General features: G+C 41.7%; 2 protein-coding genes across 5 annotated transcripts in view; both read right to left on the bottom strand.

Annotated features, from left to right (window-relative positions):
* Positions 1-22983: 22983 nt before the first annotated feature.
* On the bottom strand, positions 22984-76813 carry LOC307269816 (E3 ubiquitin-protein ligase Midline-1-like). Of its 2 annotated transcripts, none has more exons than XM_080052880.1 (10): positions 76643-76813; positions 44746-45533; positions 35912-36007; positions 32091-32198; positions 30357-30505; positions 30026-30153; positions 28530-28673; positions 26155-26316; positions 25406-25613; positions 22984-24911 (listed from the first exon to the last, which is right to left on the bottom strand). In XM_080052880.1, exons 2-10 carry the CDS (start codon positions 45463-45465, stop codon positions 24563-24565), a joined length of 2064 nt encoding a protein of 687 aa, XP_079909006.1. In that variant the 5' UTR covers positions 45466-45533; positions 76643-76813; the 3' UTR covers positions 22984-24562. The 2 variants fall into 2 exon arrangements, with proteins under 2 accessions (XP_079909006.1, XP_079909005.1); XM_080052879.1 differs by lacking the exon at positions 76643-76813 and adding an exon at positions 56250-56482.
* Positions 76814-101197: 24384 nt separating this feature from the next.
* Positions 101198-144179, bottom strand: part of LOC307269755 (rho GTPase-activating protein 6-like) — a gene marked incomplete at its 5' end in the record, with an annotated part of 69052 nt that continues 26070 nt past the window's right edge. Inside the window, 14 exons of one of the 3 annotated variants that reach the window (XM_080052785.1) lie at positions 101198-103725; positions 104028-104111; positions 104218-104468; positions 104705-104796; positions 105751-105930; positions 108204-108352; positions 108438-108588; positions 111581-111636; positions 111765-111960; positions 112075-112203; positions 112596-112744; positions 115163-115234; positions 118822-118981; positions 141509-141811. In XM_080052785.1, the coding sequence (XP_079908911.1) occupies positions 103130-103725; positions 104028-104111; positions 104218-104468; positions 104705-104796; positions 105751-105930; positions 108204-108352; positions 108438-108588; positions 111581-111636; positions 111765-111960; positions 112075-112203; positions 112596-112744; positions 115163-115234; positions 118822-118981; positions 141509-141550 (2307 nt within the window). In that variant the 3' untranslated portion in view covers positions 101198-103129. Of the gene's footprint in view, positions 103726-104027; positions 104112-104217; positions 104469-104704; positions 104797-105750; positions 105931-108203; positions 108353-108437; positions 108589-111580; positions 111637-111764; positions 111961-112074; positions 112204-112595; positions 112745-115162; positions 115235-118821; positions 118982-141508; positions 141812-144179 lie in introns of those variants that run through there. The other 2 variants (XM_080052783.1, XM_080052784.1) reach the window with 2 other exon arrangements.

A 144179-nucleotide genomic window follows, 5' to 3' on the forward strand; every position in this document is an offset into this window, starting at 1 on the left:
GTACTGATAACAAATTCCACCAGCCTGGCTGTGTGGTCATTAAAAAGAATCAATCAATCAATCAATCAATCTCACCATTTTTTGACATGAATGTCTTGCTTGGAGGAATAGGAATAGCAATTCCCTCATCTGGTTCAAATTCAGAATCATTAGAATCAGAATTTAGACACATCCTCCTCTATTTCACTGTCATGATCAACTGTCATCAAGGACTGTCATCCTTTTGTTTCTGCTATTCATTGTGTAAAGGTCTGCCTGACAGTTTAATGTAGGACTCCCATGCAAAGAATATTTTATATGTTTTGCCCCTCCCCTTTTGAGTGTCCACTGAATGTGGGTGGAGTTTTCCCAAGGGAACATAAATGGTTCCCGTCAAAAGTCATAACACTTGCAACTGTGTGTGTGTGTGTGTGTGTGTGTGTGTGTGTGTGTGTGTGTGTGTGTGTGCGTGCGTGGGCGTGTGTATGTGTGTGTGTGTGTGAGATTTGGGTGAAATATGTCTCACAGTTGTAAAGAAAGAAATAGTCTTACATTTCTGACACCCTTTTACCTCCAGTTTTCCTGCCGGGTCAAATTGACCCGAACAGTATCTATGTGATATAAACATGCAGGGGGTGGTTGCAAATGTGTGAGATGAAATATTTTCATAGTATATGTGGATTACCCTAATTAAGGCAAGCAGAAGGAGTTTCATACTGAAAAAATACTTTTAACAATTTTTCCTAGATCTTCAAACTTTGAAACAGGTCAATTTGACCCGGAACATAACAGGAGAGAGAGAGAGAGAGAGAGAGAGAGAGAGAGAGAGAGAGAGAGAGAGAGAGAGAGAGAGAGAGAGAGAGAGAGATGTTCAGCTTCTCAAAAAAGCAGAGGCTTTTGACAGCTAAAGATGGAACTGGCCCTTCTCTTTTTTTTCTCACCTTTCGTATTCATTCCCCTTATTGGGCTTTTCTTTTCTGATCTGTCACTCTTTTTTTGCTCCACCATATCTATTCTCCTTTCCGCTGCGCAAATGGCCCTGGAGGGTTGGCAGGCCCTGAGCACGAGCTAGTCAATCAAGATTTGAGAAGAGAGGGGGGAGAAGATCCAAGACATCATGCTGGATTTCAGACTGCATGTGGATACAGTGTGTGTGTGTGTGTGTGTGTGTGTGTGTGTGTGTGTGTGTGTGTGTGTGTGTGTGTGTGTGTGTGTGTGTGTGTGTGTGTGTGTGTGTGTGTGTGTGTGTGTGTGTGGGCTCAAGCAGCATGGGGTTGTCAGCACAGGTTGGCCTGGCACAGGAGTCGGTTTCAGAGGTTGCCTGGGAAATGAGGCGGAAACGATTGCGCTAACTCCGTTCTTAAGACAGACAGGGAAAGTGACTTTGAGAGAGAGTTAACAACCACTCTCAAACAAAGGACGTGCTGAGCCCTAACAAAAAAAATTAAAAAAAAAAGTTCAAAAAACATGTTTTATTTATGTTTTTTATTTAGTTTTTTTCCCTCTCCTCCCATGAGAGGAGTGGGAGTGGTGGAATGACCTACGCCTCGGAGACAGCATTTTTGTAATTACCTCTGGAGCATGACTTTTATCTCATTTCGACACCTTGCGGGCATTAAAAACTTCCCGGAGACAAAAGCAAATTAAAAATGCATGGTGGTCTGGGCACCTACCAAGAGTTCACGAAAGGTGTTCTTGCACAGTGCACCAGGTTGGCAGTAAATTACAGATGGCATAGGCTGGGTTTATACACTGTCGTTTTTTTTTCCCAAGCATTTTTTCAGCCAGATGACTTGATTTCTTACCTGATGCATGTGCTCCACGATCCGGTTTGTCAGTTGTTTTTCGGGAATGTGTCGCATTATTCACACGGAGTGATCCAAATGAAAGGATATATTTACCTGAGGACCGGAGACTGTCATTGGATACGATGGGTGCATTCGTCTTTAGGTTAATGCACTCGGGGGAGAAATCCCGGTTTATTCCACAGAAGTGAAGGGGGCTGAATCAAAATATGATTAAAAAGCGAATTAAACACGCCATTAAATCGACAATGAATGTGGCTGCCCGGAGTGTACAATAAGGTTCATGTATCAAGCCCAGCTGTCCAGGCTAGAAGCTTGGCCATGCTTCATTTGTCACTGATGTGTGGCCTCAGCATTCACAGAAATAGTTGTATTTATGCACACAAACAGATCTCTGGTTTCAACCTACAAATCACGTTTAAACAATTCTGTTACATCTCTGCAAGTATTTCCATAGTCAATTTATTTTGAACCGTTGCTCCATACAACTATAACTCCATCCCTACTGGAAAGATTCAATTGACAGCTATGGGTTTTATCATTCGGCATGCATAATATACAACATTACTAAACCTTTGTAATGATTTTGTATAGCCCCTATATGTTCAGAGACATGCCAGAGTGTATAATCGCCCTGCTTTTGTCCATATCCTGTGTAGATCTACGCAGGGTGTTTTGGGAGCTATCTGTATAATTTAGAGTTAACAGCATGCTGTCCTTTTAAAAAATGAATGAGAGAGAGAGAGAGCGCTTAAGTTTATGTACAAGTCTTTTGTGACTTCTTTACGACTTCTTTATTCTACAAAAAGGCGGTTCCTTCTTGATGATTTGAATTCAAGTCTTTGCTTTGATCTTGCCACATTTCTAAGTATGATGTAATACATGTGTGACCAAACTAAAGCAAGTCTTAAATGGGTGATTCATAAACCACTCGTCTTAAACTCTTTTCTGTACCTTTTAGAATACTTAGTTGTGTTTTATTTTGACCGTTAATGACTCACTATATTATTTAGACTCATCGTATATGTTAAGCTTAAAGGCAATATGAGTGAGGAGTAGAGTCATACATCATTTTTGAATTGTTTGGGTTAGGTGACCTTTTTGAACTACACCCTCAAATTGTGCTAGAATCCACTCTGTATTTCTAACAGACAGGACATAGGAGCCAGGCGATTTGACAGTCACTAGAAGCACATGTTTGGCCATTTGAAAGAGTAACTGTGTGGGTACCTTTTTGTCTCAGCTGGGCTATCTCTACACTGTGTTTTTGTGGAGGAGTGTCGAATATACATAGCCGAAGTCATGCTATTTGTTCTGGCTAACGTTGCTGTTTGTAGGCCATCAATATCTTTATCCAATGAATACAGCACAGTTATTTATGGGACTATCTGTTGCGGTGGCACTTATTGGTCTTGCTAATGCTAGCGCCAGCAGCAACCCTGGGTGAGAGAGGGACACACTTGGACTACAGTTATTTTATTTTACTACAATTTATGTTTTACCCTTATTTATACAGGTAAATCCCATTGAGAACGGAAACTCTTTTTCAAGGGTTCCCATTCCCACGTTACCATTCACACACAGATAGCAGGCTAGCTATCGGGAGAAATTTAAGGTTGAGTGTCCTGCTCAGGGACACTTCGAAATGTGGCGGGGGGACAGGGGATCGAACACTGTAGTTGCGTTCTGAATTTAGACCCTTCCTGAATTGCCGAAACATCTTTAATTACTGCAATATGTCAAAATATAATACAATGAATAATATTAATGATATAACTGTATATGTTATTGAACTAGGTGTCACTCAAACCTGTGTGGGTGGTTGGCTTCAACAGTTTGAGATGACCATATTTTAATCTTCACATCACCACGGAGTTTCCATCCATACACAGAAGGCAGCATCTGTCACAATACGATACTGTTGCAAGGCTAGACTTGTCTTTTATGCCACTAGACAGTTCAGTGAAGTGAAGCAGATAAGCACAGCAGCTGAAGGTATAGACAGAGAATAGTTGCTGAGTTTACTTCAAAAATCCCTCACACACACCTGGAGGGATGGACACCTTTTTATTTCTCTACAATTGCAAATTTGTGCAATACATTACTTATTTATGTGCTGAATATTTACATTGTGACCCTTCATTATGTTTAGTGCAATGTAGATGTGAGTTCATTATATGCAATTATGTTTTTTTAAATCCTAAAAACGCAGCTGCAGGTTTCTGCATTTGACAGGGTGAAGTGAAGAGAAAATGTATTTTGTGGAAGGAAAAAGGGAGGGAATAAATAAGGAGTAGTTGAAGAAATATGGATCTAAACTCAGATGTGAATAAACTTAACAGAAGTGTGCTCAATATCTCCATAATCGTGACGTATATTGATCCCACAATGTCATCTTCTGGCTTCAAACTGTTCTGACTGGCAGCCCAAACTCGAATATACCAAAAATCTATATTGCGGTCACATTGAATTTATCAAGAAATGAAGTCGAAATGAGACTATGAATAAATATCAGCGTTGAAACATGCACACAATTACAATGTATTAACATGCAGAAGTGCAGGTACAATGTTTGCCAGAGTCTAAAATTGGTTTTCCACACATTACTTGCGATGATATGATATTTACATTAAATTCAAGGTTGGCCATCCATGACCGCAAACACATTTCCACATGTCAGTCACCACTGATCTTGTCTGTTGTGATTGAGTAACCCTGTATCATAGCCTACATGGCAGGAAGACAGATGAGATACAACTCTTTTCATCTGCTGCTTTGGTATCATATCAAATGTAATAAGATATAAGATACAAAAAAGCCCACTGCATAATAACTAGATGCAATTAGAACAATCTTCAAGAGTCGTGCATTTGATCTATGGACTCATTCCTTTGTGTGAAAGAGTTACAGCGATCGGGCTACTCATTAGCAGTGTGGGAACATCCTTTGGTATACATGAGGTGCTCCGTCCAGCTACTGTGCCCAGCCATTTTCAAAGTCCCTCGGGGGGGAAAGAGAGTTCACACAAATCATAATTTCAAAAGAAAAGAGTACACACACACACACACACTTGTGTATAATTAGCCTTCACACCACTAATGTTAAGCATTTCCATGCATATTTTTGAAATACTATTTATTCTTTTGTTCTGTATTGAAACAATATACATAATGTATAAAGCCTACTAAAACTAATTAACTGTTATGATGGCCTTTTACAAAATCTATGAATAAAATCAATAACAATGCTTCATATTTGCCTATATTCTAGTCCTACGAATTAGCTCGCTAGGATCTTTGAAATTCATAGCCGTAAATAGCAAGTAGCATGGCCTTCTCTGATTGCGTTGTAGGGCATTTTCCCTCCACTTTTATCCTAAAAAGATTGTGAAAGGAGAATGAGGAAGAAGTGAAGAAAGGGAGGAAATATTCCAAATTTAAAAAGAGCTATTTAGTGCTTTAAACAAATCATGTTGGTGTCAGCGTACTGTTCCAAACCCTTCCCCCAAGAGATAATGACCCGTACACGCCTCTCTGTCAAGTAAAATAAAGGTACTGCTTCATCAGCCTGTTCTTTTTATTATCTCCCTTTGGCATCCAGGCTTGTTTACACGACAGCTCCTTATTGTATTTCCTGATCTTATCCTTTCCCCCCTTTCATTTCCGCCTGGCGCCTTTCATTTAGACGCCCAAACGACGCAGCACCTCTCTTTGCCAAGCCTCGTCAAAAGCCCCCTTTTGCTAAATATGCAGTGGCCTCAAAGGTGCTCTTCTACCGTACCTATCTCCATCTCTTTATCAATGTCCTCTTGTTCTCACTCACTTGTTTCCCCACAATCCTTCCCTTCTCTGTCACCTTTTCACTCAAAAGCTCAAGAGCAACCGGTGCTCTCAGAGGAAATGCAGACCCTGGCAACGAAATTCATTGAATTTGTTGTACAATTGATCCCGTGGAGGCAGACTGGGGGTTGAGAGTGGGATGAGATAGTTGAAGGTATGGAAGGGTCAGGAGAAGAGGGAGGGAAGGTTAATGTGATGGGGCTGGCAACTGCCTCGGGGGAGTCTGATTGAAAATCAGACCGGCAAAGTCTCAATTGGAACGGATCCGGTTCAACCCCACCCCCCCACCCCGCTTACCTTACCTTTCTCCCAATGCTGTGCAGCGGGGCTAACAATAGAGACAGCTCGTTTTCTTTTCCTACGTGTTCTTTATTGATTACAATCGCAGACCCACAAATGAAATCCCTCACAATGATCAAACGCACAATCCAGAAAGGTATGTGCCCTAATCAGCCAACCCCCTCCTGTAACGTTGACGTGCTCTCAGAATAACTCAAATGAGCGAAATAAATGTATAGTTTGTGAACATGAGATAGTTGTTCATCACTCAAGGGTTGCCCTTTACTCTGGTTCATGAGCTGAAATTGTATTTGGTTGGTGATCAGTCCTGACCATCCTTAGACCAGCATTAGGTTCAAAGCTCCAGAAACAGGTAATAGCACAAGTAGTACAGACACATGCTAAATCTTTCATGTGTTGTTTCCATGTGCAGTCATATAGAATAACCTGCTGGGTCCTGTACAGAGTTTCTATCAAACTCACTGTACCTTAATTACTGTGACGGATGTGCTCCATGGACCCCCCTTTGACACATAACCACAGGCTTGTCAAGACTCTCAGCAAATACAGTGAGCAATCCTTACTTGAGAGGTTTTAGTATTGTAGCAGCTGAAATCCCTTTGTTGGGTTATTCAAAGATTGAGACATTGATTTGGAAGATTATCCAACATGGTTCTACAGTCATCTGAACATCTGCTGAGGTTATAGCTGGTTCCTCTTCTATATGAACCTCAACAGGTCCAGGACCCACGATAAATAAAATGTAAGGCAGCCTACAAAGCAATGACAATATCAGCATTTTCTTGCCAGGTACTTTTAGCTACAGTAGCATCGTGGATATAGGGTAGACCTGTCCGTTGGTCGATCAATTTTCTGTCGGTCCACCGCTCATATACAGTAAATATCTGTGACTGAAATGTCTCATACATTGGGTAGCCATGGTATCTTCCATAGACATTCTTGGCCAAAGATGATAAAGCCTACTGACTTGCCGATCTCTCGAGCTTCCATCCCCTTCCACCATGAGGTTGACATTTGGTACAGCCATGCATGGTCCCCAGAGTGGTTGAATCATATTAATCCCGTGACTTCTTGACTTTTCAGCTTGTATCACCAGTCTTTTTTCAATTTCATCCAGGTAAACAATGCATGGTATGGTCTCAGTGTGTCCATCGGTTTAATCCTATACATTTGTGTGGTAGTAAGACATCCCATCTGTCATACGTATACCCACCTAGCTACACAGATCCAGGGTTATTGCAGTTTTTAACACATCCAACCAGAGTTATTTAAATCCTGATATGCGGGTGCCTCTGACAGGATTTTTGATAGAGTTTCACCAGAGTAGCTCACATAAATTTGATCATTAGAGGGAATGAAAGGCTAGCTTTTGTAAGGCGCGGGTGATTATCCACCTGCTCTCCATTTTGAGTGAAAGAAAAAATGTACCTCCAATTTGAATGTGCATGGCCTGGATTCATTTAAAAGTCCACGGTGTCATCAGAGGGTGAGGAGTGTTGCTTGCTCTCTTGTTATGAGGACACAAGCAAGCCAATCACATTACTAGACAAAGTATAATGAATGCAGTTGATGAGGATCAAGTTAATTGCTTGTATGTGTTACCTGCTTATGTATTGTTGCTACTAGTTTTTGGGATGTGTTGAAAAAAGCTTTGCAATTATGCTCCATCATCTCTTTCAAAGCCTGTATTTATTTTACCCATTTGCTCCAACCCTGTTCAATTATGCTTTTGGGGAAATAAATCTTGTGTTTTTTTTTTTGATTTTGTTTCCACACTTTAGGGGGCAAACACACCTGGGGAGATACCAAGAGCAGGATAGATGATCTAACCCAACATGGAGTAGATTCCAAAACGTATAGTTCTAAAACTTCCAAACTCACAGCGGTCTGTGTTTGGAGAATACCCTAGACCAGCGGCTAGCTGCTTCTCTTCAAAGGCAGCGAAACAGGAGGGGATATGGTGAAAAAACTCAACGTTAGGCCATGTTTTTGCCACATAACGTTTTTTTGTTCTGTCTTTTATTTCCCTAAATGATCTGCTTATCTTGCTTCATGGGATTCGTAAAATAAGTTAACTCAGGTTTTTACAAGCTGCAAGGTAGCCGTGAGGGGCCATGATATCCCTCTATGATATTTTGGCTCTGTCAAGTGGAATATAGCAGGCCTCGCGAGCTGTTCCTTCCCCATCCACCAGGTTGATTGGAGTAAAGGAGCTGATCCCCCCCCCCCCCCTGTTTCAGTCTCAGGCTGACTAGTTCTCATAGCGCTTTGAAGTGCCTCACCCAGGGCTCCGGCAATCTGCAGAAGATAGTTCTCCAGAACATCTGAAAGAGGAGGTGCTGGAGAACACGCAACTGGCACATAAAGGGCTGGGGGTGCATGTACACACATACCTCACTATGCATTTCTAACATAATCACATGTGATTTTCTTTGTTTGTTTATACACAACTCATTTCATGCACCTGAATCTTAAATAAGGCAGCACAACCCGCGCAAACTTTTCCCTCCTAATTCATTAGAAATCTAGGTGGAACTTACTGTCCATCATGATAATACTCACTGTAATCATGCACTGTTATGTATTTCATATCAACTCATTTAGAATCTGAAAAGTTCCTGAATCGCCTGAAATGACTTTTAATTGACTCCGATAGGTTGCCTTGCTTCAAAATCTGCCCTGGTTTTCTGGCTTGAGTTTCACTTTGATACGGCCCCCTTTCCCCCCCCCCCCCCCCCCCGGTAATAATATTACCATCATTACACAGATGACTATTCCCTCCACTTCTCGGCTTCAAATGCTCCCTAAAATCCCCAAATCTCTACCTTGAAATGCACTTCCACGGCACTGCAAGTTATTATGCCGTGAGCTCTACAATTCATCTGGGCAATAATTCCATTACTATACAGAGCATATAAGGCCATTGCCTCTGCCTCAAAAAACACACCGCCTCACCGGATTGAAATGGGCCTCAAGTCTGCATTTTCTTCCACAGGATTCATCCCCATAGTAAGATCTCCAAGGATGTGCAAGCAGACAAGTAGACAGATAAACCTAGGAGAAACCTGCTGCTACCCGAGTTTAGCATTCCAGTCTTTCAGGGCAAAAATAATACATTAAAAAGTGTAATTTATAAGGGGCGCCCTTAGCTCAGTTGGTAGGGCGTCCCCCCCATGGGCCTCGGCCAGCAGCGGACCCGGATTCGATTACAGCCCGCGTTCGTTCTCTGCATGTCACTCCCCTCTCTGCCCCGTTTCAACTCTGTCTCTACACTATCAATAAAAAGCATAAAAATACCAAAAAGAAATACCTTATTATTATTACCTAATTCAAGAGATGATCAGTATACGTCAGCGTGGGACTTTTTAAGAAAATTCATGTCGGATTGGTTTGTGAATGTACATTGTGGTTGGGAATATACAGCCCCGGAAAAAAAATTAAGAGACCAGTCCGGATTTTTCCTAAATTGTTATCTTGGTCCGTATTGTTTGCAATGGCATGCTACACCTTGATTACCACGTACTGTTTGTACTAGAAATATGATTCATAACACACAGCAAAAACGGATTACCACCAGCAGATTAAAAAGCCATGCACAATGACCTCAGACTGGTAATTACAAGGCACTGCACTGTTGGTGGGATTTCTTCTAAATACTCCCATATATACATGCATTTCCGCCCTTGCAGAAACAGAATAGTAGACAAAGTGTAGCAGAAAATCCTGATTGTGACAGTTTAAAGCGTTGAAATGTATAAGTATTAGTTCCATTAAAACGATCAACCAAAGGGTTATGGAGGGCGTAAAGGTTGCTGTAGAAAGTGTTTCAAAGAGGGGAGGGGGAATCACTTTGGAGTTGAAAGGGTCGAACAGGTTGAAAAGAAGAAGAATGCATCAAATTATGATTGTATAGCATTCACAATCTAATCATTGCAGTGTAAGGGCAGTGACTGTGGTAGCCGAATTGTTCCCCACGGCTGACATCAGTGTTTTGGGTTTATTGAAGGGATTCCAGAGGACATACAGAGGATTTCGTGGAGCGTTGAAGCAGCAGGCTGAGATGCCGCATAAGGTTACAGGACTGCGTTTATATCTCATGTGTGGGGTGCATCACGTGTTATTAATATCCCAAGATAGACAACTTATTTCATCACAACAATTCGAACACAAATCCTATAGATGTTTTTGTCTCTCACCAGTGACCCCTAACCTTTAAGACTATCTGCTCAGCAAACTCTGGTGAATAGAGCTATTCAAATCCACCACATGACCATTACTGTATATTGACTAGTATAGCATAAATGCCGTTATAACTGTTAGCTATTTACAGAACTGTGTAGGTGCTATTTTGTTGAAAGAACATTGTTTACATTCACTCACTGTGGGTGTATTGAGCAGCAGCAGTGTCTTTGAAGCCACTTGGTTTATGAACATCATCAGTTGTCATATTGGTTAAAAAAAAAAAAAAAAAAAAGGCCCTGGTTGAAAACTACCTGAATTCTGCTTTGTCATGCTCAGTGACACGGCAAATGTAGTTATGGTCGGAAGCCGTTATTGAAAGTCACCAGTCAACAGTTGTGTACTGTCGGCACAGACAGTACACAACAGAATTTCCTCGCAGCTTTGTGGATAATGAACTGGAAGACTTCTAACCTTGAGCATACGACTGGCCATCTCGTATTTGGTCGATATTTGGAAAGTTCATTGGACAGATTGATAGAAAAAAAACATACAAAACTTACAAAAAAAATCGCAAAAACATATTTACATGAAGACAAACCGTCAGAAGATGCCCAGGGAGCATGACTATCCAAGGTGTTGCCAGAGTATTTTACACCCTCCCTCCGGTGTGCAGTTGACACATAACATTACTAAGCCAAATGGATGTTTGACTCACACAACACCCTTAGGATGTTTATATGCTGCACTGCGAAAAGCAGGTGCCTTTCAAACCGCCCTGGAGTAATCATGGGGCCTTCCGGAAAACCCGGAAAAAACTCTATCTTACAAGCTCCAGCATTAACATGTCTGATTTTGAGCTGAGATATAAATGGTATCTTTGAATGTGGGATGACATGGTGAAAATGATTGGTTAGAAAAGGTATCTGCGTGGTTATATAAATCCACACCTTGGGCCATGTCTTATGTTGGAGCAAGGAAAAGGGGGGTGGGTGGATAGCAGAAAAGCTTTGCAAGCTGTTGCACATGGGGACAGGGAACTGATCCCAGGCATCTTGTTTGCATTGTCTTGCGTGGCCATTGTTTGTGAATGTCAGGCTGCAGCTTCCAGCTTCTCAGTGTGCTGCTGCTGGAGAGGGTTGAAGCTTAGTACTATGACAGATCCACACATGTACGGGTGCACTCACACACACAACACACACACACACACACACACACACACACACACACACACAGGCAACACACACACACACACACACACACACACACACACACACACACACACACACACACACACACACACACACACACACACAGGCAAACACACACACACAGTTTCAACTCCTCTCTGTTGCAGATGGTTGGAGTGCAGTTAACAGCTTTCCCCCAAAGCCGCAGTCTGGTGCGGCTCCATTATAGCGTGAGCATCGCCCTCTGCTGGTCGACTGTATGAACTGCTTGCACACAGCTTCACTAAATGACCCATATTTGGTCTGCCTGAATCCTTGTATTGCTCATTTCTGACCTTTTTCTCACTCAGGGTTGCCAGTTTTGATTCATCAACAGCTCTGGCTGGAGTTGCGGAGACCACAGGCCCTTTAGCGCAAAAAAACAAAGCATACTTAACAGTGTTGTATTAACATCTCCTTCATAGCCTACTTGACTTTTGCTAAATTGTACAATATGAATCATGGTAATACACAGCCTTCTAAACTGATGACATAGCATAGCAACTGAAGCATTATTTCTGTTTGACCCATGCCATCAAATGTGCTCAGCTTGTGGCATAGGAAAGGATTGGGTTACTATTTGAAATGTACATGTCAAATTCTCTAGTGGTTGAATCTGTTAGATTTTAAAATAAAATATATATTCGAACAAATAAGCTGAGCAATTAGTGTTAGTATTGTATTAGTACATACAGCGGAGGGCTCTATGTGATGCTTAAACAAAAAAATGCAAGCCAATGCTTAAAAAAAAACGTTAAGAAAATAGTTAATTGAAACGTGTCAATGCTAATAAGAATAGCTGTGATATTAACCCTGGACTTGAGAAATCAGTGATTATCTTTGTATCAAGCACAGACACTATGTTAAGGTTAAGGCATCATTCATATGACTAAGGTTTTACCAAATCTCATACTATTGGCTTGGTTGAGTGCATCAACCACAAAACCACACTGTGAATCTGTGCTGGTAAAAAATATATATATATAAGAAAAAAAATACAAGCACCACTGAGTCGTGGGCTTATCCGCCGCCCGTCACCCCTCATCTACTTCATGGTCAACATGGTTCACTGCATACTGTGTGTAGAGAGCTATGTAATTGAATGTTACCAATACCTTTCACTGCTCCCAAGATCCCCGGAGAGACTGAAACTCTATCAAACACCTCACTCACAAACGGTCTCCTTGGGTCAATAAAGGCATCTGTCAGCATACACATTGGGTACTTCATTCAAAATCTATAATTCCCTGGTATTAGCTTTAAAAAAACAGGTGGCGTAAAAATGAGAAGATACTAGAAAAGGATAGGTGTTTAGTTAATTCCTCTTCTGCTAGATTTTAGGATATTCAATGGTCACATATTGTAGGTAAAGAAAACTACTGTACATTTTATACAAATCATTAACAGGTCTGAAATAAGTTTTATAGAGATGTGTCATTGTAGGAAAGTTGTTGTAGAATTATTTTCTGTCCCTTCATCGGAGAAGCTTGACAAACTATCTTGGCTTGTATATGACAATAAAAAAAAACATTCCTCACAGTACATTCATCACCCTCCGTTTGGTTGCCGAAAATTCCTCCCCTCATTTTTAAATGCTTACAATACGTGTACGAAATGTCCAGAATTCCTCTACAAAGTCTATTCAAGCAAGTGAATTGTGTTTTAATACAGTATGTGAATTCAGGGACAACCTCGCCAAGAATTACACATTGTCATTCACGTCCATATTTCACCTTCAGCAGTTGAGGGGCGTGTGTTTAAGCGCTGTCAATTATAAGGGAAGGTACTAACACAAGGACACATTTTATTATCAAATCAATACATGTTCCAGCAAAAAAAAAATACCTCCATTCTCCCATTTTTATACAGGGCTGGATTATATTATTCTTCTTTGTCCCAACCTCTACAGTCTGTACTCTTGATTTGGAAATGCTTATAGTCTTATATACTTTTACAGATTTCTCCTATCTCAATAGGATTGCAATTTTAAATTAATTTCATATCCAAATACAACTTGTTTAGAGGTATCATTGTGTCTTGTAAATAATACATGTTCACACGCAGTGTTGTTCTTGTTGTGACAACAGGAGGCTTGAAACTTTCTTTAAGGATACACTGATAGATATGTTGCGCGCTAAATCCCATCTTTGGTGTTCATGATTCCTAGCATGGGTAAGTTAAATGTGGGGCTATTCAGTATGTCACCAATTTTACAACAGTAACGATGGCCATTGTTGTGTTTTTTTTTGTGAATTTCAATGGGACATGTTTGTGTGTCTTTGTCAGAAGAGCAGAACAGCTTACTTTCAGTGGGCTATGTTTACTCTAACTGCTAGGTAAACACTCAACCTAAAGCTTGTTGAGCAGGCATTGTTGAGAAATGCCAAGCCCCTTGACAACAACACAAAAGCTAAAAAAAACAGCAGGTTGACAAGCAGCTGTACAATACATACTTTTACTTGAATTTGAAAGGCATCGGTGAGCAGGGACACGTCTCCGTCAGTGTGTAGTGGCACTAGAGTCATTCAAGTTTTTAATGGAGTACACAAATCACCTGGATATGTGTATGTCAACATAATTAGCACCAAAATGTTCCCCGTAATGAGTCTTTCAACTGGTACCACACGACACTGAGCTGTGTCAAAGATGATGGATCTGGGGGGAAGTACGTGTTTGGTGTGTGTCTGTGTCTGTGTATACAATGTGTGTGTGTTTGTGTGTGTCTGTGTCTGTGTATACACCGTCTGTGTGTGTGTGTGTGTGTGTGTGTGTGTGTGTGTGTGTGTGTGTGTGTGTGTGTGTGTGTGCGCGATCGGAAGCTGTGACGTCTTTGGATTTGCTTTTTTGTGTGTGTGTGTGTGTGTGTGTGTCTGGTGTGAGTGAGTCAGGATGATGAAGGTTCTGCAAATACTCACACATTAGCACAGACACACACACACACACACACACACACACACACACACACACAATGCACACACAAGGATACGCACACTTTAGGGCAAAGCCAAAACAAACTCGCTCTCTCGCTCGGACCGGATATGAACATGATTCAAGGAGTCACCTGGGAGTGTCATTTCTAAGTATCCCCAGTGGGACTTTGCCTCAGGTAATCCATAAGCAATTATTCTGGGGAGACAACAGACAGGGCCTGTCATATCCGCTCTCCCCTCTGTGCAAAGGCACTCAGGCAAGAACAAACGCTGCCACCAAGCCTGCACACACACACACACACACACACACACACACACACACACACACACACACACACACACACACACACACACACACCGGCAAACATTTGCACATCCATATACAAATGTGCATTCCTTTCACCTTTTCCCCTCCTTTCTCCTTCACACATAAATACACCTAATCGCACACACATACTCTCTCCCTTTCATCCCCACCATTTCTCCTTCGAACACACACACACTCACACTCACACTCACACACACACGCACACACACACACACACACACACACACACACACACACACACACACACACACCCCTAGATAAACCTAGATTTGAGGACGACCACTTAACCTGTGGAAACCGCCGAATGATGCCTTCAGTGGCTCCAAAGTGACGCGGAATTTTAGCTCTGAGTCTGTTGTGTGTCTTTGCTTAGTGTATTGCACTAGTGGGACAGTGTGTGGTGTTGCTTCTCACATAATATTCTGATTGCAATGCAGGTTTTAACTACCCGTTTTAACTCTATGTGTACTTGTTTAAACTGTAAGGTGTCATTGGGTGTTCTGGAAGGCACCCTTTATTATGATATTCCCAAACTTATTTTCTAAGTAGGGACTTGCACTAACCTCGGATGATTAACAATGAAATACCGTGGAGTTGTAATCTTGTATTTTGAATTTAAATCAGGTAGTCCAAAGCTGTTTTCTAATGCTTGTTAATTGGACATATTAATCCTACAGTATAAGACAAGAAAACTAAATCCTCTCACGTCTCAAGAAATGCTGTCACTCCCAAAAACTCAATTTGTCATTCACAAGCGCACACATACACCTATGCATAAAAAAGAAGTACACTCTTGTTTGTTCTTGCACATTGGCAGGTCAGAGAACCCCTCTAGTACTTTTCTTTATGGAAATGAAAGGCAATGTGTTGCTGACACAAGCGATGCTGCCATGAATTTGAAAAACCCATATGAAAGGCAGCCGAGTCCCTACATAACCCGTCATACTCGCACTCCTTAAGAACAATGTCCTACTCTTAGTTTAGAGTTAGTCAAGGGAGGAAACTATAGCAGGAATTGCTCAAACACTCTAGCTAACATACTGCTACCTTTTAAATTCATGCCTTTATCGTTTCTCGTCGCGTGGTTGCTTTTCCTCTCCTGTCTCCCTTATATATAGTTTTTCCCTCAATTACTTGAGTGCACAAAAGCCCTCGCCCATTTGGAATGCAATAAATTATCGTCTCTTAATTAGGCAGCCGGGCGGTATAAAAGCAAAGTCTGTCCAAGTTTGTTTCAACCTGACTGAAGATTTTTATGATTGAGAGAGGTGCAAACTAATTGGATTCTTCACTGGCTGTCTTGGATGAAATTGCTACACACTATCAAAGAGGGGACTGAGTAAAGTGATTTGAGGAATGGATGGGAAAATGCAGTGTGTGTCTGTAAGTAAGTTTGAAGAAAAAGTAAAGGTGCAATGATAACTAGTGTCCTGAAAGAAAGCAAAGATTAAAGGGAAATATGAAGGTGAGAAATATACAGTATGTACACATAGATATGAATTATTATTGGAAGACACCAAGATCAGTCAGAAAATGAAGTCAACAGATGGCAATTAGTTTCTGTGCTCAAAATCATGGTGGTACAAATTAAGTATACTTAATTATATATTTTTTTTATTATATATTTTGTAGCTTGTGAACATAAACTCCAACTTTCTCCTTCCCTTCTCTTTGTGCTTACAAGCTGAACTTTCCAAAAAAAAACTTTCATTAGTAAAGTGATCATTCTTTCTTGTGGCGTTAATTGCACCCCGGGCTCCGTCCGATCAATAGACCTAATTGTTCATTTCAAAAGCCTCTGGTGAAGCAGATTAGAATGCAGGGCTTACAGCATACATAGCAAAACATATCTGATTAAGATATCTAATTACAAAAAAGTTGAAATCTGGGGTCTCATACTGACAAAACACATTTTTTTTGGCAAGAAGGGCTAAAGGTTGAGCGTTAGTCGGGTTGGTCGAGTGGTAAAGGGGAGTCCTAATAAGAAGCTGTGCCAGACCTGATTTCTAATGAATGACCTTGTATCTGTCCGCTCTCCTTTTTAGAGGATGGTGAGCTTGGGAATTGTGCCAAAGCTACTGTGTAGGAGTACGCAGTAAGCCACAGTTGTTTCTCATGAAGCTAATGTTGCTATTAAGTCCTGCATGGACCTCATATCTGATAGAGAAAGATGCATTTTTGTTTCAAAGAATTGCATTGATCAGGAACGTGGCTTAGTGATACATAAAGCCCGGATGAACAGGAAAACAAACCTGCTATCTCTAGTCTAGTCTCTTTGTCCACCTCTGCCAATGATTTAACTGAAACCTGTTAGCCACGATAGGCTAATAATGGTCATTTTCCCATTCACGCTAGCAGTTATTTTGCCAGACTGGGTGTGAGATTGCCCAAAAAGGACGGTATTCAGTAAGTTATGTTTAATAGTACTATGCTTGTGAATTTTTCCCCTTAGGATACAAGGCACAAACCAAAACCCAGCATATCCTGAGGTTAGTATGAATACATACATGTTCTAAATAAGGCTAATGCCGACATGTTTTTATTATACATGCAGTACGACAAAGCCACATTTCTCCAAACCACACCAAGTTTGAGTTCAAATTATTCCCCTCTCACTTAGACTTACGGATTGCATATGGCGATTTAAATTGGGTGGGAATGATGAAGTCTCTCCTTGCTAGACCTTAGTTTAAAGGAGTTCGGTTAGAAAATGTAGATATATGTTTTTCACTTGTTTTCCCCTTTGTGAAGCATTCCCCTTTATTATGAGTGCTAGGGCTCCACCACATGCTTGCAGTGTGTACCAACTATGGAAGTGGATACAGGTTGAGATCTATAAAAGTACACACAAACCCAGTCTACCAACTGAATCCCAACACGTTGCTGATTGCATATTGGTCTTTGCAAAACACTCAAGGAACATTATGACTGCAGTCAAGGGCTTATGACTTATTCCAGCACATCTTCTCTCCCCATGTGCTGAGATAGACACAACTATATGGGCTCTATTAGTGCAATGACTTGTGGGTAACGGCCACCCAGAGAGCCTACTAAATTGGGGATTTAATAGATAGTGACTGCCTGCATTTCAAACATGGATTTTCTCATGTAAAAGTTGAAATCAGTACATCAAAGTTGTATGGACATGGTCATTTTATTTTTATTTTTCTACAGCTATACAGGACCCTGCTACATCAAAATCCATGAATGTATTACGCATTGACTGCTTATAGATTAGCGTGGATAACATTCAATTGATTTGTCCCTCTGGAAATACATCTTTCCTTGACACTCATCAGGAATGTGTAGCGAGAAGTTCAATAGTCGATCTGTTGCAAATGACTGTTCATAATGTAATGACATTTCTGTATGTTGCCTTTGTGCTTGGTATTTTCCTGAATCCTAACAGTGACATCTGCTGGACCTTTTTAGGGTTGATTTTCATATGCTACAAGACAGTATGGGGATAAAGCCTTTGCATTGACTGTCACAAATATACATAAACACCTAGTAAGATCATCCCTCGTGCCTAGAATAAGTTCTGTTATTATGAAAAATATTGACTTACCACCATGTGATTGAATGCTCCATGTTGTTTAGCGTATGGATGGCTTTGATGAAGTGTGTAATGGTGGCTGATGAGAATTTAACAGGAGAATTTCCATATGAAAACAGACAAGTTTGACCTGGTAACATACTAGCCTTGGTTGTAAACAGTCTAATGTTCAAGATCTTGTCTTGAGTTGTCTCAAAATGCTGCCTTTGCCCATTCGTTTGAAATGCTCAAATTGTCAGCAAGTACACACACACACACACACACACACACACACACACACACACACACACACACACACACACAGCCCCCCCAAGAGTGCAGAGGCTGTGTCTTTTTGAGTCTCGTCTCCATCTCTTAGCTATGTCTGGTTTGTAGAAATCCTCTGGGAGGGAGAGACTGGATACTGCTTGTACGAGTGCAGTTGCAGTGGTGTAGCAGCACTAAACCGAAAGACAGTGCATCAACTCTGGCCTGATGTTATGTACAACAAAAGTAGGACAGTGTTTGCCTAAAGCGCAGTGAAGTGGTCTTGTGAAGGAAGGTCAGTGGTTTAGATGCAATGTCCCAATGGGGAAAAAATGGATGAGTAATACATCCAAGGTGCCTTTTGAGGCAAAGACAAGAAAAAAAGACCCAAGCTTTTGAAGCTATTGGACCTTCACACCAGCCCTCAAGTGTGAATATAGTTCTACGTATACATATGCCAAGGTAACGCAGGTAAAAACTACAACACCCAAGCTCAGCATATCCTTCCCTTTTTATATAGGTCAATAAAAATAGTTGGTCCTCCGACCTTTTGGGCCATATTTCAGTCGCAAGACACCTTAAAGTTACAGTATCAATTGTTTGAAATGTCACACAGAGTTTTGGAATGAGCACACACAAATGGGGGGAAGTGAGCAGATGTAACTGCAAAACGTGGCTAAAGTTGTATGAGAGTGGCGACAAAAGGTCAGAATTTAGCGGCGGAGGGAATTGTATTTTACAAGTAGAATGCAATTGTCTCAGGGTATACTGTACCTCCATTGCAGTCAGTCAAACATTAGTGTATTCATGTCATTTAATAGACATATCACTTATGAACACAGCTATATATAAAACGATGTATTTGGAAAGTAGTCTCTGAGGCATGCCTTGGGGGGCTAATTGCTCTCTATGGACATCTTCATATCAAGGAATGGCAATATGTTTTGCTTGGCTTACCCCCTTTTGGAGGAGAGCAGATGGCCTCTCAAATGAACGCTCATGGTTTTTATACATTTAATATGCATTACATTTAATATATGGGTATAGTTGTGTCATGGTTGTGATGACACACTCTACCAATATTTATTAGCTGTCCTCCCACCATGCTGGGTTTAATGTTTCTCAGTGTGGATTCCTCTGCACAATTTAGCACTATTGAAGCAGAAATTAGGTGAGTGAAAGTCATTTATAAGCGTGTCTGTGCCAATATTAAATGAATTAAAGTAGCACTAAAGACTGGTATCAATGCGCTGAATGGCAGAGCACACCTCCAATATTTGCACATGGCGACTTGTTTGTTGTCTGTGTGTCCTTTAATTGTTTGCTTTGTTGAGCGCTGGGTAAACTCATTTTGCCCACGACTCACAACACTGAACCATTTGAACAACACACACACACACACACACACACACACACACACACACACACACACACACACACACACACACACACACACACACACACACACAGTGCTGAAGTCATGGCGTCGCTAAGAACAATTGCTCCTGGAAAGTCAGGAAGAGCCCCTGATGTCCGCGGGAAGTTCACATGATAAACTCAACAACTTCCTCTTCCCACAGGAAATTCAAAAAGTCAACAAGTTGAGGTCTGAAGGTCTTTCCAGTTTGACATGAGCTTCTGCCTGGATTTAGGATTCTATGATGTAGGAAAAAGTACAGATATTGGAAGGTTTTTATTTGACCTTGTGCAACATCTCTTCCCATGGTAGTTCCTGATAATGGTGTTATACAAAGGATGATGTCCCTTATTGTGTAGTCAAGATAAGGCCCTATACTTTGCCATATTCACAATACATCTAGCCTCTGAAGACTCTATGTTAAACACCTACAGTATGTAGAGTGTTTCTTCGACCAAGCTAACAGGATAGCAGTGAAACACAGCTTCTACAAAACAATATTACTTTTTTTTTTTTTTTTATTACTGGGTCATTTTACCTTGTTGATCCTTCAGGAGGCCATCCATCCATATACAGAGGTGTATGGCTAGGGAATGATACATACAATTGATGGATTGTGGGTAAAATTTGGATGGGGAAAAAAAGTGTAATGAATGGAAAGGAAAGCCTCTTGCTATACTTTTGCTTTTGACGTTGGTAGTGTTAAGCCAATTGAGTGGGCAACCAGTTTCTTATTTACACGGTGGCATTCATTTGGAGTCGTTTTTATGATTACCAGGCGTATATAAGTTCAATGTTCGCTCTTTTTGCACCCCGTTTTGGTCCATATGCTGAAGGGAATTAGCTGGCTGTTTCCTCTATACAGTATCTCACAAAAGTGAGTACACCCCTAACATTTCTTCAAATATTTCATTATATCTTTCCATGCGACAACACTGAATAAATGACACTTTGATACAATGTCAAGTAGTCAGTGTACAGCTTGTATAACAGTGTAAATTTACTGTCCCCTCAAAATAACTCGACACACAGCCATTAATGTCTAAACTGCTGGCAACAAAAGTGAGTACACACCTAAGAAAAAATGTCCAAATTGGGCCCAAAGTGTCAATATTTTGTTTTGCCATCATTATTTTCTAGCACTGCCTTAACCCTCTTGGGCATGTAGTTCACTAGAGCTTCACAGGTTGCAACTGGAACCCTCTTCTACCCATTCATGACGACATCAAGGAGCTGGTGGATATTAGAGTCCTTGCGCTCCTCCATCTCCCGTTTTAGGATGCCCCAAAGATGCTCAATAGGGTTTAAGACTGGAGACATGCTTGGCCAGTCCATAACCTTTACCCTCAGCTTCTTTAGCAAGCCAGTGGTCGTTCGGAGGGGTGTTTGGGGTCGTTATCATGTTGCAGTACTGCCCTGCAGCCCAGTTTATGAAGGGAGGGGATCATGCTCTGCTTCAGTATGTCACAGTACATGTTAGAATTCAATGAACTGTAGATCCCCAGTGCTGGCAGCACTCATGCAGCCCCAGACCATGACACTCCAACCACCATGCTTGACTCTAGGCAAGACACACTTGTCTTTGTACTCCTCACCTGGTTGCCGCTCCACACTCTTAACACCATCTGAACCAAATAAATGTATTTTGGTCTCATCAGACCACAGGACATGGTTGCAGTAATCCATGTCCGTAGTCTGTTTGTCTTCAGCAAACTTTTTGTGGGGTTTCTTGTGCATCATCTTTAGAATAGGCTTCCTTCTGGGATGACAGCCATGCAGACCAGTATGATGCAGAGTGCGGCGTATGGTCTGAGCACTGACAGGTTGACCCCCCACCCCTTCAAGCCCTTCAGCAATGCTGGCAGCACTCATACGTCTATTTTCCAAAGCCAACCTCTGTGTACGACGCTGACCATGTGCACTCAACCTTCGTAAACTGGGCCGCAGGGTGGTATTGCAACATGATAACGACCCCAAACACACCTCCAAGACGACCAGTGGCTTGCTAAAAAAGCTGAGGGTAAAGGTTATGGCCTGGCCAAGCATGTCTCCAGACCTAAACCCTATTGAGCATCTTTGGGGCATCCTCAAACGGAAGGTGGAGGAGCGCAAGGTCTTTAATATCCACCAGCTCTGTGATGCTGTCATAAATGGGTGGAAGAGGGTTCCAGTTGCAACCTGTGAAGCTCTAGTGAACTACATGCCCAAGAGGGTTAAGGCAGTGTTGGAAAATAATGGTGGCCACACAAAATATTTACACTTTGGGCCCAATTTGTAAACATTTTCTAAGGGGTGTACTCACTTTTGTTGCCAGCAGTTTAGACATTAATGGCTGTGTGTCGAGTTATTTTGAGGGGACAGTAAATTTACACTGTTATACAAGCTGTGCACTGACTACTTTACATTGTATTAAAGTGTCATTTATTCAGTGTTGTCCCATGGAAAGATATAAAGAAAAATGTGAAGAAATGTGAGGGGTGTACTCACTTTTGTGAGATACTGTATGTTCACCAGCCATTGGCTAACATGAGCGTCCTTGATTCGTAGCCAAATGTTATACACTGAAAAACACTATAAAGCTCCATAAAGCTTTCACTGGACTGATTATACCGATTAGATTAACAGGGATTATAGCAGCTTTAAATGACGGGTGACCCACATAGTCACTGGTTTGAATTTTTCTCATTTCTTTAACAAAATAATGTTGTGTTTACATACCGATTTATGAGATAGTTTGACATTCTCACACTTCTGCACACTGGACAGACGAATAAAGCAGACTTTAATGTGAAAAGGAACGTTTATTTTCGACCTTCTCATAGACATATCTCAGAAGACAGTGACGCAAGCACTCCTATCCTCCCTTTTTGTTCCGTAAAAATGTCCACAGAGACGGGAACATATAACAACATGGTCATAAAGTTCAAATGGAAACATTAAATTAAGCACTACATATTATTCGCATCGGATACAATGAAAACATACAGTTCAATTGATTGCCAAGGAAACAGAGAATTGAAAGAATAGACTGTTAGTTGTCATACTCTGAAGTGTACCGGCTAATTAAAACAAAGCAACATTGAGAAACACGACCAAATCTTATTTACACTGAGAAGCGCCATATATGTCACCGCTAGACATTATGATATACAAATCAAAACACGAGCAAGGTATATGGAATTAAAATATAGGAATTTATTTTTAGTTTTTGTCAGTTTCTTTTAATGGAGGATGTGGTGAATGTAAGATTTAAAATGCAAATGAGTCAAGAGTGATGCGCCCCATACTGACGTCATGTGTGTTCAACAAGCCCGAGGACAGTCCCCTGTGCATGGCTTTTTCAATAAAGTGAAAATGAGTTTTTCCCTTTTTAAAAAGACTATGTATATGTAATTAAATCAGACCTCAGTATGAGAAAACATGTCAAATGTAATATTTGGGGAGAATAATATGGGAATACACTCTTTGTAAAAAGCTAATTAATGGGTTAGGGAGAATTGGCAAACAAGCATAAATAAGCCATATGCTTGTTTTTATATAAAAGTAGGAGAAAGACAACTCAACCCAAATGTGCACTTAACCCCATTTGCTCCAATAATAACCCGGGGCTAGAAATGTAACACAACCCACAAATTATGTATCACATAAAATTATGATGGCAGGACTTGTCTGGCAGCCAAAATAAAAATAAGAAATTAACACAATGAGTCAAACAGAACACAACACTTCCCCAATATGAATGCACGTCAATTGCACACAAATGAATTTGATTTTTAGGCTATAGAATCATGAATAAAGTATGAACAATGTGCAAAAACAAGGTCTACCTTTGAAGGAATCCTGCATTTTAATATAAGCATTACGCTATTTTCTCTTTTAAAAATAATTCAGCATTTTTATTAACTTATGTAAAATGTATGTAAAGACATCTGAACAAACAGCAATGGCTACTTTGGTTCCTTTTTAAGTAGAGGGAAATAAAGGGGGAGGAGGGGGGGGGGGTGTGGATTTACAAAATATACATCTGCCCTTCCTAGCAACTGTGATTGATTAAGGTTGTGGTTGGTAGAGGTGCAGTTGCACTTGAATTGTATGTGTGTATGCAGCGTATGTGTATGTGTGCTTTCAGGGATTTTCAAAGTGCTTCATCTGATAAGGTGAAAATTAGAAATTGATTTGTGGCTTGTTTTCCTACTTGTACCCATCGATGGCCCCATAGAGTTAGGACTATCTGTCTCAACTCCCTCATTCTGCTCTGGCTTCTCTTTGCATTGACCGCAGCTTACTGTCATCCATCAAAATAAGGGTTTTCACTAAGTCAAAAGACCACATGAATCAGCGTCATCATTATATCAGCAAATTCACTTTAGAGAAGCTGCATTTATTCGTTCACCTTTTTGCATATTGAAGCTGCACTAGGTCATTTTTGCACAAATGGTAGCAAGCGTACCAGTTACTTAGATGGTGAAAGTGATGTAAGGGGACATTTGCAAAATTTTACCAAAAAACGCGGTTAAAGAAGAAAAATATCAGACACTGATGAGTACATGTTGCTGGCTTGGGAAAAAATTGCAAACAAAAGTGCACATATACCAGAATTTAATTGCGGTCAACATAGAGCAGATAAAAAAAACACACCATTAGTATGTCCTTTATCCAATGACGATCATTTTAACAAATCTTGCCCCAGTGCAGCTTTTAAAGATAATTTAACACCAGGTTTACGCTGATTTAATTCTTGACTTGTCTTTTTTTTAGTCTTGGGGTTCCAGTCCTTCTAGGTGGTCTGGTATGGGGAGACCAGTGAGTATGGTCAGACACTTGTTCCACACGTTGAAGACAGGGGTAACCGGCTGGGCGAATGAGACATTGAAGGTGTGGAGATGCTGGGAGCCCACCGCGTCGTAGAAGGTCAGGTAGCCCGCGTCGTAGTCCAAGAGGACCCCCACGCGCCTGAGGTGTGGCGAGGGCTCGATGGCCAGCTCCTTACTGTTGTGGCGCACCACCCAGGAGTTGTTGCAGCGACACAGCACCCAGGACGCAGAGTTCTTGCCGATCCACTCGTGCTTGGGCGCCGATTTGTAGGCGATGCCCACAGCGTACCTAGAAAGGAAGAAGGAATGGAAGATTGTCCGTTATCCCATGTGAAAAAAAAAGACAAAAGATTCCCTGAGTTCCAATACCCCTATGCTTCCATAGTAGGGTAGAAAAAGATTTAGGATGTCACAATACAGTACATGTGGTCAGATGAAACATGCTGAATTACACCCGGTTGCCATACTACATCCGGTCGTGCTTTTTTGGGTGATTCATCTGACCCACGATCCACTGCGCATTGTAAGTGACGTCACATCAACAGAGCCTCAGTTGATGTAAGACGCAAGATCAAGGGGCAATGTTACGATGAAATAAACAAAGTAAAAGTATGTCCCAATTGTATGCCTTCTGCATGCTAGCTAGATTATTCTCATGGTCAGTTGTAGTATGTAGAAAAGAAAACAATTTACAATTTGGAACACTCCAGAAACGCCATAAAAGTCTTCTGAAAAGTCTTCTGAAATAATGACAACGGATTCGGGTTGGTGGATAAAACTCACCATGTGCTACCTCCGATCAAGGCCTCCCAGTAGTGGCGGCCGCTGTCGATGTAGACATTGCTCACCACGCCGTAGCTGTTCTGGCTGGTGAAACGCTCCTGGCTGTGGCCTTTCTTGGAGGTGGTTTCGTCCCGCTCCACTGTCAGGTTGTCGTGGGACACCTTCAGCTTCTTGTGGGCCGTTTTGGCGTCCAGCTTGAACGGCTGGCCTGGTAGAGGAAAATGAGGGAATTAAAAAAAAACAATGATTTTGAAGTGTAAAACACTCATAACGGGGAAACATTATTTAAAGGAGAAGTAAGTGATATTTTTGTGTTAATATACGTGTTAAATCTCTATATATTCATACAGCAATCACTTAAACAGTATGCGCAGTTCACAACACAGGTCTCCCAGTCATTCAGTTTTGCAGTAATTGCCAGTGAAGATTGTGGATATCTTAACACCACAGCAAACAATTATATACACACAACACACAATTTGAATTGACTTAATTGAATTCTACATTTGCCGATGGGAAAAGAAAAAAATTGGCAAGCGTGAAAATAATAAGGCCATTAATCTCCGCCTCTGTGTGTGTGTGTGTGTGTGTGTGTGTGTGTGTGTGTGTGTGTGTGTGTGTGTGTGTGTGTGTGTGTGTGTGTGTGTGTGTGTGTGTGTGTGCGTGCGTGTGTTGGACGTGAGCTTTCAGTAAAGTTTGATCCTATGAGAGGCATTGATTTTCAGCAGTCGAGAGTACTGTATGCTTACTGTTGGTCTTTAGAGTCCCCGGTTCGCTGCTCCGGCTCCCTGCTTGGTTGATGGCCTTGACAACAAAGATATACTTGGTGCCACTCTGCAGACCGTGTACCGTATAGTGGTTCTGTTTGATGTTGGGAACAATCATCCAGCTCTCCAATGAGTTACACAGACCTGGGAACAGAGAGGGCAAAGGAGGGGTGAGATGAGAGCAGCGGGTGATGTAGTGTACAGCCAGTCCATTCAATGGTAAATGACGGTCAAATTTTCACTTGTTTAAAGCTAAAGTGCGTAACTTTTTCATATATAAATGAATGCCGGCTACATTCAAGCCATTGCCAAACTAGTTGACACAAAGAAGATTCAAGCCTATTAGCTCCACACAAAACTTTCTCTGGACTTCTATGGCAGCGTCTACAAACTGGTCTTGTGGGTGAAAGAATAGTGTACAGAATGATAGTGTGTGGAAGTGGGATCAGGTGAGAGGCTGTGAACAGGTGCAATAGGAAAACCCCATTCACACCTCATTGGCTTCATAGCTGCACTATATGCTATTCTGTGCTTGGTGTGTGCGTGTGTCCTTTGCTGTGTGTTTTATTCAGTGGCACTTCAGTTACTGCTTCCCTCCCTACGGTATGTGTTTGTGTGCGAGTATGTTTTCCTTCCATGGCACGGCTCTAGTCGCTGAGTTTACACAGGAAGTTACCGCTAAACTGCTTGCTGGGTTGGCCCCCCAAGGAGTGAAAAAGCAATCTTTCTATAATGGGCTGCACTCCACGTCCCTGTTAATGTTTCAATGGCACGTTAGGATGTGTTTGCGTCAACATCTCTAGACCTAGCTCCTTCACCAAAATGCAAATAAATGAATGGATAGAGTTGCCTTGAATTAAAGTTCTGGTGATAACAAGAAGTGTGCATTGGCCACTCACGCTGTCAGAAATTTGTTTTTCATTCAAACTAACTATGGATTTAAAATTATAATATCTTTCAACATGCTAATTCTGAACTCATAACATACAGTCTTCTGCATTATGTGGAGTACTTGCATGAGACATCTTGTGACAGCTAAAATAATGTTCAACAAGTGAAAGCGAGCTGACAGTTAGCCTTTTCTAAGACTAAACCTATTGCTTTTTCTCAATCTACATCTACTATAAATACCGACATATCCACTGATGAACTAACATCTTTGTAAGTCAGTACATTTCATTGGAGTTTATCATTTCCAACCTAACACGAGTGCATTAATTAAAATCAAGCACATGGCACATTCGATACAGGCAACAAAAGAGAGTTCCACCACGGGAGATCCAATTCAGAACTTCTGTGCTGCTGAACAATTATGCATCGGAGTTAAGGATGTTGTTTTTGTGTGTTTTTTTTATCCCATTAACAGGAGAAGACGTGCTCTGCCTGCATAGTCATTCATCTGAAGTGCCCTAGAGGGGCGAGGGGGGCGCGTGGGGGGGGTTTACTGGTGCGTGTATTAGATGCCAACAGCAACACCTCGCTGACATTATTGGATGTGAAAACAGGAGGCGAGAAAAATCACAGCGTTTTTTAGTCAACAGAAGGAGCGGAGGCAAGAAAAGAGGGAAATAAATGCCATGTTAGATTAGCGGCTTTTGGTTCCGAATGTGCATTAAACTGTAAAGTAATGAGAAGGGCATTGATGGAAGGCTATAACCTCGGGAATAGGGAAAGAAAGAAAGACAAGAAAAGGTTGTATTATAGGAGGGAGAGAGAGAGAGAGAGAGAGAGAGAGAGAGAGAGAGAGAGAGAGAGGAATTCAGGGGATTTTTTTCATGTGAGAAATCTTTTTGAATGTGGAAGGAAAAAAAGAGACCAGAATGAAAGGCAGAGAAGAGAGGCAGTTTGATTGAGCGAGAGCAGGAGAGCTCGTCTTCCGATGCCCTGACCTCCATTAACTTTCTTTTAGTTGTTGCTCACTGGAGTGTGCTTGGGATTCTATGGGTCGGAGTGGGAATGTGTGCGTGTGTGTGTGTGTGTGTGAGCATAGGCCTATACTGTTTGGCTGTTAGTTCTACAAGACATGGTGTCACTAAGTGTACGCCAAGGATGCTGAATTACTTTACAGCTGTCACCTCTACTATTAATACGTTTGCAAACAAAAATCCATTGCCAATGTTTACATGCACAATATGGGACAATATGGTCAAGTTATCTAGTGAAGTACAGTAGTCATGAGGGCAAAGACCTTTTTTGATCCGATTTAATATCCATTAATAGAATGACCAGTGATGCTGATTTAAGAGAAATGATTTTCTAAAGACTTACAATAAATGTTGTGTCAATCTCATCCACGCTAGAGGCCAAACAACATTTAGATTGTGTTTCAAGTTGCATACTTGTGTTAGCATACTTACTGGCAATGTTAGACTGCCCTGTGAAGATGGCGTACTGGAGCTCATAGGACACCACTGTGAACTCATCATCAGACGTCCAGTGGACAGCAATGGTGTCGTACGAGGCCGTGCACAACTCTTCCCTAATGCACGGAGCACTCGGAGCTGCAGAGGATAAAAAAAATGAATTATTATTATTATTATTAAAACAAAATTAAAACAAAATGACTGCCGATTTAAGGATCAGTTGATAGAAGAAACAGCAGCCACAAATAACCTCGTATGTGTTCATTTTGTTTAAAGGTGCTTCGAGGAACTTTCAGTTTGTGTTCATTCTTGCACCCCCTTTGGACAAAAGCGGTAGTGTTTTTACTACGCCAGCTGTTGTTCATGGGTGAGCGTTCCCATGTCAAAGGCATTAAGAAAAACGATATAAAGATAGCGTTCTTTTCACTGATGGTCTCGTTTGCTGTTACATATGATGTATGATCATCAGAGGAACAATTAGACTTTTTCAGAAATATTTAAAAGTTCTTCGTAGCACAATTCATTTAGGAGTGCAAAGCCGTTCGTTACACATGGCATTGAAGATGTTCTCTCCTATAAGGTGGTAGGGGGAGCATTTAAGGCAACACAGAAGAGCCATAATAAAACATTCAGCTAAAATGCAGCCCACATTAACACATGAGTAAATATCCCAATCCTTTTAGCAGTAACAAATGGGACGTGTTACATAACCAGAGAAACTATATTGGCTTTCTTACAAATCATTTACTGATTTATGTGCACTTTATTCTGTTGAAGATGTTCTTCCATTTGTCATTCAAACCACAATGCTTTTAGTACAAGGAGAAGGACTTGAAGTTAAGAAACAAAGATACAAATGCACGGTTTTAAATTGATTTCTAAAGCCACTTGCTATCTCTTTCTGTGTCTGTCACTCTGCCCCACTCTTCTCCCAGGCGCTTTGCCATGAGTGGCTGCACATAGTGGAGTGATTCACACTGATTCACTTAGTGCAAAGGGCCCTCTAGCGAAAGCCCTTCATGCATCGCGGAAGAGTAAATATGAGCCAGCCATTTTCTTTTACAGACCTTCAGATCATTTACATATGATGCCTTGTTTTTCGTCCCCATGCGTGCTCATAATTCACGCGGTGAGCTTTTTGTTGGTTCCATTGGAAATTAATTTTCCTTTCAAACGCAGTGCTGCTCCGGACAGCGGAAAAATGTATCTCAATCTTACCCTGAAACAGAATTATATAACTGGAGGCAATGTTTGGTTTCATGCTCAGTAGAGGGACTGCATTAAAAGGGCTTGATGGTAGATCTAACCAAAAAGAGGAAGATTCGATTTTTGGAATTGAAACCCAGATGAAAGTCACGCAATTATAAGTGCACACAAATTGAAATGCTACACTCGTTTCTGACTACAAATGAGTCCTCTCAATTTGAAACAGATACATAAATAGAATGGTTTTGAGTTTAGTGTATAAATATCAAAACATATAGGTTTACCAGTAAGGTAGTCCAGATTTTCCAGCAACTTCTTCTCTCTGGCGAAATCCAAGGCGACAGTGTCAAAGGTGTCCGTTAGGTGTATCTCAGGGATCAGCACTTGGGTCGATGCAGTTGCCATGGACACCCTAGACCAATAGCATTCGATGTTGAACAGGGTTTATTTCCTTATATTCTCCAAGTGTTTAAACTTTATTCATATATTTGACGACCAGGGGTGCGTGCGACGGATATAAAAGCAAGAGACAAGATCGGATGTAGTACAGATGTAGAATAGAAAAAAGGAAGGGAATGCGATTTGGAACGCAGGGTGTGTGTGGGCTTGTCTGACCTCTCGTTGATGCACTTGGCGGTCTGCAGAAAGCGAGCGTGATCGGTTTCTTTCAGTGTCTGGTCAGCCTGTGTGATGAGGGCAGAGGACCTCTCGATGCACTGCTGGCAGTTTGAGATCTGTTGGGCCAGCTTCCTCAGCCTTTGTGCCTTGGAGAGAATATGGCAAAAACAGATCTGAGAACAGTGTACTTTTTTTTTAAAGGCTGGATTAAATGATCATAACAAAAAGATGCATGGACACGTCCTAGCAGGTTAAGATGTTGTGTAGCTCGTTAAGGATAAGACTATTATAAGAGCTGGCAGCCCAAAACATTGGGTTCTTATTACCACAAGGAGATGGGTGTCAACATTTCAAAATCCCTCTTTCACGAATAGGTCAAAGCCAGGGTTGACACGATGCAAACAGTCATCTATTCCTTCACCTTTTCTGCTTTGGTTTTTTCCTAATTGGTATGAACGTCAGAGAAGGTATATTATGGAAAAGGGCATGGGGTGTTCCTGTCATGCTTAGCTTAAGTTACAGGGACATGAGGCTGATTAGTTAAGATGCCGCTGCATGTTTCATGTTCTGGGAGTTTGTTTTGGAAGCCTTGGTTGTTACGTAACTGTATATACAAATCCTAAAAATGGACACTTCAATGTTAACATATTCTCTATGTAGAGTAACCAACATCAAACACCATAAACCATGTGTGATCGCTCCTCTAAGCTTTATATGAACGTTGATTTCTATCGGGAAAGAAAAGGCAACAAATGGCTTGACAAAAAAAATGTCAAACTACATGAGTCAATGTTGTCCAATGCAAACATGTTTGAGCATGTATATTAATATCAATTATTCTATGCAAGCAAGTCAGGGATTTCATTTCCCCTCATTTAGCCCCCATTGGTAACGTTCCCTCTCCCTATGTACACACAGAGATTTAAAGAGACAGATTGAGGTCAGTGGCTACATTATTGAGGTCAAAGGACATTTCATCAGCAGTTTGGCTTGGTAAAGAACCTTAAAAAACCCTGTAATCTCCATTCCAAATCCAATTTCAATTTGCAACGTTATTGTTGTGGAAAATCGAAAATGAAACTTAATCTGTTTTCAAATGTTCATCGTCCAACACTCCATAAAAAAATCATTTTGTAGGAATCTAAATGTTGGTCGAAAAATGAATACATCTCATCTCACAAAGCCTTAGACATATATTACAGGCTGGAGTGGAAAAAAAAAATCTGTGTGTGTTCCACGTCTCATTAGATACAGCTTTGAAAAAAAAAAAAAATCTGGGTTGAGAGAGAACAAGTAAGCGCGCCCTCCCATATGCTCTGGGATCTACTTTTGGCCAGTTGGATTGTTTCCCCGTCTGTTCAGAATGTGTCCGAGGGTTTTTTTGCATTGCAAGCAGCTAAACAGTTTATCTGTCTATTCACAGGTTAGGTCAAGTGGCTGTAATAAAGCTGTAATAACCAGCTAGAATAGTACACTGATTAACACAATATCCAATATCTATTGATTAGGGAATGATTAGTAGCTACACAAACATGGCTAAACTGGCATTAAGCATAGAGAAAGTACATTATGCGTTTTGTCGGACGAGGAATCGGATAACTTGTGGGTGTATTTTTAGATGAAGAATTCCACAAATTTCAGATTATTCACTTAGTGCCAGGCTAACAAAACATCTTTTGGGAGTTCTCTTTCAGGGTAAGAAATAAAGGCCCACTCGAGTGTTCTCCTCACCTTTCCCTCCTTGATCTTGCTGCCAATGATCTGCCTCCTCTGCTGAATAATGTCAATCAGGACATCGCACTCTTCCAGGAGTTTGCCCTCCTGACGTGACGCGTTCACCTGAAGAAAAAGCAAATTGCAAATGGAGTTTCAGATAAAAGATGAGCCCTATAAAGCCATGTTACCTCCCGCTGGCAGTGACAAGTCAAAATACCCAGGGAGCCCTGTGTCCAAAAACGACCCCCTAGTTACCCTATACTTGGCCTCCAAGAGTTTTTTCAAAACATGTTTTTTCTGTATCGGAAATTTTTTTCACTATGTAGTTCCATCAACAATTTCCATGATTGCACAAAGCAAAAGCTGCCATTTTGAGACTTTTCAGCTGTCAAGTGTTGATGCAAAATGTCAAAATATATGTAGAGTAAACTGTTTAGAGTCATGTAGGGAATAGTGAATGCACAATAGTAGCACTCGTTTCCATGGCTGTCATTTTGAATTGTTTACTGTTTTGACGAAATGGGAATGAGATATCTGCTGGCATTTGACATAGTCCCCGATGAAAACCATATTGCATTTGAACTATTGGAGCAAGGTAGTTGCCATGTGTTATGTGTGCTATGACCATAGTTGTTTCCCTTAGAGTGAGCTAATCGTAAGAAAGACTGAGGCCAATGCTGCCCTAACTTAATCAAAATGATTCTTAGTTGTTGTTGCTGTGGGTTGAAACATACTGTATACTTGGCTGAAAAACCCAATGATGGCAATTAAACTAAACTAGAAAAAATATTTGATTTAGTTTGACAGTGTTTGGGAAAGTGCACTTGATCCCGTTGATTACATACAGGCTTGTTCTGCCATGAAGCAAAATGGATTCCAGGTCCCTTCTCTGAGGAATTTGACTGTCTTTTTTTTTACAGCTGGAATGCTTATGGTCTGAGCAGGCCATAAAAGTTGTACCAAGTCCAATTATAATAGTGCACGTCATTACATAATATGTCCTTTCAGCACCTTGTAAAGTGTTTTCTTGCGACAGCACAGGGAGCAATGAAAGGGAAGTCTGTGCATATCTCTTGTTGGCTTGGCAACACTCACAGCCGTTATTCACACACACACACACACACACACACACACACACACACACACACACACACACACACACACACACACACACACACGTTGACAGGTGCTTTAATAATGACATCTCGGGGACTCATTAGCCTGTTCTCCACAGAGCCAAATAAGGCTGGTGAGGACTTTTTCAATATCCTCAATGTTCTCCTAAACAGCATTCATTGGGTCGTGTTGCCAACAGTTACACTTTGCCACCTGGATTACATCGTGGCGCTAATATGATGCTAATCCGAACGCTTTAGCTCTGATGTTCAGGAGTAGCTGCAGCTATGACCGGTGCAAGTCTTTTTTTAACACTGCTCGTTAGTTTCTTTCGACATCACTGTAACAGGCTATATGTTTTCTCTTTGAGGCAGTGTGTGCACCAAATAGCGTAGAACAATGGCAGTTCGGGGTAGAAGCTTCTGCTTCTCTAAATTAGTACCAAGAAGACATCGGTTGAAGTCAGCTCATTTGGTTACCAGTATAGCTGTTTTTAATGACTTCAATCAAGAACAGTTTGCAAAATTGAGATACCGTAGTCAAACTTCACACACACACACACACACACACACAAACACACACACACACACACACACACACACACACACACACACACACACACACACAGTTGATTATTTTTAGCATGAAAATATACTTTTAAATTCATTTTCACGCCTCAAACATGATGATGGTTATGTGAGCGATTAGAGCGAAGGACGTATTTCAATGTGTCACTTCACAGCCAGACAGTGTGTGACCAGAGTAAATCATGTGCCATGCAACGACGTGGAGCGTCTAATGAGTGTGGGCAGAGACCTCTGGAGCATATGATCAGTATGACAGATTGCACCCTGGCAGGCTCCATAACGGGATTCATTTAACCATGGAAACGCACACACACCACGCATGACTCAATCCCCGAGGTTATGCAAACTTTTCAGAGAAGCACACGGATCAAACTTTCTTCAATTTGCCTTGTTTGTGTAACATTATACCAAAAGACATTAAAGATGTTTCTTCTTCTGTGGTGTTCTGCTATAGTGCAACATGTAGTTTCAACGCGAAAGCACAAGGCATAGTATAATTTTTTTGGGTGCATTTTATAAACTAACCTACAATCAAATTATACTTGGATACAAATACGAAAACTCGGCCCCCAATTTCTAAACAAAGGCAGGAGAGAATAGTGCAAAGCTTTTTTTTTTTTGCGTTGGCGACTAAAGATGAATGCATCTTGATTTTATTAATCAAGATGCCGCCAGCGGAAGAAAAAAATAATAATGCTGGGATTTGACATGATGTGGGGCAGGAGCGTAAAATCGTAGGCACGGGGTAAAACCACACATCTGGTGACTCAGAAGACCTGGATTTGACCTTCTGTGACAACTCGCAATATTGAGTACGGAGCTCTCTGGTCTCCTTCTGCACCATTAATGTTCACATGGCTTATGGTTTTCATAAGCCATGCATGAACACTTTTTTTTTTCTTTTCTTTTTTTTTTTCAACATCTGGGCCCTCAAACATGCTCTATTCTGAGGAGCTTTGGTACAGATTACATTAATCTGATCTGTTCAATATTCAGAAAGCTGACTGTACATTGCACTCCCTGAGTAACCCACTTTCTTTGCTGGTCACATTCACCCCTCCTTACATCTACTGAGATCATATGAGATCATATTTTTTTTTGGAGGGGGAGTTCCATCTTGTGCAACATGACTTTTCTCACCTATAGGCAATGTGCTATCACTGTACTAACCACAAGCTATTTTAGGGATTTAGAGTGTGCTGTCGAATCTTACGGTTTGTGCAGTTGTCACCATGATGTGGTGTGTGTAGGGGGGAAGGAGGGGGGAAGCATTTTTGCCCCTTCGTATGTGCATCATTTATTAATTTCTGATACATAAAGTGGAGTGTTTCCTTTTTTTGGGGTCTATTTGTGAAGATGTTTTTCCTTCATATTTGAAATTCCAGCATCCTTCCAAAATGCATGATGGTGACACGAAAACATACTCACAAAATGTGCACGTCACTTTTGCAAATATATAAATAAATCTCCTTTAATAAATCACGCTCCTCTTTCATGGCAGTCTGTGAAGCTCTTTGCCGTGCTACGAGGCTCTTCTCCTCCTTGTTTCCAAACTGAGACTGTCACTCTGCCTTCTAGCCCTGTGGCATTGCTTTAGTCAAAGCCTCTTAGTGGGCCGGAATAACATGAACAGACAGGCTTAGTTCACAATTGCCTTCACTAGGGATGAATACACAGCGAAACTCACACACAGTTATTATCCTGACAATAAACCTATCAGACAAAAACCAGAAGTTGAATTCATCCAGTTTGAAAATAAAATGTCTGTATTTGCAGATTGTCTTTTCAATATATTAAACCACATGCATTACTCAGACTACCGCAGATTAGTTCAAGTTATTTGTGTCCGACAACACTCGGACAAGATTCTAATATGTAAATATGTCATACAGCATCAATACATCATATGTCTATAGTTTAAGTTAAATTGCTAAATGTCGCTAAATGCTAAGCTAAAGGATATTGGTCATGTTGTCACAAAATTATGTTTCTATATGCATCATTTTATTCAACAATAAAACATAAGGAAACTTCATATATAAGTACAGTGCCATTATACAATTTCCAAAGCAATTCAACCGTATTATTTCTAAACAAATATGGACTAACATATAGGTTAGATGTGGGGCTCACCTCTACATGTTGACAAGTCTGGATCAGCTTCCCCATAAGTGACTCCAGCTCGTTGTTCCTCTTGATCAAATTGGTCAAGTTGGAGTCCAGGGCTTGCTGCAGCAAAGACAGATAAAAGACAACAGAGACGAGTGAGAAATTATAAAACAATAAATAATAATGATTGCGACATAAATGCAAAACATAAACAGACACCAAGGGCAGAGGCGTCAATCAAAGTAGAATGCATTTGCAGCAGCTGTTCTCCCTTAGGTGTCCCTGCTGACATCGTGCTAAAGAAGTCCACCGACAACCTCAAGTGATTCATCACAATACCAACAAATTATTAAGCAATGGATGAAAAAAAATGAAAAGAAAAGACTAAATTAGCAAAGACAATGGTTGCAGCCTATGTGCAGCCTCCGATAACATCAGGGAGAAGCAACATACCCCCTTGCCCTCTCTCCCTCCCCCCAAAACAATCTCAAGCATCCCCCCAGAAGTCACAGTTTTCCCTCTCCTATTTAAAATAAGGTTCGTTCAGGGTTCCACGTACCTCACAGCGTGGGTTATACCCCTCGTCCCTGTATTGCCTCCTCATCTTTGCCCCGACAGAGCCAGCAGAGCTCTTACCCGACAGAGGGATTCCTTTAGTCTAGCAGAGGAGGATGTGACTGGATGGGACTGCCACTCCACTGAGCAACCAAGCCATGCGCAAAGCCGGCCAAGCGGCAAATTAGGCATCAAAAGCCTTCTCTGCCCTGTGTGAGAGCAGAGAGCACGCAGCAGCAGCGCCCTCGACTAACCAACCGGCAAACAGGTGAAAGTGCAGTCAGATATGTCCCTTTTAAAGGCTCCACCCTACTTTTTCTTTCTTTTTTTAAAGTTCCCTCCCCCTTTTATTCCCCATTTTTTTTTCATCCATCCATCCCGGCAAAAGCTGTCTCCTTAACTTACAAGAACGTCGTAATTATTTCCAAACCGAGCGTGCTTATGCCGCTCCGATTCCACGTCTCGACATGTCAAACTGTATTTCCAGACAAATTTGGACTCAGTTTCTGTAAATGGAGTAATGCAGAGAGTCCACGCATGTGTCTGAAAGGGGCTGTGAGGGTGCAATAGAGCAGCAAAGGCCAGAAACAACAGACTTCAATGGTTTTCCTTATAGGATTCCAAAAAACACCCTGTATTTTTTGTAAATCCTTTGCTTCAGTTCAAACTGCCCATTGCATGACTTTAAATGAAGAAAGTCAACCACAGCTAGATATGCATACATTATAATTCCCTGCATACTTAAACCCGCATCAGTGTAAACAACGCCAGATTCTATTGAAATGTTGAGGATTAAAAAAAGGAATTAACCCCAGAGGGAATATATAGATATAGGGATGGTGGAGTTTTGGTGTGTTTTTTTTTCTGTTGTGTGTGTGTGTGCGCTCTGGCGGCACTAGTGGCTTAATGGCATGGCCTTAATACGCCAATGACACACAAAAGGCAAAGCAGCACAAAGGTCTGCTCTGAAAAGGGATATGACGCTGCCCTCACTTAATCATACACAGAGATAGAAATAGATCTCTATAATGATAATGAGGAAGTCAGCTGCTGGGACACGTGCAGGTCTGAGTATGCGTGCGTATATTACATCTCTCACATGGAATACACTGCAACATGTGCACATCGAAACAACATACAGCATATCAGTGGGTTTTGAAATAATGGAACCTGCTGTCAGTTTTCTTGCCTGTGTGTGTGTGTGTGTGTGTGTGTGTGTGTGTGTGTGTGTGTGTGTGTGTGTGTGTGTGTGTGTGTATGTGTGTGTGTGTGTGTCCATGTTGCCCACTAGTATTAATCTCTAGCCACTGCCAGCCTGCCCGTCAGTTTGATCACTTGTCAATCATCCTTCTTGTTTATCCACAGTATCTCTCTCTCTCGCTCTCTCTCTCTCTCTCTCTCTGTCTGCCTATCCTCCCTTGACCCCCCCCCCCAAAAGAAAAATCTGTGCTACGTTAATCTCTGTGCTCTGAGCCAGCTATATTAAATTGATGCGTTTTCCGATATAAAGGCAGAAAGTTGATGTACTCGAGAACAGAACTTGTACACTTAAATGCTTCCATTTGAACCTACTTCCTATTATCATATTCTAAATATTTTACTACTATACAGGACTTTCTACTCTCTCTACTGCATTAATTAAGTTGTTATCTTGAAGATTAAGAATTTACGTTCAAAGTTTGTTGACAAATGAGTTCATAACAGGACATGAGAAGCCGGTAAAATGCATTATTCAAGTCAAAACAAACTTAGTATAAACAAAGTATCGAAAGTAAAATGTACTTTATTAATTATTACTATGACTTTATTTATACCTAGTTTCTGAAGCTAGTTTTAACTGCCTTATACAATGAAGTGTGGTAGGTTTGGCCTAATGTTTCTGTTAACGTTTTGTGACTTTTTCTAATCTTTGCCTGCTGGTGAAATATTTGGAGATCTGTTTGATTTGTGTTTCAGATATTTAAACGGAAACCATCTTGAAAGGGTCAAATGACTCTCAACAACGTATCAATGTCAAATGCATTACAAAAGGACCAAACTACAACCACTAATTTAACGTTATTTGAAAAGTAAGTTGAGAAAAAACTGTAGTGTAGCAAAAAGTACAATGTTTCCCTCCAGAACGTAGTCTACAAAAACATTTTTTCATATGTTAGCTCACCTCTAAGTAATTAACCCTAATAATGACTAGGTTGTCTGGTATCCACAGTGACATTCTCCCCTGACTAAACAGTGGCAGAAGAGACACATGTTTAAACTGCTTGAAATGTAAACACAACTCTAAAGTGTGGTCAACTAACATTGTTTTATTTTCAAAAAGGGAAGGAATGGAAGTTCTATAGCATCTGATTTTAATCAGTGGGTAGCTGTCTCAGATCCTCTCACAGTGTCTTCCCATATCAACCAACAAGATTCCATAGATAGTCATTGTCATAGAGGCACACTCTGAATATGTTTAATCTCCCAACAACGCCTCCCAGTCTGCTTGAAAATCGAAATAGTTTTGGCTCTGCTGTACTGCTGTCGTGTTTTGTTTTTCTTGGTGTCTTCCACCATTTTTTTTTCCTCAATGTGTATGTTCTGTAAATGTGTAGATGAGCGCCTGAGGGCATAGGCTATGAGTGAGCTGAGGCACCACAAACAATGATTTTGCATCACTCTTTTGTCTTTACACACTGTTGGCGCTCATAGAGAACAATTTAAATGACAGCTGAAATGCATAGCGTGAGTGAGACACTTCAGAAAATACACAATGGAGGAGATGCATGTAAACTGGTTGTGAATGAATGAATGAATGAATGACAGAATGAATTAATTTGTATTATTGTGTCATGTCCAAACAAGGACCCATCCCCTTTGGGATTATAAAACACCAACAACTGTATCAAATTCAAATGATAACATTCACTTCCTGTAAATGGTGATCACATTTCACAGTAGGACAACAAGGAAACAGACGCAAAGAAAAGAAAAGAAAAGAAAAGCAAACATAAAGATCTCATTTATAAGTGTTTTTTGTGTGTTCATTCACACAATTCAGGCAGTATAAGGCTGTATTGTGCAGGTTGCATTTGCAAACGCCTTTTGAAATTAGACATGCCTTCTCAACCTTAACTGGTCTAGAAATGCTCACTTTGTAGGATCAAGCCCCTAAATTAGCATCCTTGAAGCACCTGTAATCACATTTTCTATATCAACAATCGCTCTGTGCACTTCACACACATGCTCAGCCCTAGCTGCACACAGACAAAGTTAGTTACTAGGTGGCGAACACTCTCAGTACATAGCAATTACCTCAGAATGGTTGCCTCATTAAACCAGAGCTAATAAGGAGTAAATGTTTGGCTAAGAGCTACATTTGCATCCATTTAGAGTCATTAATCTGGCCAACCGCTCAATATCCACTGTGTCTGCTGGATGACTAAGTATGTATGTGATAATGTGTCAATGTCACACACACCCTCTGAAGTCCACTTTAGCTGCAGCAATGTTGGGAAGTTAAGAGGTCACCTTTTTTTTTTTTGCTGACATTGCTCTATAATGATTCACCTTCCGGAAAAGTTTTTTAAAAGTTGAATTCCATGCTACAAAAATGCCAACACAAAAGTAAGTGCATTCAGGATATAAAATATGAATAGAGACAGCTGGGGGGCATAGGAAAGTAAATACTGTGCTTATCAGCAAAGACTTGAGTCAAATGTGATGCTCTGCGCCTGTTTATGTTTTACAGTGTATGTTGGCCCTCGACAACCCAAAGTGTCTTCTGTCTCATTAGGGTGCAGCTGATTCGACCAAATGGATCACTACATCAACACAAACAAACCTATGATTTGAAACTTAAGCTATACAAACACACACACACACACACACACACACACACACACACACACACACACACACAGCCACATATTTTATCCTCAAGGTGCTTTCTCTACTGACCCAGAGCCAAGGACTTCCACACGCCTTTTTTCCTGTGACGGGGGGGAGGGGGGGGGGTCATTTTATCTCTGTAAAAAGGATGGGTGTTTCCACAATAACCTCCACGGCTCTTTATCAGACACACAACCGCTGCCAGAAAAAAAAAAAAAAACTATTCCAATCATCTGATATTCTTCTCTCTCTCTCTCTCTCTCTCTCTCTCTCTCTCTCTCTCTCTCTCTCTCTCTCTCACTTGTGTCGAGTGGGGGATATCTCAAATTTGGGCAGATCAGGGCAAGAAGTGATATGAAGGAAATGGTCCGGAAAATACGGACGACCAAAATAGTTTAAACTTGTCCATCTCCAAAATGAAAGAAAACATTATATCTGAGCGAGTGGGGGGGGGGGGTGGGGGGGGGGGGGGTAAAGAGGACTGTCTGGAACATCTAAAGTATGTCAATGTTTAAGCATTTGAGGCTTTCGTGCCTGTGCTGCTTGCCCTCATTCAAGAACTTTTACCCCCCCCCAAGTTTTCTGGCTTTATGAATAAAAAATCAGGCCTCTTGTTCAGCATAAATATTGCACGGCAGCACTTGGGTTGTTCTAATTCACTTGGATCCACACCTCAATTTAATGTTCTTAATTTGACGGAAGTTTAAAAATACCCATTAGCCTCAAAAAATAAAAGTTTCAACTTGATTTAGTGTAACGTTTGAAAAAACACGTACTACAATTATTCAAGTTGAGGGATTATTTCAATGAAAACTGACATATTTTTTTTTGTCTAAAGAGTTAAGAGGATTGCATTAGCTTTTAACATGTGCATGTTACATAATCATAATAATTAAAGATGGGGTGGCTGTCAAGATATGTTTGCTTCGGTACTGTGTGGGTTGACTGCATGCTTTTACTGTGTGTGTGTGTGTGTGCGTGTGCGTGTGCGTCTGTGTGCGTCTGTGTATGTGTGTGCCAGCCTATGCTGCCACGCACAGATATTTTTTTTTATATTACTGAAATGAATTAAGCTCAAGTGAACCGACATGCACAGAACTCTGCTTTCTACTCGGAACTCCATTTCGCCGGAGGATTGAGATATATTTAAAAGCCTTGTTGTTATTGAGGAAGCAGCAAAACAAGTCAGTCAGTAATGAAACTAAAAAAAACAAGCGGATATGTTTGTCTTGTTAAGTCAATTTTGCCTATATCTTCACTGATGTTGTATATTGTATGCTGTCACATAGCCACTGCACTTAAATAGACCTTAGTGATGATAACACCCATCTGCCAACACAAGACAAAAATAAGATAAAGATTAAAAAAAAGCCTTTTTAAAAAAGTGATCAATGGTGATTGAATCCCCAAAAGGGATAAAAGCAAATAGATAAATTAGACAATAATAAATGTTGATGTGGTATATTATCCTTAAGCTGTAGCCAGATTTTGTTAGGGGGTATCCCCAGGGTTAATGGGGTCTTAGCCCGGGGTTTGCCCTAAACTCACGCCATGTGCCAGCTGTCTGGCGCTAGGGCTTAACAGGTTTTTCCAAATCCCCCTCTAACTTTTGTCACACCAGAGGCCTATTTTGTGTGTCAGCGCGTGAGAGGGACAGAGAGAGAAGGGAGCGTGTTCGAAATGAGGCAATGAAGCAGTCATACGTGCTTTGTTTTCCCCATCTGCTGTCACTGTCTTTACAAGGTACAGTGGCAGACGGCAGCACGCAAATGGTTTATTTAATTATTGTTTTATATAAAGCAAAGTATTGCAGCCAGAATTTCACTTAAAGAGGACCTATGATGCTTTTTGACTTTTATGACCTATAAACGTTGTTATGATGATTCATAGTCATGCTTAACCATACTAAATTATCAAATAATGACTTACATGCATTTCGACGTATTCCCTGCTGACCGTCTGGGGTGTCTGTGCCGAGCACTAAACACTATTCTAGCCAGTCGAGAAGTCACGTGTTCAAAGCGGTCTACCCTTTGTAACTTTGTGACGTCGCATGTAACTTTGTGAAGTCACCACGCGGATGTTTCCATGTATGGTAATGCTGTCACTTCCCTGTTCGCGTCTGCCTCGCGTCTGCCTCGCGCCCTTATAGGTCCATGCTCGCGCTTCCCGCCACTGAAAGTGTTCCGGAAGGAAGGTAACCAATCACAACGGAGTGGGGTTTGCAGGAGGGGGGGAGGGTAGCGGAGATGGCCGATGCACAGGCGGAGGGAGCGGAGATTGCCAAAGCACACACACTCAAGTGTTGACAGGACGTGCTGGATCGCCAAAATAAGAGAAAGAGCTTCCCGAAAATCTACATAGTTTTTTGTGATGTGATTCGTGTCAGGTTGCTCTATAGCAGTGTAAAACAAGAAATTAAGACCAGAAAAGTAGTATAATAGGTCCTCTTTAACCAAGTCCTACAGAACAAATGTTGAAACTACCTATGTTTGTGTTCAGCAGCTCATGTTGTAAAGAAGCCACCGAGGAACAAGTGTGCACACGGAAAACCTCCGGCAATTCATTTCAATTCAAACTTACAGCGCTTAACGAAGGGTGAACCACATGCAACTTGCATTCACACATTTAACCCTCTCATGCAACCTTTACACAACAGAGATGCCCAGTATCTCACGTATTGCTTGTTACGATCCATGCAAGAGGCATTATGGTTGTCGGTTGCAGCGATGTCCATTGCTTTGTTTTCTTGCTCTCTAACAGATAATTGGTCTGTATGATAGCCGGTATGTGTGCACTGACCCTGGGTGTGCTATGTTCTCTCTCTGAGTGAATGGAGGGCAAGAGAGTGAAAGAGTAGCATTACACTGGCAGTACAGAGAGCTTTCCTGCTCATTAAGGGTACATTCATTGGTAGGTTAAATGGTTTGAAAGAATAAGGGCTCTTGATAATAGAGGGGTAATTTGGGGCTTCATTCAAAATTATAGAGAAGCTATGTTTTTCTCAACCCTTTCTAGGAAATATGGTTTATGGTGTTTTTCTACTGTACTCCATCATGGAGCGGTAATATTTGAAGTGTCATATTTCTTCAGTGGACAAAAACTTGGAAGCAGTTATCTCCAGAAGCTTGCCATCTCTCTGAGGACCTAGCACTGACTACTTCACACTTGATAATGTGTTTCAGACCTCTGGTAAAAGGAAAAACCTGTTTCTCACACCAGAGAATTCTATGTAAAGATGCGTATCAAAGTGTATGAAGACTTTCTGAGTACGCTGAGTGCTACATTTTTCCTTGGTAAGCAGCACTTTGTAGAAGATTTGATGAATTGTCTGCGCTATAATGAGCATTTTGTTTTATATATATATATATATATTTTCGGATGAGTTGAAAAAACCTTAGGCATTTGTTGAAACCCAGTTGATGACAATAGAGCCACATCTGCTGCATGTCAGGGCTTACATAACACGGCATCAAGAGATACGATTGTTCGTATTGCTGTGTGCCAGCCAGCTTACACTGGCACCTAGGGAGAGTTGAGTGTTGTGGTGATTTTAAAATGCTTCACATTAAAATAACAATATATCACTGCTAGTTGACCCCATGTCAAGTAGCATGTGGAATTTTTGGAGCTTGACAAAACTATGGACCTAAATTCAATATATTCCAGCTCTTTGTTCTTATAAGTTCACCTTTTTTCCTTACTTTTCCCTGCTTTTCCCCCCAAACTGTTCTTAGAATGTGCAATCCAAAATCAAAAGAGTCACTCTTTAAGAAAAGTGCAATATCATCCAAGGTAAAATCTGTTGTATGATAAGGAGAGCAGCATCCTGTGGACACACAGAGTAACATTTCCTTCTGAATGAGCTCTTATGTAACAAACATCCAAGCACCTTCCATTACCAGCACACTCTTAATAGCCATGCTTCATTGAGGACACCTACGCCCAGCAGGCAATTGGCGCTTGTTAACCTGCAACCTCATAGCAGACACCATGCCTCGTCACTAATGACACTCCCCATATTCACTCTGTGTGCCTGCCCCTGAACACCCTCCTGGCACACTGGCATGCTGCACTGATTATACTAATTGCTTAATTATTCCGTAGAGATAATAAGCCAGCTTGTGCTGATAAAATCTCACTTGATAATTGAGTTAGATACCTGGGTAAGGATAATGGGGAATCTCATACTGCAGAGCAGCGTAAAATGAATGTTTAAAATCCATTATATGTGTTGGATAAATAATGGCGGGCGTGCAGCTATGACCTTGATATATCAGTAGTTAGAGGCTGCAGGCTAATAAGAGCTCAGGTTTGTTTTTTCTACATTTTCACAAGCAAAAGCACTCCACAAAAGCCTTACTGTTCACATTAAGCAAATGTGAAAAGAAACCAACAAAACAAAATTCCCAAAACATGATCCACTTGCTTACCTTGAGTTTTTCATAGCGGTCGCTCAGTGCTGCCACCTGGTGGTCCCTGTGGCGTCCCACCAGTTTGCACAGGGAGCAGATGAGCTGCTCGTCAGTCACACAGTACATGTTGACCTTCTCCTCGTCGTGCTCCAGACACTGGAGGCCTCTGAGGTGGGAGTCGGGCATGGGCTCTATCAGCCGGTGCCCGGTGAAGGGCTTCTTGTTAGGGTGCGTGGCCCGGAGGCACTCCTCGCAGTACGACACCTCACAGGTCACGCATGTTTTAACGGCGTCCTGCGGCGGGTCCTGCTCACAGAACTGGCACTGGATGGGCTCGGGGGGCGTGCCCGGGCTGGACATGGCGGCGCTGACGGGGACCAGAGCCAATCGGTTAGTCCCTTCCTCGCTGGGGGAGTTGGGCCCGCTGTGGGGCGCGGGCAGCGGTAGTGGTTGACCTGCAGAAGACGAGGCCCTCTGGACTCTATCGATAATGTTCTGTAAGGTTACGTTTCTCTTCAGTCCCTCTAGTCCACGCTCGGGGCTCAGGGAGATGACATAGCGACAGGTGGGGCACTGGAAGGCGCCGATGCTGTGAACAGACTCGTTGGTGGCGCAGTGGGAGATGAGGATGCGGTGGGCGCAGCCGAAGCACAGGCTGTGGGCGCAGGGCAGCAGCAGCGGGTCTTCAAAGAGCTCCAGGCAGATTGGGCACGTCAGCTCTGACTCCAGACTGTCCATCCTGCTCACTGGAGGCCAGGAGACACCGGGCGCAGCGTCAACGAAATCCAGAAGAGCCGCTCAGCTGTCTGTAAAGGCCGGTGGACAGAGAGAGAGAAAGGGGGGAAATAGATGGAGGAAGAGTGGAAAGAGAGAGAGAGGGGAAATTGGAAAGGAAAGCACAGGGATTTGTGATTAAATGGTGTGAAACGGCTTACTTCTCACTGCTTTCTTTGGGAGAGGGCTTATATCTCAATGGAGCAGACCCTGACTGGACTCAAATAATGGCAGAGTGTTAAGTGCGAGATTTTTCTAAGTCTCTGTGACAACCGAAAGTGAGGGAATTTCTCTCTCTCAAAGACGAAACAGAATACTTTTGACGGATCCATTTAAGAAGAAGCGAGACTCAAGGTCTTCCAAAGCCGTGGAATGTATGGCGGCCTAAAAAATACAAACCCCAGGGCTGTTGCCTCTGTCTATTGGTTCTGCAATAAGAACATCCTCAGAGGATAAGAAGAAGTGCCCAGAGAAAAAAGATTGGTTCTCAAACAAAATACTACGAAGGGACACAATATTGACAACCCAGAGAAATTGAAATATGAGCTATGACTTTGTTTGTTGACACACACTCAGAGCTACGTTTGTGTGTGTGTGCAAGGTTTGGATCTTGATATCTTGATTTCCAATCAGCCAGTCCAAAAGTTTACTTTGAGCCTCTGACTGAGTTAAAAATGCAGTGCTGCATGCAAGTTGTTTTTCTTTTTTATTCCCCTCCTTTGTTAATGAATTTAGCCAGAGGGCTGTTCATAAAACAAGTCATTTATTTTGTTGGCACCTGCTGCAAATAGCATTAAAACTTGTATAAATCCCTGGAGGGGAAATGGGATCAGTGTGATGTTGAGAAAATTGATCACTGCGGGAGCAAAGCAAACAATATAGATAAGACCGGCACAAATGGAGAGTATCAAAGATTAAAGAGGACAATTAGAATGGATCAATGTATTGAAACTGCCTTTCTCTGTGTGTGTGAAGGTATTGAAGTGAAAGCAACAGACATAGGCAGAATGTGTTTTTCTCAAATAATACAAAATATGGGAATCAATAATGCAGAACGATTTATATTAATTTGAGTCGTAACATATCATAATGAGAATAAAACAAGTTTTCTTTCTAAAGAAGGAAAGGCATTTAGTCCAAAGCCCTTCTACAGTGTTCTACTTTCAGCAGATGTCACTGTTTACTGAGCTTGGGCCTGTGTGCATCTGAGTGGACTACTACTCTCACTATCCCTCCCACTTCATCTCTAGCCATCGTTATACGTTGCTTCCTCTCATCGTCTGAAAAAAAACAAAACAAAACAAAAACAGCGATGCAGATAAACTAAGTCGCCTGTGATATTTGAGGCCATATTTCATCCATTTGCTGCAGAGATGTATCACAAGGATAGATGATAAGGAAAAGCACGGTCCAAAAAAAAATAGTCAAGCAGTTTTGTTATCTTGTTCCGGAATAAGAAAGAAAAAGATGCATTTAGAAAAATTAAGCATAAATGGAGGGACTGTAAATACAGCAAATTATCACACACACACACACACACACACACACACATACACACACACACAAACACACTCAAACAGACACACAGCCGTTCAAAAGAAACCAAGAGACTCCCACGGGTGTTAATATATCCAGGGATGCTTTTTTCAGTGCAGTAAAAGTTGAGTTCTCAAAAGAAATGAGGTATATCCTGATGTTCTCCAACCTTTTGGTCAAAAGACAACACTACCTATGGGAACAGGTGTTATAGACAGATAAACAGTTGGCTGTATTACCGCCCCCAAGTGGCAAGAAAAACAATTGATGCAGGTTTAAGTGATTCAGCATGATGCCAAGACAATACTAAATGTACGGCAAAACTAGAGGTGACCAGCAGTTAAATCAAACATGACGTTAATATCGACATCTGTAAAGAGTCTGCGCCTAACCCACTGCTTTCAGTTCAAATATATTTTTTCAGGTTTTTGACATGGGAAGTGAAATACAATGGCCTGTGTTTTTAAATTGCACTCTTTACTTAAGGCAGATAAATCTTGTGCAGTAATGTATGTGGGTTTGAGTGGGGGTGTGGTGTGGTGTGCTGTACACTGTGCTTTGCAGAGAGTGAAGGGTGGCATATTGACCAACCAGATTTGAGTCCGAAAGATGAAACAGAGTATGGAAATTGGGAAGAAACTAAAGTCAAGTGTGTGTGTGTGTGTGTGTGTGTGTGTGTGTGTGTGTGTGTGTGTGTGTGTGTGTGTGTGTGTCTGTGTCTGTGTCTGTGATTGAAAGGCCAGTCCTCTGTGCTGGCACTACAGACAAAACGTCAGTACCAATTCTCTTCAGTGGGGGGCAATGCTAAGCTGAAGGAATAGTGAAATTATCCTGCACTCCACTCTCCTCTCCTCTCCTCTTCCTCCTCCCTTTCCCTGCAGCAGCTTCTGCATCATAAGCAATAAGGGTTAGTGACGGAACACTAGAATAGATTGCATATACTCGCCATACATACAAACACATGTATTTTCTTGCCTTTTTTTAAAAATCCTTCCTTATACAGGTTGACACTATATTGTTTAGAATGGAAGTGGTTTACATTTCAGGGTACATCTGTGTAGCATTTACCCCACTGTGTGAAAGCCAGTTCTGGATACAGAGACTTGCAATGATCCCGAGAAGGTTTACACTTTGGCAGAGCGAGCCAATGTTACCCGACGTAGTGTTAAAGTTGCCTGAGTTCATCCTAGAAGTATGTTGTATTTAGTCCGCCAAACACGGTCATGTTCAAATGAAATAACAGCCTGATCTCACATGCTCTGTTATTATATATTCCCTGAACTGCATCCTCAGCTGGTCATCTGTTTGCCGTGTGCATAGCATTTTAGCATTATAGAACATATGGCGCCATCAAGTATGTATTTATAAACACCTTTTAAAGGGGTCTGGCTGTAATCCAAAAAGGCACTACCATAAACTGACCCCAATTGCTGCAAAAAGGTAATCTAAGGAGTAGAGTTTACAATAAAGCGTACCAGTGTGTGTAGTCACGTGGGCGATTATAGCAATACAATGCCACAGGAAGAAATGACATCTCTTTAAGCACGTAATCCAATTTTTTTTAAATTCCAAATGACATGTGTGATGTGGTCAGTTGAGTGTTGGACAATTCGATTGACATTCCTGCATCATCTGTTTTCTGTCATTCTAAAATGCTCCAGTGCTATTTCGAGAGGTTAAAATGTCATTGCCCTGATGCCATACTCTCCAAAGTACGGTGGGTTATATATATATATATATTTGTAATAATCCGAAACAATATTGTCTGTGATCCATAAATGCCATCGGGGTAACCTTTAGCGCTAAGTCGCTAGAAAATGAAAAACGTCACTTTTAATAATAAAACCACTGCTCATGGTGAACACACTTAATGAAGCACTTCAGGAATTAAACTTCCTTACTCCTGTTTATATTAGGTTCAGCCCCCCCCCACCCTCCCCCACTAGTCTGTGCTAGTCTGCTTCTGAATCTTGCATAAACTTTTGGTCCCGAGGAGGCTGAGGCATTCCCCATCACTTACAGTTTAAGCTGTCATGGGAGCTCTTTCGGCCCATTTTCTGAAAAAGAAATGACTGATTCGACAAGAGCTACGATGTTGTTTGGAATGGGAAAAGAATAGGAGAGGTACACATACTTAGTTATTGTTGATAACTGCGGATCTACCCACAGTTTAGCTTTTTCCAACGTTTCAACTCCAAGTCCTGTCCTCCTCTTTGAACTCTGCTTCAAGCGGTGGATTTTCATTTCACTACTGTTTTTAGCTTTCCAGCAAAAAATTCAAATCTCAGCTGTGCCATTGTTTGATCAATTAAGCTTAAAAGGTTACACTCCTCCACACAAGGAGCGATCCCACTGCCAGATTACTCATGGAAAATGACGTGAATTAAAATCACAAAAAAAAAATATGATTATAGTAAGCGGCCAAAAGCTATCTAACCCCGTGGGCGGAGGGGTTCATTGTTAGCTGACGTTGAGCATCCGTGGCAGTCGACGGAGCGCGACCAAGAAGTAGGTCATCACTGTTGACCTGACTCATATAATCAGCATATACACTGTGAGTGTGTTTGCAAGCGTATGACCGTGCTGCCCCAATCCTCTCTCCACTATGAGGCAGAAAACAGCAAACACACTGCGAAATGCCGTATCCAAGCGAAAGAGGGCAAACCAATCCGGTGCTGAGCATATATGACTATCTGCCTGCAACATCCATTAAGCCTTGTTTTCAGACCAATAATTTCCCTTGACTGGTCAGAATTTGGCAATTGGTCTGGAATATGTGCACAGTGCACCTAGAAGGGAAGGTTATACCACGACTTTGAAAATGGAATTTGGTCATTTTTTACCACTAAAATGAAACTGTTCCCTGCTAATTGCAGATGTGTCTTGCCCACACAAGCATCACATCATTTCAAAGCAGGGACATGCAGAAAAAGGGACCAAGCACTCAATTATTCACATTTTTGTGGGGAAAAAACACAATTAATTATTGAGGCTTTTTGTGAATTCTAAAAGACAAACCTTCTACCTTTTTCTATTTATTTTTTTAAGAAATTCTCAACCTCTTCATATTTTAACATAAACCTTTTGAGACCTTGTTCACCGTCCAATCTGTCGAATCATTTTAAAAGATCCCTCCACCCCTTATAGGATTTGTGTTTCTGAATAAGCATAATCTGCTTTCATAGAAGCAAGGGATAGGGCGCGATGAGAGATTAACCCTCGGCCTCGCCAGGACAGCGAGAACAATTGTAATTCCCCCTGCCAATTGATTTTTTTTTTTTTTTGCACAAAAAGAAAATTGTATCCTCATCCATTTGCTGTACATGCAGCCATGGGGGAAAGAGTGCTGACATGCTTCCCCCGCCATGTAGAGCAAAGGCATAATATTTTTCTGCAGCTTTTCCTTCTTAAATATTAGTCTTGGCCGCTGCCTTGTAGGAAGTACGTGATAAATCTTGCCGTGCAAGTGCTGGAAGAAATTCAGTTTCTGTAATCCACAGTACACTGGCTCGCAGGTGTTTGTGCTGAGAGTCCAATTAAGAGAGAGGGAGAGGGAGAGAAAAAGCATACTTGACAAACAGGCCCTGGAGCTAAAGCTACAAAAAGTCCATACTTTACTATGCGATTAAAAAAGGGCTTTAGATGCCAATTTCAATAAAGACATTTGATTTCAAAATCTCTCTCATCCCTCCATATCCCTCGTTCAGATCTCCTCTCAACTCCACCTCCTTCCCAAATTCCCTTCTTTCTCCGCTGTACGGCACAAGTCTGCGTTCTCAAGATTCTTAACAAATTAACAAGACTAACTGTTGCCCCACACACACACCCACACCCACACACACACACACACACACACACACACACACACACACACACATGCACACACAACGTCTTTTGTCTGATTCCAGACTCCCTGCCACAATCATCCCTAATCCGCTTCCTACCACCCTGGCTGTGACCAACCACGGGCTTTCATGTTCAGTGGCGGCCAGTCACACCTAACAGGATTGGCTACTCGTAGTACGCGGATGCCGAGGCTATTAGTGATAATGATAAAGGGTGACGTTTGTGATCGTGGTGTGTGTGTGTGTGTGTGTGTGTGTGTGTGTGTGTGTGTGTGTGTGTGTGTGTGTGTGTGTGTGTGTGTGTGTGTGTGTGTGTGTGTGTGTGTGTGTGTGTGTGTGTGTGTGCGTGCGTGCGAGTGAATGACCCAGATTGGACACAGCGCCGCATGTGATATTAGATTAGATTTTTGAGAGCCAGAGATTATGCGGACAAAAACAGGTCTGGTGTTGTCGAGGACATATTTCATAAGGGTGAATTATCTTTGCACCCATGACACACACACACACACACAATACTTGGTATAACAATGTGTTAATGCTAATTGTAGCTTGAATAAAGCTCCACGGTTCTGGAATACACTGCTGTGCAACTGTTCAAAGTGCCTGTTACTGACAGCTGAACACGCTCTACTTCAAGGTTACTTCTGTGTTACTTTTATTCCTTATCTTTAAAGCAAAAATCACACTCAAACATTGAGAATCACTTCCTTCCATGTCTCGATGTAATCTTGCATCGGCTGTGAAATAGATAGTATTACCATGGGAGGGCCAACTCGAGTACTAACTGATGAGTGAATGTGCTACATTTCCTTTTAAGACCCAACACATTTAGTTAATGCCTCCAAACCATGATCACAGTTGTTTTATAAATCACTAAAGTTGCCTCAAAATATGTGCTTAGGATTCCCAAGCGGAGATGAAAGTGATTAAATACAAGTTATTCCCCACAGAACTAGATTATTATTGCTCCGAATGGATAATGAAATGATTTCAACATGAAAGCGGGCCCCAGGGAGCCGGCTAAGAGGAGGTAAGCTACTCTATGCATGTATGAACAAAGCACCAGTGGGTGAAATCCAAAAGCGTAACGGCTCCTACTGTGAAACTGCATTAGAGTAGGGTGGGCTCACTGCAAAAACCTGCTTCTTATCGAGATGTGTGTGTGGTATAGAGCAGCAAATATTTTTTTCTGTTTCAAGATACTTGACAATTAAAGGTGCATTAAGTAACTTTGTAGGGAACAGGGAAGTGAACAATGTCTGAGGCAAATTCTCATACCTGAATAAAAAAACCTTCCTCACAGGAACATTTGATCCCTGGACCACCCTGCACTTGAATTTAAAGAGCTACCTTGAAAGTTACATGTTCACTGTCGTTGTTTACGGCAGCAGGGCCCACATGTTCTAGTCATACGTTTGGTGCCAGGTGATTTATGATGATAGAAATATTCAATACTAAGAAAATATGTTCCGTAAACTAACTGCAGGTTCTGCAAATGTAAAAACAACACCTTTCCATGAAGCATCTTAGTGCACATGACTTGTTTACGATAGAAATCCCTGTGTCTTTGCATACGTGACCCCAGTTTTACCCCGAGCGTGTCTCGAATGACCTTTGGTACTGGATGCCATAACACCAAGCACATGGGGCCTCTCACAATCACACATGTGCTTTTGAACTGTTGCATTTTTGGAGAGTGAGCGACGACATTGCTGAGCTAAGTGAGACCTGACATGATGCGAAGGGAAGGACTGTCAAAAAAAAAACATGACGGCCTATGGGGGAGAGAGAGACACAGAGAGAGAGAGAGAGAGAGAGAGAGAGAGAGAGAGGGAGAGGCCTCTTGAATGGGCAAGATTCCTAAAAATTATGTGATCTCAACAAAAAAAATGTATGCCGGCCTGCAGCAAATTAAACCAAACCCCTCGATGCATATCAAATGGCGAATCGCGAGTCATTATCTGAAGAGAATGACAACTTAATAGCAACAACCTGGCCATTTCACACACACCTGTGGAAAGCTGTGAACCAGGCAGTGCTGACAAAGACTCTGAAAGTGTGATTCATTATTGTCACTGGACAGTTTTAGTCGCGGCGCCTTGCCTTAGAACAAGTGAGCCCTGCAATCAAGTTCTGAAATGACATGTTTGCTGTGGTGTAGTTTGAAATACAATGCAATTTGTTCAGCACTCTGAACTCAAAGAAAACAACATTGTAAGGGGCCTCCGAGTATGCGTTTAGTGACACAAAATTGGCTGTTGTACTGCCCTTCAAGTCTAAAATAACTGAGTAAGAAAGGTGGAAAAGGCATGTGGAGCCAAATTGACTAGCCTGGTCCAACGAGACCATCGTACTTCATTTCATTTGTACAGAAGGTCTGGAAGTGCTGTAATTGGCAAACGTTCACTCACTTGGAGGCGGGTGTCCGTCGAAGTTTAAAGCTATTGGATCTGCCCAGTGCCACTCTGGATTAGCCAACCAATCGCATCACGTTTGGTCGTCACGTGTGTCATGAGCCGGCTTCTGACGGTGCGTTCCAGTTGCACGGGGAACTCGGAAATTTCCGACTTCACTACATATTGTAGTCTATGAATCTACCGGTACCTTTCAACAGTAACTTGTTAGAGCCTAACGTTTAGTTATTTGGACGAGAAAGGTTTTAGGCGTCCATACTTTCGCGAGCAGATGCACTGGAACACAGACAGGTCGGAACTCGGAACTACCAAGTCGGAAATCTCCTTCTTCCGAGTATAAAGGAACGCAGCATTCAACTGAAACTGTAGCGCGACTTCGACGTCATCGTTCTCAGCCACTCGCTCTGTTCGCTGATTGGACGATTGTAGATTCTCCGGAGAATCTGGGAAATGCGCTGTACACCCAGACTGACTACTGAAGGGAAAATGAAATTTGGCCGGAAGTAGTCGGGCGGGCGGAGCCAGGCTACAAATTGACAACTATATAGTTCAAATCTGAAGTTTTGGTAGAGTAAGAGGAACTATTTATCTTCTCCACAGCATTTCCACAGGCTGCTAAATCTCCCTCCACAGCTTGTGTTCATTGTCACGAGTTCCCATGGCAACCTTGCACTCTCATCTTGTACGTTTTGGCCATTAAAGAACGCACTGGGGTGGATGGGATGCACTACTGAAGTCGGGCGGAAATAGGAAGGGTGGGAGGTGGTGAGGTCGGTAATGAGTGAAGGAAAAGTCTTCTAGTCTGTCTTTGTCCTTTCTGAAGGATGTTTAGATAGCAATTAGCAGTTAGCCCCTCCAGCGACTGAATAGGGGAGACTGCTGAGGCTTTGAAGATTGAATTACCCAATTAGGAAGAGAGATAAGAGTCTCATGAATTATCCCTCCCCATATTAAGCTATGCGCTGGTTGACATGAACAGGATATTTTTGGTGGGCGACGTGCTATCAACAACTAGTGACTAACTTCTCCTGAACACATTTTCTTTGTTTCCAAAGACATAAAGCGACTTCTTTGTTGTTTTCTCTCGCGCTAAGTTGAAACAAACTGACAGGTGTTCTACCCCACACAACCGGGGAAGAAAAAAAAGAAACGACAATACTGCCTGCCTGCGCTTTATTTATGTCTCCAAGGTTTCCCACAGTCAATCTTATTCAGGTTTTTTTTTGAGAGAGACAAGATGCTTTTCTGCTTGAACCCCGCCAAGGCTGACAATGCCACTACAAGGGGAAACAGGAAAAGAAACAATACATAGCATTGTTGCTATATCGGGACGACTACAAAACACTGTTCAGACAGTCCTTAGTCAGACACTATTTGTCAAATATGGCAGACAGACAACTTATCCACAAGAGAAGTAAATGTAACTTTTGTTTAGTTTTTTTTAAGCACAACCAACTTGATATCCACTGTAGTTCACATCTGATCATTTCCTAGCAAAATGTTGAAGAAAAATGTAGGGTTTTTTAGGACTAAAATGTGAGGAAGCTGGCAGTGGCACACAACTGCATTTCCAGTACAGTCCACTTCCTTCCTCACCAGTCCCATTGTGTGGCAGATCAAACACGGACCCTGGATTTCCTTGATCTGTGTGACAGGGAGCAGGTGAGAAGGATCAGGGGTAGTGGCACTGAGCCTGTTGCAAGCCAGCTGTCACACACACACACACACACACACACAAACACTGATACACATGCTTTTGGCACGCACAGGACACATGCCCAACTCACAAACACACATGCCCAGACACTGTACGTACTAAGCACGCTTGGGCGCACAGGAGATGCTGTGAAATCCAATAACACGACCTCTGGGAGGGTCATAAAACACACACACACACACACACACACACACACACACTGAATGACCTGAGTTTAGATGTACAACCATAGCGATGTGTTGCATTCAAATACGCTCACCAAAAAGGGAAAAAATTTAAAAAAGGGCCATCCAGCCAAATGTCTCCACTCCCCTACAGCTGTTAAATTATACTGTCAAACTGCCTCGCTCTTAAGTGCATGAAACCCCAAACATTTGGGACCTTTTAAAGCACACTCGTACTGCACACAAGCACGCACACAGAAACACACACACATACACACTTTTAAGCATCGCTCCAAGCGCTGTCTCCTGTCTTTATGCATAAGCGACCACCAAAAATTGGGTCAAACAAAACAGACTCTCACATGCTACGTATAAGCCCCCCCCCCCCCCACACACGCACACACACACACACACACACACACACACACACACACACACACACGCGCACACACACACACACACACACACACAATGTGCTTTGTTGGTCAATATTCAGTTGTCACACAGTATTCAAAAGAGGTCTTAAATGTCAGATTTGAATCATCACATTTTCAAATTAACTATTTACACCTGTCTGCATTTCTCAAGGTTTTTGGCACATTTTAGAATCTGAACATGACAAAATAAAAACTCTACATGAAAGTTCCAGAAATCAAAGAATGGCATATTTAAAGCAATTATGAATGAACAACTCATTAATAATCATAGAGATGCCATAGTAAAAACAGAATCCTTGGTAAATCCAGCAACTGTTTTGGGCTAAAGTTTTCTCCCAGACGATACAGACGGCTCCACACAGCACTCATTGGCTCAATACCCAAAGCCACCGCTCTATCATTATCATTCCAGTAATGCTGACGCTCTCTGTATAATAAAATACAGTATGCAAGCGGGCCTGAGATGTAAGGGTGAGGAGAGAGAGCATGCAGGGGAAAGCCCCAGGGGACTCAAATACTTAAGTAAACTAAAGACTAACAGCAACTCCCCTTTGAGACAAGCCCTCCTTTATACAATATGCATCAGGGAAAGAAAAACATTCACTCCTTTCTTCCTTCTCTTCATCCCCTCTTACCTTCCACATGATTAAAATCCCATCATCCACCAACAAAGTGAAAAAAGAAGAGTGAGAGAGAGAGAGGTAGGGAGATAATGGATCTTTGGCTCTCTCTCTCTCTCTTTCTTCTGTTGGATGCAGTTAACAGCAGCAGCAGCAGTGTTGGCGGAGGTATAGCGGCAGAAGTGGCACACAGTCTTGCGAGTCAAGCGAGGATGTGAGTACGTCTCCGTGGCTGTGTCATCACCTCTCTTGACATGTTTCCTCCCCTGCCTGCCTGTGGGTAAGCCTTTCCATCCTGACCCGGAACAGAGAGAGAGAGAGAGAGAGAGAGAGAGAGAGAGAGAGAGAGAGGGAGAGAGAGAGAGAGAGCAGGGACAAACTAGTGCACCGCCCCCCTCTCTCTATCCCCTCCTCCTCCTCTCTGTCCATCCCTCCCTCTCTCTCCCTCTGTTTTCCTGTATTCAAAATCTGCCAGTGGGCTGCCCCTGCCTCTAAGTAGGCCAATCACTAAAAACCAACCAGGGGTGGGCTTCTGGGGCCAGCCTGCGTGCTGCTAGTATGAATTTGCAGTCCGATGTGTCATACAGACATTCTGTGAGTGAGTAAGTGCGGGTGCATGTCTGCTTGCCTTTGCTTATGTGCTCTGCTTGAATGCAAACACATATGTGGACTTGTGCAAACCACACAGGCAAGGCAATCCAAAGCCAAGTTATGCTTTGCTTTGAGTAGGCTGTCCCATTACACCTACGACCTGATCCCATTCACTTCAATGAAAGCTGATATGACTGATAAAATGAATATCCTGTATTGTTGCAATCTCTATTTGTTGAACCTTTTTCCTGCAAAGTTGCAACTCTTGTACACTCTTTACATAGTTCATAATTACTTTGCTCATTATTTATTATACATACAGTGGTAAAGTGACATCCGTTTTCAGTGTGGGACAATTTCATTGAACGGACGGCTTATGAACAGAAGGCTTACGTAATCACATCTGCACTAACATCAATGCAAACAGATGGGAGTGCCTGCTTGGTTTGTCTGTTTTATTTTATCATTCTAATAATTTCTACTTTGTTGCTGTTTTGGTCCCTTCTGAAAATGTTTTTAGCCGAACAATAAAGTACGGGACTCTGCCCTTGACATATTCATTGACAGAAGCATAGTTGCATTCATGTCATATCAGAGTTATCAAATTATAAAATGTTATCCAGCAACATCCTAGTCGTATTTACAGCTGGGGCACTAATATCCGACTTGGCACTTGCTATGGAAGTGCTTTGAAAACCAAACAAAGATGGATGCCTCACATTAGCCAAAGGCCATCTTTCAAAGTAATTAAACTGAAACCTAATGGATAGAGTGTTATATATTGCCTGTACTTTAAGCCTGACATGAATGCCCAGGTCGTAAACGTGTGGAATCTCTCCAATCCATCTCATTTTAACACTATCAACTTAAAGCAGCAATATAACATGGAAACAAATCAGGAAATATATAATTGAATGTCTTGTTACAGCCTTTTTTTAAGTTAAGAACTCTGTGCGGTTGAGGTAAATAGAGGCCAGTATTTGTGAATTGGTGTGAACCAACTTTTAGCACATTTCAGACTCATCGACTTTTGCATCCATAACATGTCCTCATCTGCAATTCACCCTCTGCAATATTTATTCAAACGTCTCCCTGTTGTCTCTCTCTCTCTCTCTCTCTCTCTCTCTCTCTCTCTCTCTCTCTCTCTCTACCTTGAAACTTCAGTGGTTTTGGCTGCTATACCCATAAAAACAACCCCCGTTTTTTTTTAAGCAGCCCACGAGCAAAGCAGCTTAAATTAATCTCCAAGATGCAAGTCAGTGATGTAGCCTCCCACACAAAGAGGCACACTGCACTGCCATAACTGTGCACATATTTGATCAAGCTTCAGCATTCTTCAGCTGTCTCATTGTAAAACCATACCTGCTGGCCATCATGTCTCAGACACTTTTAAATGGTGTGCTCTTTAGTCCAGGCTATTCTGCATAATGGAAAACAGCATGAAGCCAAAAAAAATAAAAAAATCATCAGCCCAAACCATTAGGCTTTTACAGTCCATGTGATGTGCAGGCTTTCAAAGCTGGCATCTCATTGGTAGCTAGATCCCCAATAATCCCTAACGTTTTGCCAGTGAGGGGAGTTGGTCCTGTAGAGTCTAGAACATGGCTCTTATTTTAACAAATGTAATGGCTTTAATTCCATCCTGTGCATCAATTGAAAAACTGTTTGTTTGGGTCTGATAAGCGCCAGAAAAGCATGTCCAAAACTGCACGCACCACTGAAATGCCAAGCGCTGACTGAAAATATAAATTGGATAAGGTGTTTTGGAATTCCCGAAAGGTCAATTAAAAAGTGCTTTTGGGGTGAATTCGGTGAAGAGTTTCGACATTGAGACAAATTTGCAAAGCCCAATGGTTAATGGGGATGAGTTACGTTAAAACCTAACACAAAAAAATGTGTGTTATGATGCAATAGAAGATTCATTTTGATTGTTTATATTAACTGCGCTGTGTGTGTGTGTGTGTGTGTGTGTGTGTGTGTGTGTGTGTGTGTGTGTGTGTGTGTGCGTGCGTGCGTGCGTGCGTGCGTGCGTGCGTGCGTGCGTGCGTGCGTGCGTGTGTGTGTGTGTGTGTGTGTGTGTGTGTGCGTGTGCGTGTGCATGTGCGTGTGTGTGTGTGGTATACTGGCGGTTGGAAGGGGACCAGTCGAGGTGAGGCTTTCTGCTGAAGAATGTTCTTCTGGAATGAGGACAAAAAAAGATTGTTTCCATCTCCGATCAGTTCCCGGCAAGAGCAGAGACCATTAACTATTCAAGTGCTCTACCAGTCCACCAAGACATGAACATTTTCCCCCACCACAGCAAAAAGGGAAACCAAGGCACAAACAATTCTACAGTTCTACCACTCTCTACACTAAGTAAAATGGAGTTAAGTTGTGAAATCAGTATATAGGCTATGTCTCAGGTCAAAAGACATACATAATTGGCCATGTCAAGGCTTCTAGATTAGCTCCCCTTTCAAAGCGATCTCTTAAATCATCTCTTTTAAATCCAGCAGAACTTAGGAGTCCTCTAACAGGATCAATTGATAGATAGCTAAATGGCAGAATTCATGGACACATTTGCTTTAGTTTTAGCTTGCATTTTGAACAATCGATTAAATATGTGGATAATGGCACACACTTTCAGACAGTGTTTCCTGTAAGGCAGTATTAGTTTGGGGATCGCTTGCGATTTGGTCCACACAACTGGCCAAATGCTACATAAGGTTGGCGTGAATGTTGGATTGTAGAAGCGCTTTTTCCCTCCATTTTTGATGTGGGAAAGATGTGGAGAGAGAGAGGGGGGGAGGGGATGGGGTATCAGTCAATGTTTGACCATTCACCAAGCCCTGCTCTTAGTCAGCGTTTTAATGCAGACTATATGGTGACTTTGAGAGCGGTTCAGATGCAAATAGACAAGAAAATAATTCATGTAACGAATTAATTAAATTGACAGACAGACAGCACTGCAAATACAAACGACAAAATCCACACAAAGGAATAAGTATTGTAGGCTACTTGTCATCATGTTTTTTCAACTACATAGAGACACGTATGGAGAATACAGATGTACTGCATATCTGTGTGTCAGTTACTGTAGTTACTTTTGCCCTTGGAAGCTATCCAACAGCACTCTTTAGAATTAAAAGCACATAGACAAACGGACGCTCCAGTCATTCTGTCTGTTTCTCAGCAGAAAATGTCGATGCCTGCAGCTTCGCCGAGCGACCTCTACCCCAATACTGCAGAGTCTGGGTGGCTGTTTTCACCTTGAACTATACAGTATGTTCCCATCATGCCCCTGGGGATATTTCAATTGTGCTTCAAATGTCATTGAGATGGAGGGCATTGAGTTTAGAATCGAAATGACTCATTTTGTCTCAGGCACAATGGACACGTGTACGATATGTTTATGCACACGACTCTTAAACGATATAACTAGAATACACAAAGACACGCTCAAGGTCGCACACTGGGTGAAAGAAAAAAATCAATACAAGGGCTTGTGTCAATTGTAGGTCTGCTATAAGGCCGTTGTTTTGTGCTCTTGAGTGACTATCACATGAGGTTTTCATAATATACGATGCAGTTATTTGGCAGACCTTGACAACATTTTACTGAGGTTCATTCTGCAACTTATCCTGGCACAAAAGACTGCATGCAGAGAGAAGAGACACCGACATAAAGGGCTCAGCTATGAGATGTAAAATCAACATCTTTAAATAAGTTTTTATGATTACTGCTGTTTACTTTTTTTAAAACACATCACATGGACAACGTTTGACTCGACCGCTTGCCTTTGATTTCGGACCTTCCCATGGCCACTCTCTGAATTTAAAGTGGTCCTGGGTTTTTTTACGACCAAGGAATGAGTGGAATGCGGCGCAGTCTGTCTCCCCTCTTGAGGGTGAGACCCATTACGGGGGATGAAGCGCGACAGGGTTATGACCAAGACCTTTCAGAGGGCATATGCGCGGTGGGGAGTCTGGGATTTGTAGGATTTGTAGCACACATATGTGCAGACACGTGACAACAACACTGTTTAATAGGTCTTATAGTCAACATCCCAGATTAAATAAATGCTAGGCAAAGATACATCATGTTATATTTGTTATTCAAAATTACTTGCCAAGCATAGTCAAATCTGAACATACACACACACACACACACACACACACACACACACACACAAGTACCATTAGCATATTATCCTCCAGAGGCCTCTTTATGACTCCGATAGACAGAGTCTTAAAACCTCCCCAGTCACTGATCACTACCTTGGACAGTACATTAGATATGCACTCATATTGCATGACTCAAGGGAAGCTGGGAGATATATATTCTGTAGAGCTGCTCTTACATAACTTTGCTTCTGAGGGCCCCAAAACATTGTGTTTGTGTGATCTTTTTTATGAAACAACTAGGTCTAGGGTATAGTAGTCACAGCTAAGGAACCTCTTTGGGGAAAATGCCAAACACATTTCCCCTCAAAGCGACCTATGGCCTTTCTAAGCTACTCCTCAGGCGGGCGGTGAGGCGCTGGTTTCAATCAGTGATGGGGGTTACAGCTGGTACCAGCCTAGCAGAGATACACAACAGCTGCTTTAAAGCACAGTTTGGGATTAGAAGGTATAAGGGAGGTAGGGAAGCCATTGCTGTGTTCTGTGTTTTCAGAATAGTGAGCTATCCGTCTCTGTCAAGTGACCTCATTGAATGAAGCGATCGTATCAGAGAAAGTAATATATAGCCAAAGCCCTGGAAACAGATTTTAAAACAGGAGGGACTGGGAGTAGGAGCAAGAAAGATAGACAGATTAAGAGAGATGTGCAGGGAGGAGGGGTGGAGAATTCAGGAGATAATGAAGTCTAAGTGATAAATGTGAACGCTATATAGTGCGTTATTTATGTTGCCCCCATGAGGAATTATGGGGAATCTACATGAGGTAAGCCTTCCGGTGGTCGCACATGGATTTTAGACATTCTGCTGTAAATCCAGGTGTTTTTCAAGCAGCAGAATCAATAACTGAAACATTTCTTGGGCGCTTCATGGGTTTTTTCTGAGCCAGTGTCAGGGGCGACACCAGTTTGTAAACACTGCCATACTGAAATACAGAATTTGTTTTGTGGAGCTGATAGGCTTAATCAACTTTGTGTCGAGTCATTTGGCGATGGCTTGAATGTAACAAACGTTCATTCACAAGGAAAAGTTACACACTAAATCTTTAAATGTAGCTGCACAGCTTCCTCTGAAATGGATATTTTTGGCATGAATAGTGGGCAGAGAATCAAGTTGAAGGAACGTTTGGGTGGAATTGCCCTTTAAAAATGCCCGCTATGAAATAAGGGTATTCATTTGCACAGGTAATCACACATTTACTATGTGGCAGACTCCAGGGGGAAAAGAAGGAATCCTGAGGTGACTGTGTGTGCAATCGTGTCTATGTGAACTGAAAGTAAAACCTGACTCACACTCACTCAGGCAGTTGGAGAGTGGGGCCGTTCTCTATAAAAAGGTTACGAGACAGTGCGCACATTACTCTCAACGTCACCGTGAGTCATATAGTCCAAGAGAGGTCGGCTGACCCTCGGAAATATTTTGATTCATCACCGCATGCGAGTCTCACAACAAGGAACACAAAACAGGCAGCTGAGGTCAGAGTGAGCCATAATCAACTCTGTATCAACAGCCATTGTGAACAGATTTACCCTGCTAGCATCTTTCAACTATGACATCAAAACGCATGCGATAAAAACAAAATCATGCAAGACAATGCATAGTTCCTTGACAGATTTTGGATAAAGCTGGACACATCCAGTCACGCTTTCATACATTATGCATGGAGAAAACACCACACATTTCTAGATCCATTGCCTGATTCTGACACATTCACCCAGCAGCTCTCTACAACTGCTCAAGGTCATTCTTTGTCACAACAAAGAAATTCTATGCAGCATCATCCAGGGCTAATGGAAATATGCCCATACACAGTCCAACACATAAATGCCCAAAAGCAAACCCACAGATCCGTGCATGCGAAGGGCATAGTATAGATTAGCATCAACGCATACACACAAATGGACTAAGGCAAGCGCGCACACAAGCGCACCCTCACACACACATACACACACACACACACACTAGTACGGGTGTCAGGCAGCATCATCATTAGCTGTCAGTGGGCACCAATGTGTCCTCAAACTGTCATCGAAGGAGTCACGTCCTCTCGTCCTCGCCCTCAACCCAAAGCAACAAGCCAGCTGGCACACGCTGACAAACCACCAAAGATAACTGACTCTAAATCATTTAAAATGTATCAGGAGAAATACATTGCCGCATTAGCATAAATGTCATCTGAAAAACAAGCACACGCTTCCAGAGAGAGCTAGTGATGAATTCTTGAACCTTCAAAAAAAGAAGATGGTAGGATCGTTTAATTTGAGTTCAATTAACTTATTCTCAGATAAATAGTATTTTCAAAGTAAACAAAAGCTCATTTATCAATTTAAATGTTTTTCTAGTATAATACTACAGACAACACTGTAACACTATTGTCGCTGACTGAATCAGAAGCTTTTCTGACGTCTGATAGCGCTGTTGTCAGTTTAGCCATGATGCATAAGTACATTAATTCTTTGTGTAAAGCTTTGTAAAAGACCAGATGTAATCCCAATTTGACAATTTAGTCACAGATAATAGCCTGCTAAGCTTTTAACCTTATTTGAAGTGTTTACATGGGCTAGTTTTGTACTGAACAGAAACTGAGAATTTGGACAACCGATAGCTTGAAATACTACTGGTCTGAAGTCAGCATCGGCGCAGAATGTTCAAGCCATGTGAACAGATGTGCATTCACTTGCTGTTGTAGTTAATGAAGTGCATTTTGAACAGTGATGTGGCCGCTTGAAAAGTGAACAAAGGCCTGCCAACCATTGCTAAACAATGCTGGAACATTGTGAGCAGATTGCATCGAAGCATCAACATGGAACCATCTTAAGGAATCATTCAGCATGCTACTCGCTCGGAAAAATACATTTTCTAATCAGGGTGGATTTCAAAACAGTGAAAAAGGGGATGAGATTATTAAACCTAACCTGTAGAACCATTCAACAATCCCAATCAATTGCTATAAAGACTTTAGGTGGACCTTTTAACAACAGTCAAATGCACATCGTCTGCATATAATAATTACCCGGATATCATGCACCAATTCCTACGAGCATCAAGCGGCTCTCGGGCGGTCGCTGTCACACACAGCTGAGTTTGTCTTTGAGCTAATGTGCTATTTCAGGCGTCTCTGCCTAGGCCTACATTATCTTTTAAAATTCTCACTCAGAGTGCAGTAAAGCTGTCATCTTGTATCGGGTGAAATGAGAGTGTCATGAGGCAGAGGAAATGCTCTTCACTCGTCTTCCTTTTGAGCCCAGGGTAAAAGGAAAATCTCAATGTGTTTTGGCAGTAAGGGATATCATAATGCGTGTCCCCCCATTCCCCTCTGAGGTACGGTGGGACATATAACAGACAGTTTGTCAAACTGAAATCCAAGTTATGTCCGTGGTGTGTGACCCACCAATTAGTAGCAATGACGTACAGTACCTCCATGCTCTGATGGTATTTTGCACCCAATCACCTCCCTAATTTGTCCCTGAACATTGTACAATAACTCTTCTTTCTACAGTTCATGAAGGACAGCAAACATCGTTGGCATGTGAACAAACAGCTTGGTCACATTCCCAATTTGTCAAATATGTCCCCAGTTGGGATAAAACGCAGCTCAAGTAGAAAGAATGTCATTATTTGTTTTGCGCATGAAATAACATGAAGGGGCAGACTGGCAGTTACATCACATATTTTGCCTTTTTAGGTTGAATCTCTCCAATACAGTGCCAATGATTCAATCAACAGAGCCTTACGCGCCCCACACACATCCTACCTCTACTGCGCGTCTACCTCGCGTCTGCGTCTGACTTTTGGTCACAGACTGTGAAATCAACGTAGAGCGAGCACACATCCAACCTCAGACGCACTGCTGAGGCGCGTCGGAGGCACGTCTGCAGCGCCGCTCCCCTTCACCTCAGGAGGCTCGCCTATTTTTTTCTGAGAGCAGCGCGTCTCTCTCGCGTCTCTGTGCTTTAACTGATAGAGAAATACTCTGCTGACAGTCATACCAGCAGTATTCACTCTAGTTACACGTTTACCCGGTGTGTTTATTTCAAAATAAAACATCCCTCAGTCGTATACGCAAATAATCCCTTTATTTCACGATGTAATTGTGCAATCAAAATCCGAGGGATTCAAAACCTAATTTTCAATTAGTTCTGGCATTTCATTTTTGGATAAATGACACATATAGAGATCCAATATAGTGAAGAAATAAAAAAGATCATGATGAGCGCAACAGTTTTCCGTTGCTCTATCTGTGTCTACGGCCTTCTTCTTCCCCGACCACACCCCCCTCTCTCTCTCCCGTATAAATCAGTAAAGTGATTTTTGAAATACTCTGCTGAGAGTCATATTGACTTCATACTGGCAGCTTTCGCTGTAGTTTCACCATTTCCTGGTGTGTCCCCTTCAAAATAAAACTTCCAACAAGCAGCAGCAGCTGCTGAGACGTTGCATGTGTGTCCGAGAAAAGTCCGAGAGAGGCAGCAGTAAGGTAAGGCGACGCGCTCCAGAGGTAGACGCAGGATGTGTGTGGGGCGCGTTAAACTGCTCTGGCCGGGACCCATATTTATACAGTGGGCACATGGATGTCTTGATAAATACTGTACCGTAGATTGGTTACAAAATAAAGTGCAACTCAGTCAATGTGGAGCCCTGATGGAGGTAATTGGAAACGCTATGTGAAGGTGTTAAAGGAGTGAGCTGTTATTTTAAAGTAGTGTACTGCTGCTTAAGATGAGTCTCCCCACGGTGAAAATGTTCTACTCTTTACCCAGGTGTGCCGAATGACAGCGTGAAACATGAATAAGTTATAAGCGAAAGTCAGGCTCTCCGACTTCCCTGCTGTGTATGTCATACATATATACATATATATATATACACACAGTATATGTGTGTGGGTGTGGAAGTGCGTGTGTGTGAGATGTAATGCAATTGTTAATGAACTATTCTCCACATGGCAGTGAGAAAAAAAATCTGATATATGGTCCTGCCATCACCTTTGACTGGGTGAGTCCACACACATAAAAAAGTGGGGAGCTGAGAACACATCACTAGTGAATAAAAAGGCTGTCTATGTCTTTTCTATGGCCATACAATGAACCACATATCCTAGCCAGGGATGTAGATGACTATATGAAATGGAGCACAAAGTCAGTCAGAGGAATCAAAAGTGGAAGCTAGCGCTAATAAAAGTCCATGCATTTTGTATGAAGGTGGGGAGGAGGCTTTGCATGGTGTGACGGCATGGTGACTAAGCAATGAATTATGAATGGAATAAGTGATGGTCTCGGTTGGATCATTAATGGTTTGAATTATTAATTAAGCATTTTGAGCTCCTAGGTGTTAATAGCTCTTAATCATCCATCTAAGTTTGATAACGCCTTTTTTAGAAATCTGTGGATTCCAACACTGGAACCTGCAACCACTTTATTGAAAAAAAAACTAAACAAATGAATGACTGTTTTACTTGTATGACTTAAACTCTTCAATAATGTATGTTACATTGGTTCAAACCCTTTGAAGATGAGCTTAATGATATTTTTGTATGACGTCCCCTTTTTGTCTGAACTTTTGAATGACAGAAGTAGAACATACAGTATAGTAATCAATGCTCCTTCTGATGAATGATGCCTGATGCAATAGCAAAGCAACAGATATGCAGCCCTGTCGCGTAGACATCACTGTTACCAATTGCTAATTTGTTTTGCCACTTGTTAAATGCTTATGCAGTACAGCGCATAGGGTGGTAAGACCAGAGACAAAAGCACTAATAGATAGAGAGAAAACCATTCACACTCACATCCTATGAGAGGTGACATTAGCTCATCAAAAGTCATTTGAATGTGTTAAAATATCTGATTCATCTGAATAAAAGTACTTGAGAAAAATGATTTGCTCTGATGAAGGGGGTTCAAGGGGTCAGACAGATAACTAAAGTCACTTGTAATACAGCATTTAGACAGACAGTCAGAAAGACAGGTAGTGTTGCTAGCCCACAGACAGGCCCGGCCCTGGGCCTAGGCAGTATAGGCAAATGCTACGGGCGCATCCATCCACAGGGGGCGCCGCTACAAAAAAAACTTTTAAAAAAAAAACTTTTTACTAATGCTGTTAATCCTGTAATTTCAAAATATGAGTTAAGCTTAAAATATGACAACTACTGAGGATAGACAAACTATAAACTCCGATAGACTCTTCCAGATTTCTGGCGATCAGCCAGGTATCTGAACGGTAACTTCACCGGTTGGAACCGGAAGAAAAGAGCTCACACCATGTCCAAAAGACAAAAGCTCTCTCGTGCCAAGGGAAGACTGAAAAGGAAAAGAAGAGGAGGAAAAATGTGACAAAGACAGAGGTAGGCCTACAGTGACGTTAATGTGATGAATGAATAGTATGCTGCATTGTTTTAGCCGTTGTAGGAGCAGTGTGTTAACTTGCTAGCTTACTTTTGGAAGATGGGTAACGTTACTCCCAGCTTAAATTCATCAGAGACATTTAGAAAGATTTTTCAGGTAGCCTACATCCCCTGTCATAACTTGCCAAAGTTTGCACTGCTTGTAATGGTTATTAGAAAGATATTCCTTTTCCACTATAATTAATGGTTGTCAACCTTGGGTTTATTGTGTTAGTTTACATCAGTGTTAAAAGTGCACAGTATAATAACTGTTAATATTGCACAGCCTACCTGAGGCAAGTCAAGTTTATTTGTGAGGCACTTTTCAACACAAGTTAAATCAAAGTGCTATACATAAAGCCATGAGATATCATCAGAAGGCTTGATTCTGATTTAATAAAAAGCAGGGGCAAACTTTTCCGTTTGATTGTACCTTATAGTTTTCCATTAGTTACTGCTTCTCTTCACTCCGGTTGGACGCTAAACTGCATTTCATTTTAATGACAAGAGTTTAATCTTATCTAATTTCCATTTTAAAGCTGTTCACCATATATTAATATAAATAATGTAACAACATGTGTACTTCTCTTTTCTCTTCAGGTTTTCATTTGAAATACTTTGGGCCACCTGTCCTGTAGACATCTTCTCCACCTGAGCACAGCCCAGTGATGCAGCAAGAGGAATAAAGGCTTCACCAATAGACCCAAAGGCAAGAGTAGTCAGGCTGTAGCAAGGTGAGGTGAGCTTGTTGAGATATGAAGATGAGGTCTTAACATCTAAATGTAGACAGCTCTCTGTTGGAATCAAGTTAAATAGCAGTACAAAGCAGAGGTCTCTGTCATTTAATTTTGTAATATAGCTTTTGTGTGGAATGCAAAGTTATGATTTATTTAAACTATACTTGTAATAGATTATCACTTTAAATTTTAACGTCTGCATTTTTCTGTGCGAATCGTAATATTGTATTCATTTTTTAATGTTATGTCACTTGTTTTGTAATATGTTTTTTATTTTGTGGGTTATTTTCTATCTACAATAAAATGAAATGTCAAAGACAAAGCTATCCAGTTATGTGTGAGTGTATAATCAGTGGTGGACCTGACTGCAATGCAATGGGGGGCGCCAGCTAAAATCTTGCCTAGGGCGCCAAATTGGTAAGGGCGGGCCCTGCCCACAGAGCTGTGTTCCAGGGGACAGCTTCTTAAAGCGAATTACATTTTCTTCCAACATAGTTGCTTGCCCTCACTACATGTGCTGTTTCTCCTTCGAGCGCGAGCTGTCCCCTAAGGCAGGGCCAACACCTCTCCTCGATTCTTCTTACCACCAGCATAGATAAATACTGCCAGCATAAGACACACAGGTCCTTATGTGTCTCTCTCTCACACACACACACACACACACACACACACACACACACACACACACACACACACACACACACACACACACACACACACACACACACACACACACACACACACACACACACATATGTTGACCTCAGAGGTTCAATCAATAAACAACCCACGGCACTTTTCCGAAGCTTAGAGTGAGACATTGCTCGGACCGTCCCCGCCCTTGTTTGTGTGCTCTCCAAAACAAACAAGGCAATCTATCAGAGCGTTTGTGACACTGCATTGCACTCCCTTAGAATGCACAACTTTGTACATCTCAGCACAAATTCTGTCTAACAAAACAAATCTGTTACTAACACTGTGGCTAAAAAAGAGAGAATCCCAGTATTTTGTTTAAGCGTCATACAGGCACTACTAGATCAAATATGACAATAAGAACTCTGATAAACTAAATGCTTCCAATTAAAGCAATGAATGGTTTAATTATTTTGAAACGGATGCATATGTGTGTGTGCATACTGTATGGGTTCATCTAATTGTGCAATTAAATTGTTGGATTGTTGAGCTAAAGTCCCCTTAAGCACTGTATTGGAAGCAATTTTCCAAGACAGTGCGGTTTCCAAGTGACTGTTATCCTCTTGGCTAGGCCCATTCTTCCTGTGGTTTTCCCCTTAAGACTTGGACCAATAGCAATCAGATCTCCGGTAAACATCTATCAGGCCTCTTAGTTTTGTTCAGACATTACACACACACATCCACTAGTTTTTTTTATAGCTGGTCATAAAAGCTGACTTGTCCGCTTTGCTCTTTACAAGCCTCCATATTGGATTTCTGTTTGGACAATATAATCTATTTTTTGTCTTTACTGAATTGGTTTTCTTGCTAACAATACATTCGTACGTGTCGGCTTTGATCGTGTTTTCGTTTGTGGCCCCAAAATGTATGAATCTTGGGATTTATTTGGGTGGTAGCGCCTTGAGACGTGGCATGACACATCTGAACTTTATCAGCCTTCCTTGTCTTGGCTAGTCTTCCTTTGTGTGGGTGTGTTGTTGTTTAAGTCGGATCTGCTCTTTATTTCTTTCAGTTCAGTGAAAAAAGTTGAAGCATCGCTTGAATTTTTGTTTTTCACCCCAAAGTAAAGAAAGCTGTAGAGAATGAGAACAGGCCGATATGCTTGAAATGTTGGGTAGAAAGCACAACGCAGCACCTGGAAAACCTGCTCCCTATAATTAGGCCAAATCTTTTCCTGGAGTCACTTTCAGGAGGGGGAGGGGGGGGGGGGGGGAGCATGATGTAATACCATGATACAGTGGTAAAAGAGCCCATTTGTAGCTGCATTTGTAATGTTGAACTAGACATTTCCAGCTCTGGCAAAACAGATGTCCTAACACTTCTCTGCTGATTTATCAATTCTCCACGAGGACACATCAACCCACTTCTGCTTATAGGTCAGCAAATTGACATTGGGCGTCAGCTAATCAAAGGGACAATTAATGCAAGCAGCAGTATGCACCCAGAGTTACAGTGGTAATCAATGGCGTACAAAGCTGCACAGGCACAGAGACTTTGTGAACATTCTATTCTGTCGACAATAACAGATACATTTCTGTTGGCTCCGATGTCAAATCGAGGTCTTTTCTCGAGGCAATACAGACCTTCTTTTATTTTTAATGGAGACACATCTAACGTTTGCTATTGAAACAGATATCACATTTTTACAGGGCTTTACAAATGCATTCATTCGTAGAAGTACAACTTTGTATGGCATCAGATGTTCTACAAATTGTCAACATGTCCCTTCAGACAGGTGTATTCCCACAGGCCCTGAAAACAGCAGTCATCAAGCCACTCCTAAAAAAGAACAATCTAGATACATCACTCATGAAAAATTATAGGCCCATATCTAACCTACCATTTTTAAGTAAAATCATTGAAAAAGCTGTTTATCAACAGCTAAATAACTACTTAGCAAAGAACAACTGCTTTGATGTTTTCTAGTCATGATTTCGACAACACCACAGCACTGAGACTGCTCTGGTTAAGGTCCTCAATGATATCCATTTAAACACAGACAGTGGCAAAAGTTCTGTCTTAGTTTTACTGGATCTCAGTGCCGCTTTTGACACAGTTGACCACAGCATATTACTAGATCGACTAGCAAACTGGGTTTGACTTTCTGGAACTGTACTAAGCTGGTTTGAATCCTACTTAAAGGATAGAGACTACTATGTGTCAATAGGCAATTTCACATCGAGCGGACAAATATTGAATGCGGAGTCCCGCAAGGTTCCATTCTTGGGCCTCTTCTGTTTAACATCTACATGCTCCCACTAGCTCAGATTATGAATAAGAACAAATTATGCTACCATAATTATGCAGACGACACACAAATTTACATAACCATATCACCAGGAGACTACAGTCCGATACAGGCACTGAGTAAGTGCATTGAACAAATCAATGATTGGATGAATTTCCTTCAATTAAACAACGACAAAACTGAAGTAATTGTCTTTGGTGCCAAGGATGAACAATTAAAAGTCAGCGCACAGCTTACATCCGTTATGTTAGAAACCACACCCCAATCCAGAAATCTTGGTGTTGTCGTAGACTCCGACTTGAATTTCAAGAAACACATTAAATCAATTAATAAATCAGCCTACTACCACCTTAAAAACATATAAAAAATTAAAGGGCTTATGTCTTAGCAAGATTCAGAAAAACTTATCCATGCATTTATCTTTAGTAGACTTGACTACTGTAACAGTGTCCTTGCTGGCCTTCCAAAAAAATCTATCGGACAGCTTCAGCTAATTCACAACGCTGCTGCTCGAGTCCTCACTAGGACCAAAAAAGTGGATCACATTACCCCAGTTCTGAGGTCTTTACACTGGCTTCCTGTCACTCAAATAATTGATTTCAAAATACTGATGTTGGTTTATAAAGCACTAAAAGGTTTAGGGCCAAAATACATTACTGATATGCTGATACGTTATGAACCGTCCAGTGCCCTTAGGTCGTCTGGGACAGGTCTACTTACAGTCCCTAGAGTTAGGACTAAACAAGGAGAAGCAGCTTTTAGTTATTATGCACCAAAAATCTGGAACAAACTCCCAGAAAACTTGAGGTCTGCTGCAACTCTCAGTTCTTTTAAATCGAGTCTGAAGACTTTTTTGTTTCCATTTTAACCTGCCATTTTTATTTTATTTGCTTCTTTTATTCGCTTTTAAATGTTTTATAATGTGTTTTGTGTATTCTAATCTTGCCCCTGTAAAGCACTTTGAGTGGCCTTGTGTCTGAATTGTGCTATATAAATAAACTTGCCTTGCCTTTGGCAATGACTAAAGATTTCCATTTTATCAAATGTAGCAATCCACCTAATGCCAAGAGAAGTGCGTCAGAAGTGACCCACTGTTTTCACACCCTATTCTCTGATGCACTTAGTGAACCATGGTCACCACAGGCAACCCCATAAATCTGTGGCTGTCTATATGCTGTGTACTTTTTGACAATATCTATAATGATTGATCAAGCCCCCAGTTCCCTTACAAGCTTTCCGGTTTCAGTATAGGAATTTGATGCTAGGGGGTAAATTAAATAAGTAAATCAATATATGTAGTTTTCTTCATCTACAGCCCCCATGTTACCTAATTGAGAAGTACTTTTGTCCAGTAAATTTAAGTAATCATTTATTGGCAAGTTTATACTGTTTGTCTTGGCCTTTTCAGCTACTCTGGAGTAATGAGGAGGAGTAGTGTCCAAACAAATGTACTCTCAACTTGCCCTACAAGCTACTATTTAAGGTTTACACAGCTTTTTTAGCAATCAGGTACTTTTGCCATCACGTAAGTTATGATAGCAAAAGCGCTAAATGAACTTAAGGCTTGATAATACAAATGAATTATGATTTATTTGGAATATGTTTTGCTGGCCTTTGGAATAGGCTCTTGGTAATATGCTCATGAAAGTTATGTTCTTCATAATTGTTAGTTTTAGTTTCAAAAAGAAGCTTCATCTAAGTGCAACTATAGGCTGCAGGTAACTTTTCAGGGCAGAATAACAGAGCAATACTTGAAATGATGCATCAAAAAGTGAAGGCATACGACTAGGCAGATAACACTGATACGATTGTGATTAGAGTAATTTGAGGCAGAATTTCAACGATGCTGCTGACCGCTTTTGCTCACTCACAGCTAGGTCTGTAATAATATTATGTCCTGTGTGTATATATGCACACCAGTATTAGTCAGTGTGAGTGTCTGAGTGTGTGTCCAAGGTTCCCAACACAGTCAAAAATGGTATGGTTCCACTATTGTTTTTGCAGTGGCTGGCACAGGCACACAATGTATTGAGAGAGGAGTTGGAACGCCAACATAGCCCAATGCTGCAGTGGAGCCAAAGCCCTGTGTCTAGAGAGGGAACAGGGCACTTGACTAGTTCACGGTCCATCTCATCACCAAGTGTCTCTGGCTCTCTCAAGCTTTGTTATTGTGCAGACAAAACATTCGAGTGCCATGTTTGGTCATCCGGAGAACAAACCAGTCCATTCATACAGTCCAACAGCCCCAGGGTGGATGAAAGGGGGTCATTGCAAATAAACAACTGACTCTACTTGCATTTAAAACGCCCCCCAAAATTCTCTAAAAACTCTCTCCCTGGGCCTTCCTCTCTATTCAAACTCATCTTCTTGAGCTTTGGTATAAGACAAGAGATGGCTACGAGCCAGAGTACGACTGTTGGGAATCGGAAACCTGAATGCCAAGCCCTGGAGTCCTCAGCGGAGAGATGGGATTTTATATCTGGAATGTGGGGGGTTTGGCCGGGCATGAAAAAGATTGGAAGCATTGGCAGTCACTGATGCCAGGGCCTGCTGGCATGAAATCCTGCCGGGCTCCAATTATGGCAAAGAGGGTGTTGAAACTGAAGGTAATTTGAGCCTATACGCCAAAATCAGTTCAGACTTCAACTGGAAGAATTTGAATTGTGATATTTTTGGGAATTTTGATATTCAAATGGGCAAAGATCTCTTTTCATAAACAACAAGCAATAATGTGAGGAATAAAGAGGTTAAGAACTGGGTAGCAATCAGTTGGGACAACGTTTCATTGCATAGTGCTCAATTGAAACCGGACCACATAGGACCCTAAAAGAACTACCTGTGCTTTTAATTTACTATCAAGCCATAGGCTTTCTCCAACACCTCCACTCCTCACTCTAAATAGCCTGGAAACTCTCTTCCATGTCAGTTGCCAGTTTTTCCAAATCTTTCTCCACACATCTCACTTCATTTTAGCTCAGACTCAGTAGCAACTGTCACATGCTGATGCATTGACTGTCACATGCTGATGCATTGACAAACACCTCCATCTCCACATGTCAGCACTGATAAAGGGAACCTAGTGGGTGCAATGGGGCCTGGCATGCTATAAACTGCACATATCTCCATGATCATAGCGGTAATGGCAACGTCAAATGGTTTCTGTTGGCTCTGCTAGAAGTGAATAATTAACTAAGCATTCCATCCATTATGAAGCAAAAGGTCAAACTCAGTACCAGGACTTCTGAAAACCTATTCTATAAAAGATAAGAATCAGTTAAAGCTTATCAGGCCTTATGAATTAAGTAAAACAATTCCTCCAAAGACTCAATACTTCTTCTGTTGTGTCCTTAATGAGTGAAATTTAGGGGATTCTCTCTAGACTTTCTTCAGTTCTCTTTAGCTTTCTGGCTCCCAAAACCATTTAAAAGTTGTGGAGCATATATGAATTGTCATCAATCTAAAAGACATGCTTGTTTTTTGGGAAATTTACGTATGTAATGATTTTTAGAATAAGAAGAGTACATTTATCACTAACGTTGTATTCAAGGTGCTCAATCATCCATAAAGAAATCCCACTGACGTAATGCATGTTATATCATAATTCAATATATAGAGCTGTGTGTGTTTGTGCACTGCCCTTTAATATATAACCTAAGGGCATATATATTGTATATAAAATAATATATAATGATATAACCTCCTTAAAGAGCACCTATTATGTTTTTTCAACTTTTATGACCTATAAACGTTGTTATAATGATTTATAGTCATGTTTAACCATACTAAAGTGTCAAATAATGACTTACATGAATTAAGACGTATTCCCTGCTGACCGTCTGGGGTGGCTGTGCAGAGCTCTAAAGACCAGGGCAGTCGGTCGAGATTCACAAATTTCCAGGGTTTATTTACGTAGATCAATCCGGATTTTCCATGTATGGTATTGCTGCAACGTGCTCAGGCACACTCTGGCCATGCCCCCACCTGCCTGCTCAAATCTGCCCACGCGCTGCTGAAAGTCTTCCGGAAAGTAACCAATCACAACGGAGTGGGGTTGGCAGGAGGGGGGCGAGGGGGCGGAGAAGGACGAAGCCAAGTGTGGACAGAGAATGCTGAAATCGCCCAAATAAGAGGAAGAGCTTCCCAAAAATCGACATAGTTTTTTGTGCTGTGATTCGTGTCAGGTTGCTCTATAGGAGTCATTAATGAGAAATTAAGACCAGAAAAGTAGTATAATAGGAGATCTTTAATGAGTAATGCAGGTAAACACATGTTTACCATAGACCTCTATGCAGCTGTCAGCTCAGCAAAATTGTCCATAATTGATAACAGCATGTACACACTGTTCGTATTATTCATTGGCTGTCTGTTGCAATTCATCTCAGACACGTTGCATTTCAGTGAAGCATGGTAAGGTGAAACCTCACAAGAAGTCATACAATCTTGAAGGAGTTTGGAGAAATTATCCATAATAAAGTTTAACTGGGTAATTCCTCAATAATTATCATTATGGTACAATATAATAAGACACAGAGCATTTTTTCAATAAAAGTTGTTGCTTCTATAGAATATGTATTAGGATTGTGCTTGAGCGTTATAAACATGTATTGCATTATTTAGCATAAGCAACTTTCGACAGCTCATGGAACAAGCTAGTAGACGCCCTTGGCTTTGTATTTCAACATTTTGTTTGACTAAAACGTAAGATGCATCATCATAATTCAAATCCAATGAGGTCACCACACAGACTGACAAAGTCAACAAACAAGGCCTGTTATACGGACAAGCGGAAGATTTAGCTGTATGGAGCATTGCCCTCCATAATGTGGAAATGAGTCCAGACAAGCAATTTGTCCTCTGGCTCATGCACATGGAGAACAAAGAATAAATTGGATAATATGTTGGTATAAATAAACAAAGGCATTCTGGGAACAGCTAACAAGCTAGTGGTAGAACCTAACCATAGCAATCTGTAAATTTGACATGCAACAGTGAATTGTATTGTATTGTATCGATGTTTCTCAAGCAGATTGTTTAGTGAGCTATACAAGGACAAAGAGCATTCATGAATAATGAAATTATAAAATAAATTGTGTATGAACTTTGGCATGTGTAACTATTAGTAACTATCATAAATTAATAGAAAACTATTGATGAAAAATGTAGTGTGCTTGTGCTTCTAGTGTTCATTTCAGAAAGTCAGCCTCTTCAGTGATCTAGTTACAGTTAAATGTAAGTTCTTGTAAACCAATGATTAAGCATTGTGAGCTTATGTTTACCAAATGCAGACAAAGCAAACCAGAAGCCAATAAACAACACATGCAACAAATCGGGTTTAAAACTTAAGACAAAGCTGCGCTTAGGCTCCACTGAGGAGAATGACAGCAGCAAACACGTGCATTCAACTCCCACGCTTGGACCACATGGAGCAATCAAGCCCCCTAAACACCCCCACCCCTTCCGTCCCGACCCAACTCCAACCCCTCCGACGTATGCCATCCCATTGTTTGTGTGCTGCGAGAAAAAACAGAAAAGAAAACTTAACCTACTGCCTTTTTAAAGGAGTGTTCCCAATGACAGTGAATTAAGCAACAAAGGAGGCACTTACATTATACTGCCTCACATGGTCCTCCGACAGAAAAGAAGAGAAGCGTGCAGTGATTCCAGTCTGACAAAACAATAGTGAGCAACCTTGCAGAGAGAGAGAGAGAGAGAGGCAGAGAGGGAGGGAGAGAGAGAGAAAGTGAGGGAAAATGAGTCAATTAGAGAGATGGCAAGAAAAAAAAGGTGAGAAAGAGAGAGAGGACGCAGATTCATGCATCCACACACACTCCGCGTACACGCAAATCAAAACACTATTTTTCTTGCATCTCCCCTCCTCCTCTTGTTCAGCAACCCCCCACCCCAACCCCCAGCCCGTGCCTTCGGGTCCTCCTTGTCATGTGTTCAGGCTCAGGCAAGCGTGAAGCAGGGCTGAGGAAAAGCAACGCTGCAAGTGCTTTGTCCAGCTATTGGGAAAACTCTTGCTTCCATTATGTGAAGTGGAACATTGAGCTTCTTGGCCCTGCCTGGGGGATTGATCCACTTCAGATCAAATCAAATCAAATCAAACTTTTTTATATAGCACTTTACATACACAGTTAAGGTAACACAAAGTGCTTTACAGTTGGCCTATATAAAAATAAAATAAGAAAACTGAAGAATGTGTTCAGTTTCCAAGAGCAGTTGGCTACACAAACTCAGCTAATACAGTACCAACGAGGATAATGGAAGTCCCACAATGTATTGTGAGCGCAGACACACAATTGCATAAGTCAGTTCAATTAAGTGAAGAGATCGTGCTGTGCATAATCTCTGATTATACAAGATAACACAATCCATACATGTTTGTCTTTCTCTCTAAGAGAGATGAGGCAATCCCCCGACATTTTTATTCATGTTTTCCAGTTTTTTCCCAGCATTGACTTGCTTTGAACTTTTAGTGTTGGTCTCCCTAGGGAATAGAAGCACAGAGCTGCAGGAAAAGCAGATGGGTTCATATTCAAACTCAAACTCCACCGTTAAAAACACAACACAGTTTTACCCCAAAGCGCCAAGACTTAGAAGACTAATATGAAGTATTTGATTATCCAAATGCTGCTATTTCTGTCCATTATGATGCAAATTTTTTTTTTTATATATATACATATCACTTTGGTCTTGGCTAAAAGGAAAAGTCATTGAATCAGGATTATAATTACATTTCCAGGCAGAACAATTCAGAAACTTCTGGCAGATTGTGTCCACAATGTCTTCATTCATTAGAAGGCTTTTAATGAGATGTCATTGCTTATGCTTTTTATCTTTCTGCACGTGAATGGACAAGAGACTCTTGCTCTGACTTGATAATGCCGTTTGTGGGACCTTTTAACCTTTCCACATTTAAATGGTATGCTACAGTAACCATTTAGGACTAAGCCATTGTTTCTGTTTGCTGATGATATCATAGTGTGCACATTATCAAGACATGTGTATAATTGTAATGAAAAAACAACAAATGAGCTGGAATGTATGAGAGATTTGGTAACCGAAAGCAGTGTATACTGTATTTGAATGTGTAAAGGCATGCATTGCAATCAACATCACATATATAGAGAAAGTCATTTAGGGCCACCAAACATATTAAAAGGTCAACTAATGGTCATGCTAGCTCACATTGCTATTGCTTAAATTGCATTTGCTTGGCAATTTTACCATGATACATTGAATGGGAGCACTTGAAAATATGATATTTTAAATATATATGTTTGTGAGTTGGTGGTAACTTAAACTGATATGTTTTTGTTGATAGAATAGTAAGAGTTTAAAAAATGTTGTGTGTGTGGTCATGTGTTCTTGATTGACAGGTGAGACACAGTGCAGTGTTTACCCCAACTTACCTTCAACCAGTATTTCTTTTGATAGCCTGAGCATAGATGGAGAGAACAGATGCATCCATAAGCTTCAAAACATTCAGACCTCAAGTATGTGTGGAAACTCTTTTCTTTTTGGCACACTCTGGCCATCCTGTGATGTCCCCGCAGGTCCATACACAGATGTATCCATACAAACCAGGCCAATGGCATGGAGTTAAAGCCGATGAGGATCCTTTCCTTATGTTTGGCTTACATTTACTGTCAGTACAGCCAGCGCAAATGTGCCTGATAAGATTAACCCATTTGCCCATACTCTGCTTGAGGAAAGCAATTTGGACCCCCCCTCAAGACAGCATGACCTATGTTCCTCTTACAGTATTGTCACTTAAAACATGATCAATTTCCAAGTCAAACTCCACAAGGGAAGAAATCATATGCTTCGGTGCAAGTGAAATATAGCATGAGCCATGCTTTGGAGTGACAACTATTTCATACTTTTGTGTATTAGCACTAGATTATGCATCCATTTTTGAATTCTTGCTGAAAGCGTAACTTGGCGAAATGGCCCTCCTGTTGCACATTGGTTCTGATAGGGTCTGTGGGGTGTGCTATACACAATGCAACAACAGCGTGAGTGATCATTGAGGGAGGAATAGACATTGTACAGTGTGGCTCCCATGAGGCGTTCAAAGACATTTCAAAGCTTTATTGCTTTTGTGCTGGTTGCAACAATATCTCCCCAGCACTCAAAGATCGGCCTATGTGTGTTCCATGCCAACCTCTGGCACTTTTCACTGCTTTCATCCTTTCTTCGGCTGAAGCGGAACTTATTATGAAAGGCCTGTCGTGTCTTACATTACGCCAACCAAGAAGTGAGTGGGCCATTTGCTTTCATTGTATTAGCAGCGTTCCAGCTGTGTACGGCTTGTGTATTTTTTTTTTTGTCACATGTCCTGTACTGCGTTAAGATGGTAAGAAGAATGGTTAACTCCAAAATAACCCAGGCATGACATGGTATATGTGTGGAGGTTGAGAAGTATGTGGCTTGTTCAAATTTGACTAAATGTAGTAAGTTAGATGCAGTATTGGGCTTTATCTACTTTTGGAGTGTCTTTGAAATACTCCATGGGTGCATTGAAAAAAGACATATCACTGTGTAAGTGAATGAAAAAATGTGTTTGATTTTGATTGATTTTGCCTTTGAGAGCTAAATCACAAATTTTTCAAATAACAAAGGTTGGAAAGGAAGACCTGTCACATAGGCTGCCACCAGCCACTAAAGAGGAACTTAAAAGGGAATCTGCAGTGTAATTACATCGTGTAAGTGACGTCTGGGTACTCCAGTGTCACAGTCCATTAACTGCCTCAAGGCGCAAACCTGCCTTCACACAGAAGTTTTGGTGTATAACCTCCAAAGTATTGTACATCACAGAGAATCATTTATGCCAATATGTTTCAAAGTGAAAAGTTAGTTTACACCTTGGTACTGTATACAGTTTGATAGTGAACCAAACAAGGTCGAGGCTGCTTTTTAGTGAGCATCAGCAGCTTGTTTCTCTACTGAATCTCCATAGGCAGGAGGTCAACTCTGTATCAGAAGGGGAATCTCTGACACACATCCGCCGGCTGTTGGCCCATTTAGCCCATCTGCAACAGCAAAACAAATATGTACTGTTTGTATATGTGTGTGGATATACATGCAGGTTTTGCGTCCTGGTCACTTTAATGCAAAAAAAATGTCAAACCCCTCCACCACTGACAACAGGGGAGCTCCATTTTGGGTCAAAGGTGAGGGAGGCAGGAAAGATTCACCATGGTGATGACAAGTGCCAACCATTTAAAATGCTTAACTTGCCCTTTTGAAGTATTTCACAACCTTGGATTTTAAAGGGAATATTTATAACGATGTTCATTGTCCCTTTCCTTTGAGCAACATTAAAGAAATCAATGCTACACCGCCATAGTCCTTTTTTGCATTTTCAGAGCATGAAGACAAACGATACATAACCAAGTTGATTGATTATTGTCATAAACCTGTTCAGTGAAATACGGTATGCTTATATTGAGCTGTTACACCGTGTTTTATACTGTGTCAGTTGACGCAATATCAACAAATATCCCCCTCTATTTACAGAGCCAGTACATAGGCTGACTGTGAAGGCATCGGAGCTAGGGGGCTGTTCTGTCCAACAAAGTCATTTGAATATGTGTTTATGCATTTTTCTAAAGACATTTTGGGAACAAAGAAGGGGCATGTTTTACATAATTTGTTCTTATAAAGTAGATGGAGCCATCCCAATAGGGGTCTCCTTATATAACTAGAAGAAGTCATTCCGCATCAAAGACACAGGGTTGATGCAATGTCCTCGGGGATTAATCATAGAAAGTACATTATCATAGCAAAGGCCAAATGAGACAAATTCTCATTTATTCAAGGGGCTTTGTTGCCTGTAGCCAACCCCACAGTGCATGGGTGACCTATTTGCTCTTAGTAGTGCAAAATGTCTCGGCTTATTGTGTTGCATTAATCCAGTGACACAATATTTTGCAACAACAAGAAAGCTCAGAGGTTTTAATAATAGAATACTGGATTCAAAAGCATATATTTTCACACTCTTTTAACTTGAATAACCATTACACTCCATGACCAAGGCAAAGTATTGACATTGCCAAAATACAGTCGTTCCATACAGTCATCCCCCCCCCTAGTAGCTTTACGATAGGGCCAAAATACATTACTGATATGCTGATAAGTTATGAACCGTCCAGAGCCCTTAGGTCGTCTGGGACAGGTCTACTTACAGTCCCTAGAGTTAGGACTAAACAAGGAGAAGCAGCTTTTAGTTATTATGCACCAACAATCTGGAACAAACTCCCAGAGAACTTGAGGTCTGCTGCAACTCTCAGTTCTTTTAAATCGAGTCTGACGACTTTTTTGTTTCCATTTTAACCTGCAATTTTCATTGTATTTGCTTCTTTTATTTGCTTTTAAATGTTTTTAAATCGAGTTTTCATTTTTTGTTATTTGCTTCTTTTATTCGCTTTTAAATGTTTTATAATGTGTTTTATGTATTCTAATCTTGCCCCTGTAAAGCACTTTGAGTGGCCTTGTGTCTGAATTGTGCTATATAAATAAACTTGCCTTGCCTTGCCTTACGATACAATGACCGAAAAACTCTGCACTAACATTTCCGTATCAGCTTGTACCAACCATCCATTGAAGCTCATTTCATTTTGAGGCTTAAATCACTGCCATCATGGAGCAGCTTGTGTGCAGTGCTTACTGAAAGAGATCTTGTGTCCAGACCTCACCATTTTCCCGGCATTGTGGCCTTCTCCTTGCATTCAAGTGCATTGTTTTCCCTATAGGGCTACAACGCAACATCACAGCCCAGTCAGCTGTGTATTTTCTGCATGCCACGTGTCTCACTGTGCATCGGCCTCTTCCATAAGGGTCCCATAACCTTGGGCAATGCCTGGGGGGCTTGGGAACATGTGTATAGGGGGGAAGGGACTGGGCATGCCATGACCGTTTACGCCTTCGTGCCATCTTCTCCGTGCCCAACTCCTTGGACCCTATAATCACCCTGTGTATGCGCTGTGCTAACTGTCGGCAGCGAGACAGCTGTGAGAGGCAAGTAAGCGAGCTGACCTGGAAAAAAAGAACGCGTTGACTCCAAAGGACCCTGAGGGCTTTAAAGGGCCCTGTATGTACAGTATGGAGAGCGGATCGGCAACTGCTGTTTACCAAACCCCACACGCACCAATACACGCGTCCGTTTAAAAGACTGCAGTTTTGCTGTTTTCCAAAGCTATTCTTTTCATTTTTATTTAATTTTCATTTTAAACGGGACGGATGCTACCACATACGGTAGTAACTCGAACAACACATCACAGCATGTTTAGCTATAGTGCTAATTTCTAAGGGCGTTTAATCACCCATAAAACTACACGGATGAAACATAGCAATATTTTTTTTTTAAAACATACAAGCACATACACCTGTACCATCCCACCTAACCACCCCTATATGTGAAGTCTTGCTAAACCTAGATAGTATAGTAGTAAGTGAAGGACTCTTTTTCCTTGTGGCTCTCATGCTCACTAGATAAGGGACTGAGGGCTTTCGAGACGCTGTTTTTATAGGGATATTTCCTACTGCTCCCTCCTCCGAGCGTGTGCGCTAATTTAATTAAGTCCACTGACTTTTTCCAAAGGGCAACCGCTAGAACCAACACAATTAATAAAATGGGTGGCTCCTGTGCACTCTGTTGCTCCTTGTTCCCCCTTTCCTCATTCGAGTGGCTCGGCGCAATCCCCTAATGAACGCCCGACTTCATTTGCATTTAGTAAAAGTCAAATCTGTCCTCTCTCCTCCTGTAATCATTCACTTTCAATTACTCATTCACCTTTAGCACAAAGTAAATAGCACATGAGGAATTCAGCAAGCGGAGTTTTGACAACTTAGGAATGTGTATGTGATAGAATCATGTGTATGCACGGCAGCAGACGGAAGCGTCATCGTTACATTTTTGGGAAATTAATGCATTTTATGTAATATGCTGATTAACTTTAAAGCATGACTAAAGTATTTGGCTTAATAGCAAGTGGTGGTGTACATACTGGTGTGTCATATGGTGACTCCGACATATGAAGGGTCCTCGGGGAATCGACTTGTCCTTCTCAAATGTCAGAGTTTAACTGAGTGATGTCGCTTCCAAGATGGCTGGCTTCTCTTTGGGAGTTCTCTCCGTGACACAGAGAGTTATTTGCAGACGGGCTGTGGCTCATAGATGGCTCAGGGCTCCCACAGGACCAGTTCAAAGTGTAACGAGGTTAATGAGCAAGACTCACGACCTAGACTGACGAAAAACGCCTCAAAATGCACAGTAAAATGTGGTTTTGGTAACTTGTTCATTTCAGACTTTAAAATGAGTTATTGCACAGGAGTTTACCAGTATTTGGCCTCACATACTCACAAAAAAAATATAAAAATTTAGAAAATTGAGATCTGCATCTTCACTGAAGTGGATTGTATTTGTTTTGGTCCAACACTGATATTTCCAACAATAGTAACATTGAACATAACCTTAAAGGTGTCACGATGAACTTTTGAATATTCCTGAAACAGTTTAATTGTTCCTTTGATGATCATAGATTACATGTAACAGCAAACAAGACCATTGTTGCAAAGAATGCTATTTCAACAAAGTTGTTCCTAATGCCTTTGTCATGGGTACGCTCACCCTGGAACAACAGCTGGGGCAGTAAAAACACTACAGCTTTTGGGAGTCAAAAGGGAGTGCAAGAATTAACTAATACTGAAAGTTCCTCGGAGCACCTTTAAAAATGCTATAGGCAGACAGATAAAGAATAAACAAGGATAATCGAAAAAAATTGGGCTGCTCATTTCACCATATTCCAGCCTAAAGTCCCTGCCACACACACATATACACACACACACACACACACATGCACACACAATCACACAAAACTAGTCCAAATAGGTGGTTCAAACACAGATCAGGCAGCCACACTGACACACACACAGAAACAATAGGTTGTGTGGGCAGTTCTGGGCTCAATTGTTCATGTGTGTGTGGTCAGGTATCAACACAAATCCAATCCATTACATTTGTGGTCTTGCGGTTGGTTCTAACTCTGTGCCTGCGTTATTTTACGAGCTGCACATGTGTGGCACTGTTGACACGTCGGTAAAGGGGTTATAGGTCTCCGAGCCCTCGCAGTATAGTATACCAACACCTGTTTTCCATCGCGTGTCTTGAATAATGTTTCTCCCCACCCATTTTTTCGCATACAGCTTGTACATGTGGCAAGTGTGTGTGTCTCTGTATGTTTTTTTTAAATGTTGTATAAGGAGGTCCCTCATGCAGAGTTAATTTAAATTTCAATTCATTATTTAAAATAACAGAGTCATGTCTCTTTAAACGCATCAACCTTGCTTTTATTTTAAATCTGGGCTGCAGGATTATCCCAGAGAAAAAAAAAATTAATAGAAATTGACAGGTATAATCTTTATTTCTATTTGATTTCACTTTAGAAGGTCAGGGAAACATAACGGTGTTCTGTTATCCCATTGCGTAAAATAGCTTTTTCTATATTTGCTTCATGAAATTCATGAATTCGCCTCTAAATTCCCAATTGATCATGTTGAGAGCTTTTCATATAAAAAAGGCAAACCGCAGCATCCACTTCCCTTCATGTATATTTAATTCTCTCTGATTCTTGTACTTCATTTCTACATCTGTATAAGTGTTTTTTTTTTTTACTCTTACCAAGCAGGACCTCTGAACAATGCAGCCTTTTGCTCTTAGTAAGCATTAAGGTCTGTCAGATGAATCGGATGGAAAAAAGCTCTCAAAAGCCACATGAAATCTTAAATACTTTTTTCTAGCGACCCGCAGCCCACTCTTCATTTAGTGAAAGGTCGCAACATTGAGCAAAACCTAAAGGTCTCACTGAGTGGGTGTACAAAATGGTGTTGTTTGTAGCTTGTTGGCCTGGTTTTTGGATTATGGTTGAGATATGTTGGCTGGACACAGGGCAAAACCTAAAAGTGTGTTGTAAACTGCGTGTGAGATTTTGTCTTTTTGAAAGTGTCAAGCCAGTGAATGGTTTTGTTAATAATTGGGCAATCTTAGTGCACTCCGGCAAAATTATGAAATGTCAAATGTTGATGTCGTTTTCCTTTTTTTAATCAGGCACTTAGTATGTCGTGGGGCAAAGTCTACTTTGCAGTTCACTGTGACATTATTCTCCACCTAAATTGGAGAATAACCACCCCTGTGGTGTATTTAGGTTAGAGGGTCTCTTACCTATATGTCAACTCAATGGACTTGAACATCGGATGCATCATTCATCGTCTTGTGAATTCATTACAAAACTATTTCTTATTTTAATACAAAGAAAAACATTTGAAGTTGTCCAATACTCTCTTACTCAATACTTTCTTTTTGTCTTGGTTTTGGTCTCCTCCATCTTCTGAATTGCTATATGTGTGGTTTAATCATTTGAATGATCCACTATGTTCAACAGCTAGTTGCTAACTAGTCTGCTGTTTGGTGCTGGCCAGGTAGCGTGCAGTGTTCTGTTTTGCTGGTGAGTTGTATTGCCGTGATGATGAGAAAATCAAAACAGTTAGGGTCTAAAAGGCTCTGTAGGCCTGAGTCACCATAAGCAATACACATATGTATTCCTATCCATTGATAATATGAAATAAATTATTAATAATGTGGTTGTTTTCCACCAAACTGCCGAATAAACTGGCGTGAGGAGCTATATATTCAAACTGCTTTTCTCTATATTTTTGCCTGAACTCAAGATTAACAACATCAGCCTTAGGCAGATTAATGTTAAATCCTTTCAAAAATCCGTACAACATTGCTTTGGGGGTCACTCAAAGGGCAATTTATGCAAACCTGTCCTAAAATTAGTTCCGCCACAAAGATTACTGAAAATGCCCTTGCAAGTGCTGATTTAATGAGCTTATATGTTGTGATGTTGCCCCCATAAGGAATGACTTGCACAGATGGTTGACACAACCCTGCTGCAGTTTTTTTTTCCCGGGGCATGTACGTCCTGTAGAACAGAACAAGAAAACACACACGTAGATGGGGCAGGGTTGCACATTTACATGCCACAGGACAGAGGCGGGCAGAGGGGCCACGTTTGAAGTTAATGTACAGCTTACGACACATCTGTTTGTTACACTAAGCAGCAATCTCCCATGGTCCTTTGCTCCTTTGAGGCATGTGGAACCACAGAGGAAGTCATGCAAAGTGTTTTCTCTCAAACACCACGCTAGAAAACCAATCAGTTACCGATGACAAAAAAGGTAACAACTTGTATTGAAACATTTTATCAAGAATAAGATGTTCAATGCACATGAGGAAGCCATTTTTTTTTTTAGAGTCTGATGCGTATATAGGATTGAGATCTTTTGGGTTCTTTTTCGGCAAAACCACACAAACCACGCTTGTCAATTTTTCCGCCAGATTTCCAGGAACCCTCTCCTATCTTAAAAGCAATTTTCTGGAAAGTTTAAAGCCAAACAATCTACAGGCTCTCTCTCCCAAGTTCCCTGTTGACATCTTCTGTCTATACATGCAGGGACGTAACCAGGAGTGGAATATCGCTTCATATTGTTTTGCCAGTACTTTATCTCTTATTAATCTAGAGCAGATCTACCAGAATATTTGGTATATCAAACAACAAGTGCAAAATAAGTCTAATTTATGCGACATGAATGACCATGACATGACTAGAGCAGAGTTAACCTGTCTCATACCATGATTCAGACAGGGCTCACAATTTGAACATGCCTGTTTCCCCAAAGCTGACCGAATGTGTCTAGTCCAAGATAGTTGTGATGCTTTCTGTAGTGCAACCTTATCATGGTCCGATGTTTTGTATCAGAACTCAAAGTGAGCAGCACAATATGCAGTCTGCATCTGTAATGTTACCTCATTAGTCAGCTTCATGAAGCAAAAGGAAAACGTTGCACTGAAATCCTATCCAAGATGGTTTCTCCCAGCGTGTGTAATTCAGTTAAGTAGAAGCTTGAACTTCCTCAGAACAATACTGATTTGCATGAAATTGCACACTCTGCGGGAGTCCACAAAGACAGTTTTCTCATGCTTTGTTCCTACTTTAAACAGATACAGGATGACAGACAGAAAAACTGAAGTCCTGGGAAAACAGAAATTGTTGGCAGATGTGACTTAAAATTGTCTGGTTTATTCTCTAGAACCCACTTTGCTATCGGGCAATTGACAGATTGAACGTTTGACATATTCAAAGCTACAGCCTCGTACTGTCGCGGTCATGGTGAAAACAATAAGACGGTTGCACTCTATCGGGGGATTGGGAGAGTACTGGATGCAGTCATTTCTGACGTGGTGAAAGACCGCAGATGTGGGCCCGGCACACCCATGCTCAAACCACACACTGGATATTTCCACTCACTGAGGATTTTGAGAATTTTTAACAGTTTTTTTTTTACTTCTTGCAAAAACAGTAAAAGGAGGGGAGTTAGAATGTGTTTAACATTGACCATACAATGTCTGGGTTGATCCATAAGGGGAATAAATAATGCAATAGTGTTCTTGTAATGTGTTTTTAGTTATAACAAGCCGGGTTTCTCTAAAAGCAATTTGGTACAAATATATAAGAAATAAAAAGTGGCTCAACTCTGGCTCCAGCAAACTGGCATTGACACAGTCAACAAACATAAGCTGCCATTTGCTTTCCTGCCATTCATTATCCAAGGATAAAATACTCTCCACATGTCTTTGAAGACTGTGTGACTCCATGTCATCCGTCTATCAGCCTTGAACAAACCTTCAATTCTTTTTGAGCTGCATGATTCAAGTTTGACTTCAGTTTTTTTTTTTTTTTATCTACAATCCAAGGCTAGATCACTCTTGTATTTATAAAGTTGTGAAAGAAATAAAAGGAGTGTGGGGAAAAAAATGTATCACAAACCTAGGCTGTCTTTGATGATTTTCAACCATATACAATACATTCAGCGTCCATGCTTTTATAATGTCAAAGTCCTCAACTCCCACAGCTCACTCCTGCTACAATCCTGCCTCGCAGAAAGCGATTTATTTCACATAAATTGTCATTTCTATAGTGCCATACATGAACATTCATTCCGAAACATTTGTCAAATCGCTGTACAATAAATAAAACCCTGGCTTTGATGACAAACAGCAAAATGAGGCATTTAATTAAAACATTCTGGCTTTACAAATTGCTTGAAAGAGGAATGCTATATTGCTATGCATGTACTTAACAACCCTATTTCAACTGCCATTCTCCAGCTGTAGACATTAACTGACTTTGTCCCTTCAAATCTACTGCCGAAGGCTCTTGTCATCTATTGTCCTTGTTTTGTTTTGTTTTAAGATATTTTTTGGGCATTTTTATGCTTTTATTGATATTGTAGAGACAGAGTTGAAATGGGGCAGAGAGGGGACAGGGGAGTGACATGCAGAGAACGACCGCGGGCTGGAATCGAACCCGGGTCTGCTGCTGGCCGAGGCCCATGGGGGGGACGCCCTACCAACTGAGCTAAGGGCGCCCCCTATAGTCCTTGTTCCTACCAAAAGATATTCTCACTCGTTGTACACAAGATGAGCCTTCATAGGAAATTAAGTCTGTGTGTTCCTTTGAAGATGGTCTAGATTCCAGTATAGGACAAGACGGATTGCCAGCAGACTACATGTGGTTGTGTATTGTGTAGTGTGCAATGCATCAATAAAAATGAAAAACATGGTGTACCCTGCATGTCTTGATTCATATTTGTCACTGAATGTTGGCATAGGACGTACACAAGGACCAGCAGATTCACCTCATTTTACCTGACAAGGTGCGCTCGTTGCAATAATCAGAGAAAGTTCTTAGGGACTATGAATGTTTGCAGCAAATTCCTTGCTGTTATGTCCAATAGTCGTTGAAACATTTCATCAAAGTGTTTGACTGACAGACTGTCTTGCTATTTAGGTAGCCACACCATTATCATGGCTAAAAATAACCGCCAAAGGGATCATATAAGAGATCGTATCCCATAAGGGGTAACCCATACGTAAAAAAATTGGAATACCCACAACTAAAAAGGCAGTGTTGCAGATCACAAGCTTCTGTGGCTTCGTTTTGCCTTTGGAGTAGTTGAGTAATTCATGAGGCATGTTTTTCTTCTCTTCGCTGAGAAAGTGAAGGAAGACACATGGAGTGAGAGAATAAAAATGCAACGGAAAAGATGGAGAGAAAGAAAAGTAGAGTACAGACGACACACAGCCGTGCAATGAAACATTAATACGCCCACTGTGTATGGCATAGGCATCTCTGTGCTTTTTCTGTCAGACTCATTTCCTGTTGTAAAAAAAAAAAATGGAACCCAGCTTTATAATACGCGGTATGTATGAATCTGTTGAATATATTCTCCCAAAAGTTTTTTTTTTTTTTACTGCGGGCCATGTACATTTTTGTGCAATTTCCTCACGCTTCATAAACACAAGGACCGGCTGGCTGTGGGACAATGAAAATGTTTCCCCCTCTCTCTCTCTCTCTCTCTCGCTCTGAAAAAGAAAAGCAAAAGCAGACACTTCCCCTCGGCAAGTCGCGAGCTGGAATGTTAATAGTGAATGTTTTCTGTTGCCATTGATTTCTCCGATACGCTGAGGAAAGGGTGAGTGGGAGGAATTGGCAGATGTGAATGAGGATGACATGTAGGAGGGAAGGTATTGAGTTTCAGAAAGAAAATGGAGGCGTAACAGCGAAAGGATAAAGCGTGAGACATTATGCTTTATGGACTGCTATAGGCTACAGCCAGCTCAATCTGCATTGTTATACCAGGTTTCTCGTTATGCTTGTTGGGCCATTATCAAGTTGCTATTTCGGAAAACGGTCTGAATACAGCAGGATATGTTCAAGTTCCCAACATTGTAGACTAAAAAATGGTGTACAATAAGCAACATTCTCCAAAGAAGAGACACATGGCCTGAATGCAGAGAACAGGCTCAGAGCGAGTAGGTGTAGCAGAGTGTGTTAAAAGAAGAGGATCAGAGGTGACAGCCAGGTTCTCTCATACCCTTTCATTACAGCAGCGCCATCACTCCTGCTCTCTTCACCTCCTGGCCTAACGATCCGCCCTTTTTAACCCCAAAAAACTCTCACAATGTTGCTCCAAAATTGCTGTCTCCCCCCCCCCCCTACCATCCACTGTTTGACCTTGTCATCTGTCATTTCCATAAGACTCTTCTGTTTTACCTTGCTCTAGTCACCCTGGACAGATCTGGGCCACTTGACATTTAGCGTGCGCCCATGGGACATGCTTGGCAGTTAGCTAACCCAGCAAGGGGCAGGATCGTAAGCACACTTGCAAGAAGGGAGCTGCTGTTTTGTCACACACCACTGGCGCTATAGCAAAAGACAAGTAATCCCACTAGACAAAGGCTGAGGTGTGCAAGTTCACTCAGGGCTAACACAGTAGCTTCTCTGCTGGGAGTTTCCAAGGTGCTATGTGTAATGAATACTATTACATGTACATTGTCAACTTATTTTTTTATGAAAGTGATTAAACGAATAGCTGAAAATGTTCTTGAAGTTCAGTCTTGAATTAAGAAACAATAGCTGAGAGAGTCATCATGCCACAAGGTCTATTAAGATGATATGTTGGATATTTTGACAGATAATGGATCAACTTTGCCCAGTTGCCAGTTGCAATGATTACAATTTTTTATTTTATTTTAATAAATAGTTTCCTTAGATGCAGGCTTTTGTACCATGAAACAGTTAACAGTTCAACTAAACCCGGTCCAGTTATACAGAGAGTGGTTGTGGCGGAACATTTTTCAATGCCTCAGTCCAGGCGTAATGTGGTTTTTGTTTTGTTTTGAAGCTGCGGAGGGAAACTTGGGCCAAAAATGTGGCCAAAATCAGAGTCTGATGTATGGGGGAGATCCTCAGTCTATTTTAAAAAAGGAGAAGAAAAATCTCCACTCACATCCTACAAGCTCAGGCAACATCCACACAACAACTTTAAAGTGGTGAATCAATATTTCACAAAGTCTCCTGTGCATGAAGGGGGGGGGGCTTCACCAAACAATAGGATCCTGACCTGCATTATTCATCCCCTCACTCATTCACTCCTCTCTGACTCAGACACGGGGCACACAGGGGAATCCAACTCTCCCCAAACTACTAAACTTCACATAAGAAAAAACCTTTCAAAACAACAGCCCCCTCCATCCCCGAAATCTGTGTGGTATTTCGAGCCGCCCTCGTAGCATCCCCAATAATGTTAACCACGTTGAATAATGCAACGCTGATTCATATCGCACATGTGCCAGGAGATCCTCTGGCCAATAAGGAAAGCAAACCAACTGTATGTGGGAATTCTTATGATCTATTGTGCTTTCAGTAATTTTTTCAGTTTGTGAGTAAAGTGTGATCAAGCACGGACTCTAGATAATGTGTGCGTGCAAACGTTCCTAACAGGGAAGATGTGGGTAACCAAGCCTCAAACATTATATTATCTCTGCCCCATACCATTACTGACACTGGCTACTAACAGTAATATGCTTTGAATTAAATGTGGCACTGATTGCACATTGATATAAGTGAAGAACAAGGGAAAGGGGATGTCAATCGCAACAGTCAAAGTGACTCAATACAGCAAGGAGAGAGACACCAATATCAGGGTGTATTTTTACTGTCACCAAATGTAACCTTGCTCTTTAAACTGGCAATGCTTATTTTATTAAAAATGAGGCCAAGCATATACCTCAGTTACCTTCTCAAGCTCCAATCGATAGAAGTGCAGTTACACACACACCGTCCCATTTATTACAGTCTGACACCTCTTTCGTGCAGAATAATTTTTTATGGATTACTGTTTCTTTAAGACAGTATCTTAAGTATATGTTATGGTATCGAGGATCTAGAAGCACATCATTCCTTTGTACCATTAACCTTGCTATTGTTTCAAAAACTTTTTACTAACAAAAGCTTTAACCAAATGGGAGGAAATCATGGAAAGGCTCACATGATTAATGTTTTTTTTGGGGGGCTTTTCAGTTTGCTGACAAACCATAGATTTTGTCGTCTAGATTTGAGGAAATGTCAGGGTGTGTGAGCGTGCTGCGTTGACACAAAGGCACGTAGGGGAAACGGAGAAGGGCGGAACGAAAAAAAAAACAAGAAAGAAAGATGTCATGGAAGAACAATTTCACTTTCTCTCTTCTTTCCCAGTATCACTCACTCCTCACTCATCCACAGACCTCCAACAGGAAATTACAGTCTCCAGATTGATCCCTGTCCAGTCCTGTTTTGCATTACTTGCATATCGTGTCATTGCGAAAAACCAGGACAGCGAACGCAACACCTGTGAACTAACTCAGTTGCACACGTTGTTGTTTTTTTCTGTGGCTATGAGCAGGTGTTTATAAATGAAACGTGCCCTACGTTCCAAACACCTAAAGGAAGAAATCAAGAGGGGGTAGTGGTTATGTTACATCACATTTGGAACCAGTCCCCTCTTTTTCAGTATCACTATGTGTTGCTTTGAAAGCCAGCAGGCGAAAGAGAGGTGAAGTTGGAAGATCAGTGTGGATGGCAGTATTGAAGCCAAATTGTCGAGCTATGAGGATGTGCCAGAGACTTAACTGCTAGATAGGATCTCCTCGCTATCACAGCTCTGCACACAACACCGTGGGTGGACTGAACAGCTGGCAACCAGGCTTCCCAGCTCATCCTTTTTAAGAAAAGCACACGTTCCTAGAGATTTCTCTAAAGGTCCTTTTTGGAGAGATCAGCCCGATAACATTCTTGCAGCGGACCAAAGAAAAAGGCTGAAAAATGCATCACGTGCATACACCTCCTATGCATTAATTAAATGGCACTATAAATAGCATCACTGCAAGGAGTGTCACGTTTGCTAACATCAGCATGTCGCAGTATACAGTAATGTTAATTGCATCTTGTTGCGTGTTGTGGGGAAATTGTGATAGCATGCAGAAGTGGTAGGCTCAAATAAAAAAATCGAAGCTTGTGGTCTGAGGGAATTGTGATGGGCTGTTTTGGTAGGAATGCACCCTTTCACACTTTAAAAGTCAAACGATGACACTTCATTTTGGAACACCGCACATTTCAAAACTCTGCCGACTAATTTGAACAGCCACCGAGAGGGAAATCTTCATCTGCAATTTTAAAATTTCAAATGTTTTATTCAGCTACTATGATTTATGCAGGCAAATTTATGAATGACCTTTTACTTTCTCCCCTCCCACCCACACATACCTACATTATGAATCACCATGCTCAAAGATTTACAGGATATGGCGTTAAATTACAGTCGTCAAGGGCAGCAGAGGTTCAAGTGTGATGTCACATATGGCTCGAAGTGTTTCCTGCATATGCTCTGTGTAGTGTTAGAACACGTAGAGTATGTGTGTCCGCTATACACTATGCTGTTTAGAGCTTCGCCAACCAAAGACAGCTTGTTTCAAAATTATGACAGCAAAAAAGTCGGACCATATTGTCAAATGATCACTACTGTTAAAACCCATGTCTACAAATCAACCAATCAGACTACATGATCATAAGACAAGAGTATGCAGGCACACATGCTTGTAATTGTAGTTAACCGCACCTTAAAGTGACAATGTACATTTTTTGGGCCGGAAACTGACAGCTGCGCAAAATTTACCAGCTCAAAAAATACTAGAAGACAAAGTTGTCCTTCAGTTAAACCTGCAGTGCGTAGAATTTTGGGTTTTATTTCCTAGCAGATTTTGTAGAAAGTAATTATAATATCCATAAGAACATTTAATTTAGTGCATAATAGCTGAAAATGTTGTTTTTGAATTATTTTTCTTTCCCTTAGAAAGTGTCTCAAATATGTCCATATTTCTGCATATTTTGGACCAAGGCCTAGTGCCGCCATCTTGAAAGTGTCATAGTTGGAATGTCATCAGGTGCATTGTTTAAAATTTAGAATGGTTCTTGTCCTTGAAGGCCACTGTAGCTTCTGTTATTATTCGAAAGGGTTGGCGTTACCCAGGGAGCGTTGCATTCTAGAACTTTGTAGAACTTTCTTGATGATGTCATATTACACACTGCACCTTTAAGATGATTTGGTCACACCATTTCAAGTGTAAAGAATGCACGTTCACACGCAAGAGGCATGGAATCAGAAAAGGGCACATAGCCAGATCTATTTAGAGTAAGCTCACATTAGCAGTCCAACGCTACCAGTATCAGTTCAAATGGCAAAATCAACCCTGTGTTTATTTCATTGATTTAAGAGTTTGTTGAATTGGCGACATATCAAATTATGTATTTCGAAGATAAGTTCAGTTTCTATATATTATCTATAAACAATTTTTGGTCATTTTATCTTCATTTTTACCATACAAGAGCTTTCAACATTTAAGGGGCATAGGCTACTGTATATATCGGCAATCTCTAGTTTTTACAGGTTTTTATTTAGGGCACTTTTCCTATAGTGCTTTTGTCCTTCTAGTGAAATGAACTGATGGCTCATTGTTTGCATCTGTGTCTTCGATATTTAATTGACCCATAACCAGGAAACTGTGAGCACTGGAGGGAGGGCTGGGGGACTAATGATGGTCTGTTTGCAACATTTGTGCATGGTGGAAAACAAGATAGGAATGAATGGCAAAGAAAAGGGGAAAAAATCCCTATTCCCTTGTTCATTTCACTCGTGGGTGGTGGGTCAACATTGTTCTTGCAAGCGAGACCATTGCAGAAAACAATGAAGCACAACCTTGTTAGAAATCCAGTTGAATGGATATAACAAATTAACTTTGGCCATTTATCTGTCAGCTTTCTCTTATGGAACCGGGGCCATGTGGTCAGTGGATTGTCTCATTACTTCCTATAAGTGTAAGCCGCTGACAAAGCCTGTGTGTGTGTGTGTGTGTGTGTGTGTGTGTGTGTGTGTGTGTGTGTGTGTGTGTGTGTGTGTGTGTGTGTGTGTGTGTGTGTGTGTGTGTGTGTGTGTGTGTGTGTGTGTGTGTGTGTGCTCGTGTGTGTGTGTGTGTGTGCTCGTGTGTGTGTGTGTGTGTGTGTGTGTGAACATGTGTACACAGCGTGGCCGTGCATTTCCGCTCCTGAGGGCAGATCAGTGAATATGTCATGGTTGGTTGGACTGTGTTCCCCCTGTCACATGGCTACAGTTTACACAGTCGTGAATATACAGTACACACACACTGGTTGGACTAAATTGTCTCCCAGGTTTTCTACCATTACAGTACCTGCTCTTTTTTTTCTCAACACACACACACACACACACACACACACACACACACACACACACACACACACACACACACACAAGCCCTGGGTGATTTTGGCCATATGTGTGCCATCCCCAAAAAGCTACAGTGGATTACAGATTTTTGCATGAAATTTGGTTGAAATTTTGGCATGCAAAGCGAAGTAGAAGGTGATGGGTATTCGTGCAGATCAGGGATTTCTAAACGGATTAAAGGGATTCTTCATGGTGGTAACATAACATTTCTTAATGCCAGAAAATCCCATGAAAAGATCAAACCTCTGTTAATTTAATCTAATAACAAGTATTGCATGTGTGCTATGAGCCTTTATATATATATCCTTGCTGGTGCTGGAAATACTCAAACCAAATCAGAAAGTAGTCATCAACAAATGCACTATTTTCCTGCTGTTTTGGGGTAAATTCTGCCAGCCAGTGCCTAGCTGTTTTCTGATTTAATTGTGCCCTTTAAAAAATTACACTTCATTTCTGTGACCTATTTGTACAGTATTAGGGACAGATGGGAACCACAGAGTGCCACCCACAGCATAGGAAAGTAGAAGCGTGTCAAGGCGGACTAATGGACGGTTGGTTTTAGGTCTTTGTTGCCATTCAAAACATGTGCTAGGGCTTTTTCTTTGACATTTCATTTCACACACTGACACTCAGTCAGATGAAAGCAAACTGCCGTGTTGTCGACGGCTGTCCGTACTTTTTGATGCTGATGCTTGGTAGGGCGAATTCCTATTGTTGAATTCACAGGATAGTGCAGCCTTGGTAGAGTGCCATGCGATCGCAGAGTATACCTTTTGAGATGAAATATGTGATGTGAAAATGTACTTCAGCTATAACCTTCCCTTGGTTGACATCAATCCATACATGCCAGACAATACAGTCATTGTGTGTGTGGTAGTCTGTGGTGTGATTTCTTCAACAATGATTTACAGATGGGTTGATGCAGATTGGGAGCCCTCACTCTGCATTTCCTTCCTGACATTTCCATCCTCAGGGCAGTCAGTGTGTTTGGACTGCATGAAGTAACACATGGTGAGAATGAAGCGGCTGTGCCTTGCTAATGAGGGCCTCGTGACTATGTACTGAAGCCTGTCACAATATGTGTGTTAGTGAGACGAACTGTGTTTATTTCGCCATGGGCAGGCAAAATTTAAAAAAAAATATTTGCCATGCGTTGCTCAAACTGTTGTGCCCATAAAACATGCGCTACCTCACATTCCCCCCTCCGGAACGTGACAAGACACATCCACAATTTGTCTAAACTGACATGCATGAATTCTGCAGGGCCCAACTCTTGTACACATGGCAATTAAAAGTGTCTCTGTGTGGATGAGTTGATGCATGCAGTACCTATGTGTGCTTGTGTGTGTGTGTGTTTTTCTGGCAAATTGTCTTAAAGCTTGGCCAACTGGATAACGCTACTCCAATGCCAAGTCATTAGCCACCGAAATAAAGCAGCTTTGTTTTGCTGTCATGGTCCACAAAATTCTATTTAAAAATCAGGCTCCCATCCAGCTGGGGGCCGACACACAAAAAAAAAGAGGGGACAAAAGGAAAATGGAAGAAGCCCACTCGGTGTATAATACAGTGTCTGAAAGAAACTGCCTTCCCCTGATCGCAATTAATCACAAGCTCCTTGAGCAGAACATGACATGCTCATAGCAGACATCAGTGGCTCGCAGCACACAGCCAACAACCTGAATTGCTGTTGTGAGAGATGGAATGAGAAGGCTTATAGTGGGAGAGCTAAGTGGAAAGCTAACAGTAAGAGAAGGGGGGAGTGTGGGGGGGGGGGGGAGTGTGGGGAGGGGGGGGAGTGTGGGGAGGGGGGGGGGGGGCTAATAGAAAAGTCCTCAGGTTGCTGTCGTGGATCGGAAGACACAAGAAAAGGATTTTAATTACTTTCCAAAGTTTTTCCGGCTTAGTCGCAGACTGATCAGACCTCTGATAGTATGCCAGTTTAAGAGAATAGTGAAATTGACTTTGTTCTCATTGTTCCCCGAGTCCATTAAAAGGACTGAGAGAAAAGCAAGTGGTCACGCCGTGCATTATCTCTATTTCAATGATTAGCTCACACCCATCTGTCAGTGACACGCTCTCTTGCTCCCTGCACACAGACACCCAAATGCACATCCATTACCTTTCTTACAGTGTGTCTAATGGTTTGCTAGAAGTTCATATCGCCTCTCTGGGGGTCTCAAAGTTGATTAAATTATGCTATCAAGCAGCGCTGTGGACAAATTAAAGCAATACATTCAATTTCAATAATCTTTTCTTTTATTCAATTGCGTTCTCCTTTCTCTCTCCATCACAAAACTCATCACCACTTTTTTTTCTATACCTTTTGTTGTAGCTCAGACTTAGCTCTAGTCGTCACCTTCTATAACTAGTTCTGTGTAATTATTCATTCATTATCAGTTGCGGTTTGGCTGATAAGAAAGAGATGAAGAGGCTTTGAAAGATAAACCATCTCGAATTTTGCTGCTTTTTGAAGGCTCTTGACTGGCATCTAGTGGCATAACTGGAGAGTTACAGCCAACACTTTGGAATACCAGTTGTAAACTATGCCAGATTTTATTTTTATTTTTTCACATTAAATCAAGGCCAGTGGCAAGGAATGAATAAGATGCTCCATTGAATTAGCTTCCAAAGAAAATACACACATAATAGAATTGAAAAGAACAGAAGGCCTTGGCTTACTGAACTTGCCCGCGAGGACTGTGATATCATTTATCCACAAGAAGCTCTACTATTTGGTGTTTTGAACAATGGGGTCATGGAAAAATACCAGCACAAGGCACACCCACGTAATGTCCCGTGAATGCTGAGCTGGCTTTTAAAAATCTGCAGAAATATGGTCTCTTTGTGCCCTGTCGAACTATTCAGTGCGTGGGCTGGTTAATAGTTGATAGTTTCCATCCTGGGTTGGTGCCCACCTCAGAAGATACACATGTGTGGCTCCTAGACTTGAATGACCTGAGCCTTAGTCTATTCTGTACACTCTGTTGCCTTTTCGAGAGGTGACTGTTTGGACCATCTGGCATTTTTTTTTTCTTCCGTTGCTCACTGGACCACTGCCTCTATCCTGCGCATCACTTCACACACAGTCGTGTATTTTTCAGGTGTAATAAGGGGTTTAGGCACCATATCGCCTCGCCTCGCCTCGCTCCGCCAGGCTCTTAAAGGCGTCTACTGCGTTTGACATTTACAGCCGACTGATTCACAGTTGCTTTTTCGTGCTTGCATCTGAACCATGAGACACAGCCGTCACGGTCAAATGCGTAAGAATGACATCTTTCTTTGGTTACTGTTCTGCTGGCCTGCGGAGGATCACTCTCTCGAGCCAAAAGCTGCCAAAATAATGGGGACATGCAGAAGCAATGCACATTCTGTCCACTGCTTTTTCCCCTTCCTCTCCCCCCCCCCCCCCCCCCCCCCCCTCTGTTCAATCAAGTTTACAACACTTAATAGATTTCGGAAATATCTGAGTTTTTTGTTTTTTCAACCCTTTAGTTTGGAATTCAAAAACTCAAAAATCCTCAATTCAAAGCTTTTTTATTTATTTTATGAAACCACTAAAGCTGATGATTTAGTGGGTGGGTTCTGTGTGAGCAAAGCTGGCCAGTTCTCTGAATCCATGAGTGGATCACGGAGGGTAAAACAACACCGCTGTAACCGCACACCACACAAACAATAATGGTGAGCCACCCCCCCCCCCCCCCCCCCCCACCGGCAAAGAAATGTCCTCGGACCAGCTTTGCACTGCAGACAGACAGACTTGTGGTGAATTTGGCCGATCTTAAAAAAGCATAGGTGTCATGAGGCCTTTGTAGAAAGTACCGCAACATGGCTATGTGAACAGGAGACAGTTACTTTGAAATGCACATCCGCATTCACAAGTATGTCGGTGAGGAAGTGTATAAATTATGCAGTGAGTGTATAGATTGTGACAGAACTGGACATGTGCTCCGAGTGATTTTGAACCCCCATGGGATGGATGATGGACAGGTTGGTTCCAGGATGTCAGAATGTCTGATGGCGCTATGCTGTCACACATCACATAGAGACAACTCATCTAGGGCTGCAACTAACGATTATTTTGATAATCGATTAATCTGTCGATTATTTTCTCGATTAATCGATTAGTGTTTTGGTCCGTAAACTGTCAGAAAATGGTGAAACATTTTGATCAATTTTCCAAAGCCCATGTTGACGTCCTCAAATGTATTGTTATGTCCAAAACACACAGATATTTCAGTTTACTGTCATAATAGGATGAAAGAAACCACAAAATATTCACATTTGAGAAGCTGAAATTCAGAAATTACTCAAAACGATTTGGCGATTATTTTAATAATCGATTAATAATCTATTCATCGATTAATCGTTGCAGCTCTAAACTCATGATGACCACTGAATCACAGAGCAACACTGAGAGAGAGCCTGGCCATTGTGCACATTCCAGTGAACTTTGTGACCAGTAAATGTTTCTCCCCATTCCCCATAGAAATGAAATCCAGCCTGACTCCAGTGTTACAAGAAAGTACTTACATTAATTGAATGGACTATTGGTGGGGCTTTAAAAGTGGCCTTAAAGGCATTCAAAGTCCCATTTTGAATTGTGAATTTGACTGTGCCAGTCTGTGGTTAGTGAAATGTCAATCAAACTGAAAGAGTCAACACTTTTTCCCCTTACACATTTCTTACAATGTGGATTTTGAAGAGAACACAGTACAGTAAATACAAGCTGTTTTTCCACTGCAGCTAGTTTTGTGCAAGCTTACGTAATGAACGCCCAGCTATTTTAAATCCGGTCCTGATGTGTAAAAATGACTGTGAATCTCTCTGTTTTGTATTCATTCATATTTCATTCAAGGATCACTTCCAATATTATTCTGCAACATAATATTGTATGGCAAACTGCAGGGCCATTATAGCATAAGGCATGTACATATTTAACCTCCCTGTACAATAACATACTATATATCAATATTACAATACTCTTCAATGTTATACCATGATGTGATTTGATATATATATATATATATATATATATATATATATATATATATATATATATATATATGCTACACTGCAATGATGTATTGTAGCATTTTATACTATGATATTAGTTCTAGGACAAACATTTATTTTCAAAAAGGGTCACTTATTTTGCCAAAGCACTGATGTCAACAGCACGGTGTAAACTTGTATCATATTTAATTCCATTGTAGCATATTGATGATGACAATGTGGTACAAAAGCAAATAACCAGACATTCCATTACAACGTGGACCCAGTAGACCCCACCACAACATATCAACAACAAACACCACGGGTCTTTTAGAGCCATAGTGAAGGCAACAAGACGGACATGATCTTGGTTTGGGGGGGGGGGGGGGGGGACAAAGATAGGTCCATTAGGATTACGATATCCTTTTTTTTTCTATCTCCTTGAATAAAAATTGCTATATTGTATTTATATATTACAACATCCAACAGGAAACAAGATAATACAAAACAAATTAAAAAAAATATACAAAATATGAACCTAAAGCAATGCATGAGGAAAACAGCTTTTAAGAGCAAGACATGTGGCACGTTTATTTCCTTACACAGAGTTAACACATGTTTACAAAAAGAAGGTGCTTCTAAATCACAAGCTATAATCCATTCCAAACGGCACAGAACGGATCCCAAGGGAAACATTGAAGTGTGGGAAGCAGCAACACGCTAGTGCACATGGTTTGACAATAGATGGCGCCATAGCCCTTACTAAAATCTTGGACTCATGGGATGTGTAGGAGCGTGTGTGTGTGTGTGTGTGTGTGTGTGTGTGTGTCACCATCTCTTGAGAAAATGTGAAATATTTGCCAGCAAATACCCACTTGAGCGTGGCGTTTGAGAAGACATTGAGATAGGTGGACTGTGGGTGAATTTAAAGGTGTCCCCCCCCCCCACCCACCCAGTTGAATTAGGAATAACACTGGAATCAAAATGATTGAACTAGTAGGAGCAAGTTATTTAGTTTGTACTTATTCAGCACCTCAGTTGGGACCACTGTGCAATCATAGACTATTTGTGAATTTGAAGGATTCCTTGAAAAATGGACAGGAAATAAGTCATAGGCAATAAGTCTTTTATAATATTCATTCTAGCATAAGAGATATAAGACAAAGGTTCAGTCATGTGAATGTATCACTGATTTGACATCATACTGTATTGTGGTGTAAGGACGGACCGTGGTGAAAGATTTTTGAGACCAATTTTGCAGTTTTTTTGTTCAGGTTACTGTGTTCTGTTGTGACCAGATTCAGGTCAAATAATACCTTAACATAGTGCTCAATGTTCGAGAAGTCTAGTAGGGAGACCAGGTGGGCAGAATGTTCTTTATAAAAATAGGGAATGTGAGTTTATTTTTTATTTTTTTTTTACATCAAATTGTAATACAGTTGGACAAGTGATACTTGTTTTCCAGATTAACTTAAATTCCTCACATCTGGCTTTCCGGGCGTGATTTCAAAAGGGGAAGAATTATTTCAAAATAGTACTTGGCTAGTTTCCGATTATCCGAGCTTTACCCCGGCACTTATTTCAACATACTTTTTGCCACATTGCATTATTAGTACACGTGAAATGACCGTTAATAAGCATTTTGCATACGTATTACATGGGCTACTATGGCTTAAGTCTTTCTAATTGTAATTTTATGAGTAGTCAGAAATATGATCCTATTGTTGACATCCTGTTTGTTTTTTTAAAAAGAGCCTCTTTACTTTAGCTTCTGTCCTGAAATTGCGGACAAACCCGTGCCAACGTCACATGGCAAGAGTCTTCATTTTCAGAAATGCACAACCGGATGAAATGAGCACACAACTGTACGATAAATAGCCTGAAGTACAACAACAAACTTTGGCACATTATTCCTGCAGTGCAACAGGTGGCAAGAGCACATATACTGTAAGCAAACATACAGCTGAGTGCTTTATATAATTAGGTCTAAGCATTTTTGCAATAAGAAAAAAACATTTTACATTCAATATTAAAGACAAAGAAACAGCAGTCTGTCTGACTAACACCGACATTTAGACCGCCAGTTAAAGGGCTGACTAACTTTTAGTAGATTGGCAAATTATATACTTTACATGTCAATTTACATATATGTTGTTTATGTATGTTTGTGTATATACTATATATATACAGTTAAACCACATACCAGTACGCACACAAATATTCTACATTTAGCAGCAATTACTAATGCGTACATCGTAGTGTCCTAATGTTTAAAAAGTAAAAAATAATGTAGAAATAATCAAATGAAAATATAACAAACTAAAAAAAACTAATGTTTTTTTTTCCTATTATTCTCCATTGAGATATGAAGACTGAACTCACACTCTGAATACAACATATGGTCATGGTAACGTTCTGAATAGTTGTGAAAGGTTAGTTTTATGAGGTATTTCTGGTGGGATTTTTATTTATTTTTTATTTTTTTTGAATGGACGAAAACATACGGGGCTAAGAACAGAAGCAACTTTTTCAACATCCATACTAAACAAGAAAAAATACTAGTGGCTCTTGGATGTAAAAAGTCTGTATAAGGCAGCAGCTGTGCACGTAAACATCAACCCCCATGGCGTTAAAAATGCAGGAGAAGCACAGAAGAAAGGGTTTATGGGAAGGGAGGAAATCCATGGACGGATGGATGGATGAAAGGCAGACAGAGAGAGAGAGAGACAACGACAAGGTGACATGAATGTAGGGATAAGGAGTGATTGTCTTTGATGGTGCCATTGCTTTGGCAATAGCAGAGCAGAATCTCCATTGAGATTAAGCCGCAGTAGTTCATGGTCTGAATTGATCACACCAGCGTTTCGGGCAGCGCGTCTGCATTGTCCGAGGACAGCAGTTGCCAGATCTGCCAGCGGTCCCTCTGCCACTCTTGCCACTCCGGGGTGTGCGGCACCATTTGGGCGTTTGGCGTTGATGCCGAGTCACCCCCCTGCACCAGGGGGGGCCGCTGAGCTGTCTCCATTGCGGGGGAACTCTGTGAATTAGCCAGTCGATGGTGGGTGTTGTACGAGGGAGGACCGGGGCAGGCGTTGTTAAGCACGACGTGGCCTCCGTCGACAGTGTCCGGCGCGCCTACATGTCTGGAGTGGGTGGGGTTTAGTCTGTGCCCACTGGCTCGATGGAGGCCATGCGTGCTGTTGTTGAGGTGCGACGTCACCGATTGGTTGATGTGTGGGTGTGGTGGTCCCGCCCCCATGTGAGGGCTGGTGCACACTCTGGTGACGGGCGGGTGGGCTCTGCACTGCTCTGGGGTTAAGCCGGGCGCAGTGAGGGTCCGTTGTAGCGTGGCCTGCTGCCTGCTGCTGCCGCCGCCATCGCCGTGCAGACCGTCAAGGCCTTCCTGTGAGCTGCGAGAACTTCCCTCCGACATGTTGCCGTGGGACCCTGGAAGCACAAACGTCAACAACATGAGTGGAATTAAGTATAGTTAAGTGAATGACAAAGGAACACTCAAAGAAATGCTCCGACACATCTTTTAGTGAGTAAAAAATCAGCAGGTCTCATTGCATCTTTAACAAGCAACAAATAGAAACATTACCCCTCGATTTTTTTCCTTTTTTTCTGCAAGGTCAATTTAACAATAGTGTCCTCTGACTTGGCTAATGAAATATTTTTTCTGCAGAATTTGTTTCTGATGACCGGCAACAACAATCACTGGCGGCTAAGACTAGGTGCCATCTGTTTACCTGTGTATGTTTGGTCCTTGAGGGCTGGTTTTAGAGTAGAGTGCCATGTCCCCCAAATATTAGCATGCTCCTCTAATATAGCGTCTGAAAGAGGCGAAAGAGAGGTCAAATACCTATCAAAGCCTACCTATAATAGCAGCATGTAATCTATCACTGTCTGAGAGAGTCATATTCAATAGTAAAAATCCACCTTTGGTTCCCCAAGTGTCGGCTCCATGCTCCCTGCTCCAGCCTGCCACCTGCCCCACCGAGGGGAACTGTTCTGGGCCACGATAGAGCTGCTGGCTTCCCGGGCTGCCTGGTTCTCCCCTGCGCTCACTCAGCACAGGGGAGTTGTTGTCGTACGGTGAGACCTCTCCGCTAGAGGCCTTGTTTGAGTCACTGGAGGAACGGCGCTCGCTCAGGGTGAAGGGCTCCTCTGTCTGCAACATGTCGGGGCTCCTGTGGTTCATTTAGACAAGGCAAAGACAAGGCTAAGAAAGGGCAACTTAACCTTATTTGTTTAGCACAAAGCCAACTCGAAGTTTTACATTAAACATCAAACAACAAAGTATACAGTAAAATGACAACATTTACTAAAATAAATAAAGGCTATTATACAGTGGAATAGGAAATATAAAATAGAAACGTTTGAAGTTTTGAAACACAGGCATACACATACGAGCGTTCTCACTCACTGCGATGCTTTTCTTCTCAGAAGGTAGTCCACCACGTCTGGCTCGGTCTCCAACAGACTCATCAGAACCTCATTCTGCAGATCAGGAGGCACCTAGAAAAATATGTTAAATAACTATTAACAAAACAGCTATTTGAGTCATCCAAAAATGTATCTATTTCAGATTTTTTTTTCTTTTTTTTATGGCTATTTTATCACTTGAAAACAAACAATTCCCGGTTTATTGCGCTTGTTGAAGGGGCCCGATGTGAGAGCAACGTGAAGAAAACTTGAGACAATGAGACGAGACATTCCAGTGCATCTCTTCAGCTGATCATCGGGTAATTAGCCGAAGGTTACACGCTCATCGAACATTTGGTTTATAACACTGCCCACGCATGATACTCATGTTCGGATGCTTTGAAAGGAAAATATGCAAGGTGTCCGGCCATAAATAAGCAGGTTACGAAACAACGAGACTGAGCACATCAGTCCCAATGCGATTAATAGCCCCTTCATTGGCTAACTGCAGGAATGTACTCAGGCCTCTAAGGGGAACGGCATAGGGAGATTACAAGACGTTATGGTTTAAGTTTTTGTGGATCTGAAATGACCTGAACTGCCTGTTCCCTTCGCAGTGTTTGACAATCGCACGGAACAAAAGCAAACTGACAATGAGGCAATAATCCGCCAAAAAAAAATCGCGACCTCTTCTGACACCACATAAGGGATTTCATGCTTGAATTTGTTTGGCTTTTAATTTGGTACAGAATAAGTTCAAGTAACCTCAGTGACCAGCTACTGTTGTTCCTGTCTATAGATTGAACTGTAATGTCTTGTTAATACCTACTCACAAGGAAAAATGTAACCTTTTTCAGAGCTCTGTTTTCACCAACACAGACTCAACCATTGTCTCGCTACAGTATAAGCCAAGAGGGATTGTCTTACGTTTTAAGCCTACACAAGAATGCGAGAGGAATGAGGTGCATGAGTGAATGGGAGACGCAGTGTGTGTTTTTAGAGGTGGAGAAGGGGTTAGAACAAAAAAGAAAGGAACGTGAGACTGACCATGAAGAGGGTTTGGTAGCTGGCGATCATCTTCTGCAGCACAGCGATTACTGTCGTGCTTTCTTCGGCCCGCGCCGAGCTCTGAACGCTGAACTCCTTGTCCGAGTTCTTCTGCTTGTGGAGCAGGTTGGGCCCAAAGATGGTGGCCAGGTTTAACGATGTCATCTTGTTCCCTGTGATCTGTATGGACGGAGAAGAAAGAAACACACAAAAAGGGCACACAGACCTGTCAATAATGGTGTTTATCATTGTTTGTAGCCCAATCCAAAGAGAAGGCCTGAGGTCCTATCCACTTGATTCAGTTATTTCAAGTCCACCGTGATACATTTTTCAAGAGTCAAAATCCCTTTGCGTCAAAATCAGGGAATAGCTCCTTGCGACCCCCGCTACCTGTCCGTACTGTTTGTGCGCAGAAAAATACACAGCCTAGGCTCTGTGAACGGCCATATTGCTGGCTACGGTGGGTCCCATTTGTTAACATTTACAGAGCCTAGGCTGTGTACTGTCAACATCAGCTTCTTTTATACGGACAGGTAGCAGATCATGGGGAGATATTCACTGATTTTGACAAATAGATTTTGTCAAAACAAGCTTCCTACAGAATCGCAGACTCCACCTTTTAACTCATTTCTTACATGAAACATACCCAGAAGGAACGATTACTAAAGACGTGGGGCGATTACATCACCCTCTTGTACGCTGTTTATGACCTTATTCCAAAGCTGATTGGACCGCAACACTGCTGAATAAATGGGGCCGAGCGGTGATTGTAATCGTGCAAAGAATGACGTGTGTGTGTGTGTGTGTGTGTGTGTGTGTGTGTGTGTGTGTGTGTGTGTGTGTGTGTGTGTGTGTGTGTGTGTGTGTGTGTGTGTGTGTGTGTGTGTGTGTGTGTGTGTGTGTGTGTGTGTGTATGTGTGTGCACAGTGAACTGCTCCCATTTTGTACCAATCCATCAAGTAGATGGTGAGATAATGCCACCCATTGAGCCCACTGCTGCTAGCTTGGCTAAGAAGGATGGACAATGGCAATGATAAAATAATTAATTAGCCCCATGCTGACGGTGGGTAATGGAGAATGAGTGCAGCAAGTGTGTCATGAATGTGTATGTGTGAAATGTAATTCCATGCTTATAATTTGCAGTATAATTTGAATCAGTTTTAAATGTATGTGATGGGTTTTTCCAATATCTTGTAAAAGTAATAGCAAAGTTGCAGTATCTAGCAATATTGTACCAAAACACTAACACTTGTTGTATGTTTGTTCTTCAACCTTCGCACACACATTGTGGTTGAGGAGCGGTCAGGCACTTCTTCTGAGACATTTTCTTCTCTCCCGTCTCATCCAGTTTCCCACGTAACATGTCCATCCTCCGTCCTATCCAATCACCATTTTCTCACCTCTCCCTCCAATGTTCTGTCTCTCTTGTCACCTCCCCTTCCCTCGTGTGTTTTTGTCACATGGCGTTTGTTATCACTGAAAAGCGTCGGGCTACTTTGACAGCTGAATCTGTTCCTACTAAGGGGTTTGGGTTGACAATCCTGCGACACAATTAGCAATCTAAATTTACGAGCCCTGCGGATGCTTGGACGACTTTTCATTTTAATTTTTTATTAGTGATACATTCATTTTCTTCTTTCCTCCCTGTCCACTCCCAGTCCCAATAGAGGGATGGGAGCCACAAGTCGCCAAAAAGTATTGATGTATGTGTGGGGAAAAAACACTCCGACTTCCTGTCACGATCTCAGATAGAGATACTGGTGCCATGGAGTCGTGAAGGGGGAAAAAACACACACACACGTCACACACCCACACACATCAATGAGTTTGAGTGTGTTCGCATGTATATACACACACAGGGACAAACAAAAAACACTTCCATCTGTGCACAAATATGCCGAAACACGCACTCCCCTGCTTTTTTCTCGCACACAAAACGCACTTGCACAACACACACACACACACACACACACACACACACACACACACACACACTTGACAAACCCATTCAAAAACAAACTTATTCTCCTGACACACACTCATGCTAAGAGTTCATGGTCTTGGAATTGAAGTGGGTTTTTTGGACTGGGAAAGAACAGAGTAGAATATCACTTAAACTATGCAAAGGCTTGACCACAGACCATGATGTCTTTCCTTTGTAGAACAGACGCAGCACAAGACACAGGCTTCGCTTTATGCAAGTTTTTCTTTTTTCACACATATGCAAACCTGACTGCTTGCACTGTCCATACGCAACCACACTGTGCAACTGATTCCTATCACTGCCTTGGCCATTTCCTCCCAATGAGGTGGAAACACAAGGCCAAACAAAATGCTATAAAAAGCTGCCCCATAAGCTGTTTGCACAAGCCTTAACACACATGTTTTTAAACACGATCCCTATCCTTGTGACTTCATTTCTTTTTAACTTCTAAAATCACGGATTTGAATACCTCCTGCCCGTCTTTGTCGTGGCGGTCCTGGGCGTGCTCGGTCACGGTGCAAAGGAACTCCAGGAGCCGGTGGAGGGTGTCACTGTTGCATGCTGGGAGCAGGTAGACCAGAAGCTGAGTGACGTTCTGCTGCTCATCCGAGTCCAACGCTGCAAATAGATCAAAGTTTCACAGTATAGGCGAGGATGGGAAAGCGACAGAAGAAGAAATGGAGGATAAGGAATGTTAGCGTACATGTGGTGCAGATGAAGGGCGTGTAGAGCTCCTTGGTTAGCAGAGGGTCTGGCATGTCCCTGAGGAACTCCTTCAAGAGAGCGGCTACGTCGTGAATGCTGTGCTCTTCATCCAGCTGCACGTCGACACCCCGATCAAACTCCTCGCGTAGCTGACAAGAAGAATGAAAATGGAAAAGAGAAGGAAGAGGGGGGGGATTCAGAAACATCCTCGGCACACACACACACACACAACAATGGACATTATATTCTAAGGTATAATGCTCACACCCACTTCCTTCTTGGACCCCTCCAAGTCACCAAGGACTCTTCAAAAACTAGTTTCACCAGTGTGCATCCTAATCGCTACCATCTGACCTTCTGCATGGCTTCCAGATAGAGCCCATTGTGGTGTCATGATGATTGATAGTCTCGAGTCATCTGCACACCATATTCACTGATATACCAGTTTTCACGTCTTAGTATCACGCATTACTTTCAGCTAATACATTCTTATATTAGAGTAAGCTGACAATGGCATAATGGCAAATGCATAAACTTTGGATTGTATCAACACAGACCATTGGGGAATGCAAAATGGAGTATTACACTTGTCACGCATGATCTACAGATGAGTACAAACCATTTAATGTAGTGAGTTTACAATAAAGACGAGGTGTTATAAACAATGTGGCACCTAACCGCAATTGACGACTCAAAAGCATTTGTATTGGAGCCAGTCCAGATTGAGAAAAACAGTAAATCAAAGAAAAATGCTTAGCTTTCCTGTTCATTAAATGTTGTTGTGTAAGCTCCTACAAAGTGACACTTTCAGGTATGCAGCAGGAATAGTCTCAAACAATACTGTTATAATTCTGCAAACAATCACAGCAGATCAAAATATGTAAACATTTTCCTCATGACTGGCTGCTTTCAATAGGTTTTAATTGATGAGGTAGCAGATAATGGTTTAAGTAGCTTGTTGAACTGATAAGAATGCACCTGCCTGCATTACACACACAGCATTAGAATCAACTCTGCTGTATCAATGTGTGAGTGGTTCTTAGGCATAAAATATGTCCTGGTACTTGTGTGTTAGGCCCTTGAATAACAAACTGTGTCCGTTAATATAGTGCCATGTGCAATCTGGGGTGCTTTGGCAACACGGACAACACAAAAGTGTTATGGTGGACTGTGTTCTCACACAATCTATTCCAGGAGCGAAGGTTTTGTTTGTTGATGTTGACTTTGGTCAATGGAAAGTAATGGTTTGTTGTAATGAACTGGGTATGGTAGGGCACACACATCGACAATGCTTCCATATGGACAGAAGAGGAATGTGAATCAAGTGCGATGACCCTGTACAATCACCGAAGCACAACCCAATTGAACCACATCCCCAACACCCAATGTTGTGCCCCAAATGTGAACGAGTTCATGAACGATCGTTCATTGAACACGTTCATATTTGGGGCGAACGTGAACTGAACGTATGTATTTATTTATTTATTTTTTAAGATATTTTTTTGGCATTTTTATGCTTTATTGATAGTGAAGAGACAGAGTTGAAATGGGGCAGAGAGGGGAGTGACATGCAGAGAACGACCACGGGCTGGAATCGAACCCGGGTCCGCTGCTGGCCGAGGCCCATGGGGGGGGGGGGGAACTTACCAACTGAGCTAAAGGCATGTTTCTTAGGGATGCACCGATCCACTATTTTTAGTAGTTCCGATCCGATTCCGATATCTGGGTTTTGGATATCGGCCGATACCGATACTGTCCGATACGATATCCTAATTATTATAATTTAAAAGAGCAAGATATATACACACATGCATATAGGTTTATCTTAAAGGCAGACTAGGCAATATTTTAATGAAAATATCAATTATAGAGTCACACAAAAATAATCCTTCTCAATGATCACTTCTGCCCTACTAAAATATGTGGTGGTGTGTTTGTCTGCACAGTCTTCCTCTCTCTGGCTGTATTTTACATAGTAGAATTTATCACAGTGCAGAAGCCTCTCCACTTCCTTGACTTGGATTAGCTTTGGTTAGCTCACTGGCTAACAAACTGATATGCACTGTATGTCTAACTAGAAAGTGGTGTCCTCTCTCCCCCCACCGAACGTCGGCGCATGCTGCACAGGCTCGTTCGCTCTTTCATAGTAAAAAAATATATATATATCGGAGCTGACAGTCCGATATCCGATACGCAGATTTCGGCCATATCGGACCCGATACTGATATTGGATCGGATCGGCCCCATCCCTAGTATTTCTGCCTGATGAACGTTATTACGAACGCGTTCATTCTGGCGTTGTTCAATCGTTCACCGAGTGCCAGATTTCCATAGAAAACCTCGCTAAAAGACAGCGTAAAAAGGCCTTAAATATGTAGCGGAAAAACACCCAATCTGGCAACACCTGCCACCACAGTGTTGCACCACCGCTGCATCATCAAAATGCGAAACACCGCGGCAAAAAACAAAAACAAATGAATGCGGCAGGCAGCCCTTATTCAGACCATGGACCTAGCCTCAGGCTCTACCTCTTCTTCGTAATGATTGTTACCTACCTAAGATTGTGTTTGTGTTAATAATTATGTCAACGCATCGTCTTGACTTTGTTGTTAACATTAGGTCCTATACTGCAGTTTAGAATGGTCTCCTTGAGGGTTTTACTATTTTAGGTTGTAGGCTAATTTCTTTGTAGAACCTGCCTGGTATATTTTTCCAGTATTGCTTTCTTTGAATGAAATTTCATGTGAATTGTTTCCAGGTTTGGAAAATTATAAAAATGGAAAAACATTTGCACCTTAACCGTTTTTGTTTGAATAATTCCTCATTAAAACAGCAACTTTTTCCTCATGTTTTTGAGAATATACTGTAGGGGAAAAAGCTGCAGCTGGCTTCTAGTGTGGACTGAATGTTATTGAAATAATTTCTGTCGTTGGTTCTATATGGTATGTGGCAATTATTTAGAAAATAATAGTCGCAGCAACATTATTGAAAAAAAAAACTATGAACTAGTTCATTTTTGAACTGTGAACTTAGTTCAGAATTATGAACACTGAACTTTGAACTAGTTCACGTAGAAAAAGAACTTTCCCAGCACTGCCAACACCGCCATCATCAAAAAAACACCATATATGTTAAACTAACCTGTCGGACTCTCTTCTTGGAGCTTCCCACTCTAAAGATCCCCACTGTCTGCAAACCTGAGTGGAGAAGGGATAAACAACAAAACCTCAATGACAAGAGCAATAGCTGCCTCTAGCACATGTCACTATTGGGTCAGTATTCAAATCTAAGACTTGATGAACGTATGGACAGTATGTTTGCTGACCGTATTTCTCCATGTGCTGGCAGCAGCTGTCGACGACACGGGGCACCTGACGGTAGATGGGGTTGAGGCTCAGTCTCTTGTCCCGGTGTTTCTCCTTCTTGCTGGGCGTCTCGGCCGGCAGAGACAGCTGCAGAGCCTCCAGCAGGCGCGACTGGTTGTCATCCAGGTCCGTAATGGAGTCCACAGACATGGCTCCCTATAGGGGTACACAGGGCATCTCAAATCCACCGCACACAAAAACCTAATGAATGAGATGACTACAGTATATGTTGTCTGTCTGTCTGTCTGTCTGTCTGTCTGTCTGTCTCACCCTCCTGCGTGCCCGCGGTGCAGCTTCCGGCGTGTTGGGCGACGTGGACTCGTTGGCTGTCTCCGATGTGGAACTCAAGGAGGAGTTGCTGCTGGATAACTCCTTAGTGGACGGCCGCTTGGTGGCAAACTGCAGGACAGATCGACTAGAAGAGTTAGAATGCGCTTCTCCATCATACAGTACACATGGGGCAGTTTGTCTCATTATATTAAGTTCCTATTTGTCATAAATAAAGCTTGAAACATGTTATTCTATAGTTGTCACAACCCAGTGAGAGGCATTAAGGCGAGACAATACAGGTGAATAGGGTACAATGTTTAACTTATGTTGAGATAATGGCTGTCAAAGATGGTTGTATATGAGAAACATACAGAGGCAAACAGACTAGGTTTAGTCAAATAAACACCTTAATGTACATTTTGGTGCTTTTTAATTTAGTATTAAAGAAGGCATGATATGGAAGCTACATCTCCGAATTGACCAGTGCTGTCTGGCCTTAATTGAGGGATAGAGTTATTGACCTGTAATATGGATGAAACCAGGTCAGAGGAGTCTTTGTGCTCCTCGCGCTGTGGAGGGTCCTGGCGATAGCCGTCTTGACGCTGCCTGTGCGTTCGGTCGTTGCCGATGACTTGGGAGAGCGGGATACTGAAGGCCTGGGGAATGCATTCTGGGGGATAAAAAAAGAAGTAGAATAAAACTTTAGTCTGGATAAAGCCCAAGGTTAGCTTATTAGCAAATTCCAAAAATAGCTCTGAGACTCTGGGAACTCTCAACAAGAGCATCACACCAATTAAACTCTTTAGAACTCTGGTTGGAGCTTGACTTTTTATTTTTACATGAGAGAAAAGCCTCACAACACGTTTACTATGTCAATGAAAACAGTTACGACTCTACTAAAGCACTCCATCTGTCTTGTGATATAAGACATTACAGGGAGAAGGATCCGGCTATGACATATACCACTAATTCTAGTGCCTTTTGACCAAAATCGCTACATTCTTTGTTCTCCATGCAGGCCATTTTTAGAAGCTGCTCAGCACTGACACATATGTACATGACATCTAGCTCTTAGTCCTTTGTCCTTTGTGCCTTGGCAAGAAGACGTATTGAACCTTCAGCAAAGGTTTATACAGCAATCTGGCAAAGCAAAACCTATAGCTAGCAATTAGCCTGTTAAAGATAGAGTTATGATGTCATGACGTGGGCTATCGCAGGCTGTATATTCCATTGTACAGAATACCAAGCTTGAGTCCTTGAGTCAACAGCTGAGAAATAACAGTCCAGCTGCTCAATGGACAAGTGTGTGTGAGTGGATGTGTGGAGAGGAGGCGGTGGGAAAATAGAGGGAGAGAAAGCAAAATGCATCCTCCAACCACAAGTGGAGGGCTGTGGTTGGTGAACAACATGACCGCTAACACTGTGACACAACAAATTTTGCTCTTCAGCCTCACACAGCATTGACTTAGGGGCTTATGGAACCCGCACACACACACACACACACACACACACGCACACACACACACGCACACACACACACACACGCACACACACACAGATACAAAATCTGGATCGCATGATGTACAGCGCTCTGACAACGTAACGCATGGCACTTCACAATCGCGTCCGCAGCCAGACCACATTCATCAAGCCATGTCAGATTTCCGCATTGGGTTTTTTCTGAATACTGGCGTTATAGCTAGATGTTCTAAGTCCACACAGAAAGTCTCTCACAGCCTCAGAAAAGTTACGAATAAACATGAAACTTTAGTGTGCATGAAGTGGCTAAAGGGGGGGGGACGTTTTTACAGTTAAAAGTGTCAACAAGTATTTAAACGAGCGATTACTAAATGGTTGCTTTGACCGCCAATTAGCTTGATACAATCTGAAGATAAAAACTTGGCCCTTGAGGTACTCAAAGTAGATTATGCCAGCTATTAGGACTTATTTGCAAATACAGTTTGACTGAGGTCCGGTCATTACAGCTCAGAGTGTGTGAAAGACTTCCCCTTTTCTCGCTTGCAGAGAAGAGAACTGAACCTGCTTCAAAGTGAAACCCAGGCCCGGTATTCAGGGGACCCCGGTTGGATATTTAACTTAGAGTCTATTTGTTGGACCACAGCTACCTCTGAGCCGGGTGGAGCTAGGCTTGTAGTGGAGGGAAAAGCCCATTAAATATAGAGCTTAAAGTATTTGCCCGTAAATGTAGGTTGTTTTGGGAATAAGAGTGGTTCAGTTGCCTCATGATGACCATCAACTGGAGGTCACAAATGCCCCAGTTGCTTTTGACAAAATCCCATTCTTATGTGCCAAGGCATGTGTATTTTTTTATTTTTTTATTTTTCCAGAAAACACAGCTGCAACATACTGTAGAAGACTCTTCAGCATTCCAATATAACACTCAGTGCTTGACAGCTGTTTCTTGTGCGTATTGGAGTCATCATGTTAATTCCAAGGCTTACAAAGATGGCACAGACAGAAATCCCAGTTTCAAAACCATATGCTTCCAACGTATGAATAACCAATACTGACACTTGTATTGAGTAAATATGTCGGATCATGCTAAATGTACCAAGTTACTCTGTTTTTGGGTTTACTTTGACCATGCTTATTTACATTTGTACCCTATAAGTCAGTTTATTGAAGATCACTGCAGGCTAAGCAAAAAAAATCTGTATACTTCTTGATGTTTCCATGATGTAAAAGAGACCTAGGATCAGCATTTCGAAATCTCGCAAATTTGACAAGAAAAGCCCGGGGCCTATTTTATCTCCTGCTCCCCTCAGCAGCTGGACTCCTTTCGCCCAGAGATACTTTCTCTCTTTCTGCCAAATATGCTTTGCTTAGTGCAGCAGAGTGGCTGCTTTCTCAGCGCCAGTCCCCCTTACAAGGAGTCCCTTCACGTAAGCCAAATATAAACTGTCAAAGCCCAGTAAACAGGGACAGTGTTTTTATAACCTCGCTGTTCACCTGCCTTAGGGGTGTAGACCACAGCCTGGTGGATATACAGTAGAGAGAAGGGGCAAACCCTCTGAACTGGGAAGAAAATGTCGTGTAGTGCGAGTGAGTGAGTAGAAACTTGGCGTACCTTTGTCTTTACTCTTCTCCTTTGCGAGAGAGTCCAACTTCCTCCTTAGTGACTTTTTCCTCTTCTGTCCATCTGTGCCGGGGAAAAAAAATTATAAAAACACGAACATAAATTATGTGAAACCAATTGTTTCCATATCTGCTGCATATGATCTGGCTTATTGTATCTCATAAGCTTATGTCTGGAACGCAGACATACTGTATATTCTGTCTATAAACCCAAAACAGGGCCAGCTGTAGTTTGATCATTTATACATTGCTTGTAATGTGTATCTACACATGTGAAATGAGTTAAGAGTTTTTGTAGTCTGGATATACTGGGAAATATTATACTTGCAATGCCATACACGGGCAGCCATGCAGGGGCTTTGTTGACCAGCCCCCCCCCCCCCCCCCCCCCCCCATCCCCCCCCACTCCCCCTCCCTTAAAAAAAAGTATAATTTGGATCCTATTATTTGGTTTTAATATTGCCTGGATTTGTGGATGAACATTGATGGAAAGATGACCAAAACAAATGTGAATATACAAAGCCTTATTGAGCAATTGTCTTTGGAAATGCATACTATACCCTCCACTGTCTGTGTGCTCTTTATTTGAAGGGTGCTTGTGTACTTGGCATGCTACAAAGAGACATGTCAGATGGACTACAATTGCAACAACAACGAAAAAATGCATAAAGAAACAGCACTTTCACAGTTTTTTTAAGACAGACACATCAGGGTTTGGTGCTGAGGAGGTTGTCTGAAAGGAGGGAAGCCACTGTGTCAGCCGTCAACATGATGAACGAGGCCTTATAGCTTTGTTGATTAACGATCAGGGAACAAAAATCAGGAAATGGTGTTGCGTGCTTCAGCTTTGAAAGTCCCAGACGCCAGGATGTCAGCTCTTGAAAACGTCAGCAACTTTTTTTTTTTTTTTTTTTTTTTAAAGGCTTAGATTTGGTCACTCCAAGACCAACTCTTTTCACACATGGCTTCATTTTGGACCCGTTCAGAGAGTCTTTACACTGGGTCCTCTGGCAGCCCCAGTTTGAACCCCCAGATGTTACCCTAAGTCCCCCCCCCCCCCACCCTCCCCCTTTATGAGTCACTCAGGATATTTAATCCACTTCCCTTAAAAAAACACACACACTCGATGGTAGATTTAGCTTGTAAACGTTGTGGAGCAGGTTCAGTTACCCCCCCCTCCCCCCCCCTCTCAACAAGTTCAACATTGCTGATGCTCTTCTGATCATCGATTGGTTATTGTGTGTGATACATGAGATACCCGAATGTCCTTTTAAGACTCCAAGTAGTAAAGACATCTGCTGCTGACAAGTGAAATCTTAGGGGTAGCGTGAGAGAAAAAAATATGTGGGGAAACGGTGAGGTGGGGGTGTGACATAGGAGAAATAAAGCAGATGTTGTGATGGAGAAAGAGGGGCAGAGAGAGAGAGAGGGAAAGAGAGAGAGAGAAGAAGGGAAAGAGAGAGAGAGAAGAAGGGAGAGAGAGAGAGAAGAAGGGAGAAATAGGAAATGGTTGAGATTTTTGTACAGATGGCTCCCAAAGCTTTACGGAAATCCCCCAAACCTCCGAAACCCCTCCCCATTCCATCTCCCGACCCAGTGGCCAAGCCGTCTGATGAACCTTTCGCTTCTTCTCCTAATCACACCCTCATCCCCAGGTCTGTTTGTCTCAATCTCCCTCTTCTTAATCTGTTTTTCGTTCGTTGAAGAAAACGCTAGAAACATGACCCGCGGCACTTTGGGCAATATGAGAAACAGCAGTGGCTTAAAGCCCCTACATTAGCCGTGCTGAAATAGCAGTCACTCTCACACATACACACACTCACACACACATACACACACCCACACACACACAAACTCTTACACACAAGTTGAAATATTTCCCTAGCAAGCACATGGCGTCCGTTAGGGGCTCTGGAATTCATAAGCAACACAGACAAGTCCGCTTTAAATCATGGTGGGGAGAGGTTTAACCTTCAGCTGGAATGCAAGGCCCTGCATAATCCACTGGCTGCACTATACTGCGCTACAGCAGCCATACAGGAGGGTAGAATGCAGCGCACTTTGCCTGATGTGCATCTGAGTGAACACAGACTGACTGACCATTATAGAAACAAGTAAAATACTAGTTTACTACAACTTGGGTCTGTTTTTGCAGTTTTAGCCATCACTTTTATGGATTGTGTTGTAATATCGTATTGGACTAAATACATTCTCAAGTGTGGACACATAGCAACATAACTTTAAAAATGTCTTGGTAGTGCAAAACTCTAGTGTCCAGACAATGAGACAGGTTGTAAACAAGACAACCGTTTAGCCAGATTATCTAAACCAGCAGTTCTCAAGACGTCCAAAATAATTTATTTATTTTTTAAATAAAAAGAGTGCTTGACAAACTGAGAGCATCAATAAACATGTGTATAACATGTGACCCTTTACCAGGAAAGAGAAACTAAAGGAAATATGATATTGCGTTTTTTTGGAAATGTAGGACCCAACCTTTTTTTTTTTGAGCTTATTTTACTAGGGAGTAAAAATTTGAATTATTCAGCCCTGCTGTTTCCAGTCCTACTAGTCGGACACTAAATCACTGGAGTACTCATATAAAACCTTGTTTAAAAGTCTGATCGCCCTAGTGCTTGTGTCATGCTTCACATGACGGGAGAAATACGACCTGAGTTGTATGAAACCATAAATTCCCTTTATATAAATCCAATTTTCCTAAATTTTGGCCATCCAGTATTAGACTTCACTCTGACATCTGATTTGTTAAGGATATTAACTTCTATATTGCCCACTTGTTTGCTTTACATTAAGTGGGATCATGTCTGTTTTTTCTTTTCTATCTATAAACTGTGATGCGTGTGGACATTTATAGCATGGGCGGGCCCAATGGGAGACAAACCACCAAGGCCTCTGCACCAGTTTCAGTGCAGTGCTCTGCCTATTTATGCTACATCTGGATTAATTAGTCCGATGTTGTCCTTTTCCAAAACCCCTTATTCATTAAATGGTTTGGTTTACAGGACCAAAATACTGTTGTTTAGCTTTTAAGGATGGGCCCACAAGGACAAAATAAAGCCTGCTTTCGCAATATTTAGGACTTTTTAATAGCGTGTACACAGTGACTAATAGGGTGACTGCACTCCAACTCAAGCTGCAGGGGGAAGGGAGTCGCGTGTCTTCTTGTGAGGACGGGCGTCAACAAATTCAACATCAGGCAGGAAGCACCCGATCCTGGATGTGAAGTGTGGTTTACATCTAAATTCATGTGTTGTCACAACTTCCCCAAACATAAGTCCATCCACGACTTCCCTTAGATACACTTGAGGGATGTCAAGAGGGATGTGGTCAGGAGGGCACTTGAAAGGGGAGCTGCACAAGCTTCCACAGCCAAACCTGGGTTATAGGGAATATCAAATGAGTTAGCGCGCTTGAGTTGCAACACAGAAGAACAGTTCCGGATGTCGGTGCCCCAGATGTGTTTCGTCAGTTAACAGTCACATACATGTCAGGGTCTCGAAATCCTGACGCTATCCGTAAGCACGCCGAAGCAGTAAATCCCTATCTGGAACTAACAAACATAGTACATTCATTGCGTAACACTGTTTTTAACGGCAGAATGCGTGAGAAACACCACCACTTGTCTCCCACCTTTTGGCATTGTTATCTGACATCCCAGGTCGTAGTCCTGGTGTAAACGGGTGTAGGCTACTTCCTGCAACCTGGTCCTCTCCAGCTCCGACAGGCTCTGGATATCAACTGGCATCAGGCGCACACTCCGCCCCGACAGGCTGCTCCAGGTGAAGTCACCCTGGGGTGGGACAAGGGAACACAGAAGAGTTAGGCCATGTAATGAGCCCTTCACTGCTGTTGCTCATCTTGCAAAACCATTAACGAAAATAATCCATGGAAATGATCAGAGCCAGTAAACGGATGCAAGGGACTAAGGCAGTGCAGCAACAGTGGAATACATAGAGCGACATATCTACCTTACTTTCCGTTTTCTTTATACGTAGAAAAGAAATTGGTGTTTCAAATTCTATTCATTTTGCATAAACAAATGTATAGGCCACTACAGAGCATTAGAAATAAGCTGAAAAAACATCTCATTTGCAGTTGATTTGAGTGAACAGTTGTTAGTTAACCGTGCAAAACAACACTAGCCCTCATTTGGAGTTGTGTGTCTGGCAACCTCTCGAGTGTGACTCCAATATGAATATCCCTCTTTTTTTTTAGACCTGTTTTGGCACCAACGTCTGAAAGGAAATATGTGGCTAATTAGCCGCTAAATGCTCCACTATGTTCACCAGCCAGTGGCTTACTGCGTTTGGTGCTGGGGTGCTATGTTTTTGTAGCATTTTCACAGAAAACTGCTGCCTGAATATAAAAAAAAACATACAGAAAAAACTCCAAAATAGAAAGGGCTGGAGAACCAAAGCAATGAGTTATGAAGAACTAATAGGAACTGCAGTTTTGGGAGATAATTCACAGTGAGTGAGTTATTCGTTCTATACAATTTACGTTTCTGTTAGGAAAGGAAAACACTTGCAGAGTAAGGAGAAAGGCCTCTGCCGAAAAGGCTGAAAATTACAAAGTGTTCAGGATTTTACTTTTAAAACAGTGCTGGAGCCCATTTAAATGTATAAAATACATCTTACACTGGCAGATAAACAGAGAGACAGCATGTACTTTGGAGGGAAAAATAAGTATTTCTCTACGGAGCAAGTGAGGACGTGAAGTGGCCTTGCACTGATGGATTTGCAATATGCACTGCACACACACACACACACATGGATTGGCATTAAAGGCCTACTTCACCGGTTTGAATATGAAGGTGTATTGAATTCTGAGATCCTATGTAGTATAAATGTGCGAAAAAAAATGAAATCGGTTCATCATAGCCTGAGAAAAGGCAGAAAGAGTGTTTTTTTTAACCCTATATTTCTCTTTCTCGTGACATCACAGAAAGAGAAATATAGGGTTAAAAAAAACTTACTTTGTAAATATTACTGTGATGTCTTTTACTGTGACATCACAGTAATAATTACCAAGTCCGATTTTAATTTTTTTTGCACATTTATACTACATAGGATCTCAGAATTCAATACACCTTCATATTCAAACCGGTGAAGTAGGCCTTTAAGAACACTCACATAGCCTACGTGGAGGAGGAGACCTGGTGGTGACTTTAGCGTACAGAATGCCGTCAGCGCACTCATTTTTCAGCCGCGTGGGGGGGGGTGGAATCAAAAATTGAAGGGGATGCATTCCTCTGTGTCTACTGAGGGGAGAGGTCAGGAAGAGGGAGAGGTTAAGAAATTGGAAGGCGGGGGGGGGTTGTAAGAGAGGAGACATTGCGGCAATTTATCTAATGCCTTATCCAGACAGAAGGGGCTTACAAGTGTACTCTAATGTGTCTGCGTTATGCTCTTCAATTGGTTCCGCTTGCATGCACAGAGAAACCATTTTTACGCCACGGTTTATAGCTTGAAATTCCACCCCACGTTGCCCCCTTTCGAATGATGTGGAAATAAATGGGACACACACTGAAGACTTTGTGTCAAGAACTTCGCTTTTCAATGATTAGGCCTCTATCAACAATATTCTCTTATAGCTCCTGCTGTCAACTCTCTCTTGTTATTTGACCCTTCTGGGTGCACTGAAGCAAAAACGCACACCATCATTCAGTCATGGGAGGAAAACAAGATGTGGACACAAGCAACCTGGAGAGCCACCTGAGTGTGTGTGCGTGTGTGTGTGCGTGTGTGTGTGTGTGTGTGTGTGTGTGTGTGTGTGTGTGTGTGTGTGTGTGTGTGTGTGTGTGTGTGCGTGCCATTCCTTATCGCTCGGTGAGGTACTCACTCACACACACAAACACACACACACACACACACACACACACACACACACACACTGCAAAAGCAAAGACAAACAGTTGGAAAAGTTAAATAAGAGGCCTCTCTTCGGTCGAGCTGGTTCTGCCCAGCAGGGTTTCTGAAGGGGATGGATGGGCTTCAATTCTTAAGTGTCAAACCTATGAAACCTGTGGAATGCTGCCAGAGGGAGCATTAAGGGGACAGACTAAATCCTGGCACCGCTGCGGGACTTTGGCAACAATGAGCTGAATGCCCATTCAAATTTACCAACCGAGGCATTCCAAAGTCAACCTGCCCGCTTTAACTTTTGACAAAGTTCTTGTTGAATGATACGTTGTCTACGAGGTCAAAAAGACGAGCCGCGTGTGCAACCAGTGTGTTATCCCTCCCCGGTGCGTTCATGTTAAAAGAAGCTCTTGACCTGTAATGTTTTTTTGTGGTCAGATGCAGTGAGATTTTAAGATTGTACATGTATTGTGGTTGGACTTCCTGTCTAGATGCAACACAATTCAAAAAGCATCACTCTGTCGAACAGTGTAGATTAAGTTGGTGCTCAGTTGTCATCTCATCCTACTTTAATTTCAAAATAAAATCATAATTTTTGTTGCATATTTTTATGCATATGTCTGTTTTGAAGCCTTCTCCACACTGCACAGAATAGCACTCTAAAAGGTAGATTCAGACTGCCCAATGTAAGGACCATCAGTGTAAAAATAAACCTGCATGTTATTTTCCTTTTAAGTTCTAGAATGAGTAGAACTTTCCAACATTTTTCTAAAACATCAAAACCCAGAGACAAGACACAGGACATGACTCCAGTGTCCACAACACTATCTACATCCAACAGAATGCCTACGTCAGAAGCAACAGAAACAGCTGAAAGAGGAGGAGGAATATTGTTCTATCAGTCCTTTTGCGTGGATGGAATAACTCAAGAAAGGGGAGATTCGCAACGTGATGCAGAGTGTGTGGAAAAACAGCGCTTAGGGATCCATTTCGCCCTCCAACAATTTATAGTCAACGGCCAAGTTTACCTAGTCAGGCATCCAAGCCTTGGACTTAACAGCAGCAGACACAAACGCGGAAGGCAATTGCTATAGTGAAAAAGTCCTTCTGAGTTCATGCTTCCATTTATCTTTTCATCCTCCCTTATTCATCAAATGCTCGTTTGTCAGTCTTTGCTAATGTCTTTGGCGGAGCAGTAAGCAGGAGTGAATGCGCTACAAAGCACATATTGATGATATTACCATAGCTAATCTCCTAAATGTCATATTCAAACCCAATGACAGGAGCACATTTTAACGGTCCACAAATCAGTTGGTTCACTGCTCATTAAGACCGCTCATCTGACAAGGCCTCACCAGTGCACGGCAACACTGAAGGCCTCTCCAACCGAAGCATTTGTTTTCATGGATCTCAGTATGACTTGCTCACTCAGTAAGATGTAACACTGTTTGCACAGCCTGAATAGAGACAAATGTGCCACGCAGTCGCCTTCACAATCCTCTAACTGCTAGTGTTTTTTCTCCAAAATATAGCCGGTTGCTAAGCGTCTACGCGACCGCCATCATCTGTTTTTCCCCCAGTATTTAGAAGAACCATTGTGCCCCCTACAGATGATTTGATGTCTGTTGGAATGGCCGCGCGGGTCTAATCAGATAAAGCCAAGTTTAACAAATGGCATTTTCTGCCGGTTCGCCACACTTAATCCAATTTTGTGGAACCGAAATAAATCAGTATAACACATGCATAGGCTTTGCATGAGCGAAGGAACGGAAAGGATTAGACACACAGGGTCAAAGAATGCAATGGGTGCAGGGATCCAAACAAGAGCTTGTTGAGAAGTGCATGGCTGACAGTCTCATTATTTAGCATCCATAAGCACCATATGAATGTTCCAGCAAGGGGTTTATAATGCACTATAATGGAGTTGTAAGCAGTTATTGCCTATGCTATGTAGACATATCTTATATTTCTACAACAGCACCATTTAGTATTCCTAATCTTTTTATACATCCACCTATGGGTGCCCACAGGAGGAGTTATAATAGTTGGTAAATAAACATGAATTAAATACAACACGGCAGCCTCTCCTTCTCCTCTGTATGTGTTGTATGTTTTCCCTTGTCTGTCTCTCCTTCTTGTTCTCCTAGTTGTCTGTGTCCTTGTTGGCATGTGGGCGTGGCGGCACTCCTGGGCATACTGCTCCAGGTGTGGATCGTTGGCTAATCAGACCCTCTCTACTTAAGCCTGTGGACTCCAGTCATTCGGCGCCAGAGTATATACGCACCAGAGCGGTAAATTACCCGAGATCAGGATTATCTATGTTTGTTGTTTTCTTTCAAGTCTCAGTTGGAGTTAGTCGTAACTCTGCTCCTCTTTTTCTTCCGTGCCGGTTGCCTCCGCTGTTCACCTTTTTCCTGCTCGCCTGCCTGCTGGTTTCCGTATGTCCACCTGCCTATGCTCGCTACGCCATTCCGCCGTCCTGGGTCATGCCAGTCTGTTGCGGATCCCTGCGCGAAACAAACATTGTTCTAAACTGACAACCTGGGTTTCTGTTCTGCTTGTGGGTCCAATCCCCGAGCTATCACAACACAACTACCTTATAGAATTAGAAAACAGTGTATTGAATGTTCGTATCTTGCTTATTCAGTCTAAATAGGGTGACTTAAAGGAAAGTGCCACCATTGTTTGTCATGTTTATTCAATTATACTGTAATTAGTAGGCCTATACAATGGGTAAAGCCTTTAGTGCAAATCTATGGAGAATGGCATTGAGCATTGTTGCCGTCTCTATTGTGTCACCTGTCAGATGTCACACTGGAGATGAGTAATGCCTTTGCTGGTGTTACTGGCAGCACTGCAGTGAGATGACTAATGCCATTCTGACACACACAGCATGTGATTTCTGCTCTATTTCAAGGGATAAATGGCCCAAAGAGAAAGCAGAATAATATGTCAGTTTCTAATGGCAACGCATACACACAGAAGAAAAATATATGTATCAAACGGGCCAGGAAGTCAGAGAAATATTGCTATGGCAACGCACCTGAAACACACACACACACACACACACACACACACACACACACACACACACACACACACACACACACACACACACACACACACACACACACACACACACACACACACACACACACACACAGGCAGTGAGACACTTGTTGCTGTGATGCACTGCTTAAATCCGCATTCAACTGATTTGGGATCAGTTCAAACACCAACACACGTTTGCAATTACAGTTGTCCCCTGTCGATCACTATTATCCTTGCCGACATTTGAAGGCACCATTCAATATGTAGCCATTAATAAACAACACAGCAACTCCATTCCCGTTCAATATGCAATACGCTAGGGAAACATCAGTGTGACCATTATTGGCCTAGACCACATTGCATTTGCAAAACTGTTATCTGGTCCCCGCCTGGTCAAACTGTATGCATTCAACTGCATGGTTTTATGTGTGCGTAATGTGTGTGTGTGATATGGGAGAGAGAGCAAGAGAAAACAATCTATATACCCATATGTATTCATATATTCATACACACGCTGCCTTCAAGTGGCTATTGGAGATATCCTCATAACAGCCTTGTGCAGCAGTACATAGGGACAATGAAGTATATCAGCTGTAAAGTCTGTAATCCACTGGCTTGAGCAATGCAAAGAGGGAAAATCCTGCTAGATGATCCGATGAGTTTTGAACTAAAGGAAAATCTTGTATAACTAATGCTGAAGCTGAAGGCAGTGAATTCAGTTTTGGACAAAATGAGCGTTGTTGATTCACTTTTGTTGTTTCAAAATGCCTTGTTATTAAGATTTCACCTATTAAGGGAAATATTTCAAAATATAATGGATGGATTGCCGTTCCAATGTGTGTGCATTCCAATGAGAGAGTGATTTCTAATGACTTGAATGGTGATCTACTTGGCTTTTCCTCTGCTAACATTGGCATGTATTTTGCTTTTAATTGATTGTGTCCTGTAGAACTGTACATTGACAACAAGTGACACTATACATTGACAACAAGTGACACAATTGCAATGAGTGGGCTGAGTAGGTGGAGGAAACAAGTATAGCCACTTAAGGCATTGCAACTACTATTATTTCTGACATAAAGTACATGCTTATACACACACACACATGTAATGACATAATCATGGCTGGCTTTGTATCAACTACAATCAAGAATGACATGAATAGAAGAGAGGCCCAGGAAGAGATCACTTATGGTACATACAGATAATTCTTTATATAATATTATATTGTACATTGGGTTTGTTTTTTTCTGGGTTTTGTGTTGCAGAGGGCCTTAGAAACGAACCCTTGAGCAGATCCTGTGCCACAACGCTGGTCCAGAGGAATGCACAAGTGTTTTTTTAACGCGTATTTTCTTTCTTTTATTATCTTTTTACAGGTTGGCTTCATGCATGCGTGTAATAGATTGCTTTCCCCCGACCTGGAACCTCCTTGAAGGTTCACATCTGCTTGTAATTACTGACCCCCCCCCCCTCCACACCCCCTCCTCCTCCTCACTTCAGCCAATGCTGTTTGGTGTGTGTGTGTGTGTGTGTGCAGGTTTGTACATGTGTCTGTCGCACACTAAGGATAAATAGGCTCCCTTCACCTGTTTTGGGTTGTCCCTGACGCTGCCCGGGGACAAAACGATAAATAACCAGTTACGTCAGACAATGCGAAAGAATTTCCACCGTATCTGGGTAATCATAGGGTTGTAAGAGTTGAGGTTATCAAGCTCGGGTTATCATGCCCATCCATTACATTGCAACGAAAAAGACAGCTGAAATGAAGGCATGACTGACTGGCCTTGTCTATGTGAAGCTATAGCAATCTAGTTTCATAGCAATCTGTTTTCTAGCATAACAAATTAAGAATATTGATTTTAAAGATGTATTTGGTCTGTAACTAAAAACAAATCCCTTCTACACATTTGCTTTCTACTAAATTAAACAAATCAATGTTTCTGGATCAGCCACCAAAGCAGATGACAAATAGTACTTAGAATGCAAATCAATATCTCATTCATTAGTAAAGAGAAAACGATCTATTGTCCTGAACTAACACTGAAATTGCACATGCAGCTATTCGACCAGGGGATTCCATAATCCAGGGACAGCTCTGGAGGATGCTACATTGCTGTGATTATTTCCAGCTACATTCTGTATGCCAGTTTGAATTATGTTTACATTTTGGTTTCATAAATTGTGGGGGGGGGGGGAGGGGGGGGGAGTGACTGTGAAAACAACTTGTGGGTATCCACTGAACAGCTGTTGTTCCTAGATGCTGCAGCTTGATTCGGTTGACGTTTATGAGCTCTTGCTGAATTATTCGCTTTGCCTTTGTATAGCCTCAATGGAAGTGTGTTATTATTTATTATTTTATCTTTATTATTTCTTGCGCCTACAACAGTCATTGCATTTGAGAGATGGCAACAATCGCCCAGTTCATTTGTATGCATCTTCTCTTTTTTAAACCAAAGTTCTTGTTGTTATATGAATAATCATAGATGCATTCATAGTATCAATTTTTTTTTTCTGCCGCTACAATGCGGGTATCAGCTTTCACTTCATATTGTTTTTCGTCTGCCTTTGCATTTAACGAGGCCTCCCTGCTCAGTCGCAAGCATGAGCAAACTTGGAAGGGAGAATTGTATCCCCCCCCCCCCCCCCATACATTTGGCAGGCAGTTCTAAAGCCACGGGCAAACTTCAAACATTTTAAAGACAGATTAATACGAAGGGGCCTGCAGCAATCATGAGGCCCCGACCTTGAAGACTTAGGATCTTGCATAATGGTTACATAAGCGTCGAAAGCAATTAAAATCAGGTATTGTATCAGCAGCACAGTTTGATAGCAGAAGGAGAAGTTGAGGTAATGTGTAAGTGTGTGGTATTGGTATGGTGATCCAACCACAGATTACATCCAGAAATCAGTCCGGGTGTACTGTAAGTCTTTCAGCTGTCATTGGGCAGACTGGGTTTATGTCAGAAAGGCATCATGAACTTAGGCATAATAACATTGAGTACTACTCAGACTGCTTGTGTTTAGCTGTGTACTTGTGCTGGAGAGAACAAACGTCAGACATTGAAAGTCTGCACACAGGCTACTAACCTCTTCCCCAAATTGTGGGCCAAATTTAGAACTTCCATTTTGTGTCTCATGAGAGTTGACAGCAGGACTTGTTCAGCTCAAAATACAGTAAGACATGTTTCTCATACTGTCTGTCTGGTCTTCTGTCTCTGTGTTTGAACTCCTCTCTGCTACACAGTCCCTTATGCACGTGTATGAAAATGGAGCAACACAGCTTAAGTGTATGGATTCACACCTAAATGTCCATTAAATAAAAATGAACTAGTCTGTTCCCAGTGAAGATTGTCTTAAATGAGAGTTTGCATCGTATCATGTCCATAAAGGGAAACCAGGGTGGAGTAGAGTGGATTACCACGCTATAGACCACACCCCTGCTTTGCCTTGCAAACCATTGATTTGCTTGCAAGGCATGAGAATTCTTCAGATTGCTTTGGCCAGTCGGGAGCCGGACTTTAAACAAGGTTGTAACTACTCCTGTGAGGGATTTAAAAAAATATTTAAAAAAGAATCCTATTTCTGTCCCTCCAAGTCTCACAGTTTCCGTTTGATGTACTAACAAGAACTACAACTGACTCCATAATCAAGGCGTGGCATCGGTCATGAAGTAAAATATGTCTAGCAGTTCAATTCGATGTTTAAATACCTATTTTATTATTTTCTTTAATCGATCAATTAAAGGAAGTACAACCCATGACTTGTGCCCCCCTACATCTGCATCCATATCTACCATATGTATCACCCATCGTCCTTTCACTTCACTTTGTTAGCAACTTAATATCTTCATTTAATTGTTCTTTTATGGACTCACTCACACACACACACACACATGCAAACACATCAGGCCGTATTTAAACCCTATTTTACTGTAAGTCTTTAAATTCTCCTCCTCCTCATAAACTGGACTAACGGGCTGAGCTAATGAAGCTGGGTTAATCATTACTAATCCTGTAAGGAGAGTGGAGCACTGTTAGTGGTTGTGTGGTTTTGCATAAATAAGTGGAAAAACGCATTAGCCTACTTGCTCCACTCGAGATGAGACAAACAACATTGTGTGGCCCAATGGTATGTGGAGACAGTCTGGGAAGTGTGTGTGTGTGTGTGTGTGTGTGTGTGTGTGTGTGTGTGTGTGTGTGTGTGTGTGTGTGTGTGTGTGTGTGTGTGTGTGTGTGTGTGTGTGTGTGTGTGTGTGTGTGTGTACATGCGTCTGTGTGTGTTTCTGTGTGTTATGGTGTGTTTTTTTTTCATTTGAAGTGAAAATTGCCCTAGATGGGTTTATTCATCTGTTCGTCAATCAATATTTATATTTAGATTCTGATTATTGGAAATAATTGCATAGTTGTTCACTGCTGACATTTTTTTGCCCCCGCAAAAGACATTGGTTGATGGGGAACTAAAATCCCATTTACCACATGCATTATCGAAATACAGAAAATTGGTTTTGGTTGAGATCCCCTTCAAGATCCCACTATTTATCTCAAATCCAACTGATGGATACATGATCCCTCAATGGCTTCCCAGCTGATTATGTGTGTGTTCAATTACTGTCCTTATAGGTGTGGTTGGTACACACTGGAAGCGTACTATAAATGTCATCAAACATTGAAACAAGATTTTAGTTGCAAATATTTGCCTATAAAAGGACTTAAAAGAACCCTTTACCGAATGTGTTGCCAATTCAGTTTCTGCTGATTCATTCAACAGGTCACAGTAGTCTTGATCTCACGGCCTTGTGGTAAAGCAAACCTTTTAGTTATATGTTGTGTCTATTTTTTTTTTCCTCTACAGTGTTCAGTTTCCGTGGGCATATCCCAGATTGTAAACTGGTAAGGGGGAGTTTCCTCAATCAATTATCTCATAACCATTTAGCCTTTTTACCCCTGCAGCTGAATACCAACAATGTCTGCAGTCTGCAATCATGTGAAAGTAGCTGCACTCTGTTCACAGTGAATCAACAAATATGCAATCCAGATAAAAGACAAATTATGAATAGGTATACAGTTAGGATAGTTGAAAAAAAATCAGTGTGCCTCAGTCTCTGTTAACACCCATAGAAATTCAATATGTATCCAGTGCACAGTAAAAGCCTTCTGCAAGTGCACTTTATCAGTCAATCAGTGAAAACGGTTACGTAAGTAGTCCCACCGGCATTATTTTCCCATCAAACCCCTTTGCAGTCTGATGTCAGCACCGTGGGAAAAAGATCTCGCAAAACGCGCGCACATGCACATGCACATGCCTTCGCAGGGTACAACTCCCAGAGCAAAAATTGTGCCACTCCATCAATCCCGGAATGTTAAATAGATAGATGCAGAGATTAGAATTGGCATCTGTTCCAAAAAAGAATTGTAATGTAGCAGCAGCATGCCTCAGATGTAGCCTAAAGCAGGAATGCGTCTTATATTTGCCTCCAGAATCACCTTATCTTATTCCCCACAACTATGGAGGAGAACAGCCCAACACGCTAGCAATCATTGTCCTGGCTCTTGTAAGTTAACCACATCGCTTTGGAATAATAAGAGAATCTACAGTGGCCTTCAAGGACAAGAATCTAGTTACTAAAGATGGCTCCATCCACCTCTGCCTCAAGTTTTTCCACAATATCAAGTGATGAGGTGAAGATGTATATAGTAATGTATTCTATAGTGCTTCTTCTTGGTCTTCCAACAGGTGCATTTCCCCAGAACACCCACTTTAAAAATGCATATGGCCATCAAGTTTGTCCATTCTGTGCTACTGTAGAATCATGGCAGTGCAAAATGGCAGCCTCCATGGTGGCAAGCCCCGCTTTTATGTAGATATGAAAGGCTCATTCTAAGGAAATAACAGCGATTATACATTAAAACACACTGAGGAATATTATATTTCATTTCTGCCAAGTCTGTTCTGAAAAAATTCTCCACACTGCACCTTTAAGATAAACAGGCTAAAATATACATGGACATATGAAGATACACATAATCAGTCAAGTAAACGCCATACGAGGCAGTGAGGCACCCAAAACTGGACACTTTTTTTTTTTTTTTCAAACAATAAGCAATTTTGACTTCAGCACAACCCTGCCAACCGAAATTTAAAATGTTTCCAGAGGCCGAAGATGCCAATTAGTTCTGGCAATGTCTGATTCCAAGCGCCTAGTCTAGTGTCGTTAATCTGTCATTTTCCTAACAGCTGCTGTCCTGTCTGAAGAGCAGCTTGACATTTCTTTCTGTGCTTGTCGAATGTCACGACAAACTCAATTTCACACAGTAAACCCTCTAGACATTTTTTTTTGTTGAAATGCGGTTATGCGACTATTAAGGACTGGTGGCCTCCTCTCCTTGCCCAAAAAGAAAAAAAAACGCCTGTGCAGATAAACACCACACGAAGGGATGTGTTGGTATCTATTTGAGGAAGTGGGGAGGAAGTTGCAACTGTGACATAAGATGAGTCTGACTTAAACATGCAAAAAGCACGTGCTTGAAAGGGACCCCAGTCATTTAATGTTAGCCCTTTTTCTTGTTGTTTATTCTGCCCACACCTTCCATAATCAGAGTTTGAGCGCCTTTTTACCGGAGACCTCGGTCTATTATGTCATGAACATAATGCGCGTGTAAACTTATATGTTGATCCTATTAGGGGAATAGCTAGATTATTTTTCGCGCCAGTGGCAAGAACATGAGCCGACAAAAAAAAGGAAAAAGTGCACACACACATTCCCTTAGTTTTCCCTCGCTGTGCTTCTTACAGCGTGTCCATTTAACACAGCGGGATCAGAGTAAAGTCTCCATAAGACGCTTTAGTTTCCACATGGGTGCCAGCTCCCCTCCCCCCCACACCCTCCTACTAGTTAATCCGGCGTGGTAGTTAAAGAGCAGGGGATTATAACCTGCTGCTCTGCCCCTTTAGAATCCGGATGATGATGGTTGATGATGAAGGTGACAGAGTTAGGGCCGAGCATGTGGTCACTTTGTCAAACACATGGCAGTGTTTATGGGGCCGGGGGGCTACTTAAAATGCAATGTGTGCACAAGAGGCACGCATGCAGTCGCACACATGTTCCGAAAAAAACATGTATTTGCAGAGAAAATCTTGCACATGCATGTTCTTCAAATACTGTTTAGTTTTCAGAATGTGGAAGACAGTCCAAAAACCCTGCTACATTCATTTAAAAGTAACAGTTTACATTTAAAAGTGAGAGCTCTGTCAAGTGAGTTTGACATTTTAAAGTTCTCAAAGCTGACGTTGTTATGACAGTTGCCTCCTTGTTGTTGCTATTTTTTTTTCCAGCCTGTATTTTCTAATTGACAATGTGACCAATGCGTTGTGTCTGACCCCCAAAAAACTTCCAAGGCCCTATATTTCTAGCCCAGGGCAGAGAGAGGAGGAGTAGGTGGCGTCTGGTCTGACTTTTGCAGCTTCCGATGGAGATTGAGAGTCTCTTCCATGACTGGGCTGGAATGTATGACCGGGCAGAGACATGACATATTCAAGGCCCCGGGGGGCTACTGATGGCTGAACAACTAGGGCGCATGCACTTTACTTCATGCTCGAGGCTTGTACATGCACATCACAGGCCTTCATCTGGCCAAAGACCCTTTGTCACATATCTTTAACCGCCTCTGTCTGGCTCTGTTACCATGTTTTCCGTTCAATCTCCACTAACAAGTTCAAATTGAAATTGAGAAAATGGCAGAAAAATAAGATTGTGATTGCACAACAAGTTTGAAGTGCTACCTTGTGAGGAACTTCAACATAAATCTAATTTTTCTATGAAAACTGGTTAAAAACTGAAAAAGAAATGGCCCTCAAAAATAATTTAGCTGTACATTTACTTCCCCACCAACTGAATCTGAATAACAATGCGATGTAAACCAAGGAAAAACAACACACAGGGGAAAACCCTTCAGAAGTAATTAAATCGCCGTTTTTTTAAAAGCATCGGCCTTGTTTCAGTTCAGGAAGTTTTAGCCAAGTGTAACTTCCTGAAGCCCACGCCACACCCACCACTGCCCAGCAACGCTTTGTTCTCTAAGGACAGTGGATGTGACACTGTGTGTGCGTGTGTGTGTGTGTGTGTGTGTGTGTGAGTGTGTGTGTGCACGTGTAACGCGGGTCACAGTGGGGTCAGCTGGGTCTATTATTGATTTCTTAGCGGAAACGGAATAACACAGCGCTCCAGTGACGCTGGCCTGCCTCAACACACCAACCAAACCTTCAACTGCCCAAATCGTGTGTGTGTGTGTGTGTATGTGTGTGAGTGTGTGTATGAACATGTGCCAGTAAGAAATGCTACAGAGGGTTAACAATAAGGACTAGTTGGAGAGCAGTTTAAACAGAGCACGATAAGTGCTAATGGGGTGCTTAATGAGCATGGTAAGCTGCTTATCACCTGCTTCCCACCACACACTGCTCAAAATAGAAATCAAAACTCCAACCTATTTGCCTAGAATAAACCACAATGCAAGAATGTTTGTAAAGGCTAAGGGACTACAGTTCTGAAATGATTTGGGATGGGGAACGGGGCTGAATCCTGCAAAATCATTGTGATCGTCTGAATGCCGCCAGACAAGAAAAATATGCACAAATACACATTTCGATCGCGAGTCAATAACGCTAACGTCACGAGTGATGAAACGCCGACACTGCGCCTGCGTGGATGGGACGCGGCCTTGCAAACACTGCAAACGCAAACAGTGCCTTCGATGGATGGACTTGTTCATCCACTCATGCGTCCATCAATCCTCGCTCACCTATCTGTTGTCAGTGTGGTAGCACACGCACACGCACACGCACACGCACACACACACACACACACACACATACACTCACTTTTCCTGTTAACACACTCTCATCATGTCTCATCATACTATACACAATTATCTACCTGCACACATGCACAGGCGAAGAAGCACACTGAGGACTTCCTATCGATTTGTTTATATTTTTGTGGCACAAGAAGCAAAATACTACGCATTGCCAAAACAACGCTTGTATAGCTGTGAACATTTCTGAGGCTATCAAAAAAGATAAAAACAGTGCCCGTTTCATGAAAATCCAATTTCAGGAGGAGAGGGAGGAACATTAATGGACTGCAATAGGCTGAAAGGTAAACAGAGATTGTGCCAGGACGGAATGGGGCGCCTGTGTGTGTGTGTGTGTGTGTGTGTGTGTGTGTGTGTGTGTGTGTGTGTGTGTGTGTGTGTTGGTGCGTGCACTGCCACTATGGACTTGTTGATCCTCACATTCCAGGGGCAGCCTTGGAGAGCAGCTAATCCAGTCTTAGTCAAAGGCCCCTTGAACTACCGGGTCACACTTCAACAAACTGCACTCACAAGTTGCGCGTTAAATGCATGGGCAAACACACACACATTAAAAGTGGGTTTGCCCCGTGTGCAAATATGTACATGCCAGGCAAATGAATGGACACACACACCGCTGCAGGCCTGGATAAAAGGCGTGTGGTATCTCAAAATGCAGCAAAATGTGTGTATGTTAGTCATGGCATCATCTGTGTTAATTCTATTGAAATTAGACTTCCAGCTTTGTCTGACCTCGATCTGTCTCAATCTCAGTCCATCTGTTTACATAGGTCTGTCTGGCTGTCTTTCTCACGTTGTTCTGCCCTCCACACTTTGCAAACAAAATCACTAATGATAGATGGAGCATGCACCTTGGGGGGGAGCCACTATCAGCTAATATCCACAATCATAAAATGACTGACACAATTGTATTATAAGTTACCCATGCTACTGTTTCACCTTGAATCCAGTTGTCCATACTTGTTTTAAATACTGACTTAACCAGCTGCCTTGATAACCCTGGAACAGCTTTATGAATTATCTTTTAAAGGTGCTACGAGGAACTTTGAAATATTTATGAAACTCATTTTTCCTCTGATGATCAGAAATGACATGTAACAGCGAACGAGACCATCAGTGCAAAGAATGCTATTTTCAGATAGTTTTTCATGGGTACGCTCACCCAGGAAACAGCAACAAACTGTTTCTCGGAGCATCTTTAAATGAAAGAACCTTTGTTTAATGGTGATCGACATGAGAAATAGCACAAATAAAAAGGTGGATATTGCTTCCTGGTAGGGTTTTAAAATTCCAGGAATTTTCAAAGTTGGAAACTTTCCATGGGAATTAACGAGAATTTATGGGAATTAACGGGAATTTTGGGAATTAACGGGAATAAACGGGAATTTGCTCAATTTAAAGCAACCCAAATGCACTAAATCCTTCTAACTATGTTATTTCAGTCCTGACAAACTCTCTAGACTGTAAAAAGCTGTTTTTTCAACTACGTATTAAAATATTGATGAACATTTAATTTCAAATCAGATTTTGTTAAAGCCTATTGAGAAACCCAACTTGATATCATATATTGATTTTTATTAGACTAGGTTTACAGAGGCCTAAACAGTGATTATAAATATTGTTTGGGAAAATATATATATAAGTAAGCTTGGCAGGTCGCACACACTGCTTACTGCAGTGGTACTGAGGCCACGCCCCCTACATGAACTGTGCAATCCTCCATCACATGGGGGGGGGGGGTCATTTACTTAATTTATTGAATGGGTGGGGTCAGACAGATGAGTAATATTGTACTCAACATTCATCTTTTTGTTTTCAATGAAATTATTGATTGTTCAAAAAATAATCAAAACTTGATAAAGTTCTACTTACAAATAAATCTGTTCAAATGTAATGTTTTTTAATTGTATTAGTTTGCATGGATGTCTGCCTGCCTATGACAAAATATAGTGTTTACATGTTTAGATTTATGTTTGGATGTGAAAAAAAACTTAATTTAAATGACCGCCATTTAGTTCATTCCTATAATTCCCCATTTTGAATATTCCCCAAATTCCCGAGCGAAAGTTTACAGAAATTTACCGGAAACTTTCCACCCCTTTGCAACCCTACTTCCTGGTAACTATGCCTCTGACTTGACTGATTCTGAAATGAATCAGTGTTGAACTTCAAATCACAAAGTGCAATAGAAGTCATTCACTTTAGAATATGGATAGTGAATTTTGAGAACATTTCACTTTGCAGAAAGACCTATGAAATTAAACCCTAAATTCGACAAAGCATTGACTTACTGCAGCCAGCAGAATAGAAGCTTATAATTGGTGATATCAAGACTGTGTCAGTCGATACAATGATGGCCACTGTGAAGAGGTCATACAGTATGAGGCACCGATTGGTACATGAGTGTTCTCTTACACACACAAAAACACATGCACATTAGTATAGGAAAGCACACACACACCCACTCTGTGTGCCTGCAATGCAGGTCAACCGGAGAGCAACAGCTGTCCGAAGTGTTGAAAACTCCAAGCAGGGATTTCTCCACATGCACAATCTGTTCTTATTATTTAGCATTCTTAGTTATGTGTTTTGTGTGTGTGTGTGTGTGTGTGTGTGTGTGTGTGCATGCGTGCGTGCCGTGCGTGTGTCACTTTGACAGTCACTTTGAAATGACCAAACTGTGACGTAATGCTTCTTCTTGCACTTCCCACTGCAAAATGTCATTATTGGGGCAACTGTGTCTCAGTTGGTAGAGCGGGTTGGCCGATGATCAAAGGGTTGGAGGTTCGATCTCCACCCTGCCACCTGTGTCATAGTTGTTGTGTCCTTGTGCAAGACACTTAACCCACCTTGCCTTGTGTGAATGTCGATAGTTAGCCTGCTATCGGTGTACGAATGTGTGTGTGAATGGTAACGTGGGAAAGGAAAACAGGTCTCCCTTGCAAAAGAGTCTTCGGTCTCAATGGGATATACCTGTATAAATAAAGGTTAGAGATGACTGTCAACATGGCCCTCACGGCTTTCACACCAAAACATGTCTTTACCTTCACATGAACCCCACCGGCCAACTCCCTCAAAAGAAACACTTCCGGAATGAAGTCATAAAAAGAAATAAAATAAAATACTGGGCAATAACCCGCAGCTGTAAAACAAACTCCCTTAAAACCTCAGGGGCGCATATTTTTTCTTCAGGCACATTTCTGGTTGGAGATCTTGCCAATAGAACTTTCTCTTCTGCCGTTTCCTTCCACTCTAGTGTCCCCCCCCCCCCCCCCCCCCTTCGACCATCTCCATAAAAAGACAAGTCTTTTTCGAAGGGAGGGGACGGCAGCCTTTCTCTTTGGCATGTTGATAATAAAACAAGTGCTTTTCCCCTGACCGGGGTCTTGAAAAAAGGGATGGAGGGATGGACGTGTTGTCATGACGAAATAGGAGTGAAATTGTGGTACGTGAATGGTTTGTGTCGCAACAAAACGTTACACACATAATAGTCTTGTCCAAGCCATGCAGGAGCAGGAGCAAAAGCAAACTTTGACAACTGACATGGAATATGTTACCCCAAAATCTGACTGACAGGCTTTTTGTAATAAACCGCCCCGATAAAATCATTCAGTATATCTTCTGTGTGCATTCCTAGACACTGCACTCCCGCGGACAAAACGTCCATGCCTCCTCCTGCTAACTTTCCCTTCTGGGTCAGAGTGTGCTTAGAAAAACTTGTGATCAATGTCAATAAACTAGCTGGGCTGCTGGGGGAACTAAGAAGAAGCAGCATGGATGTTTGACACCATCCGCCCACACACAGACACACTGACACACTGATACACACATATGAGTCCTTATAGCACCAAGGATGGGCATTCATGTACTGTATACAAGACTTTTGGATAACAATGTATTCATTCATCCATTACATAGAAACCACCTTTCAGTTTACCATAAGACTGAAGTCTGTGTGGCTGAGAGCTGTTTGTACTGGGGAGTGGCCGAGAACTAGTAAAACAAACACACCTACTGCTGCAATAGAACAAGGGCACACATCGGCAGGTAAGGACAGGGACAGGGTGTTAGAAAATGTTTGCTCTCCGCATTATGGAGTTAAGAGAGGGAGAGAAAGAATTTGAAGTTTCTGGTAAACAATGGAGCACAACCCAAAGTTAAAATGTGGAGAGAAAAACGGCAAAGAGGAGAACAATTGTAGAAAACAAAGGTGGTGGGGAGGGGGGGGGGGAGAATTTGGTGCCTGTCCAAACATGTAGCATGCACTAAGGAGAGACAAGGGTCCTTGGGTTGGCTTGAGAAAGACAGAGCATCTTGTGTGTGGCACTGCAATGAGAGACAGACTTACTCAATCATACAAAGACAGATGGAGGAGTGGATTATGGATCTTTTCATCAAAACTGCTTTCCATCACTCTCCTTGACTGCAGCAAGGTCACACCTATCAACCCGTTATAGTCTGGCTTGATTACATAATCAAGCGCAAATTGTTTTAGCGCTTCTGTCAAACTCAGATCCTCAAGAGACCGACTCCATTTTAATCATTATGGCTGTGAATGCATCACAAATGAAAATGTCTGCTAAAGGGAGAGGTCTAATATGGGAATGATAGCCTACTTGTGTACAAGCTGTAACAGTTTGCCAACACTTGAGAACATAAAAGGGTTTTTTTTAAGACAAAAAACTATCATTATTTGCCTATTGGATGAAAGGCTAGACAGCATATTACTTCACTGTCCACATGACCTAAACGATTCAACTTCAATAACTATTGTTGTATAGAATATACAGCGTTTTTTTTTTTTTGCCAGTGGAATATTTTCAGCGCCAAGTCAAAGTAGTGTCTATAGTTAGATCCTTTTTACATCAGTCAACCATTTTGGTCCAGACTGATAGTTTGCGCCATTATCAGCTCATAATTTTCATTAGTGCTATACTTTGGGTTTAAGACCAAACACCTGAACAACTTGCATCGACCTCAGCTCTAGTTTGTGTTGAGTGCCAATTAAAATAAATAGATAAAATAAGATAGAGAAAATGGTAGCAGTTATAGCTAATGTTAGCATTAACGCTGTAATGTTGCGGTGCTCATTTTGGCTATCTTGACTTCAGTAGTAAAATCAATCCGGTGCTTCTTCGTGCTGTAAGAAAACACTTATACGGATAGTGAAAATGCAGCATGTGCATTCACTGGTACACTGTTCCATTCCATCCATATAAAAAAAAAGCTCTCTGACATCTGTTAAGCAACGAGTTTTGGCATTTATGTGTCTGCAGGTGTTCATTCCTTAAGAGACAACTGCACTGGTAGCATTATAGCAAGTCAGCAATGGGGATTTGAAACAGCCGGGTTAGTTTCTCAGCCTCGTATTTTTTACATGACACAGGCTGTACCTTCTTTTTCTTTTTTTTATGAACGGTTATGTTAGGTATGATTTGTTCCTCTTGGCAACCCCATGGCCCTTGCATTATGATGAATCTGACTTTTGACTTGAAACGAAGACAGCGCATCACTCGTATAATCCTCGTAATAGCACCTGTAAACTGCAACGGTGGAAAATGAATTCCTTCCAAGATGGGAGTTTGAGTGATCAATCCAGACTGTTGTCCCTGATGGTATCCATTAGCACAATGCCCTGATGCCATAAACGGAATACATCACACGTCACTAGCACAAGCAGAACCAAATTCACTGCTCGCTTGAGGGGGGATTAGACCTTTATGCACATCTCTCTCATTTGCATTCAAGGCTCTGTCTTTTCCCTCTTCTCCATCTAGTTTGGTAACATCGAATCTGTAATATTTATCTGTCCTCCTGGCAGGAATGACCAAAGCCCAACATGTGTTTGTCATCAGCTAAATGAAGAGCGTTTCGCCAGGGGCATAATCCTCCATTAACACACATGCATTTTTCTTTGGAACTGTGAGGAAACTGTGAGTGTTTCGCCTCCGTGAGAATGTTGACTGATTCACTCACTGCAATCAGGTGTGTGTGCACTGATTGGCTGATTGAGCCCAGGTGTGAAGAGGTTATATCTGCCCTGAGACCCCAGTGCTCTGTGCTGCTCATTGTTTGCTCTATGCGATGGTGAGAGGTTCACTCTGAGTGCCCTCTGAGTTAGAAAAAATGATTGTTCAAGTTTTTGTCTTTCGTTCAGCTGCTTGGCAGCAGTGGTTTGGTTCTCACTTTAGTTTGGTTATTAAAAGGTAGCCTTGTGCTTTTTGTTTTCTCCCCCTCCCCTGTAGTCGCTTGTGCGACTTTGTGGTTATCCCTCCGGGGATAACTTTAAGACAACCCTGGGTCCGCACCTGTGCCCCAAACCCCCCCTCCCCCCACGCCAAGTCTCACAGGAACTGCTTCTTTGTCATATTCAAACTGCATTCTTGTAACCAGTTCAAATAAACATAGAGGATTTACAAGATGGCAAAGAGCAGCCTGGCTGAAAGTCCACTGGTACTTGATTGTAACGTCAGGTTATAACTCTTATGCCTTTACCTTCTGCTTTGAGGTAATAAAGTGCTGGTTTAAGGTTTCCTGAGGAAATATTACATATATTCACAATCAATAGCAGCTGTCCCAATGAATATCTTGCCTTATAAAGCCTCTCCACCAAGAATAGCATCATTGGATCCTGAGTAGACACATTTTGCAATGAAAAGTATATTTATTTTTACGGCTTGGCGGTGTCACATCACATTGCATTGACTTACTTTGTAATATTAGTAAACGTACTGCTTGCTCTTGAAAAATAGAACACAAACAGTAACTTTGCAAACGTGTTCGACCTGAAAAACAGCCAGACAATGGTGAAAAACCAATTGATCAAAGCATCAATCATTACGGCTCTACATGTTTCTAGTTGAATAGTTACCCTTATGGATTGAATGCTACATGTCTGTCACCACTGCTGTCTCACATACATCACTAAATATTGCTTGAATGTATAACTTAATCATGCGTGAACATTTTCTGCTGCCAACCTAGACCATGAGTTCAGTGGCAGGAAGCTAAGCAAAGTAACCCACATGCCCTTTAACCTAGTTACCTCTACCAGCTCTTCTTAGGGGATCTTTCTCCAAGCCTTGTAGTAATCCCTTGGTCTGTCCCGGGCACAGTATCCTCCCAATTGGACATACAGTAACTAGAACACCACTCTAGAAGGAACCTGGATTTAACCACCCTCAATTGGCTGAGTCTGTATGTCTCAACTCTTCACCCTCAGGGTAAGCCTAGCCATGCAGCTAATTAAGCTCGTTATATACCCAAAGTTCAATACCTCACAGGTGAGCATTAGAAAAAACTGGTAGATCAACTGCGTTTTAATAAAATAGAAGGCCTTTTTTTGTCAACGAAATTCAGGGTGCCACTCCTACGGTACGGTGCTTCAAGTTAAAAACACATCCTCCACACATTCATGTATACATTCCACACAATAATAATTTATGTTTTTAGACAGCGTTAGTGTGGGTCTTTCACACCACCATCAAAGCACACATCCAGAACCACACCGTGCTGCCAGGCCCGGGCCAAAACAAACTGTATTGTTTTCCAATCAATGCTTTGTTGCTTTATGAGGACTTCCAGACACAGAAACATATTGCTCATAAAGAGGAGACAGACCTCTGGAGAGGAGAAGGGAGGGAGGGAGGGAGAGGGAGAGATGGAAACAGAAGGAGGGGATAGATAGATAGAGTAGAGCGGATGACAAAATACTAGCATGTGTGGTATGTTTGAAATCATGTGTCCACTGCAACCAACCCACTCCATTCCCACATTTAAGTGAACCTGTTTTGCAAACCAAGCGACCTGTACCATGGAAGGTTGTTCTAATCTTTGTCAGAAATATGCCAAATGGCCAAATACCGGCGCCAAAATGCTGAGGGTTTCATTTTGAAAGGTGTGCAGTTCTCACCAGTGTCGTCTTCATCATGCCCCCCATGGCCTTGACCCACATCTGCATGTTGTGCCCTCATCTGGTCACCATAGCTTCAGGGTGTACAGTTTCAAACACAACACCTGTGGCTCTCCGAACAGAGCAGTAGACTGCTGCGGCTTTTCTGTGCCTCTACTGTGACTGCTTTGTCTCCCTTTCAAACCGGAAAACATGTGCGGTCCTGTGTGCATGTTCTATACACCTCAATGTCACTCAAAACGTTCCATCACAGGAAGTTTTTTTTTTTTTTTTTTCAAAGCTAAGGCCCCTCTGCTCATTTTAATTTTTTCATTTCAGTCATCATTGGCATTTGCACAGGGACAAACTTTTAATTTGTTAAAATGCATAATATCAGTAGGCTTGATACAGAGAGACAGAGAGAAACTGTCCTCAATGTATCTGTATGCAGGAAATAAACATCTGTATCTCTCTGTTCCTCACACCACACGCAGACACACACAAACACACACACACACACACACACACACACACACACACACAAACACCACAAGACGCGTGACGCTCTTTCGGACAACAGAAGACGTCGGTGAGCGTCGCCGAGTCAGTGGAATGAATTTGTAAAAGCCGTTAGACCGACTACTTACATGATAGGAATTATGCATGTCCAGGAACACGGAGTCTCCCATGGTCCCGAATAAGTGTCCTCATATAGCAAAACAAACCAATGTAGACGCAACAGATGATATCCTCTTTGAAAATAATAAGTCCCCCAAAAAAAAGAAAAAGGGGAAAAAAAAGTGTCGAGCACAGAAACGAAGTCTCCCCAAATCTCTCTCTGGTGTCTTCTCGTGCTCCTTCTACATTTAAGACAAACGGAGACCTTGGACTTTTCACTGCAAGTCGCCCTGCAGCGCTTGCCCCTTTGAGAGTTAATGTCTTCACATCACCTGTCAACAAACGCGTGTCAGGAGACCATCTGTGCCAGACAGGACACCACAGTGCGTAATGCGTAACGGGTCCATACCGCGCGCTCTCCCCCGTATACTCGGATGAAGACAGATGCTGCACCAAGGGAGTCGGAGCTGAGAGAGAACTGTCAAGTTAGCCGAAGTAGGAACATGGGGCTTCCGGATGAGATTTTCAAAATAAAACCAGCATTATTATCTAGGAAGCCAACTACGTGTATTACTGAAATGGCAGACTAATAAATAAATAGATTAATAAATAGATAAGTTTATTTAAAAGCTAAAATCCCATTTCTATGAAATAAATATAATGACACACGTGATCATATAAGACTTGTGTCATTGCAAATTAGAAAAGTTGACATAAAATAATTATAATAAAATAAAAAGAACTCGTGGAGAATGCATGTCGAGCTTTACTTGCAGCCAGCATGAAACGTGCCATATTGTATACTCCTTTGCGTGAAAACCTGTTGGTTCACCTTAGCCCTACTTTTTTTATTAATGTATAATCATGCATCTCTTTAGCATTGCGGCGACGGAGATAAGCAAAAGGTGTTCCACACTCAAGACAGAGCGAAACCGAAACAGAGGGGGGAGGGGCGAGGCGCTGAAAGAGCTATGGACTAGCAGGGTGGGGGGGAGCTTTTGATTACCAACAGCAGCAGGGCTACTCAAATGTTTTCATGTCAGTGACCCACACATGGAGCTAAGCACAGTTGATAAGGTTTTGACTCAGTCAGGGAAGTCCTTATAGGGAGATTTTAGCTTTTGGGACAGTTTATGCTAAGGCTTCTAAGGAGGAAGCAAGGTGACTTAATTAATGTTTTGTCATCAATTAAAATTAATGAAACAATAATTGTTGGTACATTCTATCAATGCCATTTGAACTATGGTGAGTTATACTGTTTTTTTTATTTTTATCTAATGTCCTGTGACACATCCAGAAATGCCTTGTGGTCAAGTTAAAAAGCAAACCCCACTTATCTCAAGCCTTCTGGAACGTTGATATTTCAGCTAAGGTTTCTCCCAACTGTGATAAATAGCTAACTGTGGGCCTGATTAATGTGGCAAATAAATCACCACGGAGACAATTTACTGCAAGCACCAAAAAACTGCGACCGCTTGATTCCCTTTTTATAGAAGTCTGTGTTAATTTTCATTTATGAGCGTTCCCTTTTTCCTAACACGCTCTTAAGGGCAACCATGAAAGGCCGGTCCAATACCAACAGGAGGGAGGGAGGGAGGGAGGGAGGGAGTCTTGTCTAGGTTTGTGTAATACTTGAAGTGGGACCAGCATTGGGTAATATGTGTCAAAAGACTCTGATTGCGTCCAACCTTATTAAAAAAAAAAACAGTATGCAAAACAAACAGAGCACAACCCCCCCTTTCACCCCCCCCCCCCCCCTTTTTTTTATCAAGGACGCAGTGGCCAAAGAATATGAGCTGGCCACGCACCAGGCACACACTTATAGTCAGAGTTAATGAAAACCATTGGCTTTGCTCTGCAGGGGCGACTCTGTATGCGACAAACCACATTCTTTGCTTTAATGCAATATGTAGAGCATGTGCAAATGAGCTAGTGAGCAAAAGAAAGAAACAGGCCGAATTCCTCTCTGCTTATCAGATAGCCATTTAAAGAATGCCCAGAGGTTAAAGAGAAACACTAACTTTACTGTGGAAATCTGGAGACAGGAGAGATAAAGCAAAGAACTGACTCAGCCATAGAATGCTGTGTGCCTTATCAAGGTGTGGATCTCACCAAAAGTCTCAGTGTTATGTTAAGTTACGGGTGAAAGAAAACCTGTTCTTGCAGAGATTAGCTCTTTGATAGCCCCGGCTGCTTATCAGATCTGGTCTAGACCAGCTTTGCTCAAGCATTGGAGGTGCGGCACAATGTTGTCTGATTCTAAAATGAAATCGTCTTTGGATTGAATCCAATTGGGGCAGATTGATTGGACGTTGTACATTGACGTGAAAGTGCATTTTATTTTGAAAATTCAGTTATTATTGTGTTTGTATATGTAATCCTATTCAGAGTCACTAAGGGTCAGGGTTAGACTGGAACATATCTCATTGTATCTACTTACTTATCACCTGAGGTGTGAATGTTCGGAACGGGGAAGAATATGTGCAAGGATGTATTGTTGTACGTGTCGTTGTAAATAGCACTGCGGTTAGTGTACTCACATGAGGCATCTACAGTTTGATCATTTTGCATGGAAAGGAATCTGTGAAATGTGAGCTTGGCAAATATGAATTCATCCATTTACTTTTGCCTGACAATTCTACTGCAAAAAGAACAATAGTCCAAAAGAATGGACATGATAAAATAGACCTATACATTCTG

This window comes from Ammodytes marinus (assembly GCF_949987685.1).
Source record: "Ammodytes marinus genome assembly, chromosome: 24".
Classification (NCBI taxonomy): domain Eukaryota; kingdom Metazoa; phylum Chordata; class Actinopteri; order Uranoscopiformes; family Ammodytidae; genus Ammodytes; species Ammodytes marinus.

What these genes read in the sequence shown, in the direction of transcription:
- LOC307269816 (XM_080052880.1), bottom strand. Translation starts at nt 45,465, where the DNA reads ATGGACAGTCTGGAGTCAGAGCTGACGTGCCCAATCTGCCTGGAGCTC. An exon ending in AGACTTGTCAACATGTAGAG is followed by an intron (nt 32,199 to 35,911) that starts GTGAGCCCCACA and finishes CTTTTTCTTCAG; the next exon opens with GTGAACGCGTCACGTCAGGA. An exon ending in TTGATCGGAGGTAGCACATG is followed by an intron (nt 24,912 to 25,405) that starts GTGAGTTTTATC and finishes CTTCCTTTCTAG; the next exon opens with GTACGCTGTGGGCATCGCCT.